General features: G+C 33.8%; 2 protein-coding genes across 3 annotated transcripts; one reads left to right on the top strand and one right to left on the bottom strand.

Moving 5' to 3' along the window:
* The first annotated feature begins 38,463 nt into the window (after positions 1 to 38,463).
* LOC137814032 (heat stress transcription factor B-3) lies at positions 38,464 to 41,026 on the top strand. The gene is made up of 2 exons (XM_068616556.1): positions 38,464 to 39,149; positions 40,352 to 41,026. The coding sequence occupies exons 1-2, from the start codon at positions 38,910 to 38,912 to the stop codon at positions 40,808 to 40,810; spliced, it is 699 nt and encodes a 232-aa protein (XP_068472657.1). The 5' UTR covers positions 38,464 to 38,909; the 3' UTR covers positions 40,811 to 41,026.
* Positions 41,027 to 56,756: 15,730 nt separating this feature from the next.
* Positions 56,757 to 121,057, bottom strand: LOC137814033 (ABC transporter A family member 1). 2 transcript variants are annotated; one of them, XM_068616557.1, is made up of 40 exons: positions 120,658 to 121,057; positions 120,142 to 120,221; positions 119,712 to 119,880; positions 118,129 to 118,211; positions 116,981 to 117,197; positions 115,394 to 115,623; positions 115,236 to 115,296; positions 114,670 to 114,756; positions 112,693 to 112,925; positions 112,480 to 112,594; positions 112,310 to 112,399; positions 103,149 to 103,342; positions 102,959 to 103,071; positions 100,131 to 100,237; positions 96,915 to 96,977; positions 87,864 to 87,950; positions 79,369 to 79,467; positions 79,106 to 79,290; positions 78,174 to 78,228; positions 77,996 to 78,067; positions 74,934 to 75,641; positions 74,625 to 74,803; positions 73,599 to 73,809; positions 73,137 to 73,220; positions 72,842 to 72,883; positions 72,658 to 72,754; positions 69,766 to 69,893; positions 69,587 to 69,691; positions 65,609 to 65,755; positions 65,083 to 65,340; positions 64,840 to 64,975; positions 63,075 to 63,154; positions 62,876 to 62,983; positions 61,988 to 62,138; positions 61,378 to 61,514; positions 61,216 to 61,290; positions 60,810 to 61,116; positions 59,820 to 59,953; positions 57,122 to 57,180; positions 56,757 to 57,043 (listed from the first exon to the last, which is right to left on the bottom strand). In XM_068616557.1, exons 1-40 carry the CDS (start codon positions 120,742 to 120,744, stop codon positions 56,962 to 56,964), a joined length of 5,655 nt encoding a protein of 1,884 aa, XP_068472658.1. In that variant the 5' UTR covers positions 120,745 to 121,057; the 3' UTR covers positions 56,757 to 56,961. The 2 variants fall into 2 exon arrangements, with proteins under 2 accessions (XP_068472658.1, XP_068472659.1); XM_068616558.1 differs by having other exon boundaries at positions 115,236 to 115,310; positions 120,658 to 120,895.
* Positions 121,058 to 143,061: the final 22,004 nt, after the last annotated feature.

The following is a 143,061-nucleotide window of genomic DNA, read 5'->3' on the forward strand; positions in this document are numbered from 1 at the left end:
TGAATTTTGTGAATGATGTGATGGTTGTGTGAAAATTTTTAATTTTTTTAAAATATGTAAAATACAAGTTTACAAATTTGATTAATAATAAATTTTTAAAAAATTATAAAATAATTTAATATAAAAGAATTTAGAAATATATATTATAATTAAAATAAATTAAAATAAAAAATAATATTAAATTTAATAAAAATACGTATTAATAATTAAAATTAATATTTTATTTATTATTTATTTTATTATAATATACAAATTAATATTAATAATTAATAAAGAAATTATAAATGTAATATATATATTAAAATATAATTTACATGTATGTAATTTATTAATTTTTTAAAACAAAAATAATATTAATTCACTTTTCCTCGCAAATCTCTTCACGAAGGAAGAGAAAGTTTTAAACCAAAGAATTGCCTCGTTTTTCGTGTTTTGATGCTTTTATTTTTTCGTTTTTCCAACTTTCCCTACAGTTCAACTTTCTTTGCCAATCTCCGCTTGAAAATAAACAGGCCCTACAAGTTTATCACAACAAGTTTGTTATAAAAGTAAGCAAAAAAAGAGAGGATGGATTCTAAGGTAGAGTACCCTCATTACTTGTTTAGATTCTTCCTATAACTTTTAGTTTGGCAAAGATAAAGGATAAAGATAGAAAGTAGGAAGTAACATTGATTATTTAGTGAAGAAGAGAAAAACCTCATTAGTATTATTAACATTTGTTGTATTTGTGTAAACACTAGTGTAGAAAAGGTCTTACACAATGATTTTTTAGCAATTAGAAATGTGTTTTTACGGTCAGACGCGGTCATTCAAAACACAGTGACATTTTTGAAATTAACTTCATTTAAGAGAGTGACTATTTGTTATAGCCGCATTCTTAAATAAAACACTTTGTTTTAAGAATGTGGCTATTACAAATAGCCACATTCTTAAATAAAGCTCTTTATTTAAGAATGCGGCTTTATCTAATAGTTGCATTCTTAAAATAAAGCGCTTTGTTTAAGAATGCGGCTTTACCTAATAGTCGTTGTTCTCGCCGGTTGACTTGGTTGCCGGTTGACTCCGACAACTAGTTTAGGCTCCGCTTGTCTCCTATGGAATCTGCACTTCTCTTGGTTGTTGGAAGCTTAACCTGTAGAGACAAAGAACACCCTTACGGTTGTTTGCACTCCGACGCTCAAGTCAGCAAGGGCTTAAAAAAGAATAAGAAACAACTAGTCTTAGTATTCAAAAAGTATATTCAGGATTGCGTACCTTCACTTGGGACCTTAAGCCCCTTTTATAGAATATTGCTTGGTTATCACTAGCAACCACCTTCCCTCACGAGCCTCCTATCTCCAATGAGAGTATATTCAATAATAATAATTTTGTTATAGGGTGCGTAATCTTAACAACACAACCGTGTAGAATTCTATCTCATTGGGGTGCAATAAACCCTAACAGAATAAACACCTGGGCACCCACGAAGGCAACCACTCCTAGGGTCCAAGCTGTTTTCAAGTATATTTGTCTGCTTTTACATATAACATATGCAATGGCTCCAGAGAGAATAAAATCTCAACTGGAATATAACCGGGACATTATCTTTTATCTTTTACCTCTAAGGCGTAGACCGCAAGTCATTACGAATGCCTGCTCCTATCTTTAAGATTATATCATGCAATCAACCACTCATTGCGACCCCCTGTACCATGCATGCATAACACTGCATAAACCCTAACACACGTGGGCTTGGGCTTACACATGATGCTTTTCCTATAAGGGGTCTAAATGCGCTAAATGCACCCTTAGATCCCTCGAGACCTTTCACTAGACAACTAAGACTTATACGCGAGGAATTACATCAAATGCATGGATGCGGGCCCTTGCACAAGTACTTGATCCCAGACGCATGACCCACCACACTTGTCATGGACTTAGATGTGCTAAGTACACCCCTAGGCCCATTCAATGACTTTACTTTAGCAATTCATAAAGGATTATCCTACATGTATGTATAAGAGTCAGTATTTACATATATCTGGGACCCAGTCACGAGGCCAATGAACCTATGTGCCGAGTTGACCTGTCTGAGGGAAATGCCGAAGTCTGACTGGCGAGCTCTGAGCGCTATGAATTCTGGTTTAGTACAACCACATTCTTAAAATATTTTTTCCCTAACACGTGCCACTTACACTTTCATACTTCCTTTATTCTCTGGCGTTTCGTTTTCTCTTCTGTTTTTGCTCCCGTGCTTCCTCTCCTCTTCCTTGAGCTTGCATTGTCTTTTTCATGCCATTGTTAAGTTCGTTTTGAGCTCTCTACTCCTTCTTCACCATTGGTTTGTGTATTTTTTTTTTCGTTTCTCTTATTTGTTTATTTTCTGCTATTGGTCAAAGGTCACCACTGTTTCATTGCCACACTGTTGTTTGGGTTTTTGCGGTGCCGTATTGTCTCTGTCGCTGTCGCTGCCTCCGCTGTCGTCGCCATTGTTGTCGGTCTCGCACCACTCTTCACCACCACCATTTCCTTCACACGCAAGGTTGGTGGTGTTTTTATTTTTTTTTTAATTTTTTTTTCATGTTATGAATTTGTTTGTTTTATTTATTATAATTTGTATTTTTAAAAATTTATATTATTTTTGTTTTTAGGTTAGAATAGAATTATTAAATTATTAGATGGTAGATAGATTTATATTATTTAATATTTATAATTAATTTAATGATTTTTAATTTGTATATTTAGTATTTATTATTAATTTTATATTATGTTAGTTGTTAGGTTAGAATAGAATTATCATGTTGGTATTGAGTCTGAGGGTGTTCGACCATCGACAATTGATACGTGTTGCTATTGAGTCCGAGGGTGTTTGACCATCAGTAAACGTGAGATAGAACACTCATTAGTAAACACCTGAATGACTATTACAGAATATAATGGATCAAATTTGGATTAATTGTGTTCGCATAAGTGATGAGTACGAAAGAGGAGTAAAAGAATTTATACAATTTGCACAACGTAATGCGAATAATAGTGGTCATGATGGAGCAAAGATTAAGTGTCTGTTTGAATGGAAGGATACTGGATGTTAAGAAAATTAGGGAGCACCTTTTATGTGATGAGTTTCTTCGATCTTATACAACTTGGACATGACATGGTGAATTATTAAATTTACCACGTGTTAAATATAATAAAACAAAACAAAATCAAAACAAAATAAAATAAAAATAAACTAAAATAAATAACGTAAAGAAAAGAAAAGAAAATAATATAAAAACAACAACTTTCTATTTTAAAACAGCAAATCTATAATAAAATGAAATCAAATCTAATTTTAATAAAATAAACAAAATAAAAAAAAAATCAAAAAAATTAAAATATTTACAATCTTTAGGAAATTATACTCAACAAATCAAATTTGTTCCCCGACAACGGCACCAAAAACTTAATGACTTTTTACGGCAAAGTGCACCTCGTTTGTCAGAAGTAATAATTGTCCCTAAGGACGGATATCGATCCCACAAGGAACAATAAATTATCAAGTACAATATTCGCTAAATATAACAACATAACAATAAAAAGAGTGAGTTTAGAAGTGATTGTCTTGACACTGATCAATAAGAAAACAAACAAATAATTAGTTGCTTCAATTGGAAAAATAGGGAATAAGTTTCATCTCTCCCACTCTCATGTATTTTGATTAGCATGTTAATATTGAGTTCTTTGATTGAAATTGATGCCCGTAGAAAATTCATTTATATCGATCTCTCGCATATAAAATCATTAAGAATGTTTCCTAAATATCGATCCCTCGCATATTTATAAAAACAACTTAGAATCACACTCAGACGTTAATGGCAATTAACATTTCAAGTCTATCCCTAACACTCAAATATGCTAAGTATTGATGTTTAGGTCCAAACCCTAAAAATACCTCTCGGTCAGATTTAAGATTCTCAATTTGTCACGGAAAGTTAGAAGTAAAACAACAATACCAATAATCAATCAAGAACTGAATATTAATATATAAGATATCACCTCGATACATAAGAGTTTGAGCATATTACTTCCAATCCCAAAGGGTAGAATTAGCTATGCATACTTCTAGCACCTTCCATTCTCCCAATTGAGTTACAATTCACTCTATGGTGTTTTCCTCTCAATCTGGCACACTACAATTGAGCCTTTAGCCCTCTATTTATCCTAGTTTTCTAGGGTTAGGTTGCTTCCTATGTCGCGCTAATGGGCTAAATGATAAAACATAAAAAAGGTCCAATCTTTCTTTGCATCTTTTTCCATTTTGGGACCTTCTATCTTTATCTTTTTAGCTTAAATCATTCATCTTAAATCCAAATCTCCAATCTTCCTTAGAAATCTGCAATTAACACCAAATTTGGGAATAAAATACTCTTATTCAAATCAAGATCATAAAAAATATAAAAAGGTATAAATTCATAAATTTGGGATTATTTTATATGTAAATTAGAAATAAATCCTCATAATTAAGTGCCTATATTTTAATATGAAATATTACTGAAATTAGGCACTTATCAGGGGTCCACCATGGATGATGCAGTACATGATCGATTGGAGGACATGATTCGTGATTAGGGAGCTGAGTCTTTTGCATAAGCGCATGGATATGGAAGTATGTCAAGATATGCAAAGACTTTATTGTATCCTGGATCAACTAACTTCACACGGTTGTGAGTGGTCTTAAGATTGATGAATTTGAAGGCAATAAATGGATGAACTGATAAAAGCTTCACGAAATTGCTTTAGTTATTGAAGGATATGCTTCCAGAGGGAACTACTATACCTAATCGTAATTATGAGGCCAAAAAGATTCTTTGTCCAATGGGTATAAAGTATAAAAATATACATGTATGTCTTAATGATTGTATATTATACAAGAAAGATTTTGAATTGTTGAAAAGTTGTCCAAGATGTGGGTTATCACGTTATAAGTTGAAACAAAAAGATGATGATACTATTGAAGAGATAGAAAAGCATGGACCCCAATGAAGGTTATGTGGTATCTTCCCATCATTCCAAGGATGAAGCGTTTGTTTGCAAACCCAAACGATGCTAAGAATCTTAGATGGCATGCAGATGAGAGGAAATGTGATGGCATGTACCGACATCCAGCTGATTCTATTCAATGGAAGAAATTTGATGATGAGTTTCCAGAGGTAGGTAAAAAATCAAGAAATATCCGACTTGGTTTAGCTACAGATGGAATGGATCTGTTTGGTAATATGAGTACGAATCACAGTTCATGGCCTGTTTTACTAGTTATTTACAACTTACCTCCTGGATTGTGCATGAAGCGAAAATACATGATGTTGTGTATGATGATATCTGGTCCGAAATAGCTAGGAAATGACATAAATGTTTATCTAAGTCCCCCAATTGAAGATTTGAAGTTAATATGGGATCAGGGTGTTAAAGTATTTGACGGATTTTCTAATGAAACTTTCAAGATGCATGCCATGTTATTTTGCACTATCAATGACTCTCCGACAAATGGTAACTGATCAGGGTATAACGTTAAGGGTCATAAAGCATGTCCAATATGCGAAGAAGACACCATTTCTCAACAATTGAAACATGGAAGAAAGACAATATATCTTTGACATCGGAGGTTTCTTAGAAGTCATCATTCTTACCGGAGGTTGAAAAAAAGCCTTTAATGTACATCAAGAGACTAGTAGTTCACCAACTCCATTAAATGGTGTTGAGGTTTACGACAAGGTAAATAACTTAGACCTTACCTTCGGTAAGTAAAAAAAAGTCATCAATGACAAACATTTGGAAGAAAAAAATCAATCTTCTTTGATCTTCCGTACTGGTCGAGGTTAGAAGTCAGACATTGTATAAATGTAATGCATGTTGAGAAGAATGAATGTGATAGCTTAATTTGTACACTTCTTAACATTAACGGGAAGACGAAGGATGGTCTAAATGCTCGTTTAGATTTGATTGAGATGAACATACGGGGTGAGTTGGCACCAATAGAAATGGGTAAGCATACATATTTGCCCCCAACTTGTTACACCATGTCAAAAGATGAAAAAAAAAAGTTTTTGTCAATGTCTAAAGGGTGTGAAAGTGCCACGAGGACATTCCTCAAATGTGAAGAGCCTAGTGTCAATGCAAGATTTGAAGTTAATTGGGTTGAAGTCTCATTATTGCCACATCTTGATGAAACAGTTGCTGCCGATAGCTATTCGTGGGACCTTACAAAAATATGTTAGACATACCATAACCTGTTTGTGCTCATTCTTCTCTTCTATCTGTTGTAAATTCATTGGTCCATTAAAATTAGATGAACTTGAAGATGAAATTGTTGTTATCTTGTGTGAATTGAAGATGTTTTTCCCTCCATCTTTTTTTGACATCATGGTTCATCTAGTTGTGCATCTGGTAAGAGAGGTTAGATTGTGTGGACCAGTGTACTTAAGATGGATGTATCTTGTTGAGCGGTATATGAAAATTTTGAAAGGTTATGTGAAAAATCATTATCATCCAAAAGCCTCAATGATTGAAAATTACATAGCTGAAGAAAGTATTGAATTTGTTCAGAGTACATGTCAAAAACAAATCCAATAGGTCTTCCAGCTAATTCATGGAACTACAGGCATTCTACAAGTAAATGCTTACATGGTGTAAATATTGTAAGCAAATCTCGATTAGAAGTCTTGCAAGGACATTTGTATATATTGAATACCATTCAAAATTCTGGTGTTACTGTTGAAGTCGAGTCAATGCAATTTTCCACTTCGAAAGATACAAATCCTATACTTGGATCAATGGCATACTATGGGTTTATAGAAGAGATATGGAAGGTTGACTATATTAAGTTTTTCGTTCCAGTTTTCAAGTGTAAATGGGTTGACAATAAAAGTGAGGTTAAAATTGATGAATCATGATTCACACTAGTGGACTTTTGAAAGATAGGGTATCGAGATGAGCCATTTATAATGGTTCAACAAGCATATCAGGTTTTCTACGTCAAAGATCCTACGTCAAAACATTAGTATGTCGTTTTACACGGGAAAAAACAAGGGGAGGCCATAGATAATATTGAAAATGGTGATCCCCGTTCATTCACACCAATGATAGTTAATCAAGATGACGATGTAGTTGATGATGTACAAGCAACCCGTAAAGACCACAGTGAAGAAATTTACATATGAACATTCAACCCACTATGGTAATAAATTTAGAAATATTTTTGATAATACACATTTAGAATTTTATGTATTTGTTTTATATGATCTTTTTTCGATGCAGGTTAACTAATGTTTGTTACCTAATTTTTTAACACATTTGGATGACGATCAGACTCCAGTCAGACCCCGATACGAACGAGGCAGCAGAGGACCTACTAGATTGAAGGGTCTCTCATTGAGACGTGCTGTTGGTGAGAAGACACATGTTGACATTAATGTCAACACTAAAGTGGCTTATGGTCTTAATGTTGAGATGTTTAACAACTATCTTGGAGTTGTTTCTCGTGAGAGGCTCTTTATTTTGATTAATTCATGGGATGAAGTGTCAGAGGTCGATCGAAACATGCTTTGGGAGGATGTTTGGGTAAGCTTTACATTATTATCGTTATCATATAATGATTTTTAATATTCATTGATTAATTTTAATTTGATGATATTATTTTGCAGGAAAATCTTGAAATCCATAATGTGGAACATTTTGATTAAAGATTATATCCAATATCGGACTTAAATTTTGTTAGTTTAAGTCAACACTGACGATAAAATAAATATTTTGCAAGCTTAAAGGTGAAAATCCTTATTTAAAGTACAAACATATTGATGAAGAGATATGATGTCTTTTTGCTCAAAGTCGTGAATGTGAAACTTGGAAGGTAAGTGAAGTTACTTAACTATTTTTATTTATATAACATTAATAACTTAATATTATTTAATTCACTTTGTTTATTTCATTTATGATAGGATCGTCGGAAGAAAGCTCAAGAGATAGCTTTAAAGAATGTTACCCCGCACGTACTTTCTCGTTTAGGGTATCGAAAGCTTGAGTAATCATTGATGGTGGAAAAGGAGAAATCCAGACAGGGGACTGGGTCTGAGATTGATACAGGGGTCACTTCTCCTCCATCACCACCTTTGCGCCACGTAAAATGGAAGATGACTCGAATTAAAAAGTCAGGTGCATTTAGTTCTGAGCAATCAAAGATAGTCTCAGAAAAAAATGTAAGTTATTTTTATCCTCTTTTGCATTTATTTGAAAGCATTAATTATATTAAAAGTTATATGATTTTGGTCTCTTGCAGGATTCCTTGGTTGAGGAAAACTCCCAAGGTAATTTCGTCCCTGAAGGTCGTTGCGATATCCTGGTTGAAGCAATTGGACGACCTGAGCACTGTGGTCGTGTTCGTGCAGTTGGAAAAGGGATTGAAATTAAACTATATTTTGGAGCTGCACCATGACACTCATCCTCCCCCCCCCCCCCCCAACCACAGAGACCAAAGCATAATTGACGAGTAAGATACGTCAAGAATTAATGAAGGTGATGAGAAAGAAAGCTTATCGGATGCGATTAGAGTTGCAAGAAGAGTTTCTATTGCAACAAGTTTATGCTGAGCCGGTTGAGGCGCTTGTTAGTCCCACTCCCAAGAGCACAAAGGGGAGTTGCACGACTCCTACAACATCAGGGGAGGATATCATTGGCCAGACTAGCCAATGTAAGCTACTAGTAGAGGGAAACATGTTTCCTCAGGTGGTGGCCATTGGAAAAGTCTATCAAGAGGCCACCACCTTACATAACGTTCATCTCTCCTATGATGTTGTGGTGAAGGTAACCGTGGAAAGAGTATGAGTAGCTGATGATGGAAATGTGTTGATGTGCCTTCATGATAGAATTCTTTTCTTGGATTTTGGAGAGGATTGGCAGAAGCTTCAATGGAAGAGATGAACAAGGATGGCTCATATAAAGCTATGAATTCCTTGGAGGTGCATGATGGGTAGGGAGAGTGATTGGTTGGGCCATATCACTTGAGCTAGGTGAAGAAGAAGATTAAAGTGTCTATCCTAGAGAGGCAAGACAAGGGAGTGAGAAAGGCTAGCAACTTTGGCAACAATTTTACTCATTCATTAATCTTAGAAAAAATGAGAGCCAAGTACCTCAATTTATAGGAGAGAGGGATGAACATTTAGAAGCCAAAATTTAAAAATTCAAAATAAAACTCTCCAATAAGAAGGTGCCATGTGGAGTCATGCTTTCCATGTTTAGCTCACATCTTCCATGCTAAATCCTCTCCACTCCTAGGTTGCCATGTGGACGTCCATGTGCTCCATGCCAAGGTGATTTTCGTTCTCCAATATACCCTGGACGTTTTAGGGTCACATTGGGCTCAAAGAAGCCCAATTGTTACCCTAATTAGACTTATTTTACTATTGGCCCAAATACAAACCCAAAAGCCTATGCTACTTGGCCTAAATATTTGATCCAATTATTTTATACTACTAGGCCCATGAAATCCTAAAAACTTTATACAATTTATTTAAGCTAAAGCTTGGCCCAAAAATAATGCTGACTAGTCAGCAGAAACTCAGTCTTCTTGTGTTCTTCTGACCAAAGCTCTAGTTTATGTTTTGATGAGTTGGAGGTCTTTTTGGATATGTTTGTTCCTTCACCCTAGAGTTTTCCTTTTGATTGGGCCTACAAAAATAAACAAAAGCCCAATTATACCCATATTTTCAATTAAATCAATAAATAACCTCTAGATCTTCATCCTCCTTATTATGTGGTTGTGTGTGGCTGGGGTCTCTCCCATTAGCTAATGCTTGTGTTCCACTACCTTTAGATGATGTAATAACTGTGGCGGATGCATTTCAGAGATTCATAGCCTGACTCAAACACCTCATTCGAATTATACCAAAACCTCTAGTAATAATTTTATTGTATTGTATTGTATTAATTTATATTTACATATTACATCTACTTTAATACAAATGTTCTTTATTTTGTAGAAACCTCGTCGAAAACCAAGTCCGAAGAAGAGGCATGAGGTTCCGATTAACGATCCTATAGCTTCCTTAGCTATAGTTGCTAGAGAAATTGGTCGAGACCCTTTGGAAGTTCCATGGGATGATACGTTTTTTGAAATAAACACTGACATGTCATTGTACATATACATGTCAGATTTGTTAGAATTTGTAGTTGGGGATCTAGAGCTCAATATAAATATAATTCAATTTTTTATGATGTAAGTATCTTTACCTATATTTCAATTTACTTTATGTTAAATTATTATTGATTATGCTTTAACTAATAACTTATAGGATTTTGCATGGATTTTCTATCACTGATGGGAATGAAGATGTGTATGGATTCTTAGATCCCTCATATACTAATCCCACTAGAACAAAGAAAACTGAAACCCAATCATACATCACTAACAGTCTGGAAAAAGAGAGAAAACAAATTTATTTATGCCCTTATATTAATGAGTAGGCTTAATTATAAGTCGTCAATTATTACTATTTCATGTTTTAAATATTTACTAACTCTTTTCATGGATGATATAAGGGTCATTGACATTTACTTGGCATATCAACAATTGATAAGACTGTTGTGTGGTTCTGTTCTGTACACAAGAAGTCATCCACACATCTGAAGAATATCATTGATAAGTAAGTACACTATAAACTTAACTACGTATGCTACTAATTAAGCATCTACTAACGCGGTTTTTTATATTAATCAGTTCATGGCGTGGATATAACATCCTAAAAGGTCGATCCAATTCAAATATTCAAAATTTGAAGTGGATGACACTATAAAGGTTTGTAATTTTGTCTTTCTCTTTTCATTGTTTATCAATATTAAATTTTACTTTTTATTGAATTATAATGTAATAAACAACCTGAAAGATATGAGTGTGACTATTACGTATGTAATAGATGATTACCATTGTAAGACTAGGCCTTAAAAGTGATTGGGATCAGGTAACATGATGATAAATTATTTTTATAATTCTTTAACATATATTCTAATTTATGTGAACCTTATTTTGTAATGCAGTTCTTTACGAATAAGCGAGTAATGTCTTCGGAAGCCATAACATATGTGAGACATTCTTGGTCCACATATTTCCTAAATTTTTATAACTCTAGGATAGTTGATGAATAGTGTAGGAATTAGAAACATAGACAAGAATTAGATAGATAGATAGATTATTAGTGTTTTTCTAGCTAGGTTATAATTGAACAAGTCAATTTAGATGGGAAGTAGCGTTAAACAAAATGTACTAAAAAAATAACCATATACAACGACAACTATTTACCATAGCCACATTCTTATATGCAACACAAAGATTTATAAGGGCGACTATGGTAAATAGCCGCATTTTTAAATGCATTACACATCCCTTTTATAAATCACTATATGAAGCATATAAGAATGCAACTATTTACCATAACTACCCTTATAAATCGACATTTAAGAATGCGGCTAAATAACTGTCTTCTTTTCTATTGGATATAAGACTACGTGTACATCAAATTCAACTAGAAAGTTGTCATTTTAAAGTGAATATAGTCACCCTCTTTTAACCTTTCTGCACCAGTGTTGCAACCACAATCTATCAACACGTAGTCTATATTATTGGGTATAGACAGGGACTCTAAAATCGCCGTTTATAAATCACATCTAGACAATGATTCTTTTCACAATTGCAGTGTATAAAGAAAATCAAATAAGATATATGGAGTGTTAGGAAGGTTATAAACGACGGTTATGACCATAACCCCATTTATACCCTTCCCTGGCACTGCTTAAAAAGTGTACATGGTTGAGGTATAAACGACGATTATGAACCATAACCGCTGTCTATTATGGTCATTTTTTTTAGTTAATTCTCTTTTATGCGTTTTCCCTTCTTAATTAACCTATTCATTTGAAAACCAAGCCAACCATATACGTAAATTTAGACACATTCATTCAAAGAAGCACATTTTACACATATATATATATATATTGATAAAATGTATTATAAATACTAATACATATTCCTATCTATCTAATTTCTATATTATTCATTAGCTATCTTAAAGTTATAGTAATTAAGGAAATATGTGACCCAAACATTTTTCAAATAATTTAAGGCTTCCAAAGGGAGTGGTTGCTCATCCATTAAGAATTGTATTAAAAAATAAGGTTCAAATTAGTGTTAAGATACATATAATTTAAAGAATTATAAAAAATAATTTAAATATTATTACATGCTTCCAATATTTTCAAATGCCTAGTCTTATACTGGTAACCATCCTTTGCTGACGTAGTAGCCACACTCATAGCCTCCCAGTTGTTTATTACACTACAATTCAATATAAATTAAAACTTAATATTGATTTTTTTGATAAACAATGAAAGAGGAAGACAAAAATTACAAACCTTTAGGTTCAACCATGTCAGCTTTTGATAATTTGCACTGGGTTGACCTCTGAGTGTGTTATATCCACGCCATGCCCTGATTAATACAAAAAACCTTGTTAGTAGAAGTTTAAGTATTGTATGCAGGTAAGTTTATAATGTAATTACACATCAACTATTTGTTTCAGATGTTTGGATGACTTCTTATGCAGTGAAAAAAACCACACAACAATGTTATCAACTACGGATAACACAAGTAACTACTAGTAACCCCAACATCATCCATGAAAACAGTTAGTAAATATGTAAAACATGAAATACTAATAATTGACGACTTATAATTGAACTTACTCATTAATATAAGGGCAAATATATATATATATATATATATATATATATATATATATATATATATTTTTTTTTTCCTCTTCAATCAGAGTGTTGGTGATGTATGACCGAGTTTCAACTTTCTTTGCTCCAATTGGATTAATGAAATACGGATCCAAGAATACATAGACATCTTGATTCCTGACATTAATAGAAACTTCAGACAAATACCTACAAGTTATTAGTTAAAGCATAATCAATAATAATTTAACGTAAAGTAAATTGAAATATAGGTGAAAGATACTTACATCATAAAAAAATTGAACGATAATTATATTGAGCTCCTAGTTTTGAGTTGTATATGTACAGGGGGGATGTCAGTGTTTCTTCCAAAAAAAGTATTATCCCACGAAACCTTTAGTGGGTTTGTACCAATATCCTTAGTCGCTGATAATAAAGAAGCTATAAGATCATCAATGGGAACCAAAAGCTTCTTTTGCGAACTTGGTTTCCGACGAGGTTTCTACAAAATAAAGAACATTTGTATTAAATTGATGTAATACATAAATATAAAATAATATAATGAAATTAAATTCTTACAAGGGGTTTTGGAATAATTCGAACAAGGTGTATGGGCCAGGTATGAATGTCTGAACTGCCTCGACAACAATAGTTACCTTCTTTGTAAGTAGTGGAACTCGAGCATCAACAACTCGTACTTTGTCCACCGTCACCTTCATCACATCAGGGGGGAGGTACGTTATATAAGGTAGTGGCCTCTTGAAAGACTTTTCCAATTACCACCACTTGAGGAAAGATGTCGCCTTCTATAAGTATTGTCGAATTCCAACCCCTTTTCCAACTGCACGTACACAACGACCATGATGCTTAGGTCATCCAATAACTTCAAGTCGAATATCTTGAAGACCATGAGGTAAGAAATTACCTTGGGAGCTTTGTTCAATCAAGAAATCCTTCAAGATTCCAAAATTATATATGTTTTTAATATAGTTAATGTTTTAAAATAAATGCAAAAGTAGATAAAAATAACTTACAATTTTTTTGAGATTATCCGTGATTTCTCATAACTATATGTACTCTATTTTTTCATTCGGGTCATCTTTCATTTTTGGTGACGGGTAGGTGGAGATGGAGTTCACTGATCCCTGTATCAATTTTAGAAGCAGTCGGTCGCCTCTCTCGATTGCTCCTTCTCATTTAGCAATGATATTTCATTTTTACGATATCCCTAACGAGACATTAAGTGCGGGGTCACATTCTTGGATGCTATGTCTTAAGCTTTCTTCCTACAACCATGTGACAAATGAAATAAATAAAGTGAATCAAATAAAATTAAATAATTAATGTTATGACCCATAAATAAAATAATTAAGTAATTTCACTTACTGTCCACTCTTCAGATTCATGGCTTTCAACAAAAAGATGTCATGTCTCCTTATCAATATTAGAGTACTTTGAACAAGGATTTTTCCCTTTATAAGGTTCAAAAACATATTTCGTCATCAATTGTGACTTAAACTGATGGAATTTAATGGCAATATTAGATAGAACTTTCAATTTCAGACTCTCCACATTAGGGATATGAAAATGCATATGCAAAAAAATACCGAGAAATTAAAATTGATCAATTAATATTAAAAAGCAATATATGATAACAATAATATTGTATACATCCTCCAAGAGCATGATCTGGTCGACTTCAGTCACATTATCCCATGAATTTGTCAATATGGAGATCCTCTCACAAGCAACAACTCCAAGATAAATGCTAAAAGTATCAACATTAGGACCAGAAGCCATTTCGTTGCTGGCGTCAATGGTGACTGGTGTCTTCTCACCACTAGCATGTCTTAATAAGCGATGCATGAGTCTATTAGGTCCTCTAGTGGATCTTCCGGAAGGGGGGGTACAAGAAATCAGAGTCTGATCGTCAACCATATTTGTGTTAAAAAATTAGGTAACAAACATTAGTTAAATTGCATAGAAAGAAATTCATATAAAGCAAATACATAAAATATTATAAAAGATATTTCTAAATTCATACATAGTGGGTTAAATGTTCATATGTAAATTTCCTCACTGTGGTATTTATAGGTTACATGTACATCATCAACTACATCGTCATCTTTATTCATTATCATTTGTGTGAATGAACGGGGGTCACCGTTTTCAATATTAGACAAGTCATCATCAATAGCCTCTTCTTGTTTTTTTCTCGTGTAAAACAACATACCAATGTTCTAACGTAGGATCTTTGACTTAGAAAACCTAAGATGCTTGTTAAACCATTATAAATGGCTCATCTCGATAACTTATCTTTCGAAAGTCCACTAATGTGAATCCTGATTCATCAATTTTCATCTCACTCTTATTGTCAACCCATTTGCACTTGAAAACTGGAACAAAAAACATAGTATAGTAAACTTGCCATAGTATGCCATTGATCCAACTACATGATTTGTATCTTTTGAAGTGGAAAACTGCATTGAATCAACTTCAAGAGTAACACCACAATTTTGAACTATACCCTTTTCATCAATAGACTTTGTGTAAAATATACAATTGTTCACTTTGTAACCTATACAAGAAATGACGTCAAACTTCAATCTAGCAGTCAACTAGGTTAAGGTCTCCGATTTCGTTGAATCTTTTAACACCTCGTCTTTAAACCAAGGCGCGAAAGTTATATTATGTTCCATCAAAACCCATTTCTCTGGTTGTCTTGGGTTATTTGCCTTTACAATGTCTTTATGAGCATCGATGTAAGGTATAACCTCATTAATGTTATTCAATATATACAAATTTGCTTGCAAGACTTCTGATCGAGATTTGCTTACCACATGTAGACCACTTAAACATTTACTTATAGAACGCCTGTGGTGCCATGAGTTGGCTGGAAGACCTATTGGATTTGCTTTTGACATGTCCTCTAAACAAAATTCAATAATTTCTTCAGCTATGTACCTTTAAATCATTGAAGCTTATGGACAATAATGATTTTTGATATACCCTTTCAAAATTTTCATATACCGTTCAACAAGATACATCCATCTTAAGTACACTGGTCCACACAATCTAACCTCTCTTACCATATACACAACTAGATGAACCATGATGTCAAAAAATGATGGATGAAAAAACATCTCCAATTCACACAAGATAGCAACAATCTCATCTTCATGTTCCTTTAACTTTACTGGATCAATGACTTTACAACAAATGAAAGAGAAGAATGAACACAAACAGGTTATGGTAGGTCTAACATTTTCTGGTAAGATCTCACAAATGGCTATCGACAACAACTATTGCATCAAGATGTGACAATCATAACACTTCAACCCAATTAGCTTCATATTTTGCATTGATACTAGGCTCTTCACATTAAAAGAATGTCCTTGTGGCACTTTCACACCCTTTAGACATTGAAAAAAACTTATTTTTTTCATCTTTTGATATAGTGTAACAGACTGGGGGCAAATATGTATGCTTACCCATTTGTATTGGTCCTAACTCGCCTTGTATGTTCATCTTAATCAAATATAAACAAACATTTATACCATTCTTTGTCTTCTCGTTAATGTTAAGAAGTGTACCAATTAAACTATCACATATATTCTTCTTAACATGCATAACATCTATACAATGTCTAACTTCTAACTTCGACCAATATGAAAGATAAAAGAAGATTTATTTTTCTTCCATATGTTTTTCACAGATGACTTATTTTTTGACTTACCGAAAGTGTGATCTATGTTATTTACCTTTTCATAAACCTCAAAACCAATTAATGAGTTGGTGAATTATTAGTCTCTTGATGTCCATTAAAAGCATTTTTCAACCTCCGGTAAGGATGATGACTTCTAAGAAACCTCTAATGCCAAAGATATATTATCTTCCTTCCATGTTTCAATTGTTGAGAAGCGGTCTCTTCTTCGCATATTGCACATGCTTTGTGACCCTTAACACTATACCCTGATAAGTTACCATATGCCAGAAAGTCATTAATGGTGTAAAATAACATGACATGCATCTTGAAAGTTTCATTACCAAATCCGTCAAATAGTTCAACATCCTGATCCCATATCAACTTTAAATCTTCAATTAGGGGACTTAGATCAATATCTATGTCATTTCCTGGTTGTCTTGGAGTGGATATCATCATAGACAACATCATGTATTTTCGCTTCAAACACAATCCAGAAGGTAAACTATAAATAACTAGTAAAATAGGTCATGAACTATGATTCATACTCATATTACCAAATAGATTCATTTTGTCTGTAGCTAAACCAAGTAAGATATTTCTTGACTCTTTACCAAACTCTGGAAAGTCGTAATCAAATTTCTTCAATTGAATAGAATCAAGTGGATAATGGTACATGCCATCACATTTTCTTTCATCTGCATGCCATCTAAGATTCTTAACATAATTTGGATTTGCAAATGAGCGTTTCATCATTGGAATGATGGGAAGATACCACACAACATTCATCGGGTTCCATGCTTCTCCATCTCTTCAATAATATCATCATCTTTTTGTTTCAACTTATAACGTGATAACCCACACCTCAGACAATTTTTCAACAATTCAAAATCCTTCGTGTATAACATACAACCATTAGGACATGCATGTATCTTTTTATACTCCATACCCATTGGACAAAGAATCTTTTTGACTCATAATTACGATTAGGTATAGTATTTCCCTTTGGAAGCATCTTCTTCAACAACTGAAGCAATTTCGTGAAGCTTTTATCACTCTATCCATTTATTGCCTTCGTCGAATACCGTGTGAAGTTAGTTAATCCAAGATACAACGGAGTCTCCGCATCGCTTGACATACTTCCATATCCATGTGCTTCTGCAAAAGATTCAACTACAACATTAGAAATCATGTCTTTCAATCGATCATCATGTACTGCATCATTCATGGTGGACTAAAATTATTCTTGGGATACAAAAACATTTGATAAATTTAATAATTTACCATGTCATGTCCAGGTTGTATAAGATCATAGAAATTCATCACATAAAAGGTGCTCCTTGATTTTGCTAACATTGAATCTCCTCCCGTTCAAACCATTAATGCACGAACACTTAAAATTTACTCCATCATGATTACTATTGTTGGCGTTATGTTGCACAAATTGTATAAATTCTTCTACTCCTATTTCGTACTCGTCACTTATGGGAACTGAGTTAATCCAATCCATTATGTTTTGTAATGGTCATTGAGGTGTTCACTAATGCAAGTGAAATCTCACATTTTTATTATTGGTATGAACCTATCGCATTCGAGAAAATTCACTTTTATTATAATTTAATAGTACATAACTTTAAATCAACATTCCTTATATTTAATGAAATTTTGGTAGCATTTCACATAGGTCTTCAAGTGACACGAAATGAAAGTGGTGACATGAAATCTTCACAATCAAAAATGCATCCGACGAACAACACAAAATGCTAAGAACAAGAATTATGTAAAGTATATGACATGTCAATTACAAGTTACGTATTACTAAACTAATAAAAAATTATTGTTCTTCTCAAACTGTCCACCTGAACAATTCAAGACTCAATACAAATATTGTCACTACAACCTCCTCTGCTTTTTGAAAAAATGTTTTAAAAAAACATTACAACTGAAGGAGTAGTAGACAAATACATGTATTAAATCTCAAATAGGAAACTAAGCGTCTCTCATACGAGAAACAATTGTCGAGGTTCGAACATGAATCAAAGAATGATAAATATACGTATAATATAAAATTAAAAAAATTAATCATACATACAATTCAATAAAGAATATTAATTATAAATCATTAAATTATTTATAAAATAATATTACTCTAATTACAATCTAACTAATTAATACTTATATTATAACAATTAACATCATATAAATTAATAATAATTGAAATTAACATAATATAAATTAAGAATAATTACCGAAAAAATTATAAATACTAAGATATAAAAATGATAATAAATACTAAAATATATAAATTAACATAAATACTAAAAACAAAATATTAAAAAAATTTAAAAACAACACCAACCTTAAGTACCGGTGGTGATGGCAACGACAATGGTAGTGGAAGGTAGCGACGGTGGTGATGTCAACGACAACAATGGTGGAGGGCATTGGTGGCGACCATGATAACAAAACAAACCAAAACGATGAATATGGTGGTGGCAGTGGCGACACTAATAGTGGTGACGGAAAAATATAAACAAGAACCTAAAGCAATGAAGTTATGGTAGAATGAGGAATGAGGGTGGAGGAAGAACTCACAAAGACAATGAGTTGAAGAGAGTTGAAACGAAATGAAGAGAGCAATGAGCGTGAAGAAGACGAAACAAAAATACAGAGAACAAAAGCGTATGTGACAGACTTCGAATTAGGATAAATAACTTATGTATAGACAAATATTCCTAGGAAAAATTGTCGTCTATACCTAAGCACATTGAAATATACAACCATTTTCGTAAAACAGTTGTATATTTTACATTAATAGAAAACAGTTCCTAAGAAAAATCATTGTCTATCTTTTCAGTAATTGAAATATACAGTGGTTTTTCGTGGAACCGCCATGTATACCTTCGTTTTAATTTAAAAAATGGCACCGCGTTTTGATGAACAACGTTTGACAATGAAATAGTTGTATATTAGATGTCGTAAATGGACTTTTTTTTGCACTAGTGAAAACTTTTTTGAAAAATAATACTTATATTAATTAAAAGATACTTATTGTAATTATTTTTACTTGTCTATTTAGAATAACAAAAATGTTAAAAATAAATTATTTTGAAAATAACTCCTTAATAAAATGGTATTTCAAAAATGTAAGAGTTGTAACTTATTTGATATGTCACACATGGTTTCTTCAAGCTTATATTTTATCAAAATTTTGGGCGGAGGCTTCATCAACTCTATCTTCTTGATCAATCACATTCTTTTTATGATTATTGATTCTCTTTTTGTTTTTTTTCTTTTTAGAAACTCAACCTACCTAAAATACCTTACATAGATTTTGGTGTATATATTTTATTTATTTACCTTTGACATAAACTTAACTATGATATTTACATATTTTTTGGTGTATATATGTTTTATTCATTTACCTCCACTTAAACGACGTAAGGTTGATGTATAATCTATCCAATGTAGATTTAGAGGGTATAGTCACTCTCATGAAGGTTTTGTGTGTTATGATATTTCTAACAATTGCTTTTGCATTTTTGAGAATGTGACATTGTTTGAAAGTCTTATGTTTCTTTATCTTTCCCATACTTCAAATGAGGTTATTATCTTTCCAAAATTTTCTATCTTATCTCTATCCACGAAACATTTTTAACTTGAAATGACATATGTAAGATAACATCTTCGTTAAGTTCCCATCCCTCTTTCTGACATTGACTCACCATATTTTTATACCAATTGCACCATAATGATTTGGTAGAGTATCTCGAGCACCTAATAGATATTCACTAAGCATGAATGATTCCTCTCATACTTCTCTCTTTGGCATATCTATTCTTACATGTTACTCCCAAGCTGCTAAAGATATACATTAAGTAAAGGCAATCAACAAAGAACTTCAGAAGAGAACTTTGATGAGATATTGTCTCTTATTCTTATGGTATAAAATTCATAGACTTAAAATCAGTGTATTTTGTGAAAATAAATTATGATGGTTCTCTCAAATTTAGCAAGGCTCGATTAGTTGCCTTCGATAAGTAGAAATATGGAATCGATTACGATGAAACGTTTGTTACCAAATTGAAAGATGTTAGAATTTTCCTTTCTATAGCAATCTCTAAGGGTTTGTTCCTTCATCAAATGGACGTGAAAAATGTGTATCTTCATGGTGAGCTAACTAAAGATATTACATGACTCCTCCTTAAGGTCTATTTTCTTCATACACGAGCATGTGCAAGCTTAAACACTTCTTATATGAACAAGGTTCCTAGAGTATGGTATGAGAAGTTTTGTTCCACTATTATTGGGTTATCTTTTACATAGAGTCAACATGAATTCTTTTTTGTTCATACACCACACATCTACAAATGTCGTTCTTCTACTTCTTTATGCTGATGATGTGGTTATTACAAATCTGATCAACATCCATCTTGGAACTTGAACAATAATTACAAGTGTCATTTCATATGTAAGACCTTAGTCAATAACATTATTTCCCTGACCTTAAAGTTAATTCTACTTCTAAAGGTACATTTCTCCATTAGCATAAGTATGCCATGGACCTCGTTTCTAATGTTGGCCTTCAATAAGCTAATCTAATGAATACTCTTCTTAAAGTGAATGTTAATATCACCAGAACAAGGAAGATCATTTGCTCAATCTTTTGTAATTGGGTCCAAAAAATTGGGGGTGTGAATATTGGAGGGCTAAGGAGCAAGAGTAATTTGGAAGCATTCAAGCCTAAGGCTGCCTAAATCAATCTTGGCTATGGAAGTCAAGGAGTAAAGGTGACAATGAGTGCATTTTTCAAACACTAGTACAAAATTCTTCAATAACGACACCTTTCAAAGACGGTTTCAAGACAACCATTGTTAAAAACTAGGCGGTGGCAATCTTGTAATTTTTTGAATTTTTTGTGGACTTTTAACGACGGTTCACCCCAGAACCGTCGTTAAAAGTGGAGAGGGGGGGGGGGGGAGATATAACGATGGTTGGCGAACCCCCGCGACCCGCCCCCCGCGACCGCGCTCCCGCACCGCCCGCGAACCCCTCGCGACCGCTACCTGCCGCGACCGTGAACCCCGCGCGACCGCGACCGCGCCCCTGCCGCGACGGCACTGCCTGCGCGACCGTGAACCCCCGCGATCGTGCTCCTGCCGTGACGACACTGTGCGCGACAGCTACCTGCTGCGACCGTGAACCCCGCGCGACCGTGAACCCCGCGCGACCGCGACCGCGCCCCTGCCGCGACGGCACTGCCCGCGCGACCGTGAACCCCCGCGATCGTGCTCCTGCCGCGACGACACTGTGCGCGACAGCTACCTGCTGCGACCGTGAACCCCGCGCGAACTCGACTGTTCTCACAACCACTGATCGGCCGACCCTGCCGTTGCTCCTGCGACTGCCGCCCACAACTACGTGACGACTAACCTGTGCCGCGACGCACGCCCGTGACCACCGACTCCTTGCTGCAACCGCTTGTCGTGACCGCCCATCCATTTAAGGTTAGTCTATTCTTATTTATTATCACCTATATTTTGAAAGTATTCGTTTTGAGTTTGATATTAATTCTTTATATTGAACGCATTGGTTCTAAGTCCGAAGGTGTTCGACCTTCGGCAATTTTCAGTCATTATATATTGTTTGACATATTGAACGCACTGGTTCTGAGTCCGGAGGTGTTCGACCTTCGGCAATTTTCAGTCATTATATATTGTTTTAACATATTGAACGCACTGGTTCTGAGTCCAGAGGTGTCCGACCTTCGGCACTTTTTGTTTTATTTTGTCATGATTACATATTGAAAGTATTGGTTCTTAGTTTAGCAGTTCTATGGATCGGAGTTGGATTAATACATCACGGATAAGTGATACTTACGAAAAAGGGGTGGAAGAGTTCATACAATTCACAGAACATAATGCCGTTAGTTATAAGAATGGAGTAAGGATAAGGTGCCCTTGTATCAATTGTTTAAATGGAAGGATATTGACTGTTTCTGAAATTAGAGAACATCTTTTGTGTGATGGATTTTTGAAAAGTTATACAACATGGACGTGGCATGGTGAATTGTTAGACTTGCCAAGTGTGCACGGAGGTTCAGAGGAAGTTCATTTCTCAATGGATGATAGATTAGAAGACATGATTCGTGATGTGGGAGCATAATCATTTGCTAATGCAGTTTTCGAAAATATGTCTAATGATGCAGAGACTCCTTTGTATCCTAGTTCAACTAACTTCACACGATTATCAGCAGTGTTAAGGTTGATGAATTTGAAGGCAATGAATGGATGGACCGACAAAAGTTTTACATAATTGCTTCAATTGGTTAAGGACATGCTTCCAGAAGGAAATACCTTGCCCAATCGAAATTATGAGGCAAAAAAAAATACTTTGTCCAATGGGTATGGAGTATAGAAAAATACATTCATGTCCTAACGATTGTATTTTATACAGAAATGAGTATGAAGATTTAAGAAGATGTCCCAGGTGTGGTTTGTCACGTTATAAGGTTAAAGTTGGTCAGAATGATGAAATTGATGAATTCACAAAGGAAGGTCCTCCTGCTAAGGTTGTTTGGTATCTTCCAATAATTCCAAGGCTTAAGCGTTTGTTTGCAAATGCAGATGACGCTAAAAACCTTAGGTGGCATGCAGATAATAGAAAATGTGATGGATTACTTCGTCATCCTGCTGATTCTTTGCAGTGGAAGAATATTGATAAAGAATTTCCTGAATTTGGAAAAGAATCAAGAAACTTAAGACTTGGATTGGCAACTGATGGAATGAATCCCTTTGGAAATTTAAGTAGTAATCATAGTTCATGGCCCGTTTTGTTAGTGATTTACAACTTACCTCCTGCTTTGTGTATGAAGCACAAATACATGATGTTATCTATGATGATCTCTGGTCCAAAACAACCTGGAAATGACATAGATGTTTATCTTAATCCATTGATTGAAGATTTGAAATTATTGTGGAATGAAGGGGTGATGTGTTTGACGTGTTTAAGAATGAATCTTTCCGATTGCATGCAATGTTGTTTTGTACTATCAATGACTTCCCTGCATATGGGAACTTGTCAGGTTATAGTGTGAAAGGCCATAGAGCATGTCCAATATGTCAAGACAAGACATCTTATGAGCAGTTGAAACATGGAAGAAAAATCGTGTATCTTGGGCATCGTAGATTTCTAAAGAAATATCATCCGTATCGTAGATTGAAAAAAGCATTTAACGGATACCAAGAACATGACATTTGTCCCACTCCCTTAAGTGGTGTTGAAATTTATGAAAAAATAAAAAATGTTAATGTGACTTTTGGAAAAATGAAGAAGAAGCAAACTGTGAATGAAATATGGAAGAAGAGATCAATCTTTTTTGATCTTCCGTATTGGTGTAAGTTAGATGTCAGACATTGTCTAGATGTAATGCACGTAGAAAAGAATGTGTGTGACAGTCTAATAGGAACACTTCTGAACATTAAAGGCAAAACAAAGGATGGTGTGAATGCACGTCTGGATTTGATTGAGATGAATATACGAGAGGAATTGGCACCGAGAGAAGTTGGTAAACGTACATACTTGCCTGCAGCGTGTTACACTTTGTCAAAGAAAGAGAAAACAAGTTTTTGTGAATGTCTTAAAGGTGTTAAGGTACCACAAGGCTACTCTTCAAATGTGAAGAGTCTTGTATCTATGAATGATTTGAAACTAATTGGCTTAAAGTCACATGATTGTCACGTTCTAATGCAACAATTACTACCGGTGGCTATTCGTGGAATCTTGCCCAAAAATGTTAGGCATACAATCACTCGACTATGTTCATTTTTCAATTCCATATGTAGTAAAGAGATTGACTCTCAGAAGTTGGATGAACTTGAAGAAGAAATAATTGTTATCTTGTGTCAACTCGAGATGTTTTTTCCTCCATCTTTTTTTGATATTATGGTACACTTGGTTGTTCATCTTGTAAGAGAAATCAGATTGTGTGGGCCAGTTTATATGCGATGGATGTATCCAGTTGAACGATACATGAAGATTTTGAAGGGATATGTGAAGAATCAATGTCGTCCAGAAGCTTCCATTATTGAAAGATACATTTAAGAAGAATCTATTGAGTTTTGTTTCGAGTACATGTCAAAAGCCAAATGTATAGGAGTTCCTGAAAAAGGTTGGCACTCTCGTAGATTCATAAGTAAATCTTCAAGAGGTGTACATGTCATAAGCAAATCTAGAGAAGAGGTTCTGCAAGCACACTTGTATATCTTGAATAACACTGATGAGGTGTTACCATACTTAGATACACACAAAGACATTGTCAAATATAAAAATCCAAGACAATCAGAAAAATGGGTGTTAATTGAGCATAACAAAACTTTCATGTCATGGTTTAAGCAACAAATAATGAATGATCCATCAGCATCTGAAACATTAACATGGCTTGCAAACGGTCTCAAATTTGATGTTTTATGTTGTTTTGGCTATGAAGTAAATGGTTGTTTGTTTTACACAAAGTCTCGAGATGATAGGAGTACAGTGCAAAATAGCGGAGTCACCTTGGAGGCAGAGTCTATGCAGTTTTCAACTGCAAAGGATCAAAATCCTGTTGTGGGATCAATGCCTTATTATGGTGTCATAGTAGAGATTTGGGAAGTTAATTATACCAAGTTTACTGTACCTGTTTTCAAATGCAAGTGGGTTGACAATAAGACTGGTGTCAAAGTTGATGAATCAGGAATGACTTTGGTTGACTTTCGAAAGATAGGTTATCATGACGAACCATTTATAATGGCACATCAAGCTTCCCAAGTTTTCTATATCCAAGATCCTACGTCTGACCACTGGTCTGTTGTGCTACATGGAAAAAAACAACATAATGACCTAGAAGATACAAACAATGACATTTGTGAGATTGAATCACTTACAAGAACGACCATCAATAAAGAGTACGAGGATGTTGCTGATGTTGTACATGCAACTCGAAATGATCATGATGAAGGAATATATATTTGTATGTACATGTGATTCATGTTTAGTTTTACAATATATTTCATTTTCATTATATTTCATATTCTTGATGCTTATTATATTTTTTTGATAACAGGAACATGGCAGATGATAAAGTTTCCCATTCAAAAATTGGTAGAGGACCTACAAGATTGAAGAATATGTTTAAGAAGATAACTAAAGATGACAAAATACCTTTGTCTATTGATATCCACACTGGTGTGCCCACTGGGCAACATGCAAAGAAATATAGGAGTTATCTCGGAGTACTTTCTCGTGAAAGGATCTCTATCTTAACTCAGTCCTGGGATCACGTGACTGACCACGAGAAAAACATGATTTGGCAAGATATTCTGGTATGTAACTGTTTTTACTTTGCTAAATCTAAAGTTCTTTTATACTTTGTTTTTGTTTATGAACTAATTCTTTCAAACAATGTAGACACATTACAACATCCCGAATGTGGAAACCTTGAAAGCGAAGGTTCTTTCAGATGTGGGTGTCAAGTTTCGTCAGTTTAAATCAAAATTGACAACAGATTATATATATGGGAAAAGGAAAGAAGAAAATCCTTGTGCAAAATATGCATCCATTGATGAAGAAACTTGGCAGCAGTTTGTCAATATCCGACAAACTGAAAAATGGCAGGTTAGTATCACTTTTATATTTGAATATAGTTTATATTAACGTATTACTAAATTTTGAGTGTTATGATAGGAGGTTCGAAACAAAGCAAAAGCCAATCAGGCACATAATGATACCCCACACTTATTGTCTCGTGGTGGTTATAAGTTGCTAGAGCAGAGGATGCTTGAAGAAAAGATTAAAGCACGTTCTACTTCCATTGAGGAAATGAATAGTGTAGATTCTTTAAGACCTCCATCCCCACCACTCCGACATGAGATGTGGAAGGGTGCCCGTATAAACACATTAGGGACATGGAGTTCTAAGTCTACAGAACAAACAGTTGAACGCATTGTAAGTTTGACAATTTCTTTTCAATGTGTTATTTTAAATTCTATGTGTTATTTTAAATTCAATGTGTTGAAGTTTGTCAATTTCTTTTCATTTGTTTTAGGATTCTCTTAATGAGCAATCAACACAGGGGACTTTTAAACCATGTGGTCGCAATGATATTCTTAATGTTGCTCTCGGACGACCTGAACACCCTGGACGTGTTCGTGTAGCTGGATATGGGGTTGGGATTCGGTCATACTTTGGACCTCCATCACACAGCAAGGAACAATTGTCCAATGAACCTAGCCAAGAGTATTTACTACAACTACGTGAGCAGTTAAAGGCTGAGGTAACTCAAGAGCTTAAAGAAAGCTTCATGGAGGAGTTTAGTGCGCGAATGGAGTTCAAAAAGCGGTGGGAGGGTTTAGGACACTCATAGCAACCACCTACTATGGTAGAAGATGAACCACCTCCGCCTCCTATTAAGAAAGTCAGCACTAAAGGCAGTTGTTCGGCAGTTGATCTATCAGGGGATGATTTTGGCTCAACTAGCCAATGCGAATTATATGTTGAGTGTAATTCTTTGACCCGATTCGTTGCCTTGGGTAAGTGTTATGAAGGGGTCACAATGTTACACAATGTGCCTCTTCCTTCTAATTTCATAAAGGTCACGGTGGAGAAGGTCCTTTATGGTGATCTTGCAGTTCCTGTGCCGACATCAGAGGTGACAATTGTGGCAGAGGCATTACATACTTTCGTTGCCTGGCCTAGAAATCTCGTCAGACCTATAGACTCTATGGTATATATTTGCACTAATACTAATACAAATACAATTATATATCAGATATATTACATTCTAACTAATTTAAGTATTTGTTTGTTTTGATGAGTAGCAGGAACCTAAGACAAATTTGCCTCTAGGAAAGAAGAAAATAGTCTCCATTGATGATCCTTTGGCGGCATTGGTGGAAGTTGCTACAACTTTAGATACAATCGTCTTAGAGGTTCCATGGGATGCCAATGTTTTTGGAAGGCATAGTAATCTACCGTTGTACGTTCACATGTCTGATTTGTTGGACCTTGCATCCGGAGATCAAGAGATTAACATAACAGTTCTGCAATTATGGATGATGTAAGTTCAAATTTTAAAATCTTTATACTTTTGAATTATTAAATATATTAGTACTAACTTATTGAAATTTAGGTATCTTTCTGGATTATGCTTTGATGAGGGGAAACACAATATATATGGGTTTTTAGACCCTCAAATCACTCAATCAATTGGAAACAAGAAGTCGGAAACACAAACATACATCACCACTGCCTTAAAGAATGGTGGAAAACACATTTATTTTGCTCCGTACATCCATGAGTAAGTTCTTATTTATTAAATAAGTTTTAATAAATTATTGAAATAAGAGAAACTAATTAACTGATTTGTTATACAGGCGTCATTGGCAACTATTGATCATATCTGTTCAAGATCATACCGCTGCATGGTTTTGCTCTTTGCATAAAAAACATCCTGCCTATTTTAAAAACATTATAGATAGGTACGACAATTTCATTTAACCTTTATTATTACTTATATATATATATTATATAATGTTATGTATTCTAACATGAAATCTTATTATTTTAGTGCTTACTCTGGATATAATATGTTGTGTGGGAGAAGAACTTCAAACGCACAAAAACTCACTTGGATGTACCTTAAGGTATTTAAAGTATATTTGTTCACTTAATTTAATGTGTTTCACTCATTCATTTAATACATTTATTTTCACATGCAGTCCAACAAGCAACCTCAAAATTATGAGTGCGGTTATTATGTTATGCAGTGGATGTTGACTATTTTGCAAGCTGAAATTAAGAAAGGTTGGGATAAGGTAATACCTCAATACAATAAACACTTTAAAATTTGAGATTTATTATTCATGCGCTAATTCAAAATATTTCAAATGTCACAGTTATTCAACGACCAACACCCGCTAGACTTAGAAGCATTGGAGTATGTGAGAACAACATGGTCAAAGTATTTTGTAACCATGTATAACACTCTAGTATAGATAAATCATTACAATGACAAATTTTTTCATATATTACCAAACTTTTTTGTATTATGTTATAATTTGTTGTATGTAATTTTTTTATTTAAATTATGATTTGAAATGTTTTTATTTTCTGGAATTGAAAACTTTATGCAGGTTGTTTTAGATTTTTTAAAAAATAAAATTTTTTATTTCTTTTTTAATTAATACATATAACGACGGTTCCTAGAGGAACCGTCTTTAATGTCCTCATATACAACGACGGTTCCTAGAGGAACCGTCTTTAAAAGTCACGTAAATTTTTTTTGAAAAAACACAAACCACCTTTAACGACGGTTTTCACAACCGTCGTTATAAGTCTATATCTTTTAACGACGGTTCCCAGAACCGTCGTTATAAGTCCATACCTTTTAACGACGCCTGTAATAACGACGGTTCTGGAACCGTCTTTAAATGTCGATTTTAACCGTCGTTAATTTACCTTTTTGTACTAGTGAAAGGAGCGAGAGAAACATGACCAAGCATGGAAAACATGTGCAAAGTTTTGGCTAATATAAGATAATTTCCTTGTTTTCTTCTATTTCAATTTTGAAATTTAAATTTCCACTCTCATGAATTTTGTAAATTTCGGCCAAATACTTCCAGGCCATAGGTTTAAATTTTCATTTAATGTACTTAGAATTTAGGTTATACTTAGAAGTGCATTTGCGACACTTTGGGTACAAATAACTCTTCATTGTCTAAATAAACAACTTTTGATATAATTGAATTTGAGAGAGATTTTCTAGTGTTCTAAGAAAAAGATACAATTCTTTTTTCCTTGAATCTCATCTTGAATTCTTGAATCAAGTGTTGACTCCATCAACACTTATCTTAGAGTTCTTATTCTATCATCTTCTTTGAGTTAGATTCTCCTTATTCGTGTGCTCATGTTCTTGTTGCTCCATTCTTAGATGCAACCTTTCACACTTATACAATCTTTATGGATTAAATTAATATTTAGTGGTGAATATTTTTGAGTTTGTTGTTCTAAAATTCATAAAAATATAAATAAAATTTAAGGTCCTTATCTTAAATAAATCTAATTCAAGTTAGATTTCCATGAAAGAGTGATTGCCAAAAGTGAATAGATATTAGAATTAATTCATTCTAATATATGTGAATCATCAATATTATCCTTTGGTAGAGCAATATATTTGTATCATTCATTGATGATTACTCTAGGAGACTATAGGCATACCTCATCACACAAGGAACTCATATATGTTTCTTGTGTTCAAGAAATTGAAAGCACAAGTAAAGCTTGTCACTAGGAAAATAATTAAGTGTTGAAGGATAAAAATGCCATTTATGACGTGGTAAACCAATTATCATCAATATTGATTGGTTTGATGACACTGATGGAGATGTGGAAAGGAAAATCAAATTTTTATTCTTACATGTGTTTGGAAAGAAGATCTATTATTGGCTATGTGTCTACAATTGCAGTAAAGGTAGTAAGTTGGTTATCCAAGTTAAAATATGTTGTAGCTTGTCTACTATAGAAGTTGAATACATAGTAACTACCCAATCATACAAGGAAGCTATCTGGATTCAAAGGTTAATAGGGGATTTTGGACACAAGCAACTAAAGATTGTTGTGTATTGTGAGAGTTAGAATGTCTTGCACATTTCAAGGAGTCATGCCTTTCATTTCATGACAAAACACATACGTATATGCTATGACTTTGTTCGAGAAGTAGTAGATGAATGAATTGTGGATATCTTAAAGATTCACACCAATGAAAATCTAGCAAGTTATGAAAAAGTCGATTAACACTAACAAATTTATATAAGGTCAATCCTATTGTGTCTTATAAGAGAAAATAGACAACATGAATGATAAAGAAGCATGGTGTGAAATTTGATTAATTTAATCAAAAAATTTAAGTGAGATAACATGAGATAAGAGGTCTTACATGAGAACAAATTTTCTTTAGTTTTTATTTTTCTTATTATAAAAGAGTTATCGTGTTTTTATTAGTAAGAAATACTAAAATCACTTTGTTACGAGCTCATACTTCAAAAAACCTGACTTATTTTGTTTTAACTTTTGATGTACGTATAATTTATATGCAATTTTAGTTTTAGTTATAATTGTTAATATTTAATTCTCATAATTTTGAAATATTTAAATTAAGGTCTTTATTTTAAAATGCATCTAATAATTAATTCACTGTGAAAGTGAGAAGTAATAAAGTTAATTTCTCCTTGCGATATGATCTTGCAACCTTTAACCAATAACACACATGGCTTTGAAGTTCACATCTGACAGATAATGCAATTATTTAGGATATATAAAGCAGTGATAAACACCAGTTGTTGTCGAGCTAGGTAATAGTGGCTTGTGACCCAAGTTGGGGCAGTAAGGTGATGGAAGAAACAATATGGAAGTAAGAAGAAGATAGTGCCTTATTTAGTGTCTCTTCTCATTAGATATAATACACATAAGTGTGGTTGAATTGTGATTCCTTGCTAGGACTGCCATCGGCAACCATTAAGCCTGTGTCGGAGAACTGTGTATCTACAGTGGAAGAGAGAAGTTAGGAGGATCGTGAGAGATGGTGGAAAATGAGGTTGAAGATTATGTCAAATGGCAAGTCATTTTATGGTGGTTCTTGAACCCATGGTATTTTACGGAGATTTTGAAACCCATGATATTTAACGGAGGTTTTGAAACCCATGGTATTTTATGGAGGTTTTGAAACTCATGGTATTTTACGGAGGTTCTTAAACTCATGGTATTTAATAGGGGTTTTGAAAGACTTTTTCTGAGGTTTAAAAAATTATGGGGAACACGTTGCCTAGAGATGGTTTAGCGGGGGAAACTACAATCCTAGGTAAATGACTTAATAGAGGTTTTAACCCTAAATAATGTAAAAATAAACCCCGTTAAAATTATTTTTCTTATAATGATTTATTTTTGTTTTTATTTTTATTTTTTATTTTAATTACGAGTTATTATGTTGTTATTTTGTACTAATAATAACATTAGAACTTCACTGTTGATAATATTTTGTTGCTATTGACACTAAAATAGTGTTATAGGAAAATCTTATAATGTTCTATGATTATTGCACTAAATATAAATTGTAATTGTAAGTTACACATGTGAAAATAATTATTTTAATTATTACATATAGATGATAAATTTTAATATTGTAAGTTACACATCTGAAAAGAATTATTTTCATTATTATATATAAATGGTAGTGATGAAAAAATACATATATAGGAGAATTCTAACAAAAAAAAAATAGTGTGTTCATTACTTACCTCCTTTTGTTTTTTTTTTAAAACATACCTAATATACTAGTTCAAAATTTATCAATATACATTACAAGAAAAACATAATGTTTCGTGGGTCAAAAATGAACGAAACAGGGCAAAAATAGACGCATAATAGTCGGATTTACGTGGGCCAACAATCCCATGAAAAAATCTTGGAAACAAATGAAAATTATCGTTGGTCAAGGAATGCAACGCACATTGCGTGGGCCAAGTCCACGCAAAACAGACGCAAATTTCGTCAATGAGGCCGACGTAAAAGTGACGCAATTGCGACGGCTTATGCGTGGGCCAAACCAACGCAAATTTTAAGCGTCGCCTATGCGTTGATTTGTTCGACGAATTGAAAAAAAAAATTGGTATCAGACTTTGCATGGAGCCCACACAAAAGCTGACACACATATTAATTAATATAAAAAAATAAAAGTTGGCGTGGGCCAAAAGCCGACGCATAAATGGGATGAAAAAAAATTATTTTTTGTTCTAGCCAGTATACCCTGTAAACAATAAATACCAACCAAATCACATTCAGACAAATTATTATCATTCACACCACATCCACAATACAAAAATAATTCAAATAGTTAAACAAAAGTATTTGATCCATTCAAATATTCAATATGGATATGAATACTTAAAACAAAACTTAAAATTAAAATTGTACTTTACAAATTTAACTAAAAGCACTAAAATTTAAAATGTTAGATAATTCAATTACATAAAAGAATGTCTATGAAAATATAAAATGAATCCCATAGTGATGTGATCTATGAAAACCTGTAAAAGATACAAAAAAAAATATTAATAAATAAATGAAATGATTAAAATACTTAGTATATAATAAAAATGTCAAATAATTAAACATACAGTCTAAGATGCACTTTAAGGGACAAATTGGTCATCCTGCTCTGGATCATACTCATGATCGAATTGAGTTGTGCTATTAAAAACATTTTTGTCACGTTCCATTTATATAAGTTTTTCCTTTATAACCTTCATATCATCTTCCAAGTGTGTATACTTTTGATCTCACATACTAAGTACATTATTACAAGATATTTAATGAAAAAAATTAAAAACACAATTTCCTAAATGATTTCTAAATGGTAATAAACTTTTTTCCAAAACAAATTATGATATTTTTTTATTAATTACATATCCTTTTATTAATTACGTAAAATTTTATTATTTAATTCTCCAAAATTTTCAGCCATATTCTATCACTTATTAAACTCAAACTTTAACTTCATTCTCATTCCATAACAAAATTAACCAAAAAATTCATATTAACAGTGTCCATATGAACAGTTTGCATACAAATTTAAAAAGTTCACAAAATATGTCCATTAACTTGTTTTAAAATTTTAAAATTTTAGTCTCATCATAATGTCCATTCACACCGCATGCAATATTCACAGATCAACACATAGCCCAACAGAGACCACAAGTGCAACAGAACAATAAAATTAATTAAAAAAATTAAAATTTTAAAACTTTACCTATCCAACTTGTGAAGCAGGAGATGTTGCTAAAAAAAAGACGTGAAGAAGACAAGATCTAAAATGAAAAATAAGAAAAAGACTTTGAGGGGGATTGCAAATGGAGAAAAAGCAAAAATGAAAGACCAAAATATGAGAACAGAAAATAACCACTGCAGTAGACGACGGGACAGTGAACGACGACCAAAACTGTAATGACAGAGTGAAGTGTTGATGATGACGGTGGAATGCTGACGGCAAAAATACACTACAGTGCAGCGGTGGAGTGAGTGCAACGGTGGAATGCAACAGTGGTGGAGGGTGGAGTGCAGCAGTGGCAGAGTGAAAGACAAGGAAAATCAATTTAGGTTTTTTGAATTTGAGGAAAACTTGAATGGGCCACACTACGAAAATTTTGTTAAATAGGTAGATTATGCGTCGGCCACCTTCCACGCATAGCTTAAACAAAAATAAATACATAATTAAATTTCTATCACAAATATAATGAACCCTATTATTGAAATTGTTTATGAAACTCTTAGTTCAACTCTTACCTTATTAAATGCAATAAAAAAAAACACAAGTACATATATGCTCCACCGAAAATGTCAATGAACTAGGGTTATGAACTTATAATCCAAAATAACTTTATTCCATGATTCTAAATTCATTCTATACCAGACTCAATTGAAATGGAGGTATATATGTTTCATTTATTAAGAACTAAGTCTACTAAAATTACTATGTCAAAGACCTATTATTCATGCAATGAGAATTGTTTTACATGGTACAACATTTATGTTCTTTAATACGAGGTCAATGACATACAATAAAATAACCTAAATCGATGAATCTGTTATTTAGTGCATTGGAAAACTTTATTAACACACTTATATGGAATATTGCACATGAGTCATCTCATAACTCAAAACTTATTATATTATTATGTGTTTCAGTTGGAAAACATAAATTTTTTTTGGAGATCATATTCAATAACTATAACAATTACATTTATAGAACATGTGGTCAAGTTTAGGGTAATTTAAGAATTAAGAATAAGTTACTTACTCACACGCTTAGTCTTAATATATATGTTTCTATCATAAATATTCTTGATATATCTTTAAAATGGTCTTATACTTTATTTATGACAAATAACATTTTTTAAATCACAATGAGTATCAAAGTAAAATCACCAGTTCATCTAACCATTACACAAATATGACATTCAAATTTATTTAAGTTATCAATAAAAAGTTTTATCTCAGTTTTTATTTTCTTAACTTTACTTTCAGATTTTAAGATAAATTGATTCTCTATTTTAAATACATCCATTACAATTTACATTCATTAATTACTTCATTTTAAATTCATATTCCTAACTTTATGTATATTTTACATAATATTTACAAAATTTAAATATGTATTTTTTTACTCAAAAATTATTTTTCTACATTTTTCAATTCTTTATAAACTTTATGAGATAATTTCTTTAAATAATTTTTAAATTAAACACTTAATCAATTTAATAAATTTAATTTAACTAATTTATATCAAAATCTAAATACTTATTATAATATTATAAATTAAATTAAATTAAAATAATTAATTTTAAAAAAACTAAAGTATTTTATATAACATTTATAAAATTTAAGTACATTTTTTCTTTTACTCAATTATTATTTTTTAACATTTTTGAATTCTTTCTAAATTTTTTAAGATAATTTCTTTAAATAATTTAAAATCAAATACGTTAATCAATTTAATTTAACTAACATATATCAAATTTATTAAAACTAAAAAAATTATTATAATATTAAAAAAATAAATTTAAAATGAATACAATAAACAATTAAAAATTAAAATATTTATTACCATATTATACATTAAATAAATATAAAATCAATAAATTTTTTAAAATTTAAATATTAAAATATTACTATGCGTTTCCACATAAAATATTTTTTTCTATTATTTGCACACAGTTTAAATTAAGTGTTTTTTTTAAAATTTCTATCTATGCTTGTTATGGTTTAGGATAAAAATAAAATAAAATAAAATAAAAATGCGTTGGACAACCCACAAAAAATTACTTTGTGTTTTGCGTGGGTTTGACTGACTAAAGTGCATCTATATTATGCACATGCGTGAAAGTTAATTGATTGTTTTCTTAGTAATAATTTGTATATAAATATTTTAAAGTCATAACAACAATAAAAAATATAGAAATTTCAAAAAATATGAGATATAGAAGTTCGTAATAAAAGTATATGGATATGATGTGACCTTAGAAAAAAATTAGGTAAACAGGTTCTTGAAAGTTATGGTAGGTGGTATTAGATTGTGAGCACCTTAGATACGAATCACTCAAACGGAAAAAGGAAACAAAGTCTTCAATGTTTTCTTAACACGAGGACAGCTGAATGTGAAGTAAATACACGCATCTAATATCATTTTCATTCCAAACATTCATGCCATCACTCTATTACAATATTTCTTATTCCCACCACTTTTGTGTTAACCTCCATACCTATTTACATAATAAACACCATTTTTTTATATCAATTTAAACTTTTAATTTTAAACATAAAATACTTGTTTACTATATCTTATTATTTTTATAATTTGGGATTTATTAATTATTTATATTTTACTTGAAACTCCTAAACTCAATTGTTTTACTTTTATTCTCAATGATAATCATTGTCTTTTATGTATGTACAAAAGAAAAACTAATATTTTTCTTATTAAAATAGGTTTGTGTAGATATTTGCTATTAGTTTCTAACAACAACTGTAAATTCCTAGACAATTAATTATGAGACGTCTTGAAATTAAACATGATCAATGAACATCCAATAATTAAATGAAAGAACCCAAATTAATGAGTTAAGAAAAGGCAATGCATTTGCAGTCAAGAAAGCTATATGTTTTTTTTTTCATACATTTAAATTTTTCTTCTTTAATAATTTACGGTAAATTAGATTTACAAAAATATTAATGTAATGGAATTATCTAAACATGTAACATAGACATAAATCCACTCACAAATTTGAGTCTAATTTTGTAAATATTTTTATATTGTACCATATAAAAATTATGTTAACTGCAACTTTTATTTTTTTTATAAAATTTAAGAATTTTATTATGCATAATAAAATAATAATAATAATAATATATAATGGAATAATAATTTAAAAATATGCATCAGTTCACTTTAATTAAATTATTATATTATTCTAATTAAAAAATCTCACACTCATTTATTTAATCGAATTTTATTTCTGTTCATCCTATTTTGTGTCTTCTTTAAACCCAACTGAGCACTAAAATCGTATCTAAAAGTCAGTTTTAGGATTCAAATTCTCCACCTTGTTGATAAATATACTTCTGTTAGGAGTAATTATTGTTGGGTCTTTAATTCACATTACATGATGAATTATCAGCAGTTTCATATTTAATTTCTTCTGCCTAATGAAGATTTTGACTTTTTGATAGAAAATCTATTTAAAATTGTTTTTTTTTTCAAGTATTTGGGTTTCTTAGAGACGAGTTTTGCTTCACTCTTACTCCCTTTCAATATATTGGAAAACATTTGAAAAAGAAAAGATGATTTAAAACATTTTAAATATATTAACAAAAATAATACTTATATTTCAAAATCTAAACTTGTAAAAGAATATGAAACTAAATTAATTATGGTGAACCAACCAAGAAAAAAAAATTATTTATCACCCCTCTCCCATCAATATTGTGATTGTAAGAACAAGAATAATAGCTTTATCTTTTTTCATGGGTTGCTTCCTTCCAATAAATTATTGACCAAACCAATTGTTTTGTTTGCTAGTTAATGGTCTGTGGCCAAACCAATTGCAGCAAAAAAGCAACGCTATTCAGTACTCTTTTTGTCTGCATCCAAGTTCATTGGTTTTGAGTAGATAATGTTTTAAGAAGGAAAAAGAAAGTTTGTCAAGTACCTTTTCCTAAATAACTAGTTTTTAATATAAAATATAAAATTAAATATTTAATAAAAGAATTTAATAAAAATAGTTGTGAGATGGTTATCTAAGATAAGAGGATTGTGGATATATCATAATCTTTTTAAGAATAAAAGTGCAACATTACTATAAAAATATTATTATGAAATATTTTATCAATTCTGCTGAATTATTAGTTTTGCCTACTGAAGCATAAATTAACTTTTAAAAACATTTTATAAGTTCTGTTATGCCAAAATTTGAAGTAATCAAACAATTAATATATTGCACGACCTTTTAACTTGGCGAATATAAAGAAATTTTGAGTGTTTGAAACTTTGAATTAGTTTATTCGGGAATAATATTTATTATTTTTACTAATTTTTCAAGAAAAGTTTTTATGAAACACCTGAAATGTACACTTTGTCCCTTATTTTTATAAACAAAGTAAGAATTTAATTCAAATATACTGATAAAGACTTTTTCTTAAACAATTTTATTATAATTGTAACATAAGATAAAAACAATAACAAGTTTCAAAGTCATATCTAAAAAATTATTTAAAAAATGATATCTATATATTAAATAGTTGCGTGTGTGAGTAGAGTAGTAACTCACAGAATAAAAGTTCCTCCTGCACGCAATTTTGTAAGTTGATATTGATGTATGATAGTGATATTGGGAGAGGGACAGAAAGCATGAAGATGAATCTTGTAGCTTGGAACTTTTCTATATTTCAAACCAAAAAGAACGTCACCATATTCAAGATTAAATAATATTGTGTCATAGTCAATATAATTTTGTTCTGCACGCGGCTAGCTTTATAGAAGACAGAAGCATATGAGATATGAATGGAAGAAAAATTGCTTCTGGAATTGCACACAAAGTCAAACCAGGTCGCTTCCTTTCATGGAAAATCCTCAAAGGATTATATCACTTTGGATGAAGAAATCAAACCCAAGTACCCAACTGCCAGTGATGGAGGAATTTGCACGAAAGACACATAATAATAATGAAACAACATATATATATATATAAAATAAAGAATGAAGAAAATAAAGAATCAGCACACCTAAATGCATAAACTAACATTAATTTTCGTAGAAAAAATGGTACATTGAGACAATCCCACCAAACACTCCCACGTGCAGAAGTTCATCTTCTCCATTCAAAATTTGAACAACGCCTTTTATAATGGGGTGGTGTTTGTCTGAATTGTTTAATGAAGTTAGTCAAAAATGATATATGTAATTATGTTATTGGTTGTGCATTATTTTTAACTATAAGGTAAAAGAAAATGCATGGCATGAAGGCTGGAATGTCCCTATATATATGTATAAAGAAATAGGGTAGGCTTAGTTCTTACGTTTCAACTATTTATTGATTGAGAGAAAGGTTTGCTAGCTAGGGAGAGAAAGAAGAGAAAGAAGGAAAATCAATCAAGGTCTTGCAATTCTCATGAACTGTGGAGTCGTGTTGGGTTTCTATTGTTGGGGTTGGGAGTTCTTAACTGCCCTTCTTCTCTTCTCCTCTTATCAACCTTGTTGAATATCCATCTTTCTCTTCTTCCTCTTTTTCTTCTTCTTCTTCTTCTTCTTCCTCACAAAACAAACCAAAATATATATTTTTGACAAATATACAAGACACCCAAAGAAGAATAAAACAAAATGGAAGCATCAAGTGATAAAGGGTTGTTGTTGGAATGTGGAAGGAAGTGCAGTCCACCTCCATTTTTGTTGAAGACCTACATGCTTGTGGAAGATCCGGCCACCGACGCCGTCGTGTCGTGGAATGCCGACGGAACGGCGTTTGTGGTGTGGCAGCCGGCGGAGTTTGCTCGTGATCTCCTCCCAACACTTTTCAAGCACAGCAACTTCTCTAGCTTTGTACGCCAGCTAAATACTTACGTACGTAACACCATGAATTAACTTACTCTCTATCTAGCATATAATTAGTAATTACATGATTTCAGTTTTTTTTTTATTTGATGTCTTGTTGTAAGTTTTGATGATTTGAGAAGAAATAGAGCAAAACACATTCACCAGAAAAATTGATGACACAATTTACTTGGTATAGTTTAGTTTTACTATATTTTAACAACTTGACCTTAATTATAAATTACGTATTTTATAGAGTGAATTGTATTTATGAAAATTAAACTTATGGTAATTACAGCTCAATATTTCTCGCTTTAAACATGTGTATGTTGTTGGTTTAAATGAATTGAAAATTTCGCAAATAACAAGAAAATAACAGCTCAAGTTTTCTTGTGTTGATGGAACTGGTTACCGATATTTGTTTGACCTAGCTTAGGCTTTAATTAGATTACACTATTCTTCTTTTATTAGGAAGGAAGGAAAAACCTGATGTTAAGTTTCTCATTTAATTAAGACTAGATGGAAGGAAGATATTTTATTTCTTACAGTGGAAAATTTTCGTTTCAAAATAATTCCATTTTTTCCGACCTTTAACAACTTTAACAATTTGAGAAAAAAAACATAAAGTAAAGTAAAAGAATAAAGAAAGATAAATTATGAAATATATGTAAAAATAATATAATTGTTTCATGTATGCTGTTTTTGTGCGAAGTCTTCAAGAAAAGAACAAAATCACTGAATGAAAGCATAATAATACTGATATGAATGTGATCATACTGCTATGTTTGTTTGTTTATTTTGAATTCTTACCCTGTTTACGGCATACACATATTGGTTTGATGTGTCTGGTCAGAGTTTATACCTATACTAATCAAACTTTTCAAGACAAGCACTAACAAAATTCAATTTTAGTGGGCGTGAAGCCGTGCATGACTTAGTAACACATATTCCTTAAAATAACAACAATCAAAAGATCATAAAACATTTAAAAAAAAATTATTCATAAAGGGATTATTCATCATAAGTTCATTTCTTAATTTCTTACCAAAAATGAGTTGACAAGTTATAATAAGGTTTACCTACAAAATGATGAAATTCAATGTATGTGTTTAAGACCTACTTGAATTATTATAGCTTCTTCTTGACATCTGTGATTTGGATTTTGGTCCATATTAAATTACATATTTTCCTTTGAAAGTTGACACCAAAACTAACAAAGAATTACATTGCAGGGCTTTCGTAAAGTTGCAACAAGTAGATGGGAGTTTTTCAATGACAGGTTCAAGAAAGGTGAAAGAGAACAGCTATATGAGATTCGGCGAAGAAAAGCTTGGACCAACAAGCAACAACCTAATGTACCAAACCAAGGCACACCTCAAGATTCTGATGAAGATCAAAGGTCCTCATCAACTTCATCATCTTCTGGCTACACTACTCTGGTAGATGAAAACAAGAGGCTTAAGAAGGAGAATGGAGTGCTGAACTCTGAGCTCAGAAGCATGAAAAGAAAGTGTAAGGAACTGCTTGATTCGGTGGCCAAATATTCATCAGATGCAAAAGAGAAGGAAGAAGATGAAAGGCCAATGCTGTTTGGAGTGAGGCTAGATGTTGAAGGAGGGAGGGAGATGAAGAGGAATAGAGCTAAGATAAGTGAAAGCGCAAGCATTATGCTCTCTCAGTCATGCAAATAAAGTATTTTAGTATACATAGATCCTGAAAAAAAGGAATAATCATATATTTTATTAGTTAGGTAGGATACATACAAAGAGTATTTTGTCCTTATATAGTGTTGTAGTTACTTTGGATATCCTCATTCATGAACACACCCTCAAGCATATGCTGTAATTATGTAATGTGATTTGGGAAGATGACACATAACTAAAATAGGCTCAAGAGGCCATTAATTAGTTTATTGTTGTGGAATGGGACAAATTACACATGGAGAATCAAAAATAATAATTCCGTGATTGTATTTATTTGAAGACAAATTACACCAAAGAGTATTAATATAATTCAATGTTATAAAATAGATAAAATAATTAGAGCTATTAAGTAAGGATATTAACTAGTTTAATATAAAATATATATTATAAAGAATATTAAAAATTACAAAGAATACTAAATAGTATTTACAAGAATATGTCTTCTCATTCAATATTAGTGTTTTGTTGTTGTGCTTAATGCTTATTGTGATTTGATCATTCATAGCTTGCTATGAATATTTGACTCATTGAACATCGAAAAATATCTTTTGTAATTTAGAACTGGATCAAAATACTTAATGAAACTTGATTTTAGGAATAAAACTTCATTCATTAATTTTCTTAAACTATTGTTCTTAAAACAAGTTTACTTATTAAGTGTTCAAGAAATTGACTTTTAATAGGAAAACTTAGCCTTATTCTACTAATTATGATTTGAGTATACTTGTGGGCTAACTTTAGCATTAATAGAAAGAAGTTGAGTGATATATTATGTTTGGTGAAGTGGAATCCTAACAATAACATGCTATATCATTTCTTAATTATTTTGCATTCTAAGTGTTTGATAAATCCCAAATAAAGTTTTTTATTTTTTCATAGTTTTATATTTTTTGAACGTCAACACAATTAATGAAAATATTATTTTGTCTAAATTAGTTATATCAATTGCAATTATTACCCGCACAAGTCTTTTGGAAGAACAATAACTACTTACTATTTATTATTGTGACATGATACACTTACCATTGAATGAATAGTGCTAACATAATAACATCCTTGACTATGTGTTGCGTGAATGGACAAAATGGGATGAGTCTATGGCTTATGCTGAACAGATGAAAAATTCAAACCTACTTTATTTATTTTTATAAGTTCTTCAAATGTCATTGCATAAGGTGAATATGAACACATGAGACATCTTATGTCAAACTTAATTGAAGAAAATAAAAGCTTGAATGACACAATAATTATCTCTTAAGAAAAATCACATTTTTTAAAATAAATGATATAATTTATGCTTAATTTTACACTAAGTCAAATGTCTTCATCAATCTTATCTCTTCCCGTGCTAGTCCAATCTTCTCCCAAACAGAAGAACATGATGATGAATAATTATTGAATTTTATAATCACAATATTAGTAAATATAAAACATTATAGTTTTTTTTTAATATTTATTACTAGTATTAGTATTAATGCTAGATTATATATATTATTTTAATTGAAATTTTAATTAATAGATTACTAAAGTTGGCATATCTTTGTCGTAGGCTGACAAGTCAATAAGCACAAATAAACAAAACACACAAATTTATTATTTTTCACTAATTAAGCGAAAAAATATCATATTTAAACGAATTGCTTTGAAGCAATTTTTTCTTTCTTCAAATGACTAATAATTCAAATCTCCCATTGGTTTTTATTTAAACAACAAAACATATTTTATTTAAAACGTTTTTTTCTCCAAACGACTAATGTTTCTCCTCTCTTGCTTGAAGTAAGTGTTAGCTCACATTAAATGAGACAGTGACATATTAACTTAAAGCATATGTTATCGCAGGAACGGTTATCGAAAGAACATTTGGAGTCCTAAAAAACGATTCCCAATTATCAGTAGCGGAATGCATCATTACTCTATGAACATTATGATCGATATTGTTTTAGCATATTGTATTCTTCATAACTTTCTTCGGATGATGAATAATGATGAGTCTTTGTTGGAAGAAGTTGATCGTAACTTGATGCAAGGAGATATAGATGTGTCACACGCACAAATTCGTGAAAATGACTACAGGCTCGGGTCACAAATTAGGGATACTATAGAAAATATGGACAGGTGATTGTAATAATTAATTTTACGTAAAATCCGTAAACTTATATTTATATTGTTGTAAGAACAATTTCATGATTTAATGTTGACATCCACCTTTATTAATATTTATGTATGGAACTATTTATTTTATTGTAAAAGTTCAATCTTTTTTATTAGGTTTTATCATGGATCGCGGGAAGGGTATTGCTCCGGAGTCATCTGCAGGCAAGGTTACCAGACTCGAGAGTCTACTCAGACTTGTGGGAGCCTTGTAAACCCGACTCGTAAAACCGACTCATAGACTCGTAAGAGTCTACTTCACATAAAATTTTAACAAAAAAATAATAATTCATGATACCAATTCCATAATATTGAAATAAAGAAGTTCATACACCCACAAAATAACTAAATCAACACAAATGTTATCAAGTTTAAAAGTCTCATTCATCTAATCCTCTAAGGAAATCATCTCCAAGATCTTCATGATCATCTCCATCATCATCTTCATCACCATCTTCATCATCACCTTCATCACATCAACATCATCATCAAAAACTATATTATCAAAATCAGTTGCATCTAGAATTGAATCATTTAAACTTGTTCCTCCAGCTAAGTCAACATTCACACCATCACCTTCAACTTGAGTTTGCTCAAGCTCAACAACTTCATCTCCTTCTTCAGTTATCCATTCATTATTGATTCAATGTCTTCAAATGGGAGAGCAACAAATCTTCTAATTTGTTTGTTTCTCAACTTCGAGTTATACATTACATAAACCAAGTCATTCATTTTCTTCTAGTGCAAACAATTTCTTCTTTTAGTATGAACCTATAATTAAATATGATTTTTTTTTCAATATATAAATCAAATCAAGAAAAACCTTAAATAACTTCAAGAACATGAATTACCATTTCAAATGAGCTCCAATTACGCTCAACCTTGAAGAACTACAAGTTAAACTCAAAACTCGAACAACAAACCTCTTTAGTTCTGGAGTTCTATCCCCAAACATCTCCCACCAATCTCCAGGTAACATACCTTTCCTACTCACCTTTGCATTTTCCAAAGAAAATGTTCCTCTTGAATAGTGAAAATCAGTAAGTTGCAAATTGATTTTTGTCCTTTCTGCAACATCTTTAACCAATATTTTCATGCATATGTACAACCCCTCCTTAACCTCAACATCATCATTTCTAAAGTTTGGTTTATAGTGTAATTGGGGGTTTAGGTAATAGGCAGTTGCATGGAAAGGCCTATGAAGTTGATTATTCCACCTCTGATCAATGATTTTCCAAATAGGTTTATAACTACGTACCAATTATGTTATATTAGAAATAATTACACAAATAAATAAGTATTTGAATTTAAAATGGAAAAAAGTTAGAAATGTTACCTTTTCTTGATATTACTAAAGTTTCTTTTAATCTTCTCTTTGCCACAATCCATCTCCTCATATATAAATCTCATTGCGGGTTTTACATCCGAATCTACCAATCGAAGGACCACCATAAGAGGTGATGGAAGAGGCCCAAGCTCAGACCCTAGTTCAAGCCCAACAACTAGGTCTTGGCAAAGAGGATTCAAGAAGATTGGGACTCTGCTACTGATGGTAGAGAAATTTTTCTTTATATGTTCAAAGAAGACCACAAGAAGTAAAGCCCAAGCCATGAGAGCTAGTTTCTTTATTTGTAATTTCAGTAAAATAGGGTTTCTTTAGCATAATAGAGGGGGTGTGCTTATCATTGTAGCTTGAGTAAAGCCTTTTAGGATAAGAAGTTAACCTAGCTTCTAGAAGTTTTCTCTTAGGGTGCGACATTGACTTTAGTCAAAACCCTAGCAGCCGCTCTTTTGTGTATTCCCCTTCCTACCCTTGCTCCTTGTTCTCCAAGGCACTTGCGCCTATATAATGGGGTACTTGGCTCATTTTTTAATAAGATCAATTTTATGAGTAAAATGCTGCCAAATATTGCAAGCTTCTACTCCCTTGTCTAGTCTCTCTAGGTTAGACACTTTGATCTTCACCTCCACCTTTCTCCAAGTGATATGGCCCAACCAATCACTCTCCAAACCTTTCATGCACCTACAAGGAACCCATAACTCTATATGATCCTTCCTTGATCCATCACATCCATTGCTTCCTTCACCCTTTTCAAATCTCCAAGAAGAACAACCCATCTTTTGGTATCAACCCATCATTTGGTATCTAGATCCAAGGTTCTTCAAGAGATAAGTGTTCTCTTCATTTTATTTTTATTTTTATTCAAATTTGTGTTGTTCATCTTGCCTTCATTGTCTTGCTTTTTTTTTATGTCATTTTAATTGTGTTGTTGTTTTTAAATTGTTGTACGGTTTTATTTTGGTTCAAATTGTTCTTGAGCTTCCAAACTGTTTTTAGGTTCCATTGAGTATTTTGTGTTGGCTGTTTTGTTTTTAATTTTATTTGAGTCTTATTGATATTTTAATCAGTGCAAAGTGTTTGTGGTTGAGTCTTTTTATTTTTGAATCCATACAAGTTTTGTCAAAGTCATGTTCATCCTACAATGTCATAAATTCCTAGTGGTGCCTTTTATTGTTGATTTGATTGCTTGATTTTGATTTTGAGTGCAGTTTATATTTTTGTTTTTGAAGCTTTAGTGCCTTTCATATTTTCATATTTGAGTTCATACTTGTGTGTTAGTTCCATACAAGTTCTTTTCCAATAATTTCTATTGTGTTTTTGAAGTTTCCTTGTTGTTTTCTAATTCCAGTTTAGGATTTCTCTGTTTTCACTGTTACTATGCTGGCTGGAATCTTTCCTAGAAATTAATTCTGTGGGTGAAAAATTCTGAAATTTTGGATTTGAGTAGTTTTATGTGTTGAGAAAAAGTGAAAAAAAAAGAAGTACATCAAAATTCAAAATACAAAAAAAAATGATAAATGAAATAAGAACATAGTGCAAAAATTCTGATTCTGGAAAAACGGTGATGCGGCAGTGATCTTGAAAAAAATATTAAAATTATTTGGCTCACTGTTTTGGTGAAATTCCAACGCCTATTTTGAGATAAAACATTGAAGTTTCTGTGGTTAAAATTTCAAGCTCAATTTTGAAGTATTTTATCCAGCATAAATTTGGACTTGATCCAACTTTGTATAAAAGTTGAGCAACAAAATTTGAGAAAAGGATCAAGTCGCAAGGAGAGTTCTTACTCTAACTCTTATCCCAAGAAAGAGTATAGAAGAGAAAGGGAGGATAGTATTTCAAAAGATAAACCCAAAGAAACTCCCAAAAGTGTAGGAAAAGGCGTGTCTACCTCACAATCCCGCAGTAGAGATATCCAGTGCTTTAAGTGTCTTGGTAGAGGTTATATATCACCCTAATGCCCAAATAGGAGAACCATGATCTTAAGAGAGAGGGGTGAGTATAGCGGTCAAGATGATGAGTCTAGTGGGGAAGAAGAGAAAGAAGATAGTGAGAGGGCATATCCTTGTGAGGGAGAATTAATGATGATCAGAAGAACCCTTAACAATCACCCTAGTGTGAACCACGAAACACAAAGAGAGAACATCTTTCATACAAGATGTAAAGTTTTAGAAAACATTTGTTCTCTCATTGTGGATAGTGGTTCTTGTTGCAATTGTTGTAGCACTAGGATGGTTGAAAAACTTGATCTACAATTAGTACCGCATCCAAAACCTTACAAACCTCAATGGATCAATGAAGATGGGGAACTAACTGTAGACAAGCGAGTAAAAGTCAGTCTTTATGTGGGGACCTATAAAGATGAGATTTTATGTGATGTAGTACCCATGGAAGCCTGTCATATCTTACTGGGAAGACCATGACAATTTGATAAGAAAGCTATGCATAATGGTCTTACCAACGAGATTACTTTTACTCATAAGGAATTTTATTTTACTTTATCCTTTAACACCCTCACAAGTGGTAAAGAACCAAGTACAAATGAAACTAAAAAGAGAAAATGAGAGAAAAAAAAAGAAAATAGAAAAAAACCTTAGAGAGAAAGTCGAGGCGTGGGAGAAGAGTGTTCCTTCCCACAAGGTCATTCTGAAAGAAGAAAAACTTGAAAATAAGATTGAAAATATACTTTTATCTTAACAACCTTCAGGCCTTCTTCTTTGTAAAGGAACACTTGTATGCACTGCTACACTTTCTAAAGTTTGTGAGTTACCTCCTCAAGTCCAAAAACTTTTAAAAGAATTTGGTGATATATTCCCTAAGGAAGGACCCATTGGACTTCCACCTATTAGAGGTATAGAACACCAAATAGATTTAGTTCCGAGAGCTAGTCTACCAAATAGACCAGCTTATAGAACTAATCCTGAGGAGACTAAGGAGATAGATTCACAAGTTCAGGAATTGTTGGAGAAAGGCTGGGTTCAAAAGAGTCTAAGTCCTTATGTTGACCTGTTTTGTTGGTGTCAAAGAAAGATGGCACGTGGAGAATGTGTTGTGATTGTAGGGCCATCAACAATATCACCATCAAATACAGGCATCCAATTCCTAGACTTGATGATATGCTTGATGAATTGCATGGGTCCACTATATTTTCTAAAATTAATCTCAAAAGTGGATATCACCAAATAAGAATCAAAGAGGTTGATGAGTGGAAAACTGCTTTTAAGACCAAATTTGGATTATATGAATGGTTAGTGATGCCTTTTGGACTCACTAATGCACCTAGCACTTTCATGAGGCTTATGAATCATGTCCTTATGGATTGCATAGGTAAATATGTAGTAGTTTATTTTGATGATATATAGTATATAGTCAAAGCCTTGAGTCCCACCTAAGTCACCTTAGGGAGGTTCTTTTAGTGCTTAGGAAAAATAGTTTGTTTGCTAATATAGTGGACTAAGAAGCATGAGCAAGCCTTTCAAAGGTTGAAAGCTCAACTCACTAATGCACCCATTCTAGCTTTACCAAACTTCTCAAAAACTTTTGAGCTAGAGTGTGATGCATCAAGAGTAGGAATAGGTGTTGTGTTGTTGCAAGGTGGGCACCCAATTGCATATTTTAGTGAAAAACTTCATGGTGTCACTCTCAACTATCTCACCTATGACAAAGAGCTTTATAAACTTGTGAGGGCCCTGCAGACTTGGGAACACTATCTAGTCTCAAAAGAATTTGTCATACATAGTGATCATGAGTCTTTGAAATATTTGAAGGTTCAACACAAGTTGAACAAAAGACATGCAAAGTGGATGGAATTTCTTGAGCAATTTTCATATGTTATCAAATACAAGAAGGACAGTACAAATATTGTGGCAGATGCTCTATCAAGGAGACATGCCCTCTTTTCTAAACTTGGAGCCCAAATTCTTGGATTTGAAAACATACCTGAACTTTATAAAGAAGATCATGATTTTGCACCCACTTTTGTTGAGTACCAACATAGAGCACAAGGAGGTTTTTATGTTTCTGAGGGGTACTTATTTAAAGAAGGAAAACTTTGCATACTCCAAGGAACACATAGAAAACTCCTTGTAAAAGAAGCACATGAAGGAGGACTCATGGGCCATTTTGGAGTTGATAAAACTCTTTAGCTTTTAAAAAGAAAATTCTTTTTGCCACACATGAGGAAAGATGTCCAAAGACATTGTCATAGATGCATTTCATGTTTAAAAGCTAAATCCAAGACAATGCCTCACGGACTCTACACTCCTTTACCTCTTGCAAGTGCTCCTTGGGAAGATATAAGCATGGATTTCATATTAGGACTTCCTAGGACACATAGAGGTTTTGATCCATCTTTGTGGTAGTGGATAAGTTTAGCAAGATGGATCTTTTCATACCCTGCCATAAAGTGGATGATGCTAGCAACATCTCTGAGCTCTTCTTTAGATAAGTGGTAAGACTACATGGTTTACCTAAGACCATAGTTTCGGATAGAGATCCTAAATTTGTAAGCCATTTCTGGAGAACTCTTTGGGAAAGGCTTAGAACTAAGTTGACTTTCTCAACTTCTTGTCATCCTCAAACGGATGGATAAACTGAAGTTGTAAATAGATCTCTTTCCACTATGCTTAGGTCAATCATGAAAGGAAACCACAAATCTTGGGATGAGTACCTTCCTCATATTGAGTTTGCATATAATAGAGTAGTTCATAAAACTACTAACATTTCTCCATTTGAGGTTGTGTATGGGTTCAATCCTCTTACTCCTTTGGATTTGTTACCTCTACCTAATCCACAAGATTTTGTGCATAAGGAAGGAGTAACAAAGGCTGAATTTGTAAAGAAAATGCATGAGAGGATTAAGAACAAAATACAACAACAAACAGAGAAATACAGGAAACATAGCAATAAGGGGAAGAGAGAGGTGATTTTTGAGGAGGGAGATTGGGTTTGGCTTCACCTTAGAAAAGATAGATTCCTTAATCAGAGGAAGTCCAAACTTAGTCTCTGGGGTGATGATCCCTTCCAAGTTCTCAAAAGAATCAATAATAATGCATATCAAATTGACCTGCCTGAAGAATATGGAGTACATACTACCTTCAATGTTATAAATCTAACACCTTTTGCAGGTAGTGAAGATGAAGAGGCAGAAGCATGTGATTTAAGGACAAATCCTCTTCAAGAGGGAGGGGATGATGGAAGAGGTCCAAGCTCAGGCCCTAGTTCAAGCCCAACAACTAGGTCCATGGCAAAGAAGATTCAAGAAGATTGGGACTCTGCTACTGATGGCAAAGAAACGTTTCTTTATATGTTCAAAGAAGACCACAAAAAGTAAAGCCCAAGCCATGAGAGCTAGTTTCTTTATTTGTAATTTCAGTAAAATAGGGTTTCTTTAGCATAATAGGGGGTGTGCTTATCATTCTAGCTTGAGTAAAGCCTTTTAGGGTAAGAAGTTAACCTAGCCTCTAGAAGTTTGCTCATAGGGTGCGACATTGACTTCAGTCAAAACCCTAGCAGCCGCTCTTTTGTGTATTCCCCTTCCTACCCTTGCTTCTTGTTCTCCAAGGCACTTGCACCTATATAATGGGGTGCTTGGCTCATGTTTTAATAAGATCAATTTTATGAGTAAAATGCTGCCAAATATTGCAAGCTTCTACTCCCTTGTTTAGTCTCTCTAGGTTAGACACTTTGATCTTCACCTCCACCTTTCTCCAAGTGATATGACCCAACCAATCACTCTCCATACCTTTCATGCACCTACAAGGAACCCATAACTCTATATGAGCCCTCCTTGATACATCACATCCATTGCTTTTGCCACCCTTTTCAAATCTCCAAGAAGAACAACCCATCTTTTGGTATCAACCCATCAAGAGGGGCAACAACTTTTAAGCATATAGTTACATTCTTCCAAAATCGACTATCTAATACCACATTTTGAACTTTTCTCCCTTCTTGTGAAGTTCCAAACTTGCTTGTTTTCCATTCTTCAGAGTTAAACATAGTCATCAATGATGTTTTTATTTCACAAACAAGCTAGGCTCAAGTATGTTGTGGCAAATCTAGTCATTCCAGGCCTTATCAAGTCCCTTCCATTTGTATACTTTTTCAAAATGGTAATTAGCATTGCTCTACCATAAATGTAGGTAGTGATCCTTCTTCTCTTCTTGATAGTAGTTTCATGGACCTTTAATTGCTTCTCAAAATCTTCAAAGATTAAATCAATATAATGGGCAGCACATGGAGTCCGATATTAGTGCTCCCTTTTTTGCATCAAGAGTTCTCCAGCTTCCTTGAAATTTGCAACATTATCAATAACTACCTGCACTATGTTTTCCTCACTTACAAATTCTACTGCATCATCCAACATTTTAAATACTTTTTCTGCAGTTTTTGAGATATCAGAGGTATCTAATGAATAGAGAAACACAATTCCTTTAGAATTGTTCACCAAAAAATTACAAATTGAACGTCTTTTCTTGTTTGTCCATCCATCAGACATAATGGTACAACCTGTTCTCTTCCATTCTTCCTTATCTTCCTTATACTCTTCAAGTTCTATATCAGTTTTGTCCACGACTTGCTTCAGAACCTTCTCTCTAATATCATGATATGTTGGAGGTTTATAGCCAACACCATATCTACCAATCATGTCACACATCTTTGCAAAAGCTAGATTTCTAATAACATTGAATGGGATGACACTTGTGTAGAAAAATTCAGCAATTTGAGCATCAACTTTTTCTTTATCACCTCTGTTGTATATTTGATTCAGAGTAGCTTGAGCACCATCAAGAGATGTAGATTCACTTTTAAACATCTTGCTAGTGATACTCTCATTCTCTTCCTCACCATCAGTTTGTCCAAAACTATTGAACTTTCTTTTCTTCAATGAGGCATATTTAGCTTCCGAGACAACTTTCAACATTAAAACTTTGATTTCTTCTGGTACTGATACACAATGTTCAAAGTCATGTCTTGTTCCAACAAGATGATGTTTGAATATGAAAATTCCTCCATTAAATATTTTTGAGTAGTAATTACATTAAACTTTTTTTTTTCGTTCCCTTAAGCATCAGTTCCATGTTTCCATCCAACATTTGTTATATTTCTTGCAACATTCTTACTTCTAGGTGGTAGTGGTGGAAATGCTGAATTTGAATCACTTCCAAACATCTTACAATGTGCCAAAAACTTTTTTAAAAAATAATCAATTAGGCAAAATTTTAAAAAATTCCAATCTGCCCTAAAATTAAATAAAAACAAATTTGCCCAAAAAGCTAAAAAAAAATCAATCTGTCCTAAATCCAATCACCAAAAATCCCCAATCCTTTATTAAAAGTCTCAACTTAATTTAACAAACCCTAATAAAAACCCAATTTGTTTTAACCCTAAAAGCCACCACAGCAGCAAGCACGACGTACCTGGTTGAGGCGACGATGCGGTGCAATGAGGATGCGCGACGTGATGCTCTGCGACGGGCGAGGCGATGTGGCGCGGTGCGGTGCAGTGTGACTAGATGCTTGGGCAATGGCGGCAGGGATGAAGATGGCACCGTGAGAAGAATGGAGCCAAATAAAAAAAAACCCTAAAAACTAACCTAATCATAATGAGATGCATCGTTTTGGGTTTTTTTTGTGCAACTTGGTGACTCAACCTTAGACTTGCGAGTTTGGCCGAGTTTGACCGAGTCAACTCCGAGTTTACTCAAAAACGAGTTTGCTCCCGAGTTGACTCGACAACCTGCACGTGACCCTTAAACTCGTAAGGGTTTACAAGTTAACCCTAGAGTTTGATAACCTTGTTTGCAGGTATCCGTGAACACAAAAAATGGACTACCAACATGGATTTCGACTGCTGGATGCTATGATCAATGAGGCATCTATGGATAATTGCATTGATGGTAGTTGAACATCCCAGGATTACACAAACATTGTTAAATCCGTACATGAAAGTGGATTGGTAGGGATTACAAAAAATCATGTGAATAACAGGCAGAAAAGCCTTAAGGACAAATGGTGTGAGATCCATGATCTATTTAGTGGACTGAGTGGTTTTGCAATCAAAGCTTGAAATTTTTTTAGACTGAGTATGAAGTGTGGGATGTGTTGATAAAGGTAATGTATTCAACCTAATGTTGACTTATCATATACATTGACTATTAATTATGAATATCAATGTATTTCTTTTCATTAATGAACAGGCAAAACCCACAACTGCAAAGTGGCGCGTTAAACCCATCAGCCACTACAACTTGATGGAAGACTTATGGGAGCTTGATCGTGTTAGCAACCACAATGGGAAAACAACACTATAGTCATCAACTCGAACTCAATCTCACCTTTTTAATGTAGATCCTAACAATCACAATATGGAGTACATCCCAGAGGAGCCGAATATTGATGCCACCCAATTTGAAACTCCTCGCTCAGTTGGCCCTAATGTCGATTTATACAGTCCTGATCCTAATTTGATACCCTCATTGATAACACCTCAGTCATCCCAGCCATCAGGTGATACTTCTTCTTCAAGGGGATCAAAAGAAAAGCCCCCATGGTCGATGTTGTTGATTTGCAATTAGAAATGCTTAATACAAGGTTTGAAGGATTAACTGATATCCTTGGGAGGGGTAGCAATCATTCATGATGTGATTCCACTAGCACACTTTGAATGATTCTTGACATTCTTAGGAATCATCTTGAGTTAGATATGAGATAGACACTTTATCATAGAATTGGATCAAGGTTCTATGAACAAGAACTCACCAAAACTAGTACCAAAACCCAAACTCATATGGAAGTTCCAATTATTGTCAAATTGAACCGATTGAAAAGGAAGAAAAGGCAAAATGCACCGAACAAAATACTTAAGAACTGAATTGAACCAATCAAATAAGCTAGAAAATGAAAAGGAAGCAAAGATGAAACGCAGAAAACATAAGACCGAACCAAAAACAGCAAGAACACAAAGAAACCGAACTGAAATTCAAAGGAAACAAGCTATGGTATGAACATAAAAAGAGAAGGAAGGAAGGAGAAGAGAAAGCTCATGAAGATGGAGGAATGGTTGGATGATCACGCCACTAGGAGAATGGAGACTCCAAGATAAGTGTGCAAGCCGCCACTTGAGGTAACCATTGAACTCTCAAGATAAGACTAGTGAGGAAGGCACAAAGCTCTCCAATTGCTCTCACAAAAATTGAGTATAGTTTCTCTAATCAAAATTCAAATCTGCAATATACAAGGGCAGCACCTTAATTTATAGCCTAGAGGTGCTGAAATGCAAAGCTAAATGAATTCAAAATTCCCCCCAAATACAAATGAAAGTGGCGCAAACTATGGTCATGAAGAAAGTGTGACCTTCTCTCTCACTTTGGCACCTCCCTAGTTACTCCTACACCTATCTACTAACGCACCCCCCCTAAGACTCCTAATCTAAAGACCTAAAGATGCTTTAACAAAAGAGGTTTCTAATGTTTCCCTCTAAGCACCTTCAAACAAAGAAATTACAAAAAGAGAAAATAAACGTCCATTAGCTCCTAAAGCTTTGAACATGCTTCTTGTAAGCCTTTGAGGTGGGCTTTGACCTCCATGGGCGTCCTCCACTTGAGCCTCAACCTCTTCTTGCTCTTGATGATTGGCCTCCATGTCCACTTGAGCTTGATCTCCATCAATTTAGATAGGTTATGTCATATTATTAAGTGACAAGTCATTTCATCTAAGGTTGTCACTTTGTCATCACAACGAGTGGCTAATGCTACAAAAAAAAATCTGCAATATAACGGACACCATGTTGTTGCAAAAGAAGAATGAAACTTCATATTTCATGAACACACTCGCACACTCCGCTATACAGTTCTTTGAATCTGATATCTGAAAAAGGTTAGTAGAGATAAACATACAAGATGAAGATCTGTTGAATACCTATTACGACTTCCTATATGATCATCCTAATGTGAAGTAACTCTTTGACTTACCTCTTAAACGAGGAATGAGAAAGCTTGTGAAGATAATGTCTACAATTTCCTAAACAATGTAAAAATTTGGTTATCTTATATTATGCATATGTAATTTTATTTTCGAATATGTAATCTTAATTATGACACAAATTCTATGCAATTTATAATATTTGTTATGCAAGACTTTATCCATGATTTTTTAAAAATATTATAATTTATTGTATTAATATTTATTTCATAAATAATTTTTGCTTCATCAAATTATATATCAATAGAGTATCGAAAATAATATACTCCAACACAATAACAAAAATAATTTTTTAATTTCATACAACAATAATTAAAAAATAAATAAATCAAAATTACAACTTTTTTTAAAATAAAGTTTATGAATACAAAAAATATACATCATTTATATCTTTTTGAAGTTAGCTCTAATACAATACCAGAAATAAAATTTCAATTACCAAAACAATATTTATTTCAAAACAATTATAATTCACAACTAATAATTAAATTATTTTTTCTACAATTTTTAAATACAAAGACAAATATGTAAACTACATTTTTATAAATTAAAAAAAAAATACAATTTCAATCACATTCATTACATCACTCCCAAACTATCATAATAAACTTTTCTTACACTTTTCACTCTATCTCAACACTTATTATTCCTATTAACTTTTAACTTTTGAGAGTGATTATGTTTAGTAATGTTAAGATAACTTGATATGATGAACCGAATTGAAAAAAATAATATAAAATGGATTAAATAAAAAATTGACTTAAATTGATTATTCTTTTTTCTTAACTTGTTTAGTCTCTCTGTACACCAACTATTCTATAGATATTTTAAAAAATACTAAAAATTGTTGCATTAATATATATATATATATATATATATATATATTAACTTATTTATCAAGTCAGTGTATCTAAACCTAAAATTGATTTAATCCATATTAAGACAAAGTTGGACCAAACTTAAAATTTACAACGTATTATAGTACTAAGGATCTGTTTGCATCTGTATTTCTATCTATCTACTTCTATCTCCCTTCTTTGTGACTTTTCTTACTCTACAATAAAATCATCAAATAAAAATTAAATTTAAAAACAAAAAATAATTAATATATATATAATAATTAAATTAAAAACCATTTTAAAAATTAAAAAAGTAATTAATTTTTAAATTAGTTTCTATTATTAATAAATAGTTTAAAATTAGTATGTAATTAATTAGAAAAATTTTTGCTACCAAATTTAAAATCTAAATAATTAATAGTCAAAACTTTAATAGTTAATTAAATACCAATTTAGAAACTATTTCTTAACAATAAAAATTAATTTAGAAATCAATAATTTTTAGTCTTTAATTTAGTCATTATAACAATTAATTATTTTTTGTCTCTAAAATTAGTTTTTATTTAATAATTTTTTTTTAGTATTAATAGCAAACAATAGAGTTGAAATGGGAAAAATAGGACATGTAATTCAACAAATATTTGGCGTGAAAAGAGTATTACATTTTGCATTTCTAAATTCATTATGAATTGAATATTTAAAATTGGATTGTAAATTGTTCACTAAACTTATTCAATAATAATAATCACATTAAAAATTTATCAATCCAATAGAATTAAAAATCAATTATAAATTACACATCTTGAAATCCTAGTTACAAAATATATATTTAAAAAATATTTAAAATTTATAGTAATTTTTTTAAATAATTTAAGAATTTTAAAAGCTTAATTTTGTCATTACATGTGTTGTAAGCATTTGCCTTTATCATAGCAACATAGACAATTATAATGGGAATATGATATGTAAACTATTTCTTCGTGCACCTTCATATGGAGTGTGAAAAAGTCCAAATTACCCTTAGATTTTTAGATTATAACTACATAAATTTATTTTGAATATTACAAATTGCACTCCATAAATGTATTCCAACTTACACAATTAAAAAATACATTTTAAATTGTAAAATCAAAATCTACTTCAAATACAAAATATAACAAGACTAGAACATACTTCAAATCCGAAATCCTCCAACCTCCGATGCTATGAAAGCACTACGTGTTTAGAAATAGGTGAAGAATTAGAATACCAATTGGTTAGATCACAACATAATTGTTGTAAGGTTTCAGAGGACAGGTATATGGGAATTTTGGTTGAGAGAGATCGTTCTTGAGTTCATGAGGCAAAACTTTGATGTCTGGGGATGGTTAAGCGTGCACACATGGATACAATCAATTGGATTCTCAAAGTCCAACGACCCATTTTACTTGTACTTAATGACAACATTGAATCTTTGATCGCTCTTCATAACTCTCAATTATTCCTTTTGTTTGAATGACCCATTTTGTGCAGAGTAAAATAACAACAAACAACTCTATCGAACTCCCTATTTTCCACCATTGGGGGTTAGAACGGAACAAGATTAATTAAGGGTAATCCCAAGATGTATCACCCTCAACTAAACAGTAAGATTAATTAATATATTTACAATTCAATGGCACTATAATCTTTGACTGTACAATATCCATGGCCTTAGAATCTCGTCCAAGGCCTCTATGTTTAATCCAAGCAGGAGAAGTGAAGGAGTATCATCATTTTGATACATTTAACACGTTATAGCCAACAAGCAGCAATTTGTGAAAGGGATTCTAAAATGGGGACACCTCATGGATTAGCTGCAAAATGATTAAATATTGTCTCTAGAGTTGACTGGCTGATGCTGTACTCCGCAATCCCTAATGTATTCCTGTAAATATATTTTGGTGGAATTTAGTCACGATTTTTGATGAGCAGGAAAAATAAATAACAGGGCTCTTGCATTTACCTATTTCTTTCAAGAAGTCCAAAAACATCTGCCAAGGAAAAATCCTCATTATATGGTAACTGCAGTAAACAAAAGATGAATTACTTTGAACCTGGATACACTTCATTCACATGCATATACAAATGTTCCACCTTGGCAGAACAAAGTGAAGATAAACTGGCGACCATCAATGACAAGATGTCTGACATTATTCAAGACATCAAACCCGTAACCAAACTCTCTTAAAAGGTTAAGGTATCAAGTAAAGAATCATGAATGATTTTACATCTCTAACATTCTCCCTCTTCGTGCATTAGACTTTAATCTTGACCTATGTAGCTTGGATACTTAGTAAGATGCAATACGGATACAGAAATATGACAGTTTCTTCAAGTTAAGAATTAACAAATTTAGTAAATAATACATTCTGGATACGTTAACAAAGATTTATAAAATATTTTATATATAATGTTGGTAAAGAAAGAGATGTTGATCAATTCTCACTAATCCATAATTATGATGATCACGATTTTACAAAGACATTTGTGATCATAGCAAAGAAATATAGTTTACGCCTACATGTTAGTCTTACTCAAATAAATATTGACAATAATAGCCTACAATTTAGAAATATCATTACTAAATTATTGTCTAAGACTAGTTATTTCATTCTTCTCTTCTCCGTTACCACCATCCAAGAAAATGCCAAAAAAAGTGTAGTTTCTAAATTTGATTCATCAAGAGGTAATTCTGCCAATACAAGAAGTCAAACACTATCATCAACATGATCATGGTCCACTGATGTCCCACAAATTTGTCACTCCATTTTCATACAGTTATATCTTTCATCTTTTGAAGACAAAAGTCAAAGGTTAGAATTAGAAAGTGGACTTCATAACTAACCCAATTTCACAAAACTGGCTTGTAAGGTGAAGTTTGCACCTATTTATATACTATACTTTGGTTATATTTTTTAGTACCCATTTACATTGAAGACTAGACATTTTCAGTGTAAGACTAGATATCTATGGATGGTCCAATAGTAGGTTACACATAGGTCTAATGAACCTCAATAGAATATGGCTCAAATATCATACTAAAACATAGACTTCTAGTCTAACTCAACTTTACAAAACCAATTATTAAGGTGAGATTTGCACTCATTATATACTATAATACGATCATATTTATAGTTGATGTAAGATCTGCGAAAATTAGAATGCACATTGTTAGATATTATTCGATATTATTAGATATTATTTGATATTATGAGATATTATAGATATTGTTAGATATTTCATATTTATGTAATGGGCTTAGCCCGTATGTTTCTTTTCCTATATAAACATAACCCTATGTGTTCAATATACACAAGGGATTTACCCTATTCTTTCTTTTCCTTTAATACACATAAACCAAGTATTCATCCCTTCTTGGATCAAGTGAGAAAATCAAATTGGTTACAAGTTCACATAGTTCAATCCATCTATTGCTTACTCATTCATGGATGTTTGAGTCAAGGTTGGAAACTTCATAATTAATAAAAAGCTTTTAACACCTCTCAGGTTACATGGAAGTCATGTTGGAGAAAGGTAAAGATTTATTTTTCTCTTCTATTTATGCCACTTTGAATCCCTAAAATTGGTATGTAAAAGAAGGATCCAAATATGGTTGGTTGTAGGGCAAATAGGCATACCTTCCAAGAATACGTAATCAAGAAATGGATGCTTGTTGTTCCCATTCTTTTAAATAGAAGTTCAATTTTAGCACAAGGAAGGGTAGGCTAGCACATTACCTTCATGTCCAAAGGACCTTTGCATGAACGGCTTCTAAACTTTTCATGTTCTTTTCACCCAACAACTAAGTGTTTGGAATTTGCTGGTTCATGACTTCTTCTAAAGTAATTAAATCAATTTATTTAACTCAAAATATAAGTAACATAAAATACGGGATTGCTTCTACGGTTGAAATGCATTCCCACTCCCTTTCAAGATTTAAAGTAATTTTTGTTGGAGATCTCACATCAACTAAAAATAAGGACATGTCATAATATATAAGTGGGTGCAAACCTCACCTTATGAGTCGGTTTTGTAAGGTTAAGTTAGGCTTAAAGTCCACTTTCTATGATGGTATCATAGTCATTTAGAGTCTATCCTAACGAAAGGTTATTGGACTTATCAGGCCATCCATTATCGAACTACCATAAATATATAGTTTCACACATGAGTTGACAGGTTTCGGCATGACAGGTGTGTGTTGGAGACCCCACATCAACTAGAGATAAAAACATTTCATAATATATAAGTAGATGCAAACCTCGTTTTATGAACCAGTTTTATAAGGTTGAGTTAGGCTTAAAGTCCACTTTCTAAATAATTTTGAACAATACATATGACAAGACAACTGAATTTATTTTCTCCGAAATGAAATCAAGAGTACATTGGCACTGGATTAAGGAGATCAGCGAGGGAGAAAACAAATATTGGTGTGGAGGGCAACAATTGAGAAGAAATGGGGATAAAATCCAAGATAAGTGTGATTTTCATATTAGTATGGCATTTCTTTCCCTGAATATCTATGAAATTAGTTACAAAGTAAAACTAGTCTACTTCAAGTTTAGATAGTTAAAAGATTACACAGGCCTTCAGATAATCCGATGTGAGGAATTTTCAATTATAATAGAATTTTCGCATTGACAAAGCTGGTAACTAAAAAATACCTGATATCTGATGCTCAAACCATTGCACCCTTGGCATCTTGCTCCACGAAATGAAGAGAGAATAAATGAATCAATTTCTGAGAATTTTTGTTTAGACAGCCACCACTCAGAAAATACTGGCAACGGAATGCCACCTAATTACCAACACAATAGAAAAAGGGGAATTAATGCTAGGAGAGAACTTATGAATTTTGTAAGATTTCAAAATAAAATAAGATCTTTGTGTTATCGTCACAAACCAACGCTCTTTAAAGCTACTATTAGGTGAAGGCTCATGATTGGTTTTGTATGAGCATGTTTGGATAAACTTCTCTACAAGTCATTGTATTACAAAGTGGAAAACAGAAAGCAAAAATAAAATAAGCTTTTCCCATAATCTAAAACTAGTTTATACATAAGATAATTTATAAAAGCTATCTTATTTAGCTTTTCCAAAATCTGATTTTAATTTTTGCATAAACTAATTTGAACTTATAGAAGAAACTTTTTTCACATTTTCTTCTCCTACAAATGTTTGTGGAAAAATTTATCCAAACAGGATTTAGGTATTTAAATGTGTCTCTTTTTCTTCATCATTAGCTCAGAAAGAAAATTATGAAGAATTTGCATAAAATTAAGTATGAACTATAAAAGATGATATTTAGTTTGTCGAAAAAGCTGACTGAAGTTTGAAAACCATCATTCAATTGACACGGATTTTTTTAATTCAATACACATAAGACAGTGGAATTTTTACAGTGTTTTTGTACTTGCAAAAGCTGCTTAAAATATAACTCACACATCTCTGCTTCTGTTATTATAAGATAACTTAAATTTGAAATTAAGATTTTCCCGAAAAATTTAGTATTTTAATTATATAAGGATTTTGGTCAATACATGTATGTATACTTACAAAAGCATTAAACACAATACGAATTCTTTCTTGAAAAAAGGAATTCCACAAAGAAAAAAAAAGATTGTTGACTTCAAAAAGTTTCCAACGATACGTACCACCTCGAAATAGTTGTTCTGATAATTGTTCCAGAGAAGCTCCATCACAGACAGGCGTACAAGAGATTAATGTCTTTACTCGTTCTTCATTGCCAAGCCAGTGCCCAATTAAGCTTATCATTTCTCGTGTCAAGCTAATCTCTGCAATGGAGGTATTTCCTGCTGATGTGACAGAGTCAGTGCCCCCAATGCAAATTTCAAGGTCATTAAGTAAGCTTCTAGGATGAGACGGGACTTCAAGAAGTCTTTCTTGAATAGCTTGGCAGAGGGTTTGCAAGTCCACAGAACTCACTTCAGTAGGTTTGACCTGGAAAAGGGTAACCAAGAATCACATATTTTAAGATGCTTTTTGTCTAGTAAAAATGAAGCTAAAAAAAGTGCCTTTTGTTACTGTAACCATAAATACCTCTAGTTCCAGATGATTCCCAAATCTTGTTTTCAGATGCTGTGGACTTCCAATGCATCGTAATTGTCCACCAACCTTAAGAAAATAAACAAATAATAGGTATATGTTGGTGGGTGCAAGGCAGAGCTTCAAGAGTCAAGAGAAACGAAAATATGTTTGTACCATTATCCCTATTCTGGTACATAAGGCTTGGGCTTCATTCATGCTGTGTGTAGTCAGAATTACTGCAGTCTTTCCTCGTCTTGTTGAGATCCTAGATATTACATCCCACATGAACCTTTTGGCAATGGGATCCATACCTAGAAGTGTAAAAAAATCAACGCTGATGGATGTTACTTTTCCAATTCATCAAGCATAGCAATATGTCTCACATAGCTAATCTATATATCTACATATAGCTTAAAAAACTCTTTTTCCTGAAATGAGAGGTCCAGTTGCTTCGTGTCAAAAATCATTAGACCTATGCTAAGACCCATGAATGGAGAACTAGCCCCTTCACTTCAAAATAAAAACACAATTAACAAATAAAAATGCAGAAACCATTTTAAAACAAAATTTTAATAAAAGAATTGAAGGCAACAAATATTCAATTCTGGATCACTTGGTGAACTGGGATTTTATAGCATCACAAGGAACCACATGAACTAAACATTTAGGCTTCTAAATCAAGGACCAAGATAGCTTTTAGCGCAATTCTAAAAATTAAAATGGTAAAAATGCATTTTCATGATGTTTAAATAAATATGATTATTGAGAATAACTGTTATTGTACCTGTTGATGGTTCATCAAGAATGACTATAGGTGGATCACCAATCATTGCAATTGCAACAGACAGTTTTCTTTTATTCCCACCACTAAGTGAAAATGATGGTTTATTGGCATGTTTCAACAAGTCAAACTCGGCCAACTTTTCCATAACAACCTGTCCAAATAATCATAGGTAATGAAAGAGAATATAGTATATGAGCACACACATATAATATAACATAATGAGGAATCAAATTACTCAAACTCTAACCCTGAAAAATGTAATCTCCATTATATAATGTGTGTGAGTGTTTAAATATATATATATATATATATATATATATATATATATATATATATATATATATATATATATATATATAAAACAATGTTCATAACATTGAATTTAGTAGTTTGTTCTATTCAAATATTTTAAAAGTATTGATGTGAATCAAGCAAACAAAACCATTTAAAGCAAATTTTATTTTGTTTGAATCTGTTCTATGTGAAGGATAAATTCCAACTGAAATGACTAGGCTTTGAAGAAAATGGTTAATAGGAAGTCACTGGTGCTATCACCCTATAGATCAATATTGGCCATCGATGACTCCTTTTTAAGTCTTAGACTGTTTAATAACTACTATTTAAATTAAAGAGTTGAATGGTTAGTATGACAAAAGAGTTTAAATTTAACTTAAGGGCGAAAAATAATTCAAACTCTGATTTCCTTTTATATCTTTCATATATAAGATGTAATGCCAATGTTCATATACTGTAATTACTTTTCTTGGCTTTTCAAATTTTTAAGGATGTTTGCATGAAATTATGAATTATAAAATGATTATGCACAAATGAACATTATTTCATAAATTATCCTAACCATAAAGATAATTAGAAATTTCTTACACATACATTTTCCATTGCAAAATCTGGAACACCTTTTATTCTAGCATAAAGCTCAAGATGCTCTTGAACAGTTAAGTATTCCAATAGAGCATCAAATTGTGGGCAATATCCAATCTGAGAGTAAAAATTAAGATACACAAGGATCAGATGGATTCAGGTATATCTTAAGTTGTGAGTGTTCGTTTCTGAAGAAAATATCACATACATATCGACGAGCAGCCTTTGGATGGGAACATATATCTTTGCCAAAAATAAAAGCAGTCCCATCAGAAGGAGATTCTTCCCCTAATCGGAAAAGCAAAACAGAACTTCAGTAATAATAAACCCAAAAGAAGTGTAGAGAAATGCCTAGTTCACAGCTTTTCAACACTGAGAAATTACAATTAAAAAAATCTTTTCTAATGTATAATTGTTTAAAATCTACTAAATTTTGCCTAACATAAAAAAGTCATCACCTTGGGTTTGTTTAAGATAGAAGATTGAACTTATTATTAGAATAAGAATATAAAGATATATTTTTCTCTAACTATATTATCTTTCAGTTACAAACAACATAACAGTTGAAAGAAATAGATAGATTGTACTTCTGAGATGTGTTTACAATTGTGATTACAGTTTGAATTTATAGACTATTTACGACCTAATTAAAGAAAGAAATAATCGGTAATTAAAGCTATACAAATCAAATCAAATCACTAAAAGATATCAAATTTGTCCTAATAAATAGATAATGAAATCTGCACTTAATTACAGAATAATTTTCCTAATTATGGAACAATAACATTACCCTTTAATTCATTTTGCCACCTGTCCCTTTTTGGGTGACTCTATTTTCAATTTCGATTTGTTTGCTTTTGCAAGGTTAGCAACTATAAATGTTTTTGTTCAAATATATGGTGAAGCAACAAAAACTAATCTCTTTGTGTGTGTCTATTCCATAGAGCATGTATATATATAAATTTATATATACTAGAATTGATTATATTTGTAACAAACTTGATTCATATGATTTATATACATTGAGAGGAGGCTCAAGAACCATTAGCTATGGTGACAGATGGTAAAAAACCAGAAGTGGAAAAGGAAGTGAAAAGAGACTTATTGCCAGAGATATGATCAGTGACCCCAGAGTTCAGGACCCAAAGGATCAAGAGAGATGGGCTGAGTTAGAGCATCAAGTGAAGGGTTGGTGTGTGCAACAAAAGTAGTGGAACCAAATGTCTGTCGTTCCTCGTACCAAATGGTTCATATTGCTCTCAAAAGGTGTAAGAAGCTTAGTCATTTTGAAGGGAATGGTCCAGCCAAAGCTGACACAGATTTTGAAACACGAGAAATATAGAAGTTGCACATATCTAGAACCAAACATAGAGAAATGGGTAGATAGTTCATCAAAGAGAAGCTGGACAATAGACTGATAGCTTTGCCCTACACCTCTTCTTTCCTACATTTCCTACTTCCCTTAATATTTTCAGTTTCCCTAGCTTATAAAAGAGGATTAATGCTTGTTTTACAAACTCATCAAATAATATTCAATTTCCCCTTTTCATGTTCTTCTCCTTTCAAGCATGCCCCAACAATTTTCAGCAGTTACTTTGTGTTAATTTTACTATGTCTCAATGTATTTCAAAGAGTTTTTGGTTGAAAGAAAAAGTAGAATCCCTACTGGACATCAGTTGTCTCTTAAGAATGTGCAGTTCTTCTACATACTTTGGAATATTTCTATTTCTCTTATAGGGGAAGCATCTAGTAAATTTACATAGACATCAACATCTATGTTGTATGTGTCTTGTCTACACTTTTTCTTTTTAATCTTTTCTTCTTGGTCTTGAATTATTTAGCTAGAATATTTCTCATCCTGTATTTGAACTTTTCTCCTTTATGTTAAAGTAAAATGCAGGTTTTCAGAGGTAAAACACAGGGCTTATCAACATAACATGTAGTAAAATATCATTCTCATAAATTTGACATACCGCATAGCATAGAAAGAGTTGTGGTCTTTCCAGCTCCATTTGTTCCTAAAAAGCCAAAACATTCTCCTTCCTGGACTGAGAAAGTTAAAGAATCTACTGCAACCTTTCTTCCATGATGCTTCTCCTCAAAATATACCTTAAATTCAGAAAATATCACTATAACTGAGCATGATGGCAATGATTGAAATGCACAATATTTTTCTTTACAAAAAATTTGGTAAAGTAAATATTACTACGAAATACCTTACGAAGATTGCGCAGGTAGATAATGGAATTATCAAGGGAACCTGAAAGTACTCTATTTCTTTCTGTGTTTACATCTACATCTTCATCAAAGTCCATAACAACAGTTTCGGAAGAAGGTTCCAACAGAGGTTCCAAATAAGGACTATCATGCCGGAAGATATTAATTTTTTCCCACCACTTCTTGACCATGAATGAAGTCAAGTTGATAGAAGGTAAAATTTCAAGTGCAAGTGTCAACAGAAAATAACTAAAGCTCTGTCATCAAGAAAAAAGTGGATTAGCTAGAGCAAAATAATTTTGTCCCAATTTATGTGTGTTTTACACTTGGGTTTTGTTGACATTATTCTGAAACAAAGCAGTTAATGCAGCTTTGTATTTTCAATGTAATAAATGCTGTTTCTTAAATCTGCCCAAAGATCTAATGTAAACAAAAACAATTTGTCTAATAGTTTTCAGTTTTAAACGTTGAAACTTGGAAAGGAAAAAACACAATATCAGCAAAATTAGATTGAAATATTTGCACCTCAACAGCAAGATAACAGATGGAAGCCCCAGTAACATTCCAATCAAACACTCCATCACTTGTTTTATCTTTCATGCCTTGCCGCAGAAGAGCTAACGAAGCAAGACCATCAGCAAAACAAAATCCAGGAGATATTCTGAAAAAATTCTGGAAGAGAACATCAAATGAATATTATTATTATTAACTGTTTGCCCAAGTGAATTGTCAGAAAAACCGTTTCTAATATTATTCATAGAGAAGAAATTGCTCTTAAATAGAATACAAAGACTTAATGGGCCCAAAGTGTTCTCATAAGTCAAGGTTTGTAGGATAGAAACAGACCAAAACCCAAACTCTTAAGACTCATTTTATGGTTTTATAAGATTGTTAAAGATTTGATTACCTTAAATAAAGAAATAAGATATGATTTAACTACGTGAAATAGGAAATATGTTAAAGGTTGTCAAACTCGAGTTTAAGTAAACTTGTGGGACCTTTTAAACTTTGCATTAAAAAAAGTATTAAAATACATATAAATCATATAATATTATATGAAGTTATAAATAACTTTTAATATTTTTGTAGTGTAATATTATTATTATTAGTAGTAGTAGTATATCATATTATACATATTTTAAATATTTTTTATATATCATTAAATATTTTTATATTTTTTTAATACTATTATCCTTTTTTTTATTTTTCTAATATTATTATCCTTTATTATTACTCTAGTTTTTTTTATTCTAGTTGATTATGTGATATATTATGCTTTACATAAAAAAAGAAATTGTTGGTCTTAAATGGAGGCCCAACTGTCTAACATGGCTAGAGAGGAGTAAAAAATCAAAAGCTAAAACCCTAATATGATCTACCCTCTACTTTTTAGCTTATTTGAAACTATAAAGAGAAAGGAAAATAGAGTAGTGAGATAGCAAAGAGTGAAGAAGAATCTAAAACACAAATAGCATAGAGTGTAGTGGAGCTGAGAAGACACCAAGCAAGATCTATTGGTGCGATAGGAGAACCCAATATCAACACCCAAAACAGAACCAACGAAACATGAATTTTCCCTAGGTGTGTTTTGCATAAATCATGACCGAGAAACAAGCAAATCCAGTGCCGATTTTGGCTTTCTTAATGTCCAATCAAGCTTACTGAAGAGCCTCTAAACTTGCGATTTTATACAAGCCTACTAAACACAATTCTACATGTGAGTTAACTAGGTTTGAGGGTGTGGAGTTTAGGAGTTGACTAGTGATTTTGATAACCAAGATCTTAACAAATATTTCACATCATTAGAGATAGATTTTGTTCCTCACTATAAATACGAGTACTCACATGTGTACAAGATAGTAACAAGCAAGTGGCACTAGAGTGTACCATCCTTCGTGCCTTGTTATTTCACTCAAACTTCCTCTCTCGGATAAATAATACCATTTAGGATCTTTTGTTCTCTGGTAGTCGTTATGCCCTCTTAGTACTATTGCTTTCTCTCAACTGTTGCATACTCGAACCATTTGTGCCCTCTAAGAACTTTCGCTCCCTGGCAGTTTCTCATGCCTTTCAAGTATTTTTGCTCTCCAACAACTAACTTACCTTTTTAGCATTTTTGGTGTTTGGCAATCGCTACACCCTTTCCGCACCATTTTTTCTTTCAAGCATTCACACCCACCAAGCATTTTTTGATCTTCAAAAAATGTCACGCCCATTGAATACTTCTTCATTTCAACAACCATTATGCCTTTTAAAACTTTCTACTCTCCAACAACCACAACTTCCTTCAATCTTTGTCACGACCAATCATTGCAAGGTGCTACTAGTAACTCAATGCATCATCTTCATGTCAGGCTTCTCCATTGCTAGTTTGTTAGCATGCCATGTCCACACACCTTCACCAAATTGATTTGTGTTAGATATTATGAGATATTAATGACTCGCAGTGAAGTAGATCATTCACTTTTTTATAGTCACTCGAGTGTTGGATGTATCTATCTTGTAGTATATGTTGATGACATTGTTCTTACAGGTAGTGATCACCATGGCATCGCACAAGTAAAACACTTTTGTCAACAGTTTCAGACTAAAGATCTTGGCAAACTCAGATATTTCTTGGGAATTGAGGTAGCACAATCCAATACTGGTATTGTTATCTCTCAAACAAAATATGCATTGGATATTTTGGAGGAAATTGGGTTGATGAATTCGAAATTTGTTGATACTCCCATGGATCCCAATGTCAAGCTTCTACCCAATCAGGGGGAGCCCCTTTCAGATCCTGAGAAGTACAGGAGATTAGTTGAAAAATTGAACTATCTCACTGTTACTCGTTCTGATATTTCCTTTGCATTCAATGTGGTGAGTCAATTTCTTAATTCTCCATGTGATCATTGGAATGCAGTTGTATACTGAAGTACATTAAACGCTCTCCTAGAAAAGGTTTGTTATATGGTCATAATAACCATACTAAATTCGTTTGTTATTCAAATGCTGATTGGGCAGGATCTCCATCTGATAGAAGATCAACTTCTGGATATTGTGTCTCCATTGGTGATAACTTGATCTCTTGGAAGAGCAAGAAACAAAGTGTTGTAGCAAGATCTAGTGCAGAAGCAGAATATAGAGCTATGGCATCAGCTACTTGTGAGCTTATTTGGCTTAAACAGTTACTTAAAGAATTGCAATTTGGTGAAGTCACTCAAATGACACTTATATGTGATAATCAGGATGCTCATCAAATTACCTCAAATCCAGTCTTTCATGAAAGGACCAAACATATTGAGATTGATTGTCATTTCTTTTGAGAAAAGATTATATCAAGAGATATCAAGATTGAGTTTGTTAATTCAAATAATCAATTAGCAGATATTTTTACTAAACCCTTACGAGGGCCTAGGATTGATTACATTTGTAACAAGTTTGGTATATATGATCTATATGCACCAGCTTGAGGGGGAGTGTTAGATATTATTATATATAATTAGATATTATTAGATATTATGAGATATTATAGATATTGTTAGATATTTCATATTTATGTAATGGGCTTAGCCCATATGTTTCTTTTCCTATATAAACATAACCCTATGTGTTCAATATACACAAGGGATTTACCCTACTCTTTCTTTTACTTTAATAATTTGTAATGCTTTGTCATCTCTAGCAACCAACTAGTTGACATGGTCACCAAGTTTCTCAAGGAGTCTTATTATTAGTGATTGAATTCGTTCCTTAGCATACATAAGAGTCTTGTAACAAACTTGACACAAGTTATAAAATGAGGGGTAGTGTTAAAGATATGATATGATTTGATCACATCAAATAGGGAAATATCTAGATAAATATTTCTTATTATTAGTGATTGATTTTGTTCCTTAGCATATATAAGAGTAGTCACATGTGTACACATTACACAATTACATGGGAATAATAGATATCCATCAAGCTGGATGGGGAGTGTTGAGTTTTTTAGGAGACATTATCAATCTTTGTAATTATTAAATCTAAGATATTGTAGGACACTAAAGGGAAATTGTAATCATTATTCAAAGGTAGTAGAGCTTTATATATACCCTCTTGTACTGGTTTACAATTGGATTAATTGAATCAAAACTTTTTTCTCATATACCTAAACTCTTCTTAAATATTATACAAATGTATATATAAGATAATAATGACAACCCATGACGGTGACCACTCACTAAATAACCTAAAATATGCAGATCTATTCATGACATGTGATAGAAAGAAACCAGTCTATTTTTAGTATCCACTTATCATGGAAACCCTAAACGGTAAAGCAGAAAGTAGTGACAGTAGTAAGCAGAAAAAACAAAATTGGGAGCTCAAAGGCTTAAAATATTGTGTTGGCCTTTCTTTTACTGAAAATTAGTCCACCAAAAATATTTTCTCCTGTTTTTTGGTGCTTCAGAAAAAAGAATTACCCAGTAAAACCAAATAAGTAAGGCTGGAACACTTGAAGAAAATTAAAGGGGATACCTTAAGAAAAGAATTGGTACTCATTGTTGATGTCATGAGTCCCATAATGAATGAGATAACCATTAGTATCAATCCGGTGAAAAAGTGGATCAGCAGAACCACGTTCTGTAAAACAAGTGAATCTCTTAGCATTTTATAACAAATATAATTAACAAAGGAGAAAACAAGTCTCCGCATACCTGAGCCATGGTGTGGTCAAAAAAGAAAAATGTAAGGCAATAGGTTGATGATGCAATTGCAAGTCCATATTCCAATAGCATGAGGATTGTTGGTAACAAAGAAACGCCTCCGACAAACTGTTCCAGACCTACATTCAGTAGCAAGAATTAGCATTGACATCCATGGTATGATACTGTAAGATAGAAACCCCAACAACGGGGTTAAGGCATGGCAGTATTGCGGTGCATCAGGGATCATATTTCATACCTATTCAACCACCTCAGAAAATCCCAGGTGGTGATGGTTCTAATGATTTCTTTTTGGTAATTGAAAGTTTAGGAATAGGACAGGATTGAAAGGTTCTAATATTAAAATAACTAATTATCCCAAAAATTTGACTTAACAAAGTTAAGCTGTCCGAGAAATCAAATATATCTATCATGCTATGCAAAGGCTCTCCACTGTGAGAAGTATATGCAAATAAATAACTGTTACGAACCAAGAAAAACACACCCAAAGATAAACCAAGAACACAAATTCTACTGAATAATCTCTGTATTATTGCTTCTGCATTTTACACTCAGAACATCCACAAAGGAAACGATTATTCCTTTTACACAGGACTTTCCCTGTCTACCAAACGGAATTCAAAAAGGTAACCCCCTTCACTAAACCGGTTGGTCTTTATTAAAAGACCACTAACCACACTAACCGCCACTACCGCACTAACCGCTACCTTACAAACACTAACCGCTACTTTATAAATCACTAACCGCTATCTTACCCTTTATTCCTTATATTTTTCCTATAATATACCTTCCAAGTTTTGTCCTGATTTTGTGTCCTAACAATAGCACTATTATATTGTCCTGAAATTTAATTGATATTTTAATACACTGATGAAAAAACTAAACTAAAAGATAAATCATATAAATGAGAGCTAATTAATATCCCTTAAATATCTCCCAGACCAGGAATAGTTTGTCTCATGTGAGTTTTCCACTTTTAATTCTCTCTTTCTTTACTTGGCCTAGTAACATGAAAAACACACAAGGATCTATTCTCCACCACAAACACAAATATGTACGTTGAACATAATACAAAAAAAACCCACATATTTTGTTAAAGATGAAAATAAAAGGCTTAAGATCAAAGTCACTGCTTAACTTTTGAGAAAAGTGGTTTTAATGTACAAGAACAAGTTAAAATATGACTTCAAGAATGATAAAAACATACATAGTTAATCCCTAATAGCTCCACAGAGAAGACGAACCCATAAGCAATACAGCCGGATTAAGATATTCCTAATGGAAGAATGAAACCATCTTTGTTGATGAATAGGATGGGAAGAGAAAACACAATACGAATCAGAAAAAATAAAAATTTGAATGATTGAGCAAAGAAAAGAAAAAGAAAAAACAGTGAAAAAAACCTATTATACTTTGAGAGAGGTGAAAGAACAAAAGTAAAAGAGCCCAATGTCAAGGGTTGGTCAGCACAGTGATAGGCTATCCCATAAATGGCTAGAAAACATTGTGTTATTATGGAAATCTCACCAGAGAAAGGTTGAACTTCAAAAGAGAAAACAGTTAGGGTCCCTCTAGGCGGGAAGGGCACATAAAACCGACTGATAAGGTGAGGTTTGCACCCACTTATATACTATGAAATGTACTAATCTCTAGCTGACGTGGGATCTCCAACACACACCCCTCATGCCAAGCTACCAACTCGTGCGTGGGACTATATATTATGAGTGGTTTGATAACGGCCCGATAGCGGGTAACCTAATAAACACAACAAACAATCGCTAGGATAGACTCGAAATAGCTCTGATACCATATTAAAAGAAAAGAAAGAATAGGATAAATCCCTTGTGTATATTGAACACATAAGGTTTTATATAGGAAAAGAAACATATGGGTTAAGCACATTACATAAATAGAAATACCTAACAATATCTATAATATCTCATAAAATCTAATAATATCTAATTATATCTAATAATATCTAAAAGGTTTCTCATGATTAATAGAAATGGGGTGAATCCCAACATTCTCCTCTAAAATAGCACCAAACAACACCATTTTGAGGCCCGAAGGCCTATTTGCATTCATGAGAAGTGATGACGATGATTTCATGCAAAAGCAGTGACAATTCACACTCGCTACTATACATATTGCTCCAAGCAAGTCATTCAAAATTGGCAGGAGTGTGATCACACAGTTCTAAAGTGGTGCTATCACATTTGAATGACTGCTATGAATAAGAAATTCTCCAAGGTAGAAAAAAATACAATGAAAGGATAAGCATGATAATATAAATTGGAACATTTACTACATTAACATTGTATAGCAATACCTAAAAGGTAAAAAAATGAAATAAATAACAAACAACCTTTGTTTTTGAAAAAAAAAGGGAAACTCAATGCACAAGGCTCCCACCTGGAGGGTATTAGAGTTAAGAGAGTAACTTTTGTATTGATAAAATGTACAAAGGAAAACAAGGATTCTCTTTATATAGAGAATGAAAAGAAACAAAGCGGACAAAAAAAAAACTATAAAAAAACTATATCAAACAAAATACAACAGTAACAATGGGGTTTGGAGAGGGCAGATATATACACCTATGACCTTTAGCTCACAAGGCAGCCATCTTATTGCAACAATGTTTGGTCTTCCTAATAAAATAATAGATTTTATTGAAAGAGATGGAAAAAGTCCAAATGATATAAATTCCTTGTCTTAAAGAAACAAAAGAATAAGGACAGGTCAGGTAAGCCAAATTTGCCAATCTCTCTTGTGATAAAGTAATGTAAATAAACTATTAGACTTGGGTTCGTGATCAATGTTAGTTTTCGCAGCAAATTAAATGTGCAGATAAAACTAAGTATTAATAATTATTTGGATACATACCAAAGATGTAAAAGAGAACTATGGCAAAAGAGGCTGGAAACAAGAAGCCCACAAAGTCCCAAATATATGTAGAAGCCCAATATGACAGGATAGAAACCTAAATAGCAAGTTCAATGTTAGATGATTATTCAGAATGAGATAGAAAAGCAACATTGAATGCTGTCTCATTTGAAAAATTATATACCCCACTGATTAGTTGTTGCTGCTTAGCTTTCACTTCACGTTCCTGTACCAATCAACAATTTACAAATGTTTAGACAAGAAACAAGCAATTTGAGAATGTCAGTAGTATTTGACACTCTAGTACCAAGAAGATCCCTCTAGTGAATTCATGACTCCACAATTATCTATGATTATTATGTATCAAAGAAACTTCAAGGAATCTTCTAACAAAAGTTCTCTTTTATAAATTGCTCCTGGAGGAAGAATAGAACATAATTAAAAAGACAGCAAGCAGGAAGCAGTTTAACACAACTTACCTTAACAATTGAAACGGCAAACGAGGCAGGTATAAAAGAGAAAGCAATGTTGACAATAACTGCAGCAGAGAAGGCATCCAGGTCCTACAGAATTTCATCTACAGCTTATCAAATCTTTAATTTTCTGTACAACGTAGAGGGATAATATAAAGGGCATTGGCACATTGTCATATTAATCTATCATTACTCAATAGTGCAGCTAAATATAAAAGTCAGTATTGGAGATCTCATGTCGTTGGAGATAAAGACATTTCATAATATATAAGTGAGTGCAAACCTCACCTTATGAGCCGGTTTTATAAGGTTGAGTTAGAATTAAAATTCACTTCCTGATACAATGCAATATAATAAGGAAATAAATCTAAAAGCCCAAAGCATGCCCATCACTACAACTAACTGGAAAATGTATCATGATACTTAAAGAATATCCACTCCGGTGAAATAAAATAAACATAGGCTTACATGACGTTGTAAGCGCTGGCTTTGTGTCGTTGGCAAAGGGTGGTTGCGTGTCCGAATTGTCATATTTGTGTCTTGAGTTGCAAGCCTAAGAATAGCAGAATTCATCAAATTGATAAAGGTGGGAGCAGCATGTTGACAGGAACAGTTGTGTAATACAGTGTATCCTAAGCTTCCATCATTACTTTGATCATCCATCACAATTGCCCCATACCTGAATATCAAAACATATCAATAAAACACAACTATTTTATCATATAAAAATTGCATCAATTGTTTTAACTGAGTTGACAAGTTAAAATATAATTAAAATAGCACATGTATTTGTTCATTATTTTCTTGGAAAATAACTATAAATCCCAACAGCACAAAAGTTTAAATATGACAACAGATCCCCCACAAGCAGAAAACAACAGGGCTTGACATCTGGATCCCCCACAGCATAGACTCAGATCAACCTTTTACCAAAGCTACAAACTACTACATCAACACAATTTTAATTTTTGGACAATGACAGCAAGGAAAAAGCATTAGCACAATATTGACTTCTATAGTTCAAAGAAATCACCCATGATCTCCATACAAAAGTATGTTAGTGACACTCAAATATATAGAGATATCAATGAAAATAAATAACCATAGATTCTATGAAGGAAAATTTGGCTTCATTTAGGTTTGATCAAAATAACTTCAGTGTAAATGCAAAATTTAGCCTACACACGACCTAAGATTTTCTCAAATTTCTGAGATGGTACACTTCGTGTATGTTAGCAATGAAAAACTTCAGAATCATCAAAGTTGAACTAGGACAAAATGATTGGTGAGCTTTATTCTTTGAGAAGCTTATATTTTCCTGTCCTGTATTCGTATAAGCAATACTATTTTCAAATAGATTTTGATTTCCCTCAATGATAAAATCAGAGGAAGAGCAGGAAAGAAGAACAAATACTATAATCTCGTTACAATTGCTTGAAAGTTCTTAAAACAGATAAAATATAAAAAAGAAGCAAGAAATTCATATTTCCACACCTAGATTGGTAGGATTCATTAAAGCTAGACATCAAATATTCACTCATAGAAAGTAGAGCGGGTCCCAGAGTTGGTCCTGCCACTTCCACTGCATCAGCCAATTCCTTCTCTGAATTAGGGAATCTGTACGAGCTCGACTTCAACTTCTGTATCCAACCTCCCATGATATTTTGTGCTACCTTTATATCAAAATAAAAATTTCAGCCAAACTCAATCAGAACAACCAGACTCCACTTTTTTTAGAAGCAATAAGTCTACAAAAACAAAGAACACAAAACATAAAAAAACGGAATTAAATCAGTGACAAACCTTTTCAGTAATTGGAAAAGATAGATTAAATGGAATTGGACCTCCCCCGCCCCCGCCACTCAATAGAGGATTAAAGTGAGAAGTTGAAAGGGTCAGTGATTGCTGATCAGGATGTGGCTTGAGCTTAAGAAATAGAAGACCAACAAACAGGAAGAGAGTAGGAATTATTAGCTGGAAAATAATTGTTTTGTGATCTCTCCGAGCAGATATTGCCCTTTTAATGAATAAGGCTTTAAAATGTTGCCAAAATGTTGACCTAGTAATGAGACAGCAACTACAGCACTGCATACCCAAGAAGCTGATAAAACTAAGAAATGTAGCAAAAATTAAGCGACAAGCTCTTCCCAACATGGTAGCCATGAAACCCAGAATCCTCTTATAATTTCCAAAAGTTTTAAGATAACTTATTTTTGTGGAAGGATCATCATTAGTAGGAAGTGAAGCCACAGAGTCAGATATCAGAGAATGCTTATTTTCTTCAAAGCATTCAACCTCATCATCATCACATCCTGCAACTCTTAAAAATACCTCCTCCAGGGTTGTTACAGATATACCATAGCTTTCAATACCAAGATTCTCCTTTTCACCATTGCCACTCAATTCCATGTTCAAAACTGGTTTTTTCATGCAACCTTCAATTTCCCTAAACATCCTCTCAAAGGCTGATGAGGATGTCATTGGAAGCCTGAAAGAAATCTCTGTTCCAACCTGGAAATGCATTTAGAGTAAGAACAAAATGGAATCAACAACCATAATCTCATATACAACTACAAGTAAGATAGACAATTAAATTCTTCACAAAAAATGGAGGGAAGAAGAAAACAAGGGCTTTGGATACTGTTAAACATGAACTCACCAATACACAATCAATTATCACGTTGACACTGTTCAAGTCAAAAAGTTATGATTTCACTCAAGAACTATTTAACATGTAGAATATGTAGTCAAGTGAGCATTTATAACTTTTATTTGTTCTTATCGTATTCCCACTCTTGATAATTGAGCAGATGTGCTGACCAAACCTCTATCTTCAGCTCATTTTACTTTTTTTCTCAGAGGGAAAGTCAACATAAAGATTTTTTTCTTGTGAAAAATCATCTCCTTTGTATAGCTGTTAGTTTTTACAATTGTCAACTATTATTACCAATAGTTTTTTTATATAAGAGATTAATATAATCTTTGTTGTAAGTGATGCCTATAAATAAGTTTGTACTCCTCTAATTTCAAGTGTGCCGAAATAATAAAAATTTCAGTTTGTTGTTCCTCTTGTTTGTTTACTCTAATAGAGGGGAGTGTTAAATGTAACTAAACATATGGGCCTTGGTCCATGTTTTTGTAACTTTGTATTTGAGATAGATAGATAGATAGACATATACACTCTTTTTTTGTAATACACACAGAGAGATTATTTTTGTCTCTTCACCATAGATCTCAACAATTAGAATATCAATCATCACCAAAATCCAATCAATACATCATTAATGATCATAAAAATTACTTCTCTCTCTTCTAAAATTACACTAAAAGGTCGGTGTTGTTTCAATATAGAGGTTCTGCAATTATACACTGTCTTCTAATTACTCTAATAAAACAAAAGGAAAGAGAAAACTATGGTTTATCTCACTAGTGTTGGATCCAGCAAAGTTGTTGAAATCAATCATCATATGCCAATTTCTTACATATCAAATCAAATATACCAAACTACATTGCAAAACTTTAATCTTATCCTAAAAAATCAAAATATATTTAACATGACATTTTCAACAAAATCAAATGATTTATATTAGTATCTAGATGTTAGTATAAATAAATATATATACTTTGTAAAACTGTTAGTTTTTACAACTTTCAACAATTATTTAACAATTTTTCTTGATGTAAGTGATGATGTAAATAGTTCCTATATATAAGTTTGTACATCTCTTATTTCGAGTGTGATGAAATAATAAGATTTTCAATTTTTATTAAGGTGGTATCAGAGCAATTTTTTCGACAATCCATCTTCAAATCTAGGGCTCTTCATCACTTTCTTCTTCATGACTTCGCTCTCACTACTCATCTGATTTCGCTCTTGTGTCTCGTGTGATTTTGCTCTTGCATCTTGTGTGATTTCGCTCTTACGACTCGTGTAATTTCACTCTTGTGGCTCGTGTGCTTTGGCTCTCACGACTCTTCGTGATTTCACTTTCACAAATTGATCTTTGCGACATCTTCGTCTATTCCCGCCCTTGATCAATTGGGAGATGTTCTAACCAAGCCTTTATCATTAGCTCATTTTACTTATCTTGGAGGCACATTCAACGTGAAAAGCTTTTCTTGCGAAAAATCTTCCCTAAGTTGGAGGAGATATGTTAGTATAAATATAGTTAGTTTGTTCAGTTGTTAGGTTTTATAGCCATTAGCTATTATTAAGAAATGGCTCTTGATGTAAGCGGTGCCCATATATAAGTTTGTACTTGTCTTATTTTAAGTGTGATAAAATCATAAAAGTTTCAGTTTGGTCCTCTAGTTATGTAAAGTGTAGCTCTAACTGAGCACCTACAATTATTTCTACAATGTCATTCACTTACAAAGACAAGGTCTAAAACCTTCAAAGTATTTAATGAGTCTTGTATTTTGTCAAAATTTTGAAGTGTTTCTTGGTCATGTTCAGAGATCATAGCAAGAACAACTTAACAAGAATGACAAAATTTTAAAGCAGTGCACTATGTATGTGATTAATTGGTGCTGGTTAAAACAAAATGTTCAAATTTTCAAAAGGAATATTTGAATCTGGATCTAATGTGGGATAAAATAATTGTAGTGGCCACTTTTCTGTACTCAAAAAAACTTTAAAGGAATTTCTCTGGTACACAAGACACTAAAACCAAGAAGATCTAACCTATGATATTTTTATTTTAGGAGAACCAACCTTTTGATTAAAATAAACTTCCTTCATGAACACACACATACTCACTAAGGAGAGGGAAGAAATATGCTCACGCACATTAACATTGACGCATGAATACATGCATGGTATTGACATTAATGGGTATCTTAATGAATAATACTGAGAAAAGTACCTCGCTTACACATGTTGCAGATGGAACATGACGGTATACTATATCACTAGCAATAGAAGCAGTGGGAGCTGACTGAAAGCACAAAAAGAAATACAAATGAAAACAACTAAAGTCTTTCAATTGTGAACCATCATAGACAAGTGGCATTAAACACAAAATGATCAAGAAGTGAACAAACCTTCACAAGGGTTAGAGTATAACCAACTCCATAATGATGCTTCAAGAAAAGGGAACTGTCAACAAATCAAAAAAAAAAGTAATTATTTTATTAATAAAAATCACACCAATTTATTTGTAACAATAAATCTCTTTAAAATAATAAAATAAAAATATGTTCAAATGAATAGGAAGTTTCTAAAGATATTTTCTCATATTATGGAGATATTGCATATATTTTATCCCAATAATCCACTATTTATAACATTCCCCTTTAAGTTGGTAAATAAATATAGCTTATTCCCAACTATCTTGGAATCTGCCCAGGAAAAGCCCTTAAGTGAAAATGTCTGTTATATAAAGTCATATAGGAACATGGGTATCTGTTAGGAACCAAGAATTATAAAGAGAAGAAAAGAAAGGTTTTTATTGAATAGAAAGAAAAGAACAAGAAATAGGAGAGCACTCTCTCCTTCAAGGGCTTCCCCTTCACAAAGAGCTAAAGCTCAATCTACAAAAATATTACACACTCCCCCTCCCCCTCCCCCTCTTCTTCTTTCTTATTTATATCTAACTAGCAAATCAAATAACTAACTCATGACTATTCTAATTCTAACTAACTCCTCCTCTATGTGTAACCTAACAGTATCCACCACAAGACCTCTATCATTAATGAAGTGTCCATGAATTTCAATATGTTGGTATCACATCAGAAGCTATAAATGAAATGGAAGAACTTATTGCTAACTTAAAGGATGAATACACTAAATTTAATAAAAAGGGTAATAGCCTCCCTAAAATTTAGACATTCAAAAAATGCTAATGTTTCTGAACTTAGCTTCCAAATGGATTTTTCAAGAGTATACTCTCTAGAAGGAATTATTACAAAATTAAAATACCTGGCAGAATATCAAGACAAAACAATATCTAAGAAAAAGTGGAAATGAAATTAACCTTCCACAGCATTTCAGAGAACCATTGGCCATGATAGCTATCCTGTCACCTAGTTCATCTGCTTCATCCATAGAATGTGTAGTTAGCAAAATTATCCTTCCCTTCTTAATTTTTTTTATTAACTGCCAAGTCAAGCGCATTGAGTATGGATCCATTCCACTAGTAGGTTCATCAAGGATTATAACCTGTCAAAGTAAATCCAAAAGATTCCATGCAGTTTTCTTCAACCAAATATAAGAATGTCGTGTAGACGCAGATCCTACCTTACTGTTTCCAATCAATGCAATTCCAAGTGACAATTTCCTCTTCATGCCACCAGAAAGAGTTCTCACAATACTGTTGATTTTATCAGCAAGGCCCACCTGTTTATGAAATAATGTTATCTAAAATTCTATATTGACAGGATTGTTTTGCAAGTTAACAATGATAATAGGGTGTTAGTTATTGGTAAGTTTTGAGGCTTGCATGATTTGTACGGGTCCATGATGTCTGAGTTACCCCCAACTCATGGACCCTGAATTCAGGTCATGACAAAGACACATACAAAATAAGAATGCCCAGAACCTTTCCTTGCTTAGTAAGCAAGCTGAAACCTAAACACTATTTAATATTTTGCATGTGCAATCAAGCGCAAATAATTACACATTTGCATAGCAATAATTTTTATACTTATATTTTACAAACTATTTACAGCAAGAAAAATGCGTACTATAAACTTAAGAGAAAAATAATATTATAAGAGTAACTATATCTACATCAATTACATAAATTTTACCAATTCAACTCCCTACAAATTACCAACAAATAAGCCATTCTCAATCATACTTCTTAATGTTGGAGATGAAATCATGCCAGAGGCCTTGGCCCCCTGGATTTTCAATTCTAGTTCTAGATTTGTATGTGCGTGTATGTGTGTGTAAATTTAAATAAAATAATAATATCATTCAATTATTACTTTTTAAAAAAAACATAGTATTCTTTTTTGTTGTTAATAAAGAGATTACTGTATTTTTTTATCACTTCTACATCAGTTGAAGAATAATTTATTAGAAATTTATTTGTCTTTCTAATAGTTTTTCTTTTGTAATGTTATTAATAGCATTTTATTAATGATTTAAAAATTAAAGATTATTTATTACATGGGTAAAATTGTTAAAAATAAGGAATTACTGGAATAAAAATATCCTCATACCTCTATAGTTATTATCAAAATTATCCCATGCATCTACACATTCTTTTCAGCTGATTCTATTTCCTCTTTCAAGAGAGTGTGATTGTTACAAATAAAGGAATTCACATTGTAATCATTATAATTATAAAGTTGAAAGAAATAGATGAAATGTATTTTTGATATGTTTTACAAATATGATTATAATCTAATTTATAGACTGTTTACAACCTAATTAAGAAAAGAAATAATAGGTAATGAAAGCAATAAATAATGAATGATTAAAGGTGTACAAATCAAATCACTAACAAATTTATCCTAATAAATAGAGAATGAAATCTGCACTTAATTACAGAATAATTCTCTTGATTATGCAACAATGATCAATAAAACATTTATTTTCTCTCTTTTTTCAAGTTGGTAATAGAGCTCCAAATCTTGGGGGTTCTATTTCTGCTGTCTCTGCCACCACCGACCACCCCCAATCACCAATTTCTATGGATCCAAATGTGGTGGATCCCCACCGGTTTTATGGCTGAAATTATTTGCAGTGGATTCAGTACATTTGGAGGAGTTTAAAAGGACTATCAAGATTAGACTACATCAATGGTGGAGGACCAAGGTCAAATGACCTAATTTTGAGATTGGGGATAATGAATATTCACAGAACAGGACCCGGTTGTGGTATTCCACAGTTGCTGACATGAGTCATAATTATGTTCTATTCTTATGCTAAAGAAATTGGGATGACTTTTAGTTGAAAGAAATAGATGAAATATATATCTGAGATGTATTTACAAATGTGATTACAGTCTCAATCTATAGATTGTTTCAACCTAATTAAGAAAAGAAATAATAGATAATGAAAGCAAGAAATAATAGGTAATTAAAGTTATACAAATCAAATCAATCACTAAAAGATACCAAATTTGTCCTAATAAATAGATAATGAAATTTGCACTTAATTACGGAGTAATTATCTCCTAATTATGAAACACCTATATAACAACTTTGCTTTGAAAAGCTATTTTGTTGCTTCATATGACACTGGAACCAAGGTGTTTAATACCAGAAAAGTTTCTCTCTCAATATTAGAATATCATGGATTTTTGAATGAGTTGTGGATCAAATTAGATCAATACCAAAATTTGAAGATGTGCAAAGCAAGTGTTGCTGCACATGTTGAAGTTGTTGAAAGATGAGGAATTTTTAAATTCCTATGATGTGAACATGAATATGACCCAATCAGAGTACAAAACTTAGGGAGAGAAAAATTGTCTTCTCTATCAAAAGTGTTCTTAACTATCAAGGGAGAAGAGATTCAGAGGGACATTAAACTTAATGGAGGAACCTCTAACACAAGCTCTATCATAAAAAGGGTTGTCTGGATCAAATATTGGAGGAAAGCCCGCTACAAAAGGCAACCATGGAGATTATTGTTCATATTTTAAAAGATCTAGGCATACTAAAGAAATATGCTTCAAACTCCATGGGAGAAACAAATTAGTGGAACGCATAGGAAGCAACAAAGGAAGCTCACAAAAATGGGCAGGCAATACTATCTCAAAACACCAAGACACAAATCAACCCAGTACTCCTCCTCAACTAGATCTTGATATGAAAGCCTCTAAGGAGGAACTTGATCGTTAAGAACAATGATCGAAGCAATAAGAAAGTCCTCTGAATCGAGTACCTTGTCCACAAGATATAAAAGTTTATTCAATATAAATAGTTGGGCATGTATCTCAGGATACTTGGATTCTTGATTTAGGAGCAACAGATCACATGACTCTGTTTCCTATGTTTTTCAATTCATAGCATAAAATGAAAAGAAAAAACTAATGAGTTGCAAATTGTGACAATATACCCATATGTGGATCTGAGAATATAATTTTAGAATCATCTATTGAATTTGTTAGATATTATTAAATATTATTAAATATTATTAGATATTATTAGGTATTATTAGATATTATGAGATATTGTTAGATATTTCTATTTGTGTAATGGGCTTGGCCTATACGTTTCTTTTTCTGTATAAGCATAACCCAATGTCTTCAATATACACAAGGAATTTATCATATTCTTCCTTTTTTTAATACGGTATCATAGCATACGGTTAGGGTTCAATTTTTGTTGGTGAACCCACTGTTCACTAGTATTTTCCAGCCATTGCCCCGCCGCCTCATTGATGTCGGAGCCGTTGTCGAACTCTCGCTGAAGCCGCTATTAGAGTCTTGCCGAAGTTTTCACCGAAGGCATCATCATTGTTGTTGTTGCCAATTGGCTAGTGACTAGATTTGTTCTTGTCATCTATGGCTTCTTTTGTTGTCACTATACCAGATCCGTCTATTTATACTAAATATGCCAATGTCATCTCTCCATTGAAAAATTGGATGGAACCAATTATGACACTTGGACCTCAGATATTAAGTTATGGCTCAAGAGTCAAGGTGATCATCTTACTGGTCCCATTGTTGCTGAAAATCAGGTTTCTAGTTGGTTGAAAATTGATGTTCAATTATGCATTATTATCAAATCTACCATTTACTCATCTTTAGAACAAATTTTTCATACCTATGAAACATGTTCAAAAGTTTGGGAACAAGCAAAATTATTATACACCAATGATACTCAACGTCTTTATGGTGAGTGTCAAAATCTCCTCACAGTTGTTGCTGCCAAACGTCTGGATTGTACAATGGTGGAATATATGGGTAAACTTCATGCTCTTCTTCATGATTTTAATGAGTTATTGCCTCCTACCTCCACTCCTTCTCTAGAACTAGAGCAAAGATCCAAGTTCTTCAAGTTATTGGACTTGCATGGCCTTCCTGATTATTATTCTCATGTTTGTGATTAAATATAGAGCTATGTCATCGGCTACTTGTGAGCTTATTTGGCTTAAACAGTTACTTAAAGAATTGCAATTTGGAGAGGTCACTCAAATGACACTTATATGTGATAATCAGGTTACTTTTCATATTAGCTCAAATCCAGTTTATCATGAAAAGACCAAACATATTGAGATTGATTCTCATTTCATTTGAGAAATGATTATATTAAGAGATAAAGACAAGTTTTGTTAATTCAAATGATCAATTAGCATATGTTTTTACTAAACCCTTACGGGGGGATCTTGGATTGATAACATTTGTAACAAACTGCGTACATATGATTTATATGCACCAGCTTGAGGGGGGGTGTTAGATATTATTAGATATTATGAATATTATAGATATTGTTAGATATTTCTATTTGTGTTGTTAGATATAATTAGATATTATGAGATATTATAGATATTGTTAGATATTTCATAATTATGTAATGGGCTTAGCCCACATGTTTCTTTTCCTATATGTGTTAGTCAATGGGAGCCCTACGGAAGAGTTTAAGCCATCTAGAGGGTTGCGGCAGGGCGACCCCCTAGCACCTTTCCTTTTCATAGTGGTAGCAGAAGGCCTTGCAGGGTCAGTAAGACAAGCCTTGAAGGCTAATATGTTGACAGGCCTCAAGATTGGAAGGCAGGAGGTGGAGATGTGTATTCTACAGTTCGCAGATGATACTCTCTTTCTATGTGAAGATACCATTGACAATGTAGTAACCTTGAAGGCCATTCTGAGGGGCTTTGAGCTAGCCTCAGGACTGAAGATTAACTTCCATAAATCAAGGCTAGCAGGTATTAATGTACAAAGCAATGTTATAGTATGCTTCACTAAGATTTTGAACTGCATTCAGATGGAGGTACCCTTCAAGTACTTGGGACTGGAGGTGGGAGGGAACCCAAGGAAGAAGCAGTTCTGGGAACCAATTCTAAACAAGCTTAAAGCAAGGCTCAGTGCTTGAAAGGGGAGGTTTTTATCCTTGGCAGGGAGGATTTGTCTAATTAACTCTGTTCTAAATGCCGTCCCTTTGTACTACTTCTCTTTGTTCAGAGCACCGGTTTCGGTGTGTAAAAGGATTATAAGCATTCAAACAAGATTCTTGTGGGGTTGGGTGAAACTGTCTAAGCCAATTGCTTGGGCTAGTTGGAAAGACGTATGCAGACCAAAAGAGGAGGGAGGGTTGGGGTGTAGGGATATACACTTGTTTAATCAAGCTCTCCTAGCTAAATGGAGATGGAGGTGTGTTTCAGAAGAAAAGGGAAGGTGGAAGAAGTTGTTGGAATCCAAATACAATCTGGGAATTGATAGTAGTCAAACACCAGTCAAGTCCCAGTCTTGGTGGTGGAGAGACCTTTCTAAGATGTGTAAGGAGGGAGAAGGTAAAGGGTGGTTTCAAGAAGAGCTAGGCTGGGTAATAGGCTGTGGTGACAAAGTAAAATTTTGGGAAGAAGTGTGGGTAGAAAGTGTTGACCTTAAATCCTTGTTTCCGCGTCTATACTCACTATCTCTAAACCAAGGCCAAACAGTGGGCGAGTTAGGAGAATGGATTGACTCGGAGTGGAGATGGAGAATGAGGTGGAGCAGAGATAGATTTGAGTGGGAGTCATCTCTGGAGAGGGATCTTACTGCACTCCTAGGTCACTCTGAAAAAGAATGTCCAGGACATCCAAGTGTGGGGGAAGGAGGTACCGGGCTTGTTTTCGGTGAACTCTGCTAATGAGTGTTTAGCTAAGCATGATAGAGGCAACCAAAGTGAAGTGTATAAGCTCTTGTGGAAGGTGAAGGCATTCCCAAACGTGGTAGTGACAGCCTGGAGGGTATTGATGGGTAAACTTCCTACAAGAGTGAGTTTGAGTAGGAGAGGGGTGATGTTGAACTCAACGGTGTGCCCTTTGTGTCAGTTAGAGGAGGAGACTTGTCAACATCTCTTTTTGGAGTGTCATCATGCCCAACGGGTCTGGTCTCTATGTTTGCGTTGGGTAGATATCTCCTTCGTCCAGCATAATGATTTAAGGCTGCATTTCCAAAGTTTCCACTTGTTTCAAGCTAGCAACAAGCAAAATAAAATCTGGAAAGGGGTATGGGCAAACATCATTAGATGCATCTGGGATCAAAGGAACCTGATTACCTTCCAGCAAGGGGTAGTAGATGCAGAGGAGATTTTTCAGAGGGCTCAACTCAAGTCTTGGCTGTGGATGAAGCATAAAGCGCATTCGTCTTCTTATTCCTTTGTTGATTGGGTTCTCAATCCAACAATCTGCATTAAAAGCTGCTAATTGGAAGGAGGACGCACTCTTTTTTCTTGTTCTGTTCAGAGGTGATGGATTTGGAGAACCTAGACTATTAGGCTCTCCATGTGAAGTATTTGGTTTGGTAGGACCCTGTTATGGAGCAGGATTGAGTTCCCTGGGGGCATGAGAGAGTATGTCTGGACAGCGGGAATATGTAGTGTTGTAAACCGTTTCGGGGTGGTTTTTATTGTGGTGAATGCAGGAACATGTTGCTTGCTGGAAATGGAGAGCATCTAGGTAAGGAAAGCAAGTATGTTGGTATGGTTGTGGTGCTCCAGCAGTCAAAGAAGATGTACAATGCTGCAGTGTAGTCCCGGGTAGTAGCTGCTTATCTTTGGCCTATATGGCATAGGTTCAGGGAGAAAAAACCCTACCGGTTTTGGATGTTCTTAGACCCAGTCAGCTCTAGCTGGAGATGTTTAGTCATGGTCGAAGAAAGTGTTGTGGAGGTGGCAGCTGCTGCTGGAGTCGTGTCACGCACACCAGGTGTGGCAGCAGCTGAAGTAAGGCTTTTAGTAGGGTGTACAAAAACAGATTGGAAGTAAGACTTTTAGCAGGATGTACAAAAACAGTTTGGAGCAGTAGAGCGATGCTGTCGTGCAGTGAGTGCAAGACACGGTCCTGCTATTAGTGTGGAAGTGTGGCGTTTAACCTAGTGCTACATCATGCTCCTGGCTGGTTTGAAGTGGATGGCTATGAACATAAGGGCTTGTGTGGCTGCTGGTTGGAGAAGGATGGTGAGGTTACGTAGAGCTGGAGTTATAAGTAGATGACTCTATGTTGTTTTGGTGGTCTTTTGCTGGTCATTCTTTGTTGCTCTCTTTGTTGACAAGTATATTAGTTGATAAAGTGAGGCGTGGAGGTCATTTTGTGAAGGGTAATGGTATAAAGGTGAAAGGTAGGAAGTATAGGTTGTGGATGTAGGTGAGGGTGTAGGTGAGGCCAAGGTGGTGTAGCGGTGTTTGGATGCCAAGGTGTAGAATGTACTGCTGCTTTTGTGTAGCAATTATTTTGGTTGCTGTCATAACCGTGTAGGTCCTCTGTCATGATGGTGCAAATTGGTTTGTTGTTCTGTGGTTACAGCTTTATTTTAAGCAGGTTATGCCACACAACAGTTGTCTCCCCTAAGCCATAAAGGGGAGTAACTATGTGGTTGATGTATACGGGTTGGGATACCCCTAAAGTATCCCTCTTAATTTTATTTATTTATTGCTGATAAAAAAAAAAATAACCCTATGTGTTCAATATACACAAGGGATTTATCCTATTCTTTCTTAGTAGATGGTTGTGTTGTTTTTGTAATTAGTGATACTATATGTATTCATTTTTCGCATATTTTTGGCATTAGATCTAACATTATACTTGGTGAGATAATGTTTCTAGCTTTCTTTGTCTCGAATTTTTCAGGGATAGGTTTGATGAAACCATTATAGTGCCAAGGACTAGTTGTTGGTCAGGTGTGGAGCTCCACTCTTTCTTTGTACTTATGCTTTTATTAATGATATTTTGAGGAATTGCATATGATTGATGTTATTTGTGGTGCTAAGATAGTGGTATGGCAAACAACATTGTGATGTCTTAGCATTCTCACTTTTATTAAAAATAAATCTGAAATGAACATGTTAAGCCTAGGCATTATGTAAGTACTACAAAAGCAAATTAGATATCAAACTTTTACCATAATTTGGTTTTAGAGCTCTAGTCTTAATCCCTTGTTTTATTTTCAAATTGTCTTAAAATAAATTATATTTTTCACCGATTGCTGACTACCGTTCTCTTCAAAAATAATTTAATGACTAACATAGTTTATTCTAATGTTTATTTTCCAAGTATAATTAATTAGAATTTTAAAAAAATATATGGACAATAAAAATCACTTCTATAATAAATTCTTGAAGGGTATGTAAAATTAGTGTTTTTATTTACTAGTACCTTAATAAATAATTTAATGAGTAATATAAATTATTCTAGTTTAGATTATTTTTCATGTGTGATTAATCACAATTTTTTTTTAAAAGTATGGATGTTAAAATTACAAATTTTTATAATAAATTCTTGAAGGGCATGTGAAATTTGCGATTTTATTTGTAATTTTGGATCTTAAAAAGACTAATATCTAATACAGTTTGTATTTCATAATTTTGAAAAAATATAAATACTTTGTATGAATTTTAGCCCCCCCTATTTACTACGTCTTGGTTCCATCCCGTTTCTTTTATGTACCTGTTTCGTTTCTGTTTTTCTCAATGAATGCTTTCTAATATTTATATGGGATTTGTGTAACAGAGAATAGTCAGTTAGTCATTGTATTCTTTTCATTCAAAGAATTAATATATATTTTCTTTCTGCTTGAATACTTATGGGCGTCTGTGGTAAAAACAGAAGTTGTTAAGACTTCTAATTACTGAACTCACCTCATCAGCCATATTAATAACAGCATTGTCCAACGAGTGTTCCTCCACTCCCTTCAATATGGCAAATAGTTCTAAATGTTCTCTAACCTGGGTAAATTCAATGAAAGAATTCAGCATATCATGCATTGTAAAGTTGAAAGACAGTTTTAGCAAAAAATAAAATAAAAGTAGCATTGCAATCTAATCAGGTATCCCTTAGAAGCACGTGGGTGGGTGTGTGCAATTATTGGTGAAGAAAGAAAACATCATGGAGGTAGAACCCTTAGATTAACACATAACTTTATACTTATTTATAGTATTGAGCATCTCAGTGTCTATTATAATTGGGGAAATGACCCCCTAAAAGCTGTAATGGACCTAATCATTTGAGGCAATACCTGTAAGATTGTTGGAAATTGGAGTATTTAATGTTTACTATCTTTCCAAGTAGTTTAGTTGATGTTAAGCATAGTTCAATGTATCTTACTAAGTTGTGATATTTTAATTGTTCTCTTGAAAATAGAAATTGTTATTTATTGTCCTTGTAATCACTCTTGTTCTAAAATAAGTCAATCTAGTGAGTGGAAAAAAACTGAAGCACATTCAGAACATTTCCTCTCACATTTTCTCCAAAGGACCTATGGCAACATATACATGAAATTGGTAAACATAGCATGTAATACTCATAAAAGACATAGTAACAAACAAAATAATTGAAGAAAAAGTTACAATTATTTTCAAAATGTAACAAACACAATTAGTTGAAGATGATCTTTATCTTCCAGTTGCCTTCAGAAAATGAACCAGAAAATGCACTGAAAAGCCACTCTATAACTTACTTGAATTATGTCTCATTTTACAACTTATTCCCCACCTGTAAAATATTTATTGCAAATCTAAACTGTATCTCAATTCCCACAAATGTTTTTGAGGCATTATCTGATAAAAATTGGAAACAAGCTACGGATAGAGATAGAGGTTGTTAGATATTATTAGATATAATTAGATATTATTTGATATTATGAGATATTATAGATATTGTTAGATATCTCATATTTATGTAATGGGCTTAGCCCATATGTTTCTTTTTCCTATATAAACATAACCCTATGTGTTCAATATACACAAGGGATTTACCCTATTCTTTCTTTTCCTTTAATATGGTATCAGAGCCATTTTCGAGCCTATCCTAGCGAATATTTGTGTTGGGCCTATCGTGCCACTCGCTATCTGGCCGCTATCGGACCACCCATAATATATAGTCCCACGCACGAGTTGGCAGTCTCGGCGTGAGGGGGGTGTGTTGGAAATCCCACATCGACTAGAGATTAAAGCCTTTCATTGTATATAAGTGGGTGCAAACCTCAACCCTATGAGCCGGTTTTATGGGGTTGAGTTAGGCTTAAAGTCCACTTCGTAATATGGTATCAGAGCGCAAGAATAGACATCTTGTTGAAACAACTCGTACTATTTTAATCCATGGTGATGTTCCTCAGCGTTTTTGGGGTGATGCCGTTCTTAGTGCATGTTATCTCAATAATCGCATGCCATCTTCAGTTTTAGATAACAAAATTCCTCATTCTATTTTATTTCCACATGACCCTCTCCACTCTTTACCTCCCAAAGTTTTTGGGTCCACATGTTTTGTTCATAATTTTAGTCCTGGTCTTGATAAATTATCTCCTAAGTCACACAAATGTGTCTTTTTAGGGTTCACTAGATCACAAAAAGGATATAAATGTTTCTCACCGTCTTTAAACCGTTATTTTATTTCAGCAGATGTCACCTTCAGTGAATCTTCCCTTTACTTTAAGTCTTGTCCTTCTCCTTCAATTTCTTCATCTAATCAAGTTAATATTCCTCTTGTTGTGCCTAGTGCACCTAACAATTCACCACCGCCGCCAACTCTTCAGGTGTATAGTCGTCGTCAACCGTCTCATCGTCCATCAGCAGACTCTATTCTGGTGCCAACACCTCATCCCCCTCCGGCTCCTATAGTTGAACCTCCGACTGTTGAACCTGATCTTCCTATTGCTATCCGTAAAGGTATACGTTCTACTCGTAATCCCTCTCCACATTATACTGCTTTGAGTTACCATAGACTATCTCAACCCTTTTATACCTGCCTTTCGTCTATTTCTTCTGTATCCATTCCAAAATCTGTAGGTGATGCCTTAGCCCATCCTGGTTGGCGTCAGGCCATGCTTGATGAAATGAATGCGCTTCAGAATAATGGAACTTGGGAACTTGTTCCTTTACCATCTAGGAAATCTGTTGTTGGTTGCAGGTGGATTTTTGCTATCAAAGTTGGTCCTTATGGTACTATTGATCGTCTCAAAGCTCGTCTTGTGGCTAAGGGTTATACCCAAATTTTTGGTTTAGACTATGGTGATACTTTTTCTCCAGTAGCAAAGATGGCCTCTGTTCGCTTATTCATAGCTATGGCTGCTCTTCAACAATGGCCTCTTTATCAACTGGATGTTAAAAATGCTTTTCTTAATGGGGATTTGCAGGAAGAAATTTATATGGAGCAACCTCCCGATTTTGTTGCTCAGGGGGAGTCTTCTGGATTGGTATGTCGTCTTCGGAAATCCTTATATGGCCTCAAGCAGTCTCCTAGGGCTTGGTTTGGAAAATTTAGCAATGTTGTTCAACAATTTGGTATGACTCGCAGTGAAGGCGATCATTCAGTTTTTTATCGTCACTCGAGTGCTGGGTGTATCTATCTTGTAGTATATGTTGATGACATTGTTCTTACCGGCAGTGATCACCATGGCATCTCACAAGTAAAACAACACCTTTGTCAACATTTTCAGACCAAAGATCTTGGCAAACTCAGATATTTCTTGGGGATTGAGGTAGCACAATCCAATACTGGTATTGTTATCTCTCAAAGAAAATACGCATTAGATATTTTGGAGGAAATTGGGTTGATGAATTCGAAATCTGTTGATACTCCCATGGATCCCAACGTCAAGCTTCTACCCAATCAGGGGGAGCCTCTTTCAGATCCTGAGAAGTACAGGAGATTAGTTGGAAGATTGAACTATCTCACTGTTACTCGTCCTGATATTTCCTTTGCAGTCAGTGTGGTGAGTCAATTTCTTAATTCTCCATGTGAAGATCATTGGAATGCAGTCATTCGTATAGTGAAGTACATTAAAGGCTCTCCTGGAAAAGGTTTGTTATATGGTCATAATAACCATACTAAATTCGTTTGTTATTCAGATGCTGATTGGGCAGGATCTCCATCTGATAAAAGGTCAACTTCTGGTTATTGTGTCTCCATTGGTGATAACTTGATCTCTTGGAAGAGCAAGAAACAAAGTGTTGTGGCAAGATCTAGTGCAGAAGCAGAATATAGAGCTATGGCCTCGGCTACTTGTGAGTTTATTTGGCTTAAACAGTTACTTAAAGAATTGCAATTTGGAGAGGTTACTCAAATGACACTGATATGTGATAATCAGGCTGCTCTTCATATTAGCTCAAATCCAGTTTTTCATGAAAGGACAAAACATATTGAGATTGATTGTCATTTCATTCGAGAAAAGATTATATCAGGAGATATCAAGACTGGGTTTGTTAATTCAAATAATCAATTAGCAGATATTTTTACTAAACCCTTACGAGGACCTAGGATTGATTACATTTGTAACAAGCTGGGTACATATGATCTATATGCACCAGCTTGAGGGGGAGTGTTAGATAATATTAGATATAATTAGATATTATTTGATATTATGAGATATTATAGATATTGTTAGATATCTCATATTTATGTAATGGGCTTAGCCCATATGTTTCTTTTTCCTATATAAACATAACCCTATGTGTTCAATATACACAAGGGACCCTATTCTTTCTTTTCCTTTAATAGAGGTAATAGAGAAGAACAAAACGTGAGAGCTTGTTTCTTTGCCAAAAGAAAAGAAGTCATTTTTTTATAAGTGGGATTATACAGTAAAGTATAAGGTAATGGGTTGATTGAAAGATGAAAAGTGAGATTGGATGCTAAGGATTTCACTCAAATCTATGGGATAGATTCTTAAAGACATTCGCTCCTGTTACAAAGATGAACACAATTCGGCTAATATTATCTTTTGCTGCAAATTATGACTGGGAGTTACAGCAATTTGATGTGAAGAATGCTCAGATTAAGAAAGCTTTATGTGGGTTAAAGATCCCCTGTACTTTTCCTGTTACTTTTCTCACCAGACCAATCTGAATCACAATAGCCAAATACTTCATCAGAAATGTTTCTATCATGTGTTGAAAACAGCAACCCATATCCTAAAGTTCCCTTAGCATATCTCAATATCCTCTTAGGTGCAAGCAATGAGGAAATCTTGCATGAGCCATACATTCTACTAATCCACCCCACTCCATAAGCTATGTCAGATTTACTGCTGCACAAAAATCTCAACGAACCAACAGTCCGTTCATACAAGGTTGCATCAATTATCTTGTCACTTCCTTGCATTTCTAACTTTATACCATAATCAACTGGTGTTTGGACAGAATTACAATCCACCATATGAATTTTTTTCAATATTTCAGTTGCATACCTCTTTTGATGCATGAAAACTCCATCACTAGTATATATAAATTCTATTCCCAAAAAAATAGGATAGCAATCCCAGACATGTCATCTCAAATTCCAACATAATTCTCCTTTTAAACTCCTCAAAATTTACTGCATTGCTGCCAGTAACTAGTGGGTCATCGACAGAGGCAAACTATCATCAAATCACTTATATAGTAGCTCTCACATAAATTCCATATTTTTCTGTACAGTTTCTGAAACCCAACTGCAAAAGGATGTGATTTGTTCTTTTATTCCATGTCTGAAGGGCTTTTCTTAGCCCATATAAAGCCCTCTTCAATTTATACACCTTATCTTCATGTCTTGTCACTTTAAAAGTAGGAGGTTGATCAACATGAACTTCCTCCTCTAGTGGACAATTTAAAAGGGCTGACTTTACATCAAGTTGATGTAATGACCAACCTCTAAAAGTGGTTGAAGCAACCACTAATCTGATAGTTTCAATTCTTGCCACAAGTGCAAACACCACATTGTAATCCAAACCAGCATTTTGCAAAAATCCCTTTGCAACCAGTCTAGCTTCGTAATTTGCAATTTCTCCAGTTGATTTTACCTTCACTTTATAGACCCATTTTACTCCAATAGGCCTTTTGTTGTGAGGTAACGTGGCAAGCTCCCATGTGTGGTTTCTCTCTATTTCCCTCAACTCCTCCTCCATTGTTGCCTTCCATTTAGATTCTTAGATAGCTAGCCCAAAATACATTGCCTCTGTGTCTATCAACAAAGCAAAATGCACTGTCTCCATCTTCATTCACTGCATAGTCAGTAATAGATATAAAATCTCTAATACTCTAAGGTTGTTGTTTGTTTCTTTGAGGTCTTTGTGGCTGAATCAGACCCGATTCTGCACAATCAGACTGTACATGTGATTGAATCAGAACCATTTCTGCTCTATTTCCAGACTGGATATCAAGCTGAATTGACAGGGATTTCTACTCCACTTATGACACAGCCTTCACAAACCTCCTTTGGTTGCTATAGAGAGGGAAAACCATGCACCATCCCTTTCATATTTAGTAGACTCAAGCTTCTAAAATTTGGATGCCCAAATCGCTGATGCCAAAGCGAATTCTGATCTTCCCCAATAACTACAACAGAATGACTTTCACCAATCTGAATTCTAATTTTAAAGGTTCTGTTCCTTGAGAAAGGAGCCCTCATAATTAGTTTTCTCTTGTTGTCATAATTCATCACATTCTGCTCCAAATTCATGCCATAGCCTTTCTCCACTAACCAAGGCTTAACAAGTTGGTCTTCATTTATGGTACATAAAGAACATCTTTTATGAATTATTGTTTTCCTTCATTTGTTTGAATCAAAACTGACCATCCCTTAAGCTGTAATAGTGCTATTATCAACAAACTTCGCCTTTCTTTTGACTTCATCAAGACTAACAAACCACTCTATTTCCTGTTATGTGATTTGAACATCTAGGGTCCAAATACCATGAATTAGATTTGGTACAATTTGATGTTGTCACCATGAGAAGAACATGATATGAATCCGAATCATCACTATCACCTAGTGCCATTTGAGCATCACCCTCCTTCACTTGCTTTCCTTTGTTGCTGTAGCATTCATCTACAAAAATGACTCCATTTTTTACAAGCATTTTTCTTATTAAATGATTTCTGTCCTCCTTTGCTTTGATCACCTCTCTTCTTGAAAAATTTCCCACGACCTTCATTCTTCTTATGAGTGTCACCACTAAAATTCTTATTTGAAAGTCTACTAGTCCTTCAATTTTCCCTTTGTTTTGCCACCCCAACCATCATTTCTTCAAATGTTTGTGCTTGCAAAGCCTAAACTACAGCTCTCTCAACACTCCTCTCAAGAAGCCTTTGTCTTAGAGCTTCAAGAGGATTTGCAGCTCCTCCACCTTCAACTTTGATTACTCAATTGCCACCACAATGTGATCAAAGTTCCTCAAACCTTCTCAATTATTTGCTGATCTAAAAACATCTCACTACAAGTTTTCATTGAGTTGACCACCACAATTCTATTGAACCAATCCCCTGTTAATTCTTGATCAACCATGGATAGCAACTCATATAGTCTTCTAATTCTAAGGGATTGAAGCTTCACTTTCTTGATTTTCTCAGCACCTCCATATGACTAGTTCAAAATATCTCAGGCAACTTTAGCTGAATTTGTCAAAGATATCTTCTCAAAATTGGCAGAATTTAAACATTGATGGATCAAGAAGAGAGCTTTGTAATATTTCTTCTTAGATTCCCTATGAACTTCCCTCTGCACCATTGTAGCTCCTTCCTCAAGTTCTTCAACACCATTCTTTACAATTTCCAACACTTCTTGGAAACCAAAGATGACACCCATTTTGACACTCCATTGATCAACGTTCTTGCTATCAAGAATTGGCAAGTTAGTAGGAAAAAAAACCCTTTAAAACCTACCATGATTCACACTCTGAACCTTGCTGAATTCCACACCAAAAAGATTTGCAAAACATATAGAAAACCCGCACCTGAAGGGTTTCTCACAGAATACAAATACCCCACAAGCTAGTGGGTAATCAAAATAGCTCTAGATACAACTTGTTAGAACACACTCACAAGGAAAAAGAAGAAATGCGAAAGAGAATAAGGGATATCGATACTGAATCAAAAAAATTATATTTCAGACACACTTATCGTGATACCTCATTACTATTTACAGAACTATTACAAGCAGTTAGTTAACAACACACTAACTACCTAACTAACAAACAACTTTAATGGAATTATCTATAACAGTACCAGCATGTAGTGGGAAAAACAATTTACTTACTCACACAAGGTCAGATATTTCATTTTCTGCTAGTTTGGTTAGCCAATTAATGCCTTGTCCAAGAAAAGTTCACTTATAGACCAGTTACAAAATTCTGCAATACCTTAGGAGGACACCAGGAAAAGTAAAAGCCATAATATTGTAGTTTGACCAAGTTATGGCACTAGGTATTTGTGAATTGCTTTGGCAGAAAATTATCTTAGAAAGCATTGAAGAAAAATGAGATGAACCTACAGAGCTCTATTGCAATAACAAGTCAACAATCAACATGACTCAAGATCTTGTTCAACATGACCAAGCAAACATAGCTAAGTGGATAGGCAAGTTATCAAAGAAAAACTGGACAGTGGTTTGATCTGTACTCCATATGTACCTAGACAAGGTCAACTAGCAGATATTCTTATTAAAGGATTGAGCTGTCCAAAATTTGAAAGAATAATTTGCAAGTTGGGAATTGAAAACACCTATTCTCTAGCTTGGGGAGAGTGTTGGAAATAGGAGCATTTAATGTTTATTGTCTTTCCAAGTAGTTCAGTCAATGTTTAGTATAGTTAATGTACCTTAGGAAGTTGTGAATGCTTTAATTAGGCTTAATTATGTTCTTAGTACTTGAAATATAGAATAATTCTAGCTTTGATCCCCCAAATTCAAAAAAGTTTTTTAGTTCCTCAAAATTGAAAAGCTGTGATTTTAGTTCCTAAACATTTAATTTGAGAGACTAAAATTACCTTTTCAGGGTTTAGGGTTTAAAACTATTTTAGTCCCTCTTTTTATGGAAAGGTAGGTTTGCTAAAGCATCATGGTATAGCTTAGAATTTAATTTGAGAGACTAAAATGACTTTTTCAAGGTTTAGGGTTTAAAACTACTATAGTCCCTCTTTTCATGGAAAGGTAGGTAAGCTAAAGCATCATTGCTGCATACCAAAATGACATATAAAAAATAAATAAAAGAAATAGAAGATAGTGGGGGAACTAGACCCTCAAATTAGTGTTTAGAGACTAAAACCATATTTTCATAAATTTGAGGGACTAAAATAAACTTTTTTTTTAATTTGAGGGACTAAAAAGGGACTTATCTAAAATTGTAGGGACTAGAAACATAATCAAACATTTTAGTTATTCTCTTGAAAATATTAGTTGTTGTCTATTATCTTTGTAATCATTCTTGTAATAAATAAACCAATTTAGTGAGTGGAAAAATTAATCAAGCACATTCAGAAAATTCCATTGCAACATTTCCTTACAGACATGTAGCAACATATACATGATAACAGGAAAACATAGCATGTAAATTGTAATATATATAAAAGACATAAAACAAAAAAATAGTAATTGAAGAAAAAAGTTACAATTATTTTCTACGCTATTGTATAAAATAAGGGTCAAAAATCCCTAAGATTATGTTGCTTTCAATCATCATGACAGCTACACAATAATTGAGATGCAAGTGACAATGGCTGAAAAGCCCACCAGAATGAAACGAAAGAAGTACTACAAAATATTTAGGATATGAATATGAATTAGCCCTTAGAACAATACAAGCAATTAGTTATAGAAAAAGGACAATGATTAATATTTTAGAAGTTAGAAAGAACTACCATTCAACAAATAAGCAGAGTGCAGAGAATAATTACTCACAATACAGAAAATAAAAAAATAAAGAAAAACATACATCTACTTACCGTTAATTCAGGAAATAGTATATCATGTTGTGGGCAGACACCCAAAACCTTCCGTATCTCATCCTACAACAGAAGATGATTGCATTTTGAATGAACACAAGACTAAGAGTAAATGATCAACAAGAAAGGGGAAGTAACAAAACAACAACTTCAGAAAGTGGATATCCATACATTTATAAACAGAGTGCAGTTTCTGTTTGCTTCTGTTGCAATAGACAATTTTCTGTTTCAGTTATTATTCTATTGACATATTATATATGATATCTGTTCAAATATTAATTTTGATATCAATACAGGTTTAGCTTCTGTTTCATATCAAATCTTCTATTTTCTAAGTTTTCCATTTACTTTGTCTTGTTTTCTCAGCTTTTCTGTACTCAAGAATTTTATCAAGCCTAATATCCCTGGAAAGTGTGGTTTGGAATTGCAGCTCACATTAGCTCATCACAGCATAAGGACTAAAAAGTAAAAAATATTTAAAGCCAACTAATGAGCAAATATATTAACGGCTTTTATTGTTCCACCTTTACATGTAGAAGGCATTGTCAATACATCAACAACACAGTCCTATCCCAATAGGTGAGGTTGGCTACATGAATGAATCCACTATGTCACTCAGCTTCGTTAAACATAAAGTCTTTAGATATATTAACTATGAGATCTTATCAACTTCCTCTATGGTCTTTCTAGGTAGATCTCTTTTTCAAAGGTCTAAAAACTATACCATCCAATCTCAGTGGTGCCACCAGTGTGGCCTGCTTAGTACATTCCAAACTCTAAATCAATTTATCTAATTCTCTTGACATCTTTTCCTCAATCAGTGCTACATCAACATCACCTCATACACAATCAATTTATATGCTTTCTTTTTTGTTTAGCCACACATCCATCTAGGTATTCTTATTTCAGCTACGCCACATTTTTCTCATGTTATCCCTCTAAAGCCTAAAAATTCACTACCAAAGTTTGCTTCAAGTAAATACTGTCCATGAAATATATCAGGGCTATGTTATCTTAGCATGCGTTCCAATTTGCATATTGTGATATCTAAAGCTTATAATAAAACACTATACAGAGAACTTTTGTCAGAAAAACTCATTATTTAGAAGTCAGACTTCCTTTTAGTGAACAAGTATGCACTAGCATCAGTATGCTATGCGCAACCGAACTAAGTTGACATATAATCGTAATTTGTCTTGAATTTAGAAGTCAATCTAAACAAGACATGCAATTAATTTCTGCATAACAAATTAAAAGCTTGAAGTTATGTCATTCATACATGTGTATCTACTCCCTCAATGTTGATAGCATTAGGACATTGAGTTTGGGCCAAAGTTCAATAACTAAGCACAGTAGGGAAAGGGTGTTTATCTGTGTACCCCCACAACTTCCATCCGCCCTCCCATAAAATTCAAAATACCCAGACTACCCTTTTTCTATCATTAGCAATGAAGTAGGCACACCATTGTTGGTTTTTGTTGAGGTCGGTGGGGAGAGCTCACAGAGAAGGTGAAGGTGTTGAGAGGTAGATTTTGACAATATTTGAGCTTAAGTGAAGATCATTAAGCCTGAAGATGAGTAGTTCTCTGAGTTTTGTTTTTTGTTTTAGGCACCCTGGGTTTCTGGGTTGGAGTTCATCCGGAATGTGCAATCCGAAGATGTTTCAGATTGTACAATTTGGAACTCAAGTGATTATTTCCAGAATGTACAATCTGAAAGTCTGTTGTGTTATGGATTGCACAATCTGAAACACATTTTTTATGTCAACTTTGACTTTCGCTTAGTTTATTATGTTTCTTATTGGAGGAACAGTAATTTCATGGTATAGCAAGAAGTAGATTGTTGTTGTTAGATCAAGCATAGAAGTAGAGTATTGTGCTATGGTTCATACTACTAGGGAACAATTATGGATAAAGCACTTTTTCCAAGAGTTGAAGTCTTGTGACTCTTTGAGATGGGTCCTATGGAGCTTAATTGTGATAATCAATCAGCTTTGTACCTTTAATCAAACCCATACTTTCTTTACAAAAATAAACAATACGAGTTTCATCAGAGCAAAGATTCTTTCAAACACCACCAATACTTATTTTGTGAGCTCCAAGGATTAAATATTAGATATTTTAATCCAGGACTTTCAGGATCCTACCTACAATTGCATACATATGTAATAAGTCGGATGCATGATATATACTCTACAACTTGAGTGGGAGTGATGGTTGTGTTTGTAATTATAAGCTATTCTTCCCTTTTATTCATTCATATGTTTTCAAAGTGTCCATAGAGAGTTCAGGTTGTTATTATTGACTCTAAAACCCTAACCATTAGGAAATTCATTATGTTTCACTTTATATATTTGTACTAGTTTTGTCAAATATCAACTATTTGCGCATCATGGCAGAGTTATAGCTTGCCACCACAACATGGCAATGGCAACGCAGGTTTTCCATGGCTGCCCATTGCAGCTGCTTTGGGCGTCACAGAACGGACATGGTGGACGTTGCGGAGTGGCAGCATGACACTCACATGCAAAATGATGGAAATGAAGAAGGACAAGCCTCCAATCTGCATGACCCAACCAAATGTAAGGAAATGAAACCCTAATCTCTACTTATTTTCCTAGCAGGTTAAAAATCTAGTCAGACCAAGTGTTTTTCTTTTCTTTTACAACAGGAGTTGGGCCATACAACCCGGTCCAAATCTATTACAACAGAAAATTAACCTATGGCACCCTACCCACATTATAGCAGCCTCTTCTGTTATTGTGCAGTCCCGCCTGCAAGTCCCTTTTTTCTCTTTCAAATTCCATTTTATTCAGCACCACCCATCCTTCCTAATTTCTTTTTCTTCTTCTTTTCCACTCTAATTATTTTCTGGAAAATTCTATCACCTATTCAGCAACAACAATGGTCATTGATATTATTATTAATTATGGTTATCTTTTATTATTTTTACATTACAGTTATATTTCCGATATATTTTCTAAGAGTATTCTTGGGATCCCCATATATTTTGGTTATCTCATATCTATAACACTGATTGGTACACACAACACAAATTCCAATTCTGATCATCCAATTGGCACATACGCACTACAGTAAATTACCATAGCAATGACACAAGACTGTAATTACTGAATAGTCTACCAAATTTCTCAAAACATACTATTTAAGACTAAGAACATTCAAGAGAGTAGATAGCACCAGACATAAAACTTACAATATCTGATACAATATTCTTTCCGAATACCAGAGCATCTCCAGAAGTAGGAGGAAGCAGACCAACAAGCATTGAGATTGTCGTGCTTTTCCCAGCTCCATTATGTCCTTGAAAACAAAAACAAAATCATTGAGCAACAATGTCTATCCCTAGCAGTAGTAGATAAAAGTAATCAGCGAATCTAAAAGTAAATTAAGAACTGGAATCAGATATCCTCTTAAGAAAAAGAAAACATTCATAACAAGAACAATGACAAACGGGGATGAATGCATATGAGTTATAGCCTTGAATTACCCTTCAGTTTATTATTACATTGAAGAAAACAATATTTTCATCTAAATTGAATGACAAAATGTGATCAGTGCAAGTGATTTTTCGAGGAATCAAAAGGATTGAAGGCATGCACTCATGGTATTAGAATCGTTAGATCCTCATGATACCATAATGAATTTTAGAAATGAAAAAATCAGAAAGGATATAGAATTTTGAGAAAGAATTACGGAATTTATTGAACTGAAATGTCTGGGATACAATTACTTGTACTATTCCAAAATAGTTGCAGATCGCTGCCATTGATGTAACAGCTGAGCCACAAACTGAATTCTAGCCGCTGTAAACTAACTAGAATGCAGTAAGATGGCCCTCGTCGAAGTGCATCCACATATTACCATCCACATGCCCAAGGGGGCTAGAATAGCAATACAAGTGTATCTTGATAGTAACAAGCTTAAAAGCTTAGAAAGTGTCCTAAATAGCATGTTATTAGGATAAAATATTGGTAAGATCTCCTTAGCAATTGGAAAAAAGATATGATCATAATCTTTCTATTTTTTCAGCATATTTCTATTTCCCTTTACTAAAGGATTGGGTTATTACCAATAGAGATTGTGAAAATGTAATTAGTGTCATTGACATCAATAAAATATTTTTTATATTTCAAGTTGGTATCAGAACTCTTGATCTTGGAAGTCCTGTTTCAACTGCCTCATTAATTGTCGTCACTGCCTTTGTTCTCCATTGTCTTTGAGGTTAGTGGTGACAGAAAGGTGTACCACACTTGTTGCTGCCATAGGAAGGGTCGTCAAGACCTCTTCAGTACAAGGGGTGACGTCTCATTTGACTTTGATTTGGTTCCATTGCTAAACATGTTTTCTTTTTTTGAAATACTTAATGAACCTTTCATGGAACAGAATCATTCTAGGTAAGGCCTACACTTCAGGTAGAGAAAACACTTGAAACAGAGGAGCTCTCCTTTTACTCAATACCATATTTGACTTTGCAAGATGCTCAAGATCCAAGTGACGATGTCTCCACAAATGGGATCGAACCAGCCTATAGTGACGAAGAGGAAGAAAAAATATTAGGCAAAAAATATCAAAGAAGACAACCCACTTTGACTTTGGAGCAAGAAAAGTTGTTTGACTTGGAGGTGAGCATCCCTAAAGGCCGTAGTGAGAAGGTAAGTGTTACTGAGGATTTATCCATTGCGTTTAGAAAGGCAAAAGGATTGTGTTAAATATCATATTTCTCAATATGTTTGCATAGACAATCTTAATAATAGACATCGAATCTTTGTTGTCATGAGAAGTGAACATTGGACTCAAGCTTCGAGAGAGAAGATGGATGTATTAGAAAGAAACTCAACATGGGAGATTTTGACAAATCAAGTGACAAAAAGACAGTAAGGTGCAGATGGATATTTATAGTGAAACATAAGGCAGATTGGTTAATAGATAGGTATAATGCTAGATTGGTTGCAAATGAGGAGATTTTTCTGATGTAGCAAAGATAAATACAGTTTGAGTTGTTGTTGCTCTAGTAGCTCATTTTGGATGGAATTACATCAATGTAGAGGTTCCTCCCGGATTTGAAGGAATAAGATATACCTCCTAAAGAAGGCCTTCTATGGTCTTAAACAATCTCCATGGTTTGGGAGACTTAAAAAAACAATTGTTTCCTTAGGATATAAGCAAAGCCAAGGAGATCATACTTTATTCATAAAACATTTTGTTACAGGTACACTATTATTGTCTACGTAGATGGCATGATTATTGCAGGAGATGATGAAACAGAGGAATTGGTTTTAAAGGAAAAATTAGGAAAAATATCTTTAAAATTCTTCAGCATATTTTTATTACCTGTTTCAAAGAATTTGGTTATTACAACCAGAGATGATGAGAATGTAATTAGTGTGATTGACATCAGTAAAATAATTCTTTATTTTTTCAAGTGTAAGTTTTAGCTTGACAATATGTTGTAGAATAAAAAAACACCTCTTAAGATTTATCTCTGTTAATCCTTGAAATAATCCGAATGTTGTATAATAATATCTTGATTAAATCTAGGGTATCTTATATTATCCTAAATCATCTCTGTTAAGATTAATTTTCATATGCCCTTACTATCTCTTAAAATTAGTTTAGATGTTTTCTAATTTTTAATGATTTGTTTCCTTATTCTATGTGATACAAGAGTTTGGGGAAAAAACCTTATAAAATTAAAATGAATTCTTTTGTGTGCAATAGAAGTTTTAAAAAAAAAACTTTATAAAATTAAAGAATCTTAAATGCTCTATTTTAATATTATTATTTTTTGGTAATAAAATAAATAAATAAATTAAAAGTAATAAATTTTTAATTTTAATTATATTAATTAATTATCAATGATCATTATGATTCAGTATTAGCATAAATAAGGGCTAATGGTTTATGTTTTGTAACACATAGAACAACAAATTACATCATATTCCTATGTTCCCTCTATTATACCTAAAAGCCTATAATTTCAACGGTATTTATGTCAAAGAATAAAAGAAAAACCACACAGACCTAGGAGGGCAAGAATCTGGTTTTCATACAGTTTCAGCTGTAATGAGTTAACAGCACAGCAATCTCCTTTGTCTGTAGCATACACTTTATGTAAATTCCTGATTTGAATGCACCTGAAAATTAATAAGAAATCAGAAAGAGGCAACGCATCATATACCAAATTGAGGCACTTAAATTGTATATCACATACCTGCCATCAAGCTCCTGTTGTTTCATCTCTAAGCTTATTGCTTCAATAGCAGGTCTGGAAGTATATTCCCCTGAAATATTCCCTTCTGACTCTGGATTCTTCCCAGATATTTTAACTTCTTTTTTCTTCCTCCAGAAGTCCTTTTGGAAAATAAAGCTCCATGGGTATCTCCTTCCATACTCCCTTGGAAGAACCTTCAAGATGAAGCGGAGTTCAAATGGTTTTACCATTTATAAGACAATATGGAAAGATAATCCTTGAAATTAAAGAAAAAAAAATCAAATATCATTGAAGAACAACAAAGAAATGGCTAATCTAGAAGATGTGTCTCTTTTCTAGCTTCTTCAATTTGAGTTTAAGTCAACTCCACAAAACCAACTTGTGAGATGGGTCTTTCCCCACCAATTATATACTTCAGACTTTATTTATAGTCAATGTGGAACTTGAGTTTTTAGCAATACTAGTTATACATCCTTTTGGAAAAGGAATATAACTAATCTTACCTTTCTTAGGTACATTTCTATTATAAAATGGTAACTTTAACAAATTGACTTTTGACTAAAATCCAAAACGGCAAAAGACAACTTTGATGAGGACTTAGGGAGAAAAACAATGAATATTATACATACATATATATATTAGTGTTGCATAATCAGAGAATTATGCTGTAATTAAATTCAGATTCCGTTTTATATTTATTAGGACATGTTAGTGATTTGATTTTATTTGATTTGTACAGCTTTAAACAACCATTATAATTGTCTTTTATTACTTATTATTTCCTTCCTTAATTAGATTGTAAAACAGTCTATAAATAGATATTGTAATCATATTTGTAATACACATCAGAAATACATTCCATCTATTTTTTTCTATTCCTTCCAACTTGGTATCAGAGCTCCTGATCTGGGAGACTCTGTTTCTGCAATTTTTTGGCAGCCTTCATTGCTGCAATTACTTTTTTGGGCGGCCTTCATTGCTGCAATTACTTTTATAGGCAGCCTTCATTGCTTGCTGCAAATACTACCGTTGTCGACCATCGACTACCACCGACCTTTGACGCCGACCTCCGCTGCCAACCTTCGTAGCCGACTTCAATGACGACCTTTGTTGTCGACCGACGTTGCCGACCTCCGACGCCGACCTCTACCTCCGCTGCCGACCGGCGTAGCCGACCTCCGACGCCGACCTTCGCTACCAACCGACGTTGACAGACGTGCCGACCTCCGACGCCGACCTTCGCTGCCGACCGACGTTGACCGCTGCTAACGCCGACCTTTGCTGCCGACCTCCGCCGTTGACCGCTGCTGCTGGAATCTTTTTTTTTTTCCAAACAGAAACACCACCAGTTTTGTCGTATTTCGGTCAACTCTTACCAATGGCGACTAACAACACAACCTCTCTTAGCTCCAATGATTTGCCGATGTTGCAAAGCAGTTATCATCTCGATGGAAACAACTACCTGCAATGGGCCCAATTGGTTCGTGCTACTCTCAAAGGAAGGAAGAAATTGAGTCACCTAGAAGGGAACCCTCCAGCCAAAACTGATTCGAAATATGAAGACTGGGACGATGAAGACTCTCTTATCATGACCTGGTTATGGAATTCTATGACGCCAGAGATTAGCCGAAATTGTATGTTCTTCTCCACTGCTAAGGAGATTTGGGAAAACCTTTGTCAAACATACTCTATGAAAAAAGATACTGCAGCATGGTACGAGATAGAAAACAAGATCTTTCATACCAGCCAAGGGAGCCTTTCAGTAACAAACTACTATGATATGTTGAATGGTTTATGGATCGAATTAGATCAATATCAAAATTAGAAAAGATGAAGTGCACAGATGACTCTATTGCACTAACACAATTTCTTGAAAGGGTACGCATATTTAAATTTCTTTCTGGATTAAACCCTGAATTTGATCCAATTAGGATTCAGATTTTGGGAAAGGAAAATTTCCCTTCTCTCTCAGAGGTTTTTCACATTGTACGAGGGGAAGAAACTTGGAGGTTAGTAATGTTGGATGGGGACAACCCCGTTGATAGTTCAACTCTAAGTACTAACAACTCTAGTGATAGTTCAGCTATGGCGACTGGCAAGGGCCCTATAAAAGGTTCATTTCCTTCATTTGGAAAGCCTCCCACAAAGGCTAATCGTGAAGATCGTTGGTGCAGTTATTGTAAAAAAGACAGGTCATACTAAGGAAAGATGCTTCAAACTTCATGGAAAGGAAAAGGTCTTGGAACGTATTGGAGGATTCAAAGGTACCACACAAAGGCATGCTAATCAAGCATCATCTGACTCTGAAAGTACGACCTTACCTTTCTCTCAAATAGCAGAGGAGGTCCCCTCACTCAGCAAAGAAGAGTTGGAACGTTTACAAGCTCTCATGAACTCTCTTAGTAAGACTAGCTCTTGTTCTTTAACCATGAGGGGTAAGAGTTCTAGTTTCTTATCCTTTAATGCTTCTGGTACTGAGAATATCAGGATTATAGACTCTGGTGCTACTAATCATATGACACCTCATTCCTCTTATTTTTCATCCTACAATGCCTTATCTTATAACCAACATATTATTGTAGTTAATGGTTCCAATACCCCCGTTACTGGTCGTGGTAGTATCCACCTTCAACCTTCCTTCCCTTTAAAAAATGTGCTTCATGATCCCAACCTATCTAATAACCTCTTGTTTATTCATAAGATTACCCAAGATTTAAATTGTGCAATGACATTTTTTCTTTCCCATTGTGTTTTTCAGGATCTTGCCACGTGGAAGACAATTGGACTTGCTAAAGAGAGGGCGGGTTATATTACTTACAACAGGAAGAAACTAAAAAATGTGCTAAACTATAGGCACACACTTCTAGTCTTCAGCAAGGCACTGAATCTTGATCATCTTCTCAGATATGGCTTCAACACAGACGTCTTGGACATCCTCCTTTTAGTACCCTAAAATCCTTATTTCCTGTTTTATTTACAAAATTATCGGTTGAGTCTTTTCATTGTGATGTTTGTCAGTTTGCTAAACACCATAGAACAACTTTTCCTTCGAATAATAATAGGATTTCAAAACCTTTTGATCTTATTCATTTTGATGTATGGGGACCTTCATCTATTCCTAATATCTCGGGTGCAAAATGGTTTGTTTCATTTATTGATGATTGTACTCGCGTTACCTGGATATTCCTCATGAAAGATAAGTCTGAAGTTTTTCACTTGTTTGTAAATTTTTACAAAATGGTTCAAACACAATTTGAAAGTCTAATTAAGAGATTACGTTCTGATAATGGACGAGAATATGTCAACCAGAACCTTTCAAAGTTTCTTCAGGAAAATGGAGTTGTTCATGAATTAACCTGTGTGCCTCAACAAAATAGGGTTGCTGAAAGAAAAAATCGTCATCTCCTTGAGGTAACTAGAGCTTTACTTTTCCAAATGTCTGTTCCAAAATCTTACTGGGGAAGCCGTCCTGACTGCCACTTATTTGATTAATAGATTACCTTCTCGGGTTCTAGAGGGTGTTACTCCTATTCAGCTTATGACCACATTCTATCCTTTTATTCCCATGTTAACTAGTCTTCAGAGTCGTGTCTTTGGTTGTCCAGCTTTTGTCCATGTTCATAGCCCGTATCGAGGTAAGTTAGATCCTCGTGCCATCAAATGTGTCTTCATTGGTTATGCCCCCAACAAAAATGTCAAAGATGTCACCTTCCATGAAACAGAGTCTTTCTTTCCTAGTTCTCAGCTTCAGGGGAGAGTATTCAAGAAGCAGAGGACCTTGAGTTGCCACCTTTTCCTTTGTTGCAGAATTTCGTTCTTAGAGAGAATGACAAAGACCCTATGCCAACATCATTACCAGAGAAGAATAATGAGGACAGATACTTTGGGAAACAATACCAACGAAGGCAACAAGAACCCGTCCTGATAGAACAGCAACTTCAATTGTCTGAACCAGAGGTAAGAACTCATACCTATAAGACTCTTGAGGACACTTTAAATGAAACTAACCTAGATGATTTACCTATTGCCTTGAGAAAAGAAAAAAGATCTTGTGCCAAATATCCTATATCTTAATTTGTGTCTACAGAAAAACTTTCTATGCAACACCAGAGTTTTCTTTCAGCTATTGATTCTATTAGAATCCCTACATCAGTACAAGAAGCCTTAAAGGATGAGAATTGGGTTCGAGCCATGAATGAAGAAATGAAGGCATTAGAAAAGAATCAGACTTGGGAGATTGTAGAGAGACCAAAGGATAAGAAGGCAGTGGGTTGTCGGTGGATATACACAGTGAAGTATCAGTCTAATGGCACGTTGGATCGATATAAAGCAAGGTTGGTTGCAAAAGGGTACACTCAAACCTATGGGATTGATTATGAGGAAACTTTTGCTGCAGTAGCAAAAATGAATACAGTCAGAATTATTCTCTCCTTGGCAGCACACTTTGATTGGGAGATGCATCAGTTTGATGTTAAGAATGCCTTCTTGCATGGAAGCTTGGAGGAAGAAGTATATATGGAGATTCCACCGGGTTATGGTAATGTTAATGAAGAAAATAAGGTGTGCAGACTTAAGAAGGCCTTGTATGGTCTTAAACAATCACCTCGTGCTTGGTTTGGAAGGTTTACTCAAGCTATGGTATCTTTGGGGTATCGACAAAGCCAAGGTGACCATACTCTGTTTATAAAACATTCTCAAAATGGTAAACTCACTCTACTTTTGGTCTACGTAGATGATATGATTATTACAGGTGATGATGAGATTGAAAAACAAAATTTGAAGGAGAGAATAACTGCTCAATTTGAGATGAAGGATCTTGGGAAGCTGAAGTACTTTCTTGGGATAGAGGTTCCTTACTCAAGACAGGGCATCTTAAATTCTCAAAGGAAATACATCCTTGATCTTCTCAAAGAGACTGGTAAGTTGGGTTGTAAGCCCACTGGAGTGCCAATAGAGCAAAATCATAGGATTGGGAATGATGAGGAAAATCCAAAAGTGGAGAAGACACAATATCAAAGACTTGTGGGAAAACTCATTTATCTATCACACACTAGGCCAGACATAGCCTATGCAGTTAGTGTGGTTAGCCAATTTATGCATGATCCAAGGGAAAGACACTCACAGGCAGTAGATAGAATTCTTCAGTACTTAAAAGCCTCTCCAGGAAAAGGATTGTTATTCAAAAAGGGGGAAAACTTATCCATGAAAGTATAAACTGATGCTGACTTTGCAGGATCGATTGTTGATAGGAGATCCACAACAGGCTACTGCATGTTCTTGGGTGGAAATCTGGTGACATGGAGGAGCAAGAAGCAAAATGTAGTTGCAAGATCAAGTGCAGAGGCAGAATTTAGAGCCATGGCTCAAGGGGTGTGTGAACTATTATGGGTGAAGATCATACTTGATGACCTTAAAATAAAATATGAAGCTCCTTTGGGCTTGGCGTGTGATAATAAGTCCGCTATCAGTATTGCACATAATCCGGTTCAACATGATCGAACAAAGCACGTAGAGATAGACCGACACTTTATTAAGGAGAAGTTGGATGATGGTCTTATAGCCACTGAGTACATCCCGTCAGACTACAATTGGCAGATATGTTTACTAAAGGACTTCCTACAAAACAATTCGAACATCTTACTTGCAAGTTGGGAATGATAGATATACATTCACCAACTTGAAGGGGGAGTGTTGCATAATCAGGAGAATTATGTTGTAATTAAATGCATATTCCATTTTATATTTATTAGGACAGATTTGTTAGTGATTTGATTTTATTTGATTTGTACAGCTTTAAACAACCATTATAATTGTCTTTTATTACCTATTATTTCCTTCCTTAATTAGATTGTAAAACAGTCTATAAATAGAGACTGTAATCACATTTGTAATACACATCAAAAATACATTCCATCTATTTCTTTTTATTCCTTCCAACTACTAGAATCTTACAAACAAGATTCAAATCCTATGATTTGGCTACCTATCAATTTATATCATAAGATGAATTTCAAATGACTTTGAATGTTACAATGCATGAAGGAATCTATAAATTTCACATCAATGGCACAAAATGACTTTTCTTTTTCTACTTTTCTTTCACCAATTCTCATGAAAGATGTTAGAATGTAATGAGTCATTGACTATTACAGAATTGTTAATCATTAGTTGTTAAAGATTCTAGGAAATTAGGATCATTGATCACTAATTATTAAGCAAGAATTTAATCTAAAATTAGTATAAATACATACCCTATGGTCAGACACACAACATTCGGATAATTCTCTCTTAATATGGTATCAGTAGCTTTATGTTTTTCGATCCCTTTCTTTTCCTCCCAGGTGAACAGTTCCTGCAGTCCATAGAAGATCTGTTTTCTCTCGGGTGAACAATACCCGCAGCCATCACCGCACGCTCTTTTCTCCAATGATCGATATACCACTTGAAGTTTCTCAAGACTTTGAGCTACTATCTTCAACTTGCTAGATTTGGGTGACCTATTCAATAATGCAAAAGTTGTGGGACAAGGTAGCAAAACAGGACTTGGGTGGGCTTCTTTTCAGATGATAAAGTCCTCGTGATTTATGTCCTTCACCAATCAGACAACATATACCATGTTCCAATATAATAAAGGAATCAACATCAAAAATTACAAAACAATTTAGAAAACAAGTTAATTGTCTTAAGAGACTAAATTATAAGGACAATGTAGAATGTACTAGACAAAAGATTTAAAGGAGACAAAAGAACTTCACCAATTCCTTGAGATGCATCTTTCGATACATTAGCTACGATAACTATGTGGGGGATTTTTGAAGAACAGATAATGAGAATGAAGACTTAATACTAGAAATATGATCAACGGCACAAATTCAGAAATACAAGCCATTGAAACACTTGGCACCGAAGAAGATTGACCTTGATCATGAAATTTTTCAAATTTAAGTGTCAAATACTCTTGGTACTCCTCGTGAGAAAACTTCAACTCTCCTTTTCCAAATTTAGGCACATGAAGTGCCTTGTCTAGAAAACCATGCAAGGAATGGCAACTCTCTTGGGTACGACCCATATGTGCATAGAGGATGTCCACTCCGGAAACCACATCTTCCTTGGTTGCTACAACCTTGTCCTCTTCCTCATGATGCTACCATTGCTAATGTTTCAATAACTTAGCGAATTTTTATATTTTAACAAGGTAGAAACCCGAGGAAGTATAGTGGCTAAGTTGTCCATTAAAGGAATCTAATCACCAACAAAAATTTGGTCATGTACATGATCAAATCTTGAGTGTAGACTTCTCAAATGTACAACTTATCAAGTTTTGTGTTGACATCTTCCAATGAATCATCCACCACAAATCACTTTAATTCCTCCACTACAGTATGAGCCTTTGCTACTTGTAAAATCATACAAAGATTGGTCTATGCAAAAAAAATTACTCTAAGTTGCAACAGAGAGACATTGACTATTATTAGCAAAAATATTTTGCACCTTTTTCCAAAAAGAACATGTCTTAAAGGATTCGAGTATTTCTAAAACGCTATGTTCAACTGACTACCATAAAATAGCACAATACTGGAAGTCCAAACAATCATGGTATCCTTAAACAAGGAACCATAACTCCATGGACGCGAACCAAGATAAGTAGTTTTCCAATTCACCTTTCTCATGCTAATGTAGTGGTAGTAGAAATAGGAGCCAAAATAGTAGAGGCTATTTCAGCGACAAAGAGATACAAACAATGATGAGGAGAGAGGGAAAAAGTCCTAAATGTGAAAAGAAACCCTAGCCGTGAGGGGAGAGAGCTATGTGCAAAGAACCAAGACAAGGGCAGAATTGTTATTGTACAATAAACAGTAATGATATTGTAATGCATAGAAGTGAGAAATAAAATTTCAGATTCAGTACCCATATCCCCTATTCTCTCTCCTATTTCTTCTCTGTTTTTGTAACTGTGTTTAGTGTGTATTCTAACAGTTTCTTTCTCCATTCCAGTGTGTATTCAGCTTTGTTACCACTTCATCCACCTATATGGTTTAAGAGAAAGAGAGCTTGGGAGAGAGATTGTGCTTTAGATATAAAATAAGAAAAAGATAAAGTTTGAAAATACTATTTGTGATTCCAAATTGCACTTGAAAGAGTGAGTTCTGAGTTTTGCTAGAGTATGAGATTAAATTCACAGCTGCACATGCTTCTTGAGTTTATTGGGGGACTAAATATAATTTCTTGGTGGTCCAAGTAACAAAATTTGGTGGTCAAATCCAGCAGAGAGGAAAAATACAGATGTCTAGCCAAAAAATGCGGCAGAATCAGTATGGATTCAGTCTCTTCACGCTGAACTGTCTTAGTTGTGACCCGTACCATCTACTACCATGACAATCATACTATATCTTTTTTGTTAGAGAAAAGAAGTTGAACAAGTCAATCTTTGTCAACATTTCAGCATCAGATAGCATATATCTAAACCAAATCTCCATCCCAGCGTAGGTTTCGACATTGAGAGACAAACACAATGCATTCTTTTGAACCACACTGAGTTTGCAAGAGATGATAGATGAATATTTTAAGTTGCTATAACATTGTATGAAGTTGACCATTGGTCAACAGTGCTAGACGCAGCTTTTCGTAGTGTTCGTTCTGCTAGTCTTTGACAGCTGTTCAATGTAATTGTCGGCTTTAAGAGAATGAGGAGCTTGCTGAGTAAGCCACTGTCTCCATAAATAGGGGCTGTTGTACTGATATAATTATTACAGTTCTAATTAATGAAATAAGATTCAAAATTATTGTAGAGATTCTCTCTCAATTTTCAGTAGCTGTCAATCTGACACCTAAACAATAACTGAAAAATCAAAAATTCAACAATTTGTTATCCAGGAAGAGAACTATTTAGAGGAAATGTTCAATACGTAAAAAAACATGGACCATTCTCCTTTCTACAAGTGCCATCCCACAATGCTCTTAGGTAAACTAATACATCAGTAAATTGGTCATGCTTCATTTTATCTGGTAAGAAGCAAAGGATTGAATGGAGTTCATCTAGACAAATGCAGGCTTCCAGCAAGGAGGTAAGGACGACACTTAGAGTGATCCCCTTCCATTCTAGTCCTATTACTCGAATAATCTAATTTAGAGGATATATATTCACACAACCAAAGACATACCTTGTCAAAATAAAGTCCAATTGCACAATATAGCAGTGTATCAAATATCATCATCAGAAGACATGCAAGAAAGTTTACTCCAGATGATTCCTGAATGATAAATATCAGACAAATTTTAGGTACAAAAAATAAGTTAAAATAGAAATGCTTACAACCAAGCAAAAACTCACCCTCCATATGTTGCTCCAACGAAGTCCAACGTGTGCACGCTCGTAATCAGCAAAGTTGATTGAACCCAAAGCAAAGGCAGTAGGTGAAAGCAAAGAAGCAATAACCTTCAAGATTCTGAAGGTGTCGTCCGGCCTCAGTGAATAAAATATAGACTCAAATATGAAAAAAATTGAACTACAACAATAACAGTTATTTGAAAGACAAGCACTCACATTGAAACTCCCTCATCATTTACTGTGTAATATGGGAAAAAGGCTCCAAGAAAAGATAGAGTTCCAACAGCTACAGCTGTTTTAGCCCGTTTGAAAAATGTTGATATAAAGAATGAGAGCATGATTGCACTTAGCCCAAAAACAAAAAAGTATGCAAACACCAGTGTCTTATCGCTATACTTGAATAAATTATACATGGTGCAAGCTGTAAGGATTCCAGAAGAAATTCCAAACTGCAAACATCAAATTATAAAAAGATGAGAAAATTAATAATTTCTTGATCTAGGAATGGTAAGAATCAACTAATCACATCATAGTCATACAATAATTTCCAACTTTCAACACAATTTAAGGTAAGAGAAGAAATAAAGCAATTGAGTTACAACACAAACTAACACAGCAGTTGGCATCACTATGAATTTTGACATCTCAGTTAGGCTGATACTTCAAAATCTACCAATCATCACACAAGAAACATAACATAAATGAGAAAAGAAAGGAATACAAAACATGGGGGACCAAACCAAAATCCATGTAAGAAAAAGGAATACAGCCTAAACACAGATTAAACGAAATTGGTATCTGTTAAGGAAAAAATCCAAACTAAGACAAGGAGGCATAACAAAGTACCAAAAAAAGTATAATTTATTATCAACACCCAGATTAGCCAATTTATCAGCACCATTATTGTCTTCCCTAAAAATATGAGAAATTTTGAAGTCCATGCCAACACATAGCCTCATACACCTTCTCCACCTCTCTCTAAGATCCAAGGAACCACATCAGCATAAGAAAAAGCTTGAAAGAGCAAAGTAGAATCACTCTCCAACCAAAGCTTTCTAAACCTAACACTCTGAGCATGTTCAATGGCAAGACTAGTCCTCATGGCCTTAGCATACGAGGAATTATGATTCCCCAAACAAGCATAAAAACCACCAATACATTCTCTCTGGTGGTTAAACCTATCACCATTCGTAACAATTACACTTACCCTCACTTATATGTAGCCTCTAGTGCAACTTGATGCAAACAATGTTTTTCATAATGGGTGCTTCGAGAATAAGTTTATATTGAAACCTCTAGGTTTTGAAAGTTCTAATAAATCTCTTGAATGCAAGTTAAATAAAGCAAACTATGGTTGAAAACAAGCCCCTACAGCTTGTTTCAAAAGTTCAGGTCTATTAGATATTATAAGATATTATAGATATTGTTAGATATTTCATATTTATGTAATGGGCTTAGCCCATATGTTTCTTTTCCTATATAAACATAACCTTATGTGTTCAATATACACAAGGGACTTATCCTATTCTTTAATAAGGTCTACTCTGCAGTTTGGGTTTACAGATAGTAAATGTGATGCTTCCTTGTTTGTGCTCAGCAAACAATCAACTATTGCAAACTTATTAGTTTAAGTTGATGACATAATCATCACAAAAAGCTCCTCTGCACTTATTTAGCAAATTGTCAATATCTTTCCAGACATTGTCCCCTTTGTTTTTTATGAGTTGACAATTACTGGGTTGGATAAACTTCTCAACAAGCACTTGTGGAATTAAAAAATAAGGTAGTAAATTGAACATAACAATTATTGCTTAAAAAAAATTGAAGAGGAAAGGACCACAATGCCTCCACTCAATTTTGGCTCCTCCCCCTCCCACCTGTTCATTGGGGGAATTTGAAGGGTAGAGAAATTTCTATACTAATTTACTATCCTTAACTAATGGCTTTATTTGTCAATTTTAAGTATATAAAAGTTCAATACTCTATTTTCCTGCCCTCCCTCCGCGAACTTAACAAGGTGTCCTCTTATTTCCTCTCCCTCCCCCCACTTTTAAACCAAACAATGCATTAGGGTAGAGTAAGTTTAATTCTTGAATTGGATTTTCCAATGCATTAATCCCGATAGGAAGCAAGATTGTAAACAATGCAAAAGAAAAGAAAGTCCTACAACAGATGGAATATGAATAGATTTACCTGCAATGCATATGTGATAAACCAAGACAGATGAAATATACCATCTTTCAGGCCCATCATATACAGTCCTTCTTTAATCTTCTGTTCCTGAAATATTACATCAATAAATCGGTAGATACAAACAAACAAGAGATGATGGTTCTTCATATCTCACAAATTATTGAATAATATTAAAAAAAAAGGGAAACAGATAATAAAGGGCCTTAGAAACATATCAGGCCTAACTTACTCCTGAAAGCTAATTCAAGCTAAGAGGTTTTGTCCAAGTCTTATAAAGAGTATTCTAGGTGTAGGACATCATAACACACATCTCTTATGCCTAGAAGTGGACTTTCAGTGCATTAAATTTGCAAGACTAGACATCTGCTATTAGCCCAAAACTAAGATAGGATGGGCCATTATATCATATTATGAAAAACAGACTAGGCCTAACTAATTTCAAAAATCTAGCTTTACGGAAGTGGATTGTCCAAATCTTAAAAGAGATATTATTGCCATATTGTGGCCCATTTAACAAACAAAGAACATACATAAACCAAAAAGCAATACTAACAAAAGAACCAAACCTTTTCGAACACAGAATAACTGATTAGGCGAGAAATTGGATAGAGAAATCCCAATAAGTACCTACACATAAAAGTCTTCATTAAAAATAATAGCTTGTTTAGAGATATAATCTAATAATACTCGAAACATGGTATAAAGGTTTCCGAGACAAACTTACAATATTCCCATGACTTTCTTTATGATTGACTGGAACTGGTCATCAGTATACTCTCGGGTGGGAAATGGAGCTATTCGTATGTGAGCAGGGTTAAACAGAGTCCATGGACTTTTCAAAAAGAAAATACTGTCATTGAAGCCTTGAAGGGGAAGGTCCAGACTTTCAGCATTGAAATTTAAGTCAGACTGCTGAGCTACTAATATTACGAATGAATCAACCATTTGCTGGAGCTACAGAACCAAAACATATAAATGCATTAATAATGTAACAAAGTATAGATATCAAATTCAAAAATAGCAGCACCAAGATGCAAATATATAACATAGGAAAGCAAGGAAGAACAGAAGAAAGCAAGATTCCCTCATTCCCACCAGTTGAATCAGCCCAAGGCCTTTCTGTCTAAGGCAAACTATATCATTTCAAGCTTTGCATCCTTAATTGTTCCTTGTATACTGAATTAAAACTCCACCTTAAGGACCCAACCCACAACTTCTTCATCTCCACTAAATGTGGGTATGTTTAGCCTCCTCCATCATTCTTTCAGTCTTGATGCAAGTTCAATCCAAGTTTTTCCCTGTCCCCTTTAAACTCATCTCTATGAAATGCAGAATCTCTAGACCCACCTTGCATACTTGCATCCATTTTCTGCATCAACTACACCATCATTGCTTCAAATCTACTAAGTGCTTAAAGATCAGAGCCTTGGGTTCAACTCAGATTTCCAATGCCCTATCTCTATAGTTTTGATCCTCCCTTTCATTTTCCTTCCCACCGTCAAATTTGTTTTTTGGTGTATTGAGCTCTGATGCTAGTTGACCAATTGTTCCATAATTAATCAAACTAGGGTTCAACAAGCAGATGATTGAGAGAAAACATACCAAAACTTAAATTTGTTAAAGGCTAAGAATTACAAAATGTAACTTTCTAAAACTGGGGGATAGTTTTTCCTTTATTTGAATTCCCTAACTACCACTATTGAACTCTATAAATATGGGTTTAAGTCTAACTCAACATTACAAAAACCATCTTCTAAGGTGAAGGTTGGCCCCCACTTGTATAATCTATTTCAGTCATATATCCATTAAGATCTCCAACAAACATCACTCAAGTCAATGACTAGACATTTTAAATGTGCGACTAAACATGTGACTAGACATTTTGAATATGCAACTGCACATTAGTGGGTGATAGACAGCAACCTAATAGCAGCTAGCACAATAAGCCAATAACCATCACTGGGCTAGATTCTAATACCATCTCAGAATTAGGCCAAACTTAATAACTAGCTGGTAAACCAAGGGCTATTCCTTGCTTATATACTTTATTTTAATCATATTTGTTGCAGATGTGGAATCTCCAACACTAAGTAATTTTATGTTTACAATGACCCATGGGTGTAATTCCCCTCTAGGTTCATATTCCTTCTACAGTACACTTCAGTAATTGGGTTCCTAATCCCAACACGAGCAATATTACACTTTCCAAGTTCCAACTACTTCAGTATATTCAAATACATACTAGAGGTAATAAAATAGGCTGGAAAGAGACAAGAACAAATAAGAATTTGAATGAGATAAAGCAACATACGGTCAAAAACCCACTGATGCTGTATTGCATTGTTGGTACTGCACTAACACCAAGTTCCAAGTCATTAAGAAAAGGACCATTTGTATCCATTATTGTTGTAACATCTGGAAAACCGGAGAAAGCCCATGTATGATTGAGGCGTATGCTATAATCAAAGGATTGAGGGCCTTGTTCATAAAACACAATTGCTCCTTTAATTTTGGGATTTGAACAATTCCTAAACAGGTACAAGAGAAACAAAGTAATCAGTTAAACAACCCATATGAATAAAAACATCATTTTCATGTGTTATGTCACCAGCTAATAAAATTACAGTAAAGACGTTACTAAAGCCAAAAATAAAGTAATAATCTAAAAGAGGTAGTCATATGAACAATTTCAATTTTTAATAAAAAATGTATATAAGCTAAACTAAAAGCACACACAAATTAGTACACACTGTACTGAACTAAAAATTCAAATTTCAACTAGCAGAAGAAGATTTGTTTATTTGATAGGAGAGATTATTTACAAGAAAAAAGCACACCAGAATCCAAACTGATGGTAACCCGGAATACTAATAACAAAATAAATAATCTATGAAGCAACTTAAATCTTAATATCCTATGCCTTGCCTAGCATGAGTATTTTAAAAAAAAGCACTTAAATATCAATATCCTAGAACTGAAGAATGTAGATAAGGTCGAGAACATGAAGAAGAAAAATTGTACAGCAGCACAATAGAGCAATTTGGAGAAATAACCAGAAGAGAGTAAGTATTATTGTGCAGCTATCCAAGGAGACTGTCTCCTTACAACTGAGTTAAATCATTAAGAATAAAACCTAAATTGCTATCCACAGATGCAGCATCCCTAAATACAAATAAATCAGAAACTACCCAGACCATTATATTAATTGCCCTAACAATAGCCAGCCCATCATTTCTTTCTCCTTGCATACACCTGCCACTCCATTTCCTGGGCTGGACCTCTCTCAGCTAAGCCTACACCATTAACAAGATATCTCAAAAATTATCCTACATTGGTTTGCAACTATCCTTCACCCCTTCTAGTATATAACAAGTGTTTTATTGACCTTGTATGTAATACATAAATAAAAATAACATCACTCCAGTAGGATTTATTGCCAAAATAGCAAAAGGAATTTACCTTGCTTGATTGCAGGTACCATAAGCATCAGAGCGGATGTAGGTTTCCAGCTCTACCTCTTCTTTGTATACTCTACTAACATGCTGCATTTAGGCATCAAATTTTAGTTGGCTTCAGTCAAAGAAAAGAGAATATACTTATCTGCTTAATGTAAATTCAGAAAGGATAAAAAGTTGTAACTTGTAAGAGAATTTGTTTGAAGATGCATTTAGTTGCAAGAAGATACCCCCAAAATAAAGGGGAATGACTTAATTTACCAAGGTAAAATAGCAGCAAAGAAATAAAGCTAGGACAATGACTTCTGTATACAGGCATTGGGAGTTAGTAAATTACTTCTTTCATTTAAATAACCATCATTCAATTTTTTGTCAAATTTTTATCCTCCCTAAATGGAAAAACGTTACAAGGGAGGTTTGATGCTCTGAGAAGCTTTTCTAAGAAAATATCAGTCACTACTACTAGTTAACATTTTGTATACACTAGTTAACTTGTTTCAATTACCAAGATTAGTACTTTTACAATAAGATACAGGGATATACTTCTTTTTTCAATTTGGGATTTGACGCGAACTGGATAAGTTAACAAAAAATTATAGAAAATTTTATATAGGTCCAAAATATTGGTGAAGATTGAGACATTGATCATTTCTCATTCAATCATAAATACTCCAATTTCTCTCACAACACGAGGAATGACATGGATTCACAAGAAGGGTAGAAGATCCATGCATCAATCACCATGTTGTTAAATAACTGATATGATACCTACTTAAAGCAAGGGAATTTATCAGCTTGCCGTGGTGTTTTTAGGAACTCTAAGGTTGAAAACATGGGATGCTTTTCTAGTCCCTCTTCAGGTTTGCAATACATATGAAGTTGAGGTTATGGGAGTGGTCTTTGATTTGGAGCTAGCTAATCAAAAGGATTGGAATTGGTTTGGATTGAAATAGATTCTTTACTCGATCTGCATTCTCTCAATGACAATATGTTAGTTCCTTCTATATTTTTATGACTTATCACTCAACTTCTCACATTTTTTGAGTATGGAGTCAATATCTTTATTTAAATTAACAAGAGGTGATCCATCGATTTCTACATTTGTGTCACAAAGACAATCAAATTTCATCTTGAACCAATTCGCACTAAGCGAAGTTGTCCAACAAATATATAAGTCACACTCCAATAATTGAAGTAGGCAATGTAAGACTTTCCAACACCAACAATAACAGCCGGAACCAAAATAGGCAATTTACCAAGATAAGATATATGCAATAATATCATATCATATTTCATCTTAAAACCAATTACCATTAAGCAAAGCTACCAAAAATTGAGGCAAGCGATGTGCAACTTCCCAACAAAGACCCAAGGCTAAAAAAAATATCCAAAAAAGGGGTTTAAGTGTGCAATTGTGCATGATACAAGGAGAAACTGCATTCAAGCACCCAACCATAGCAAAGCTTAAGCTTGGAAGAGGGTACATTTCATAAATTTGGAGGAATCAAAGTAAAAATATTTCACCTTCATATCAGGGATATATTAAGCCTAGAATCAGAAACTATTACACAATGAATGAATGGGTACCTTCAAGAGTGGAAATTTTATTGACACTACATCTATCAACAGCTTCGTCTCATCAGTATCTGGCACAAAAGCTAAATACTCTCCACTATCCACCAACGATTGCAAAAGTAGTTGAAAGTTGGGTGATATGCCTTTGCCCACTTCCACAAACATATCTTTTTGAATGTGCCTGCTCCATTTCCACATAAGCGTTACTCCTCACAAATACTAAATGTGAAAAATATTCAAAATTTCCCTCCGCATAGACCAGCTTGCGAAGGTCATTTCCATTCACTTTTACTTTCTAAATATACGAGTATTCAAAACAAAATTAAAAATTCGTATGAGAAAAAAAATTAAAACCTTCTACAGTTCTCCATACAACACAAGATAGAGAAATAATTAAAATACACTCTCACGGTAACAGTGAGCAATGAACAAAAACACTCACGGTTGAGCAGGATGAATTTGTGTATCCTCTTTTGTCCTTATAGCTACTAACAGCAGCAATACAATCGTAGGGAGCAAAATCTGCCATGGATTGAGCGATATGGATAAGAATTCCAGTATTCAGCAGATTGAAATGCAGTTGAAAGAAAAACCGACAAACACTCACACAAAAGCCTAAACGCATCTTTAAAAGAATATGTAAATGCATATGTATACCATAAAAGAAAAATTACATTACATAACCGGAAAAATAATCAACAACTTTTATCAAAACCAAAAAAAAATAGTCAACCATTAAAAAAACAAATAAGAAAGTAATAAAAGGCGAAAAATAAGCAAAGATCATCACGCAAAAGCAACCAAACACACGGAATCGTTCAAATTAAGCAAAGGATCAAACTCATAAAACAGGGAGGGAGAGTGTGTTATGCGTGTAAGGAGGAACTGAGAGAGTGAGAGAGTGAGAGAGAACATGCAAAGCAAAATAAAGTTGAAAGTGAGAAGAAGAGAATGCAACCTCGGCGGCAGTGACGAAGGGATGACGAATTTTGAGGAGGCAGTTCTTGCGGAGCATGACCTTCAACTGCCTCCACGCAGCCCCCATGGCTGCAAAACCTAGAACGAGAAGCGACAACGCAGTGGTGATTCAGAGGAAAAGAGATCAAATAGCGAAAGGAAGAAGCGAAAGAAAGAAGGAAGAATAATCGTGCAGTGTAGCTTCACGTTGAACTCTCTTGCGCTAGTAATTTGGCTGTAGTGGGAGAAGTTGGAGGCTCATGATGACTAAACCGACAATACCAAGACCCACCAGCGTCTCCTTTTTATTTTTCTTTTTTTTTTAAACTATTTAATTAGTTACTATTATTGTGTTCCTGCTTGCGAAAAGTGCAAGCGAACCAAACAAAATAACGGTGTTCGGATAAGTGTGGGAATATTTATTTATTTATTTCTTTCTTCTCGAAATAATTGAGGAAATTAATTAATTAATTAATTAAAGTGTTCTGAGCAGGTGTGGGGCCTGTTTGGTTGTGGTTGAGACTTGGCGCGCCGGTGTCGTCTTCTTCTTTTCTCGCGAGAAAGAGAAAGAAGCGAAGGAAAGAATGGAAGCGGTACTATCTTGACAGAGTCAGAGTCTCGTAGGGCCGCACTCCAAAGACATATTTTCTCATTTAATTTTTGTTTTAATGATACGCCTTCAAATTGTAAGTAATTTTTTCCCACAATGGACAAACAATTTAATGTTTATTTAAAATTTAATTTAAGAGTTTTAATAAAATAAATCATTTTAATTATTAAAAAAAAATAGAAAATATTAACAATTGATGTTTTAATTAATAAAGATAATGAAGTGTAAGTAAATTTACACATAATACAACTAGATATTAAATATGTGTACCATGTTTTACAAGTAACTAAGTATTTATAGAGTTGATGTTCGGACATCTTTAATATGTCTCTCATTAAAATCTTCCAGGATGTCTTTAACTCTAGAAATCTTTTGTTATATATATATATATATATATATATATATATATATATATAATATTTTTCTCCTCATTGCACTTTTATAGTGCAATCAAAGTCCATTCTTGGTGTAGGTATTCAAAACTTTTTGTCTCATTTACTGAGCGATTGATTTATGATTATCAGCTCTACATTAGATGATGATGATTATGAGTTTTTTTTTACTAATATAAATGTATTGTTTAGTGTAATTGTGATAAGAAGAGGACAAAAAAGGATTTTTTTTTATATGAAATGACTATTTTCTCCTCAACTTTCTTTTCTCACATCATTTACAAGTGTATTTATAAGAATAATCTTTATTAGTATTAGTTTCAAAAAATAAAATATTTTTTGTATTGTTTTGTTTTTATTGTATCTTTTAAAAGAAAAAATTTCATTTTTGTAGTTGTAGTTTGGATTAAAATTGAGTTATAATTGAATACTCAATTCAAGTCCAAATAATGTAACATGGGTGAAGCAATCATGAAAAATAATATTCTCAAATAAGAAAGAAAAGTGTGTGTCTCATAGCATGACATAAAATATATTTCTTACATTTTGGTCAATTGAAAGAAGTTTGAACGTTTCAATTTGAATTTGAGTTTTTGAATTACTCTATTATATTTGTATATTGGTCGGTACCAGACGAACTTGACATGACCGTCCGAAACAAGTAACAACATAAAGAGCATCATAAGTAATGGGTGTTGGCGACGGTTACCATTAACATTGAATAAATAATAGACATCATTAATAGTCTTCATGAGCATTAAATGAATAATGAATAGCATTAATAGTGATCATTAGCATTAAATAAGCAGGGATGCGATATCTCCGAGGTGTAACAGATGGAGACAGGAAACATACTCATATAAAAGAGGTTAGAGAAAGGAGAAAGGTACGTTTTCAAATCCTACCATAACACATCCTAAACTGAGCACGGACTTGAGCGTCGGAGTACAATCGCAAATACCCCTACCCCTCGGCCGATCGACTACCAGCTTCGAAGAAGTAGACTTGTGGACATTCGAGCATCGCAAACACACCAATCATTCTACGCCAAGCCAAGTTCAAGTACAATTTGTATTTGAAATTTTAAACTTTGATGACTATAAATATGCATTCCCTTTATCACTTTTGGAGATATGTGAAATTTTTCAGTGTTTAGACACTTTTGAAAGTAATCTTCTTTATTTAAGTTGTATCATAGATTTGGATATTAAGTTAATCTTATCTATAATTTTTTTTTTTCAAATTCTTCATGATGTTACATAATATTTATGTATGGTTAAATGTAAAATGGTCTTTATATTTCTAGTGATACTTATGGTCTTCAACGTTAATTAGAGTGATTTTCCCATTTTTTTCAAGGTTATGAATAATTTCTCCTTAGGTTGTTGTTTTATCTCTTATACCTAGTTTAGTCTTTTTCTTCTTTATCATGATAATCTTACTTTTACCGCTTTTTTATTTAAGGATACCAATTGTTTTTCCACCATTGATAAAATTCGTCATAAAAATTTGACGTGCATTTTAGTTTTTTTTAACGTGAGCGTTATCTTTTTCTATTACATAATTCAAATATTGGAGCTATTTTTTTACCACATTCTTAAAAGTTACATTTTTTTATAAGTTTTCTCCTTTCTAATTAAGTTATGTATATCCATTATAATTCCTAAAATATATTAAGTTAATTTAGGAGTTGTCTTATTAAGTACTAATTTTATCACACACTAAAAAACAATGTATTTTGAGTTGGATATTATTTTTTCAGGGATTACATTCAACACAATTGTGTTTTTCTCATACATATTCTGATCTGCCATGAAATTATTGATTTTCTCACTAAACTCAGGATCTTCTTTCAAACAATTCATAATAAACTTATTGTTATTGATAAGCCAGCCATAAGTTTAAGGTGAATACTTGACAATATATAGAGAGTTTTTTGTCATGCTCTGTTTTAGGGAGATTATGTTTTGTTTTATAGTTTTGTGTACTGTTTGGTTGTTTTCAAGTCTGGAAAGTTTTTATACTGGTAGGCTTCTTCATGTTTTTTAGTCAGTTAATGAAATAATTTTCGATTCTCTTCTTTATTTTCGTTTTCTTTCTTCCTTACACCGTCCACAAATATTATTAATAGTAATAATATATATATATATATATATATATATTAAGTGTTGGGGATAAAAACATGAAATTAAAAGAAAATATTCCGTGACTAGTGAAATTTTTAATAAAAATAAGTTATTAACAATCCAACGAGTGCCACATATGTATATAAAATTAAATATCTATCATATGCAATCATTATAGTACATCGGAAACCAAAACATGTCACCGAACCATAAATATGTTTTCGTAATTTTCTATATGGTTAATTAATAGAACATTTGTTAGGTAGAAAACAGAAGGTCCAAGAAGTAGGATAGGGAAATTCATAAAAATATAGTTGTGCTTTCAATCAGTTTTTTTCCAATTTTTTTTTCTCTCTTCTAATTGATATTTTGAGGTTTTTTAATGTTGCGAGTAATTATTTTAGTTTTATTTTTCTCTCTTTTAACTTGTGATATTTTATGTTGCAAGTAGTCATTTTGTGAAAGAAAATCATTTAGTAGTTATTACCGTATTATGTGAATATTGTGAAGATGAGAAATCATGGAAGTTTCAAAAACATATGAATTTTGATATTACTATGTGTATAAAACTGTCACGTAATTCTTTTAAGAAGAATACGAATAATGATATTATTAATTTTTATATTTTAAAGTTTATTGATATTCATATGTGATCATGGAAATAAGTTAGATAAAAGTTATTTGGAGATGTCTAATTTTGGTTTTGGTTTTAGGAATTCAATATGTTGAAAGTCCCACCTTAGTCACACATGAATAATATGAATAAGATTAACAAAATATAACATTGTCTTAAGATTTTTGGTTAAAACTAATTAGGTTTTTTCACTACTTGTTGGTGTGGAATATTCCTGATGTCTCTCTTGAAAAACTTAAGAGAAATGTTCCAATGTGAAAGAGCGTCACATTTTCCTCTTGAATTGAAGGTTCATAGTCCTTTATATGGGTTTATACATGACTTATTAGCGTTGAATCTCTACAATGTTTATCTAGACTCTACTTGGTTTGATGTTTTACCTTGTATCATTAATTTAGATATTTTTCATAATATATATCAATTATCGGGCTTTAAATAGTTTATTTTAGAGTTGTTAGGTTGCTATTTTTTTAGATATATTTCGTTTCGAATTTTATACATTTTTTCATATACACTTTATTTGGATGGGATTGTTGAACTTTGCAAGAAAATTTGGAGGTTGAGAAAGGTTAGTTGATGTAGCAGTTTGGTAGGGAGGATTTGAGTTGATTTGCATAGAAAAAAATGTGAGAGGGGAGGGAGGAAACACCTCCTTTGAAGTGTGGTGATTTGCATGGAAATGTTGGTCATTGATGTTCAATTACTACTATGTCTCTACGTGGGAATATTGGTTTCAACATTGATGTTGTTTGCATGAAGTTGGTGAAGGCTGAAATTTTATGAAAGTGGTTTGCATGTGCTTATAACCGATTAAGAAAGGTTACTTAATTGGTTACAATGAGGCCATAATCAATTATGACTTCGAAAATATTAAAAAAAAATACAAAATACATGGATGAGAAAGGTGATCATTGTTGGACTGATATTGTGACCATTATTTAATGTGTCTTTGAATTTGAAAATATGCATATGTATATTATATGGGATAGGTGTACGTAGTTGCTTGTGGAAATGAAACAGGCATGGATGTGCCCATACTACATGCATCTGAAGCAATGGAAACACTAGTTGTGTAAAATGAAGGGGTTATAGTTGATTATGTTGTTGAATCAAGTGTGTTCAAAGCTTTGAAGAATCCAAACCCTTTGAAGGTTGATGAAAGGCTGGATGTGCTTGTTGTTGTTGAGCTGTCTTTAGATAGGATTTGGGGTAGATTATATGTGTAAATCCACTCTTGATTGAATCCAAAGCTTAAGCATTCTCAAACCTTTTAAATGAAAAGTGTTTTTCGAGCTAAGTGAAAAACAACCTGTTGTTTTGTCAAAACAACTGATTGTTTTATACTTAGGTGTTTTTAGAAAGGTTGAAAACTGTTTCTGATGGTTGACTTGCTGTCAAACCAAAACAATCGATTCATTCGAGCATTCAACCAATTGTTTGTTTTGGGACTATAACAAAAAACTGTTTTGTGCTTTGACTGAGCATTAAATGATTTTATAGCTGAATACGCTCCAGTTTTAAATGCTTTGACCAATCTTTGAATGCAATAAATAGTTTGTTCGGATTATGTAACAAACAACAACTGAGATTTAATAAAAGAAAAACATATTTGAGTTTTTCACTGATTTTGCTTTTGAAGAGTTGGAGATTGCTTGGATCAAAGAGAAATGCTTTCTTTACATTGCAAAGTTTAAAAAGGAAAATGCTTTCTTTACAAAACCTTTGTCCAAATGGACAGATGATGAATGTAAGATGGCTCAGCTTGATAAGTCTGCCCAAAATATTATAGCTTCTGCACTAGAAACTAATGAATTTTTCAGAATATCAAAGTGCAAAACTGCTAAGGAAATGTGGGAGACACTCAAAGCTGCTCATGAACCAAAGGAAGCAATAACAAAGAGTCAAGCAAGAAGAAAGAAAAGGCAAAACAAGAAAAGCCTCAATCTTTGCTTAATGGCCAGAAGGGAAGATGACTCATGTAGTGTAAGTTCATCAAACTCTTCAAACTCTGAAAATTATGGTCAATTGCATCAAGCCTTTCAAGAAACTCATGAAGAAGCCAACCGATTGGCTCTCTTGAACAATCGGTTGAAAGAAAAGAATAGCTGGCTTGAAAACAGAGTAAAGGCACTGGAAGAGGATTTAGAAAACTCAAAAATGGATTTTGAAAATCTGGAAATTATTTACAAAAACTCCTCTTGCAAGTGTGATACTCTAATTTGTGAAAATTGCGAAAATCTTGAAAAGAAGGTCCACTATCTTGTTAAAACAGTGGATAAGCTTTCTAAAGGCCAATCTAACTTTGAGAGTGTGCTAGCATCTCAAAATTGTGTTTTTGGAAAATCTGGATTGGGTTTTAATCCACAAAACAAGCAAGATAGATTTTCAAAATCATTTTCGAAAATGCCAGAAAAACAATCGATTGGACCATCGAAACAATCGATTGTTACATGCTTCTATTGCATGAAAAGAGGTCATTCTGTGCGATTCTGTAAAATCAGAAAACATGTTGTTCCTAAAGGGCTTATGAAGTGGATTCCCAAGAAAAATAAAGCTTGTATTGATGAGCATAAACCAAATGGACCCACATTCATAAGGGGATCAAACCTATGTACTTGATAATGTTTTTGTAGGACATCTTGGAGGAAAGAAAACATCTTTGGTACTTGGACAGTGGATGCTCCAAGCATATGACAGGGGACAAATCAAAGTTCCTGAGAATATCCTTCAAGCAAGAGGGTTATGTCACCTATGGAGACAACAACAAAGGAAGAATACTTGGAAGAGGATCCATAGGAGATGAAGGCATCTTGGTGATTCATGATGTGCTCTTTGTTGAAGGCCTAAAGCACAATCTTCTGAGTATTAGCCAACTATGTGACAAGGGATATCAAGTAATGTTCAAGACAAACACATGTGAAATCTGTCTACCCAACACCAAAGAGGTAATGTTGGTAGGTAAGAGAGTTAATAATGTGTATCTTCTAGATATCTCTACACCATGTTCAATTGGATGTCTTCTATCCAAGCAAGATGAATCTTGGCTTTGGCATAGAAGAATTGCTCATATTCACATGAATCATTTGAACAAGCTAATATCAAAAGATCTTGTGATTGGGCTGCCAAAACTCAAGTTTGAGAGGGATCACATTTGTGAAGCTTGCCAAAAGGGGAAACAAGTGAAGAGTTCTTTTAAAACCAAAAATCTTGTCTCTTCATTGAGACCTCTTGAACTCCTTCACATGGATCTCTTTGGACCCTCTAGAACTATGAGTCTTGGTGGAAATTATTATGCTTTTGTTATTGTTGATGATTTCTCTAGGTACACTTGGACTTTGTTCTTGGAATCAAAGAGTGATGCCTTTGCTGCATTCAAAAAGCTAGCAAGAAGGCTTCAAAACACAAAGAACAGCAACATTGGCTCCATAAGAAGTGACCATGGAGGGGAATTCCAAAATGAGAAGTTTGCAAAGTTCTGTGAGAAGTTAGGAATCCTACACAATTTCTCTGCTCCAAGAACACCACAGCAGAATGGAGTTGTAGAGAGGAAGAACAGATCTCTTGAAGAGCTTGCAAGGACAATGCTTAGTGAATCATCACTTCCTAAGTATTTTTGGGCAGATGCAGTGAGCACCTCTTGCTATGTGATGAATAGGGTGCTTATAAGGCCCATCTTGAAGAAAACCCCATATGAGTTGTTCAATGGAAGGAAGCCTAACATCAGTCACCTCAAAGTATTTGGTTGTAGCTGTTTTTTTCTCAACAATGGAAAGGAAAGCTTGGGAAAGTTTGATGAAAAAGCTGACCTTGGCATTTTCATTGGTTATTCCCTCTCAAGCCATGCATATAGAGTCTACAACAAGAGATTGATGACTGTAGAAGAATCAGTACATGTAGTCTTTGATGAGGTAGATCGCAGAATCAGTGAGAACCCAAAGATCAATGCTGAGGAAGACGAACAGAGCATCAGTTTAGAGAAGCTAGATATCAGTGCAGAAAAACAACCGGTTGATTCGCAGAAACAACCGATTGAAATTCTGCAACAGAGTGAGTTGCCCAAAGAGTGGAGGATTCCTAGAGATCTATCAGTGGATAACATCATAGGGCAGATAAAGGAAGGTGTCTCCACACGTAGCTCCATCTCAAACTTCTGCAGGCACACAACTTTTGTTTCTCAAATTGAACCAAAGTCAATTGAAGAAGCTCTCAAGGATGAGAAGTGGGTTGAAACTATGCATGAAGAGCTAAACCAATTTGAAAGAAATGAGGTATGGTTTCTTGTCCCTAAAACTAATGAAATGAATGTTATTGGTTCAAAATGGGTTTTCAGGAACAAGCTAGATGAGGATGGAGTGATCACTAGAAACAAAGCAAGGCTAGTTGCCAAAGGCTACAATCAAGAAGAGGGCATAGACTATGGTGAAACCTTTGCTCCTGTGGCTAGATTGGAGGCTGTGAGGCTGCTGCTGGCTTTTGCTTGTATGAGTGGTTTCAAACTCTTCCAAATGGATGTAAAGAGTGCCTTCTTGAATGGCTACATCAATGAGGAAGTCTATGTAGATCAACCACCGGGTTTTGAAGATCACAAGTTTCCTAATCATGTCTTCAAGTTGAAGAAAACTTTGTATGGTCTGAAACAAGCTCCAAGGCAGTGGTATGAGAGGCTTAACAACTTTCTACTATCTCATGGTTATGAAAGAGGAATGGTAGACAAGACTCTCTTCATCAAGAAGTCTAATGCAGAAATTATTCTTGTGCAAATCTATGTTGATGACATCATTTTTGGTGCTACACAAGATAGATTGTGTGAAGAATTTGTGGCTGCAATGAAAGGTGAGTTTTAAATGTCTATGATGGGAGAACTATCTTTCTTTCTTGGATTGCAGGTTAAACAAACAAAGGATGGGATCTTCCTAAGTCAATCAAAGTATTGCAAGGAAATTCTCAAAAAGTTTGACATGGAGAATTGCAAAGAGGCAAGCACTCCAATGCCATCAAGCTGCTATATGGATGCAGATGCTGCTGGAAAGAGTATAGATTAAACAAAATACAGAGGTTTGATTGGATCATTGCTTTATCTCACAGCAAGTAGACCGGACATCATGTTTGCGGTGTGTCTATGTGCAAGATATCAAGCAAATCCTAAGGAGTCACACTTCAAAGCTGCAAAAAGGATTCTGAAATATCTCAAAGGAACATCTTCTGTAGGACTATGGTATCCTTCTCACTCTTCAATACATTTAATTGGCTATTTAGATTCTGATTTTGCAGGTTGCAAGCTAGATAGAAAAAGCACAAGTGGCACTTGTCACCTTCTTGGCTCAAGCCTAATCTCATGGCATAGCAAGAAGCAAGCATGTGTTGCTTTTTCTACTGCTGAGGCAGAATATATAGCTGCAGGTAGCTGCTGTGCACAGATCCTATGGCTCAAGCAACAACTTGCAGATTTTGGTTTACAAATCAGCAAAGTTCCCTTGATGTGTGATAACACAACTGCAATCAATCTTACCAAAAATCAAATTCAGCACTCAAGGACCAAACATATTGAAATAAGACATCATTTCATCAGAGATCATGTGCAAAATGGGAATTGTGAAGTGAAGTTTGTGGAGACCAAACTGCAGTTAGCTGACATCTTCACAAAGCCTTTGCCAAAAGAGAGGTTTTTCTTCTTAAGAAATGAGTTAGGTATTCTTGATCTTAATAATCTCTCTTAAATTTGTTTTTAATACATGTTAAAGTCTATTTGTGAAGACAAATAGGGGGAGAATTATTGGTTCTTGTATATCTATGTCTTATATGCATAAAATGTTTAAATCTCTGCATTTAAAATTGCTTTCTGCTGCTGCTGACAGAAACAACCGATTGTTTCGTGTAAACAACCGATTGTTTATTATGCTTAATGAAGTGAAATCCAACTTGCTGCTGTAAGAAGCTTTGGATAGTATAAATGCTTTCTCTGCAGGAACTGCTTCAGATTTAATCAGTACAACACAAGCACTAGGGATTTGTCTTCATCAAATAGGGGGAGATTGTTGAACCAAGTGGAGTTCAATGTTTTGAAGAATCCAAATCCTTTGAAGGATGATGAAGCCTCTGCTTTGCTTGATGTTGTTGTGCTGGTTTCAGCCTTGTTCTGGGGTAGTTCAATGTTGTAATCAACACTTAGATTAAATCTCAAAGCAATTAGCATCTCAATTTTAACAAAGCAAAATGATTTTCAAACTAAGTTGAAACAACCGATTGTTTTGTCGAAACGACCGATTGTTTACACTTAGATGTTTTGAGAAAGTTTGAAAACTGTTTTTGAATGGTGTATTTTGTTAAGTAACAAAACAATCGATTGATTCGATGAAACAATCGATTGTTTGTTTTAAAACCATAACAGAAAAACTGTTTTCTTTGACTGAGCTTTAAATGCTTTAACTGAATACGCTACAGTCATTAAATGCTTTGACCAATCTATTTTAAATGCAATTAAGAGTTTGTTAAGATTTGATAACAAACTATATTCTTAGATATATTCTGAAAAACAGTTTTGATATATTAAGAATCTTGAAACAAAGTTTTAGAAGAAGAATTTTTAAAAGTATTCTGAGATTGCTAAAGAGTTGAGAGATTGATCAAGGTGCTGAATAGGGATTCTACTTGTATTGATTTCATATTTCCATTTGTAACAAGTGTAATCTTTGTAAACTGCTGAACAATTCGTTTGTGTGTGTTGCTGAGATTGGCTGTGTGTTCTTCAGGTGTTCAAGATCAACAATCTTAGTGTTGGCCAAGGAGAGTGTGTTTTTTGAGGTGTTCAAGGTCATTCTCTTGGTTGTGGTGTAAGTGATCAAGTGGCTATTGCTTAGTGGATTTCCTCAGGGTTTCTGAGAAGACTGGATGTAGCTATGGATTGGAGTGAACCAGTATAAACAATTGTGTACAATTTCTCTATCCCTATCTCTTTAATTCAGTTTGATATTTTGGAACTGATATAAACAACCGATTGTTTCGTTAAAACAATCGATTGTTTTTCCAGCTTTGTGCTTTTTGCTGTTTGTTTTGGAAAAACTGAATTCTCAATCAAGGTTCTTCTGAAGTATTTCCATTCTAAGCTTAAAAGTTTTCAAAAATCCTTCTTAAACAATTCACCCCCCCTCTCATTTAAGGCCATATATTCTAACATAAACCTGTGTGTTCAATCTCTCTATCCCTTGAACTCTTTAAATTCAGTTTATATTTGTGAACTGGTATAAACAACCGATTGTTTTTATGGTGTTGTGCTTATTTGCTTTGTGTTTTTTGGCAAACTGATTTCTTAATCAAGTTTTCTCGAAGTGATTTCATTCTAGACTTAAAAGTTTACGAAAACCCTCTTTAAACCATTCACTCTCCCTCTAGTTTAAAGCCATACATTCTAACAGATGTTTGACTCCATAATCTATTATATCCCATAACGTAATCGATTAGGATGTTGTACATGACCGATTCAGCATGTGTTTGTAATCAATTAAGATTGTGTAGTTAACCGATTGAATCAAAATATTTAAATGTAGATTTTTTTTTCTTTAATTACAATTTTGAAGCAATAAAAAATACCAACTTTTTTTTAAAATAAAAGCTTTTATTTTAGGCATCACTATGTAACTTGAGATCTCAACTAGGCTGACATCTCAAGTAACAACAATCATTTTTCATCACATGTAAAAAATATTATTAAAAAAAAATACAAAAATATGGGGGGCTAAACCAAAACCCATATGTTAACAAAAACGATACATAGGTAGATTATACATATTCATAACGAAATTCTAAGAATAGATTAGATGGAAGCCTATTATACTAATGCAAAGATTCTTTATGAATAAATCCTAAATTAGCCAACTTATCAGCACACACATTCCCTTCACAAAAAGTATGAGTAACCCTAAACCTAATTTTCTCACAGTAATTAAGACAAGTATTTCATCGATTACGAAGCATCCAAAAAAATATGAGTAACCCTAAACCTAATTTTCTCACAGTAATTAAGACAAGTATTCCATCGATTACGAAGCATTCAAAGAACATTTTTCCTAGCAGTAAACGCAACACAAACCAGAGTAGAATCACATTTCAGCCAGACATTAGTAAGCCCCATCTTTTGAGCTTCCTCCATAGCATGTATAACCCCATAAATCTCATTAACCAGAGCAGTCTGAACTTCAAGAAATGCAGAAAAAACTCCAATAAATCCCTCATACTCCCACGAAAAATACCTCCACAAGTAGCAAGACCAGGATATGCCCTAGCAGCCCCATCAGTGTTAATTTTAACCAAGCCTGATGAAGGAAACTCCCATCTAACAGGAAGAGGACGTAGAACTTTACCAGAGTGTTAATACCAAAACACTTGAGCACAATGAAATCGAACATATCATTCTTCATTGAAGCTTTAGACGAATTACCTACTAGACAAGTTAAATATTTAATAACCAAAATAGCCCTAGAACCTCAATCTTATCCTAAAAATGAGCATAATTTCTCATACGCCATATCATCCAAATAGAAAAAGTTATCACATCAAGCTTAACCAATTTAACCAAATACCATCACTCTTAATAAAAGAAAGAAGATTATCCTTATTAGAGAAATGATAAGTAGGAAAAATGTGTCGACCCCAACTCCAAATACGCAAAGCATTAGAACATTCAAAAAATAAATGTTGAATAGATTCCTCGTGCTTTTCAGAAAGCGTACACATAGAACAAATATGCAGACCTTTATTTTGAATATGTTGATCTGTAGGAAGCCGCCCATGAAAAACTTTCCAAAGGACAAGAGTTTTGGAAGGCAGAATATATGAAGACCAAATAAATTTACCCCAACCACAGGGAACTCCTGGATCCAAGAAAAAAGTCCTAGCTGATTTAAGAGTGAGACGACCAAACTCATATAGAATCCAATTAGGAATATCCTGTTCTGCCCCAACCATGATATGACTAAAAAGATGAGGCATCTACTGTAAAGACAATGGAATATTCCAATCACCACTTGTCCAAAACTAAGAGACTGTATCCAAAATACCATCATCATATAATCCTGCAATATTTGTTAAAGAAGTAGTAGCACACCATTTATCATTCTAGAAATTAATAAACGAACATGTACCAAAAGTCCAAGAAATATAATTAAGTATAGTAGAATAAAACTGCTTAATTCCAGGCTAAAGAGATGAGGATCTATAAACCATTCGAAACTCGTATTTTGATTTAAGAACCCTGGCTTTCAAGAGCAAAGACCAAGGTTTGTTGCTATAAGAAAAGTTCCAAGCAAGCTTAAGAAGATATGCATTATTTCAATGGTGAAGGTTAATAATTTTCAAACCTCCATTCTCAAGGGGAGAACAAATCGTATCACAATTAACAGTAGTTATACCTTTTTTCAGAATTTCAGCAGTCCAGATAAAATTTCGACACCACTGCTCAACTTGCCTAGGAAGAGAAACAGGCCATTTATACAAATTAAAACTATAAGCTAGAAGACCCGTAATTACCATATTGACCAACTGAACCCGACCCATCGTGCTAAAAGATTTACCTTTCCAAGAAGTTAACTACAACCGTTGAAAAAAAGACCATTTGGAACACCAACAAAGATAGGCACTCCTAAATAAGTGAAAGGCAAACAACCATGACTACAAGAAAGAATACGCTGAATTTTGGTTACAAATCTCGTAGAATTATCCATAGTGAAAAAACTACTCGTAGAATTATTAACATGTTGACCAGAGAAATCACCATATGTTTTAAGAAAATTACTCAAATTTCTAAGAGACTTATTATCTGCCCTACAGAAAATAAAAATGTCATTTGCATATAAAATATGAGAGAAAGTGAGAAAACCTTGCAGAGTAGGCATATGTAGAATCTTCTTATCATTCACAAGCTTTAAGAGACCTCTACTAAGAACTTCCTCTGTAAGACAAAAAAGTAGAGGAGACAAAGGATCACCTTGTCTAACACCTCTACTACAAGGAAAAAAAACCCCAGACTACCATTTATTCTGATAGAAAGCATAGCTGAACAAAGAATAGTACTAATCCAACCGACAAACAAGGGGTGAAAACAAAAGCGTGACAAACTAATAGTAAAAACTTTCAACTTAGAGTGTCAAAGGCTTTGTGAATATCAACTTTGTAAGCCACATTACCTCCGTCAACCTTTTTAGAAAGCAAGTTAATAACTTCAGAAGCAATACAAATACAATCTTGAATCTGTTTGCCTTGCACAAACTCATATTGATTAGGATAAATAATTATGGCAGCCACAAGAGCAAACCGATTTGCCAAAATCTTGGAAACAATCTTAAATTTAAAATTAGCAACAACAATTGGTCTATAATCTTTAATGGATTCAACATCCTGAATCTTAGGAATAAGAGATACCACATTACTGTTCATTTCAGGGAGAACCAAGTTTTGTTTACCCTAAACCAGCTCAGGAGTATAAGTACCAATAAAATCTTCCATATTGTTTGTATCCTGAACATGAGAAATACACTCAGCATAAAGAGTTTTATAAAAGTTTAAAATATGTTCCTCAATGAGTTTAGGATCCTCAATAACCACATTATCAATCCGTAGACGATGAATCTCACTAGAATTATTTCTCCTCTTGACCACAACATGGAAAAAAGCAGTATTTCTATCCCTATCTTTAAATCAAAACATCTTAGCCCTTTCTTTCCAAAACAAATATTGACAGTGAAGAGCCTGATCAAGCTCCTCCTTAGTGATCTTTTCTTGATAGAGAAGGCCATCAATATTAGACATACTAACAGTCTCTAAGGTTGAATACCAAGGAGGAGACCCTGCTTAAGAAGAGCTGCATTGTGAACATTACCGAAAGAATTTTTATTCCAATTGAAGTTCAACTTTCAACATTTTTAACTTATGTTGTAAAATAAACATATTGAGATTCAACAACCTTATTAACCCAAGAATCATGAATAAGCTTCATACATGAAAAGTCTTGAAGCCACAGAAAAAAAACGAAAATTGTTAACATTCCTCAAAGAATTACTAGCAAGAATAGGGGAATGATCAAAACAATTTTTAACAAGAACCTGATAAATACAAGAATCTCATTTATCCAAACACACTCCGTTACATAACGCCCTATCCAATCTTCTGTGAATTCTATACAACCCTCTCCTTCAATTACACCAAGTTCCAGTAAAATGCATACAAGAAAGATCATTAGTATTAATCCAATCAAAAAATTCATTGCAAGAAACCTGATTAGGAGTCACCCCTCCTTTACCATCAAACATTATTCTTAATTTTAATTAAAATCTTTCAAAAAATTAGATATGAAATTTTTGTAAAATAATTAACAATACAATTGCATGCTTCACATCATAATATTGGTTGTATTTTTCTTCTTCTTAATTTCAATTTTCAAACACAAATATATAAATATATATTTATTTTTATTTTAATTAAACTCTTTCACAATTTCAAAACAAAAATATTTCGGTAAATTAATAAATTACGCAATTAATATTTTTTTATAATAAATTCACATCAATCAAATTATCTATAATTTTTTTTATTTACTTTCAACTTATTTTATGCACATCCAAACAACATAAATTTTCATTTTCTTGCTTCTCATTTTTTTCTCTTTTCACTATTACGCTAAAAGAAAGTGATAATATATATATATATATTAATTTTTTTCTGATAATATATATATATATATATATATATAATTATTCAACTTTGGGTAACTTTTACTAAAAAAAACATAGTGAACTTTGCTTATTTTTAATAAAATTTCGACTTTCTTTTTCTTTTTCAACCTAATCTTGTACGTTCAAATAATCAATTATAGTACCCCATTTAAGCATGCATTATTATAGCCATTTGGAGAGCATATTATTTATATTTTACTTAGCGGGACTTCTGACAGAAGAAGCATAGTGCCAAAAAGAAAAAAAAAATCTCTTAATTGTAAATCAAGAACGTTTGGTCGGTGGTTTTATAATGTATTGTGATTATTAAAATTTGGAGGAATTGTTTAATGAAAGTTGCATTATGAGAGTTTGCACATTATTTATAATCTATGACTTGTCTTTTCCTTATCTTCAAACATTAAACGAATCATAATGTTTTGTCTAAAAGAATAGGACGAGGTTTAATTCTTCATTTTTTCAATAATAAAGAATACAGTGAGTTTTTTTGAATTATTTATCCATTAAAAACTCTTAAATTTGGACTCAAGTCATTCTATTTAGTATCATGAATAAACAAATTGACATTGACCCTAGTTTTAGAACCATGAATCTCTTTTTCCTCTTTAAAGATTATAATATATTTGAATACAATAATATTTTCTATTCTTTACAAAGCAAAGAAAAATGGAATATTGGAACTAATTCAATGCAATCATATTTCTAATTTCGTTAAATACAACCCTCTTAGTTATTTTAAACATAAGTACAATATTATATATATATATATTATTATTATTATTATTATTATTGTTTTACAAGTTTCTCTTCTGGAGATAATCTTATTCAATTGGAATGATATTTTTCCAAAGAGATATAAGGGGTGTTAGAGTCTCCCCATGACCTTGACTTGCATTTTCTATTTTTAGGTTGTCAAAACCATTATTGAAAGAAAAAATGAAGAAAACGAGTGGGAGCCCTAAAAGAGAAACGAAGAGTGAAAAAGATGAGTTCCTACACATCACAATGAGCCAAGACAACAATACCTAAAGAATCATCATCATCCTCAATCTTCTTCCTCTTTGAATTTGTTGATGGGTCTTCATTTATGATTTCACACTCATCACATGTGCGTGAAAAAAAAATCATAATATTTCTCATAGGTGTCTTGCTCTTTCTAGAGAAAATACATAAAGGAACAAGGGAAAAAGGTGTTGGCCTTTTTTTTTTCTTAATGTCTTCTTCCAATAAGAGTGTTATGTAATTGTAGGGATGATGAAAGTGCGTCTACAATTATTTTTAACTTTTCATATGCTTCTTTAATTGTTTTGTGTTTTTGTATTTCTCCAGTCTCATATCTCACTTAACAAATAACAACACTAACAACTAATAAACATCACATACACACAAATAATAGTAGAGTGAATATCCACGTCTAATCCCCTTAGAATTTTTTTTTATCGGCAATAAGAAATCAATAAATGTGAATCATTTCAGGGGTGATTCAACCCGTATACAAAAAACACAAACCAACTCACCTAACTGGACCCTGAGATCCCACCTAAAAGAACAAACCCCTGGAAAAAATATTAACAAATCATCCTCATACAACCAGAGGGTCAAGACACTAGTCAGAAAAAAAAGAAAAACGTAGCATGAGACTTGGCAGTGACCAACAACCAAGCCTTTAAGAACCAAGGCAAAAACTTCTGAAACGTCAGTCACACCCCTATTAAAAATTGCATTGTTCCTATGCTTCCACAACTTGCTTACCACTGCAATCTAAACCGCTTTCCATACATCGCCTGAAGCATATATGAGTGTGAACTGGAAAAATTCAGCAAAGGAACGTTGTGAGACACGAACTGCACTATAATTCAATCAAAGCAATGGCTCCAAACTAGCCAAGCAAATCTACACTCGAAAAACAAATATCGATTGGACTCCTCCTCCACCCTACAAAAACTACACAAAGGACTATCTAACACGATCCCACGCTTTTCCAAATTGACCCTGGTGGCTATCTTATTCTCCATCACCCTCCAAGCAGTAACGAGTGTGGAAGGTTGCGCTTTACACTTCCAAAACTGCTTATATACGGTTGCATCCTCCCCTTTCCAACTCCCCCTAAGACGATTATAAGCTGAATTAACGGTATAAGATACTGCCTCCCCACCCTTCCAAACCCAACTATCCTCCTTATCTAAGTCAAAACTCAACCCTTGGATTACTTGGAAAATTTGACACCGATTGCTTTTCCCATTCGAATAAATTCCTTCTCCAGAAAGAATTTCAAACCCATACACCGTTATTCCAAACCCCTAAATCTGCCACCTTAGAAGCTTTTGACAAACTCAGGGAGTACAATCTCGGGAAAACATTCTTCAAAGCACCACAACCCTCCTAGTTATCCTCCCAGAAAGAGAATTCCTTCTCGGATCCTATCTTCCACTTAAAAATATCTTCAAAATTCTGGCCCCAACCCTCCAAATCCCAAACCTCCTTCAGATCTTTCCACCAAAGGGAATCCTTTCTATTCTTCCCAACCTCTCGCAAACTTCTTCAACCCTCATACTTAGGATCAAGAACCCTTATTCGACCCCAATCGCCAAGTCCATTTACCGAGTAATGCCGAGTTAAAGGTCCTCAAATCAATGATACCAAGACCATCGACCTTACATGGCTCACAAACCTTTTTTCGAGAAGCCTAGTCTACCTTTCTTCCTTCAAACCCCCACCCCCATAAGAATTTTTTTTAAATACTTACTAGCTCGTTTGCCACCGTAATCGACATTTTGAATAAGGACATATAGAACAACGGTATAGAGGAAAGTACCGACTTAATCAGATAGATCTTCTCGGCCATTGACAAGAATCTACCTTTCGACCTACACAATCTACTCTTTAGTCCATCAACCACTCCTCCCTAGAATGCATTTCTCTTATGGCTCCCCCCTACCGTCATACCCAAATAAACGAAAGGAGTCATCGTCACTTCACAATTTAGAATCGCAACAAAATGCTGGATTGTTAATTGTTTAACCCCCAGACCACCAAGCCTACTCTTCATAAAGTTCACCTTAAGCCCAAAAGAGAGTTCAAAGAAATTCAAAGCTACCTTTATGTTGAAGATGCTTTTACAATTAGCTTCACAAAAGAATAAAGTATCATCAACATATTGTAACATATTTACCTTCACCTTATTGCTTCTGATCTCCAGACTGTTGATCAGATTTTTCTCAACAGCCATTCTAGAGACTCCCGCTAAGCCTTCAGCCACTAACAAGAACAAAAACGGAGCTAACGAATCACCCTGCCGAAGCCCCTTCTTAGGAATGAATTCTTTAGCCGGACTACCATTCACCTAGATTGACACAGTGGCGGACTCTAAGCAACCCTTAATCCACTTAATCCATTTTCCACAAAAGCCAACCCTTTCCAACATGTAGTAAATGAACTCCCACCTAACTGAGTCGTAAGCCTTTTCATAATCAACTTTAAAGAAGACACACCTTTTCTTCTCTCTCGTCATTTCATCCAACACTTCATTGACCACTAACACACTACCCAACAAACCCCTTCCCTCCAGAAAAGCAGACTGCATGATATTAATTACTTTACTAATCACCTTTTTTAGTCGAAGAGATAACGCTTTCAAAACAATTTTGTACATACATTCAACCAACAAAATGGGTTGAAACTCACCAAGTTGTTGAGAATTATCTACTTTAGGAATCAAACATAAGAAAGACGCGTTTAACCCTCTAGGCCATTTACTGCTACACTCAAAATCTTTCACTGCCGCCATAATGTCCGCTTTGATAAACTCCCAACTGAACTTAATAAAACCCAAATTAAAACCATATGGACTAGGACTCTTTGAACTATCACAACTCCAAACTGCTTCCTTGATTTCCTCCTCAGTAAAAGCTCCAACCAACATTTGGTTATCAACCTCTGAGATAGAATTAAACTTGACGTTATCCAGCTTGACCGGAAGCTCTTCATTCCCGACAAATTTGGCTTCAAAGAAGTTTTTGACCTTATCTTTGACTACCTCCTTACTTGCGCACCATCGACCATTTTCTACTACCCCATGTAACTCATTTATAGCCCTCGTCCATTTAACTGACGAATGAAAAAACTTCGTATTAAGATGTCCTTGTTTCAACCACTTTTGTCTTACTTTTTGTTTCAAGATCGCCTCTTGCTTAAAAAGATTTTTGTTGAGTTATGCTAAGAGAGACCTTCTTTCCTCCCTCTCGTCCACTTCTAACTCATCTTCGTCTTCTTTAGCATCCAACTCACTAATCCTTTTTTGCATCTCGTCACCAGTTGATCAACATTTCCAAAAACCTCTTTGTTCCACACTTTTAAATCTGCTTTGAGTTTTTTCAATTTTTCTTTGAAGATTTATAAACCTCCTCCACACACCTCGTAACTGGGCCATTTAACACTCAGAAACTCCTTAAATCTGCTGTCACTTTGCCAAACATCTAGACACCTAAACAATTTCGGGCCCCAATCCACAAACTCTTCTCTTAAGACAATTTCACAATGGTCAGAAACAGATCTACTCAAAATGAATTGTTTACAATGCAGCCAAGCTTCGATCCATTCCTTTGACACAAGTACCTTGTCAATCTACTCTTCACTAACCCATTTGGTTTATACCAAGTAAACTTTTTGCCAATCAATGGAATATCAACCAATTCTGATTTTTTAATAAAGGCATTAAAACCCAAAATTTCTCTACTATAGTCGACCGTAGAAATCAAACTTCATCTCCTCCCTACTTCTGATAGAATTAAAGTCCCCGATAACACACCATGCCTTTGATAACTAGGTTGAATTGTAAGCACCAATCTCCTCTCAAACCAACTTCTTCTCCCGTAACGAACCAGAGCAATAAATGTTCACAATTATGACCTGAACCCCCGTCCCTACCTTCCAGAACCCTTCAATGATAGAGAAATTCCTACCATTAGAAAATTTGGACATCTGGAAACAATTTTTTTTTTCGAATCGTAATAATCCCACCAGCACTATTACTTGCTCCATTTTTAACCCAATCAACTTCATTAGACCCCCACAGAAGACAAACACTTTCCTTGCTAAGCTTTGAGCACTTCGTCTCTTGTATACACACCATATCCGCTTGATCCTTCCTGATCAGGTTTCTGAGGTAATTTCTTTTAATATTACCTCATAACCCTCTTATATTCATACTAACAACTTTCATCATTAGAAATACTGATCTCCCCCCTAACATTCCTCCACTTAGAACTATTTCGATTTTCCACCGATTGGAGGCTACAGATAACCACGTCTTCCTGTCCAGAGAATGCATAGCCCATTTTTGTACCACTTTTCCAAATTTTAGCAGCCTAAAAAACATCATTTTTCGATCTGTAAATTCTGCTGCAGTTTTCAAATGCACTATCCAACCTAAGATTAGAAACTGCTTTTGGTCTTGATTGCTGAAAAGGATAATCTACCTGAACCACCCTCACTTCGACCAAGTTACTTTCCTCACACTAAAAATCCAATAAAACTGTCCCTTCCACACCTAAACCCGCCGCCTTACTAGATTCTAAACATAAAGAACGACCAACCCCGTTTGTCACCAGGATACCAGCCAAATCATTAACCTCCACCAATCTCTCACTCGAACAAGCACAATCATTTTCCTTCAATCCACTATTCAACCTTTGGCTAACAATTCTTCCTTCCCAACTAACACCCACCCCTGCTACCTCCTCTAACGTCTCCGGGACTACCTCTTCCACCAAAGACACCCTAAACTTTGGGCTAAAATCACTGTGCTCATTCTCCAAGCCTTGCGTTAACATCACCCTTGATAAACCTTTTAGTACCACCACACCTTCGCTGGTACAACCAACTCCTCCCACCAGGCTCACACGTCCATCGTCGCCCACAGGGCTCACACAACCATATCCGCTCACTGGGCACGTGGTCCCTGCACCGCCGCCCACTAAGGTCATGGTCCCTTCAACTCCCAACACCAACACACCAGATTGCTCTACTTCTACGAGACTTGTTCCAGTCCCTACAAAAACTCTCAATCCTTGCGCTCCAGGGAAACCAACGTGCCAATCATCTTTATCAATTATATTTTTCCAATTATAAAAGTTGGTGAGGCAAGGAGCATGCACCTCATTAATGACAGGGAACACCTCCTTAATAAGGTTGATGTGACAAGGAGCATGCACCTCATTAATGCCAAGGAGCACCTCATTAATAGAGTTGTTGAGACAAAGAGCATGTACCTCATTAATGACAGGGAATACCTCATTAATAAGGTTGAAAAGGCAATGAGCATGCACCTCATTAATGTCAGGAAACACCTTATTAATAGGGTTAGTAAGGCAATGAGTGTGTGCCTCATTAATGCCAGACACCTCATTAATAGGGTTGGTAAGGCACGCCTCATTAATACCAGGGGCGTTTGTTCTCCCCCAAAGTAAATGCACTGTTCATTGCTTACTACTCCATGCACATCATTTACCAGGCCTGCCTTTTCACCTCCCCATTAACCATAAATAAATTCAAAGCAGAATTAATGCCCCACTAAAGGCATGTCACGCCTAGGGAATTTTCCTCTTGCACCACCGGATACTGAACCGACGCCTTCGCTCTTTCTCTAACACCATTGCCGACCTCTGAATTTGAACCTACAGAGTCCTAGAACTTCCTTCTATCTCCTTCCTCTAAACTGACGTCAGACACCGGAACTGAGCAAGCTCTCCACTTGCTAAAAAAGCTTCTTAACGTGTACTCCGAGAAGCAAACCTCCTCTTCAAGAGACACCAAACAAGGTATCTTATTAATGCTCACCTCCTTCGTAACCTTTACTGAATCGTTCGTCGGAACACAGACTCGTAACCGAGCATACTCCAACACTTCTCTTGCTAAAGTTG

This window comes from Phaseolus vulgaris, chromosome 1 (genome assembly GCF_000499845.2).
Source record: "Phaseolus vulgaris cultivar G19833 chromosome 1, P. vulgaris v2.0, whole genome shotgun sequence".
NCBI lineage: Eukaryota > Viridiplantae > Streptophyta > Magnoliopsida > Fabales > Fabaceae > Phaseolus > Phaseolus vulgaris.

What these genes read in the sequence shown, in the direction of transcription:
- LOC137814032 (XM_068616556.1), top strand. Translation starts at nt 38,910, where the DNA reads ATGGAAGCATCAAGTGATAAAGGGTTGTTGTTGGAATGTGGAAGGAAG. An exon ending in TACGCCAGCTAAATACTTAC is followed by an intron (nt 39,150 to 40,351) that starts GTACGTAACACC and finishes ATTACATTGCAG; the next exon opens with GGCTTTCGTAAAGTTGCAAC.
- LOC137814033 (XM_068616557.1), bottom strand. Translation starts at nt 120,744, where the DNA reads ATGGGGGCTGCGTGGAGGCAGTTGAAGGTCATGCTCCGCAAGAACTGC. An exon ending in CAGATTTTGCAATGGAAAAT is followed by an intron (nt 62,139 to 62,875) that starts GTATGTGTAAGA and finishes TTATTTGGACAG; the next exon opens with GTTGTTATGGAAAAGTTGGC. An exon ending in GGACTTCTTGAAAGAAATAG is followed by an intron (nt 57,044 to 57,121) that starts GTAAATGCAAGA and finishes ATATATTTACAG; the next exon opens with GAATACATTAGGGATTGCGG.